The 128,381-nt window shown below is 58.6% G+C and overlaps 12 protein-coding genes across 15 annotated transcripts; 8 read left to right on the forward strand and 4 right to left on the reverse strand.

Moving 5' to 3' along the window:
• Window positions 1–4,366: 4,366 nt before the first annotated feature.
• TPX2 (TPX2 microtubule nucleation factor) lies at window positions 4,367–13,234 on the forward strand. Its single transcript, XM_057432258.1, has 16 exons — window positions 4,367–4,490; window positions 4,735–4,857; window positions 5,032–5,140; window positions 5,676–5,801; window positions 6,950–7,072; window positions 7,501–7,634; window positions 7,952–8,109; window positions 8,487–8,658; window positions 8,806–8,944; window positions 9,469–9,685; window positions 9,897–9,995; window positions 10,709–10,885; window positions 11,028–11,174; window positions 11,651–11,762; window positions 12,385–12,551; window positions 12,913–13,234. The coding sequence occupies exons 1-16, from the start codon at window positions 4,382–4,384 to the stop codon at window positions 13,021–13,023; spliced, it is 2,223 nt and encodes a 740-aa protein (XP_057288241.1). The 5' UTR covers window positions 4,367–4,381; the 3' UTR covers window positions 13,024–13,234.
• Window positions 13,235–17,964: 4,730 nt separating this feature from the next.
• Window positions 17,965–24,904, forward strand: MYLK2 (myosin light chain kinase 2). The gene is made up of 12 exons (XM_057432247.1): window positions 17,965–18,121; window positions 18,895–20,489; window positions 20,611–20,897; window positions 21,692–21,797; window positions 22,008–22,101; window positions 22,269–22,378; window positions 22,774–22,915; window positions 23,050–23,120; window positions 23,332–23,460; window positions 23,692–23,844; window positions 24,174–24,306; window positions 24,795–24,904. The coding sequence occupies exons 2-12, from the start codon at window positions 18,952–18,954 to the stop codon at window positions 24,873–24,875; spliced, it is 2,844 nt and encodes a 947-aa protein (XP_057288230.1). The 5' UTR covers window positions 17,965–18,121; window positions 18,895–18,951; the 3' UTR covers window positions 24,876–24,904.
• Window positions 24,905–29,430: 4,526 nt separating this feature from the next.
• Window positions 29,431–31,160, reverse strand: FOXS1 (forkhead box S1). The gene has a single exon (XM_057432249.1). The coding sequence runs from the start codon at window positions 30,796–30,798 to the stop codon at window positions 29,470–29,472; it is 1,329 nt and encodes a 442-aa protein (XP_057288232.1). The 5' UTR covers window positions 30,799–31,160; the 3' UTR covers window positions 29,431–29,469.
• Window positions 31,161–31,683: 523 nt separating this feature from the next.
• On the reverse strand, window positions 31,684–44,099 carry DUSP15 (dual specificity phosphatase 15). The gene is given in 16 exon segments (XM_057432259.1): window positions 31,684–31,974; window positions 32,076–32,194; window positions 32,276–32,671; window positions 32,743–32,844; window positions 33,150–33,249; window positions 33,350–33,390; window positions 33,962–34,151; window positions 34,524–34,748; window positions 34,751–34,836; window positions 38,282–38,492; window positions 38,652–38,823; window positions 39,216–39,290; window positions 39,832–39,881; window positions 40,259–40,341; window positions 42,047–42,080; window positions 43,633–44,099. Coding segments are annotated over 16 exon segments (2,046 nt in total). The 5' UTR covers window positions 43,654–44,099; the 3' UTR covers window positions 31,684–31,833.
• A 9,794-nt stretch (window positions 44,100–53,893) lies between these two features.
• On the reverse strand, window positions 53,894–75,589 carry PDRG1 (p53 and DNA damage regulated 1). Its single transcript, XM_057432254.1, has 6 exons — window positions 75,585–75,589; window positions 55,415–55,504; window positions 55,268–55,343; window positions 55,103–55,177; window positions 54,533–54,613; window positions 53,894–54,270 (listed from the first exon to the last, which is right to left on the reverse strand). Exons 2-6 carry the CDS (start codon window positions 55,496–55,498, stop codon window positions 54,188–54,190), a joined length of 399 nt encoding a protein of 132 aa, XP_057288237.1. The 5' UTR covers window positions 55,499–55,504; window positions 75,585–75,589; the 3' UTR covers window positions 53,894–54,187.
• XKR7 (XK related 7) lies at window positions 60,044–66,800 on the forward strand. Its single transcript, XM_057432253.1, has 3 exons — window positions 60,044–60,507; window positions 65,112–65,311; window positions 65,403–66,800. The coding sequence occupies exons 1-3, from the start codon at window positions 60,074–60,076 to the stop codon at window positions 66,353–66,355; spliced, it is 1,587 nt and encodes a 528-aa protein (XP_057288236.1). The 5' UTR covers window positions 60,044–60,073; the 3' UTR covers window positions 66,356–66,800.
• CCM2L (CCM2 like scaffold protein) lies at window positions 70,918–74,992 on the forward strand. 3 transcript variants are annotated; one of them, XM_057432250.1, is made up of 10 exons: window positions 70,918–71,049; window positions 71,274–71,441; window positions 71,623–71,706; window positions 71,808–71,991; window positions 72,585–73,009; window positions 73,624–73,759; window positions 73,866–73,929; window positions 74,086–74,233; window positions 74,369–74,507; window positions 74,697–74,992. In XM_057432250.1, exons 1-10 carry the CDS (start codon window positions 71,020–71,022, stop codon window positions 74,975–74,977), a joined length of 1,659 nt encoding a protein of 552 aa, XP_057288233.1. In that variant the 5' UTR covers window positions 70,918–71,019; the 3' UTR covers window positions 74,978–74,992. The 3 variants fall into 3 exon arrangements, with proteins under 3 accessions (XP_057288233.1, XP_057288235.1, XP_057288234.1); XM_057432252.1 differs by having other exon boundaries at window positions 73,669–73,759; XM_057432251.1 differs by having other exon boundaries at window positions 71,811–71,991.
• Window positions 75,590–77,488: 1,899 nt separating the features above from the next.
• Window positions 77,489–83,680, forward strand: HCK (HCK proto-oncogene, Src family tyrosine kinase). 2 transcript variants are annotated; one of them, XM_057432256.1, is made up of 12 exons: window positions 77,489–77,727; window positions 78,109–78,151; window positions 78,366–78,495; window positions 78,677–78,775; window positions 78,897–79,000; window positions 79,096–79,233; window positions 79,672–79,824; window positions 80,071–80,253; window positions 80,602–80,678; window positions 82,241–82,394; window positions 82,646–82,777; window positions 83,193–83,680. In XM_057432256.1, exons 1-12 carry the CDS (start codon window positions 77,530–77,532, stop codon window positions 83,393–83,395), a joined length of 1,614 nt encoding a protein of 537 aa, XP_057288239.1. In that variant the 5' UTR covers window positions 77,489–77,529; the 3' UTR covers window positions 83,396–83,680. The 2 variants fall into 2 exon arrangements, with proteins under 2 accessions (XP_057288239.1, XP_057288238.1); XM_057432255.1 differs by lacking the exon at window positions 78,109–78,151 and having other exon boundaries at window positions 77,493–77,727; window positions 78,396–78,495; window positions 83,193–83,677.
• A 914-nt stretch (window positions 83,681–84,594) lies between these two features.
• TM9SF4 (transmembrane 9 superfamily member 4) lies at window positions 84,595–98,786 on the forward strand. Its single transcript, XM_057432246.1, has 18 exons — window positions 84,595–84,660; window positions 89,082–89,192; window positions 90,658–90,757; window positions 91,165–91,333; window positions 91,414–91,543; window positions 92,007–92,130; window positions 92,654–92,772; window positions 92,886–92,997; window positions 93,481–93,551; window positions 93,982–94,114; window positions 94,564–94,645; window positions 94,740–94,815; window positions 95,151–95,234; window positions 95,451–95,626; window positions 95,941–96,004; window positions 97,249–97,368; window positions 97,982–98,071; window positions 98,334–98,786. Exons 1-18 carry the CDS (start codon window positions 84,640–84,642, stop codon window positions 98,481–98,483), a joined length of 1,932 nt encoding a protein of 643 aa, XP_057288229.1. The 5' UTR covers window positions 84,595–84,639; the 3' UTR covers window positions 98,484–98,786.
• A 4,300-nt stretch (window positions 98,787–103,086) lies between these two features.
• PLAGL2 (PLAG1 like zinc finger 2) lies at window positions 103,087–110,576 on the reverse strand. Its single transcript, XM_057432244.1, has 4 exons — window positions 110,461–110,576; window positions 107,905–108,014; window positions 106,152–106,547; window positions 103,087–105,296 (listed from the first exon to the last, which is right to left on the reverse strand). The coding sequence occupies exons 3-4, from the start codon at window positions 106,412–106,414 to the stop codon at window positions 104,075–104,077; spliced, it is 1,485 nt and encodes a 494-aa protein (XP_057288227.1). The 5' UTR covers window positions 106,415–106,547; window positions 107,905–108,014; window positions 110,461–110,576; the 3' UTR covers window positions 103,087–104,074.
• POFUT1 (protein O-fucosyltransferase 1) lies at window positions 110,571–113,956 on the forward strand. The gene is made up of 7 exons (XM_057432245.1): window positions 110,571–110,782; window positions 110,876–110,997; window positions 111,096–111,278; window positions 111,760–111,872; window positions 112,338–112,530; window positions 112,760–113,002; window positions 113,419–113,956. Exons 1-7 carry the CDS (start codon window positions 110,656–110,658, stop codon window positions 113,605–113,607), a joined length of 1,170 nt encoding a protein of 389 aa, XP_057288228.1. The 5' UTR covers window positions 110,571–110,655; the 3' UTR covers window positions 113,608–113,956.
• A 1,376-nt stretch (window positions 113,957–115,332) lies between these two features.
• On the forward strand, window positions 115,333–127,656 carry KIF3B (kinesin family member 3B). The gene is made up of 9 exons (XM_057432243.1): window positions 115,333–115,399; window positions 119,590–121,028; window positions 121,595–121,696; window positions 122,206–122,328; window positions 122,432–122,550; window positions 122,777–122,890; window positions 123,406–123,511; window positions 123,710–123,888; window positions 124,144–127,656. The coding sequence occupies exons 2-9, from the start codon at window positions 119,646–119,648 to the stop codon at window positions 124,235–124,237; spliced, it is 2,220 nt and encodes a 739-aa protein (XP_057288226.1). The 5' UTR covers window positions 115,333–115,399; window positions 119,590–119,645; the 3' UTR covers window positions 124,238–127,656.
• The last annotated feature ends 725 nt before the right edge of the window (window positions 127,657–128,381 follow it).

Below are 128,381 nucleotides of genomic sequence, written 5' to 3' on the forward strand. Positions count from 1 at the left end.
GTTGATTGGTCGGTTCGGAACAACGAGCCCCGTTTGAAATCCGTTAACGGCGGCGGGTGGAGGTGGCGTGCGGGGCGGCCGCTGCACGGAGGTAAGGGGGGAGCGGCCGGGGGTCACCGGGCGGCTTCCTTTGTCCGTGTTGCGTGGGCACGGTTTTGCTCCTCCTTCCCTAGCCGGTGTTGTCGTTACCGAGCGGTGGCCGCGGCCCGCTCCCGGCTATCCGGTAACGCGGCTCCGCTGGGAAGCGGAGGCCCAAAGCAGGTCGGGGCTCTGGGCCCTTGTCCGGAGCCGGTGGGTGTCGGGTGGGTCGCGCCGGAGCTCCGTGGGGCCGGGGGTGGCAGGGCTGAGCTGGGCACGGAGCTTGCCGTGCTGACCCGCTCCGGGCTGCCCGCTCGGCTCTGTCATCGGCCGCTGCTCGAAGCCTGCAGGAGTTCGTGTCTCCGGTTTGGATCGAGGCTAAACCGACGTGGCTTCTGCTCCAAGTAAATCCTGCTCCTCGGGAAAGGAGGGAAGCAACCCGGGCAAAACCCGGCTTAAGTGACAGGAAGGGTATTAAGGAAGTTATTTTTATCCAGTGCGTTTTTAATACTAGAGGAGCCTCAGCTTAACCTAACAATGAGTTGAGGTTATACCGGCTAAAAATAACGTGCTTTTCCTTGAACAGCTATTCTTAGGCCGCCCCTCTTCCTGTCTTCTGAGGCTTGCGAGACCTCCTTTATGGAGTGCGAGGCGTCAGCCTGGGTTATTCTGGGCTCTTGGAAAGGACGCGGGGCTGGGCCCAGAGCAGAGCAAAAGCTGCTGCAGGGGAAGCTCAGCTCCAGCCTCTCACCCCTTGTACCGTGGGCAAGCTCTCTGCGTGCTCACCTCTTGCCTGCGTAGAGGCAAAGGCTTTGTCTCCCGGTGTGAGTGTCGTGGTGGAGCAGCAGGGCTGCCTCTGGCCTGTACCCCGGGGGATGTGCTATGGAAAAGCAGGTGAAAGCATTGAGGGAGGGGAAGGGGAAGCTGGAAATCACTTAACCTGTGGAAGAGCAGGGATGAGGCCTTTTAGTGGCTGCTGGTGTTGTGCTGGAGCAGTTCAAGGGACAGCTTTGGGGTGGGAGCTTCCCACCAGACTGTGGTGGCAGGGCTGTACCTATGGAGAGGCTGTTTCCAGGCCTTTGCAATGGTCCCGTTCCCATATTAACCACTGAAAAGCACCTGGGACCTCTGGGTTATTGTCCCTATGAAGGGGAGGGGAAAGCTTTGGGCTGCAGGACAATCAAGAGCCTTCCAGGCTGAATTAAACTGGTTGCAGCTGGTGTTGAGCACCCAGCAGAAGGCACTGGAGTTACTGCAGCACGCTGCTAAGCAGCTTTCTTAGCCTTTGGGAAACGTCTCTTGCTTGTTCCCAATTGTCCATCTCGGGTTTTGAGGCCTGAGCTTCACCTGGCTTCAGATTCATCTGCTGCAGTAACTCGGGATATGCGGTTGTGTCTGTTACAATGCACTTGGTGCAGTTTGACGTGCTGGTGCTGCACAGGTCTGGTTGGAGTCCTCCTCCCCAGCCTTGGGTGGCAGAAGTGTTTTGGGCAATAAATTAACAGCTACATTGAGCCCACGATGCTGAGTGCATCCATGATGGAATCGTGTTGGCATTTCAAAGCTAATATGGATTACAGTGAGGTGTGAAGTTATTCTGAAATACCTGTTGCACTTGCCGTTGGATCAGTCTTATTCTGGGATGGGAATGCTTGTTCCAATTTAGCTTAATCCTTTTCAAAGCTAGCTAATGTAAAGCAGGCCAAGGCACTCCTGGAACGTGTCAAAGTGGGGCTGCTCAGAAGAAACCTGATGTGCAGAGGAGCCCTTCATCAGTCCCTCCGTGGGGACACGGCTGCGCTGCTCGTGTGGGGCTGCGAGAGGAACCCTGGAAGAACATGAAGGTTTTAATCGTCCTCCTCCTCCTTCCTCCCCAGCACCAGCAGGGTGTGAGCAGCTCTTGTGAACCAGGAGAAAGCTGATCCTGTGCAGCAGGGGTGAGGGTTCCCTGCCTGGCTCCCTGTGACGCTCTGTGGACCCTCGTGTCAACAGGGAGGGTGATGGATGTGGGGAGAGCAGGGTGGTGCTTGAAATCCACACTGGAGCTATGTGGCGTTACAGTGTGTAACCAGGGTGGTGAATGCACACAGTGCCTGCTCATTAGCAAATGTCCTTATTAGTGAGGGGAAGTTTCTGCACCTCACTTCTGGTGGAAAAGTGCCCCAGCGTGGAGAGGGAATTTTGTCTCCTGCCTTTAAGAAGAGGCCTCGTGGATCAGGGGGCTGGAGGCGGGCTGAGAAAGCTGGGCTTCTTCAGCCTGGAGAAGAGAAGCTGTGTGGAGACCTCATAGAAGCCTCCCAGTATCTGAACAGCGTTACAAGGATGCTGAAGAAGGACTTTTCATCAGGGACTGTAGTGATAGGCCAAGGAGAATGGCTTTAACCTGCCAGAGGGCAGACTGAGCTGAGCTCTTAGGCAGAAGCTCTTCCCTGTGAGGGTGCTGAGGCGCTGGCACAGGGTGCCCAGAGAAGCTGTGGCTGCCCCATCCCTGGCAGTGCTCAAGGCCAGGTTGGACACAGGGGCTTGGAGCAAGCTGCTCCAGTGGAAGGGGTCCCTGCCCGTGGCAGGGGTTGGAGCTGGGGGAGCTTTAAGGTCCCTCCCGACCTAAACCATCCCTTGATTCTACGGCCGTGCCTCCAGGGGCTGGGCAGCAGCTCTGTGGCGCCTGTTGGGATCTCGGGAGCGTTTGCAGTGGACACATCGCAGCGATAAATCACTGGAACGTTCCCAGCTGCCAGGAGCCGTGTCCCAGGCTGAGCCCATGGCTGCAGGAGTGAGATGCCTCCCGGTGCACTGCAGCTCCTCCTGTTCCGCGCAGCACGCAGGGATACGGAGGGATTTGAGGAGCGGATGCCGTGAGCTCATCTGACTGCCATGGACCCCCGGGAGCTCAGGCAGAACTCTCACCTCCCACTGGCTCTTTCCAGAGCATGAAACCATAGCACTAATGCATTCCTATTCTTTCCATGACTTTTCACTTCTGCATGGGATGGAGGGAGGGGAGGGCCGGGTCCTGCCGCTGGGACACAACATGGACTTTGCGCAGTGAAAAGCTGGAAGCAGCAGCAGTGGACACAAGTAGCTGTGAAACATGATTCCCAAAGCCCGGCTCTGGGCACTGGGAGGGCGAGGGAGGAATGCAGATGACGCATTTGATTTTGAAAAAGTGGATAGTGCTGACAGAAACCTTATCTTGATGAAGGGCAGTAGGAAAGCATTCGGACCCAGCCCTGTCTCCAGCTCTGTTACAGTTGGTTTTGGCTCCAGTTCTCCTGTTTGCCTTCTTTGGGACATCCTCGCAGCCATGTAGCTGATGGGGAGCTGAAGGCTTCTCCGTGCACCCACCCTCAGGAGCGGGGCACCCCCAGACCTCTGCTTTGATTTACTCTTGAACATCCCATTTGTGGTGTGTACCGTGGGGGTTAAGCAATGTGTGGTCTGCCTGGCCAGATGGTTTGGGTCCGAGATGTTGCAGATGAAGAGTATGCTGCTTTAGAAGTTGCTTGGACTCGTGGAAGCGGAGTTCAGGTGATTTCCTCAGGGAGTGTTTGATAAGGAATGCGTCCTCGTGGGCCTTGCCCTGCAGCTGTGTGAGGCAGCAGGAAAGCACCTTCCCAAAATGAAGGGTTTGTTACAATTTATAAGGGTTTATAAATTGTCACTGGCTTTGTTCCTGTTCCCTTGGGTTCGGTATCACCTGTTGACACAGGGCCTCCTCCTGCTGTCAGTGCTCCACTAAATAACTGTTCCTGACACAGAGCTTGGCTTGTTTATAGCCTGGCCAGCCCGGGGTAGTGCCCTGGAATGCAGAAGTGCCCTACACCGCCCGTCTTCCTGCTTCTTGCCCTGTAACAATGCTCTGCAGAGCTCTCTTCCTGCTTTGAGCATCATTTCAGCCTGCAGAAGAGCCCCTTGGTGTCATTGGCTCTTGTCTGTAGCCCTGCAGAGGAAGAAAGGCTGTGCTGTGCAGTGCTTGGGGTCAGCCTCAGCACCGGGCTCTTGCTTCCTAAACCTGTGCCCTGCTGAGGGTAAGGACTGTGCAAATTGGTCTCTCCCTGGGAAGCCTTTGTGCTTCCCTTTCAAAACACAGTTCTGGCACCTACAGCTGCACAGCAACCCATCAAAGGCTGGGATTTACGAGATGGGGTCAGACCTGTCCCGTGTCTCTCTCTAGAAGCCGCACAGAGGAAGAGAGGTGGGGACCAAGTGAGCTGACACTGCCTGGGGTTTGGTTTAGCAGGTGACCAGTGCTTGTTGTCCAAAGGAGCACGAGTGGGGCTCGCGGAGGTGGCTGCAGGTGAAGATGTCCCACCCGGAATCTCGCTATTCCTTCGATGTCCCAAACAATTGCATCGACTTCGCAGCTCTGGGTGAGGAGGAGGATGATGTACCCAATGCAGACTCCTGGTTTGGTAAGTTGCTTCCAGCTCCTGGCTGGGTTTTCCCTTTGGGAGAGGGCTTGGCGTGGTCCTTGTTTTGGGCCTCCTGTGCCAGTTGATTTGTCACGTTGTTCCCTGCCTCGTGCCTCATGCCTGGGGGTGGTTTTGTATTTAAGCTTTGATTGTCATCTCTACCTTGTCAGATGACTGTTAACATCCTAATGATATTGTGAGGTATTGTTAAAAGCATACAGTGAAAGCCTCTCTTTCCTCACAGACCAAAAAGCCAACCTGGAGAACATCCCTCCTGCAGGAAACCTGGCAAAAGGCTCCCAGAGCAGCCCTGCTTTTTCAAAGCCTGATATTATTCTGTCTGTCACATCACAAGAAATAACAATGGGTAAGCTGGTGTGGCATGCAGGGGGGGAAGAGATGTTACCTGCTCAGCCTGGCTTTTGTGGGACCATCTTTGTATGTTGCTGTCTAGCAAGGTCTCACATGGCCGCACTGGAGCGTTCTCCTGTGCCTGTGTATGTATGTGTACATAGGAGTTGGTGTTTGTCACTGTCCTCAGGTGAAGGCGATGGGGAAGCAGAATGTGTGCGGCCCCATGAGGCTCCTCAGAATATCATTGGATCCCTGACGAACTGGAGAGCTGCTGCTCCTGCAGAGGCCCCTCAAAGGTGAAGTACTTCTGTTCACATTGATAACTAACTAAGCGGGTCTGTGCTCCCAGGATCTGCAGTGCTTGCTGTTCTTGGGGCATCCTGTGGGCCTGAAGCTCTTCTTCAGCAAGAGATCTTATACTGGGACATCTGATCTGCTCGCTGAGCTGGAGGGACAATCTCCAGGGTGGAAATGTAATGCAGTGTCTCACATACTCGTGAAACGAGGCTCGGCAGCTCCTGGAATGTGAGGACATCTGAAACTGAAGTGGCTTATAAAGTTTCTTTGTTTATATCTGCTGGACTTGGGCAGAACTCGTTTCTGGTATAGATGCAAGGGGTTCTCTATTCTCATATATCCTAAAGAGTATTAAGTTCATGGATTCTTAACCTGAAGTAATTAATGCTGCATTTGGGCTGTTGTGTTAAACACCCGCTTTGCATAGGGGACATGCTGGAGTTAGGTGATGCACTGATGTGAAAAGTGTTAGGTGGACCCTGTGTCTTCTCAGAGCTGTGGGAAAGCTAACCTCTGTTTTCTGTTCCCCTCTAGAGCGGGCAGAAGACAGGCCACGAGGCAGAGAAAAGCACAGCAACACACCCAGCCAGCTAGAGTCAAAGCAGAGGGAAATGCCTTGGCTAATAAGGAAGAGGTTCCACCTCCAAAGAAAAGGAGAATGTACGTCATCAGGGTTTGGGGCTGGGAAGGGGGATACAAGTGTTCCATTGGAAAGGATTTACACATGGCGAGAGGGTTCTTGCAGGAAGGTTAGGAGGAGGTGACTGAAACCTGATTCCTGATGCTGGTTTCATAAACAAGAAGAAATGGCTGTAAGACCTGAAGGAAACACTATTTAGAGGTAGAGATGTGCATGAAATAAGCTTGGATTTCTGAACCTTCTTGCTGCATTGTCAGTGTCTGCCAGCCAGCTTGAAACTGGGCTTAACTTGTCCATCAGGAAGTCACTGGGCTACAGTCACAAGCTAGGAGAAAGTCACAGCCAAAATAGTTCTCAAATAAATGTAACCACTAAGATCACCCTATGGGGATGAGCTTGAGGTCACAAAACTGAACTGTGATCTTTTAACCATTGCTGGGCCTAAATGAGCTGCAGTACATCTGCCTCCTCCAGAAAAGCCACAGTTCCCATAACTCAGTAATTCATCTTGCCTTCTACAGCCCTAGGGCACCAGGGAAAACCAGGCGCTCTCTCCCGGGGCATGTGGTGAGGTAAGGCTGGTCTGGCACAGCTTGGAACTCGCCAGTGTCAGGGTGGTGTGCATGGGGTGAGCACTGCAGGTGAGCACTGCAGGTGACCTTTCATTTAGAGCACACTTAAGTGGTTTGTCACAGTGAAGAGGAGGCCACTGAGCTGCTGTAAGGGCTGGAGCAGCTCTGCTCTGGAGCCAGGCTGAGAGCTGGGCTGGGGCAGCCTGGAGAAGAAACAGCTCCTTAAGGGGAGACCTTAGAGCAGCTCCAGTGCCTAAAGGGGCTCCTGAAAACCTGGAGAGGGGCTTGGGACAAGGGCCTGTAGGGCCAGGCCAAGGGGAATGGCTTTAACCTGCCCGAGGGGAGACTGAGATGAGCTCTTAGGCAGAAGCTCTTCCCTGTGAGGGTGCTGAGGCGCTGGCACAGGGTGCCCAGAGAAGCTGTGGCTGCCCCATCCCTGGCAGTGTTCAAGGCCAGGTTGGACACAGGGGCTTGGAGCAAGCTGCTCCAGTGGAAGGGGTCCCTGCCTGTGGCAGGGGTTGGGACTGGATGAGCTTTAAGATCTCTTCCAACCCAAACCAGTCTGGGATTCTATGATGACAACTGCTTACCTTTAGTTCTAGCAACAGAGAGAAGCAGGCAGAAGGATCCACCAAGAAAGAGCCCCTGCAGAATCGTGGGCCCTCCCCAGGGAGAGGGAGAAGCAAACTGACCATGCCCTCCACGCCAACCATGTTAAAGTACGTATCTTTCCTGTGTCTTGTGCTAATCACAGTTGATTTAGGTGCCAGCCCTGGCTAGGGTGTTTTCAGCTTCAACGCAGCATGTGATGGTATCACATTTAGCAAACCCCAGAGCAGGGCAAACGATGTTGGGATGAAATATACTTCACCAGCTGAACATGTGCAAAGGAAAGCTTTTGTTTCTAGCTTCAGGAGAAAGCCATTCTTGCTGATGGTGTTCATACAGCACGTGGGTGTGCAGGACAGCAGTTAGCTGTGAGCTTTCAGCTCCAACAAAAATCCAGCCAGCTCTCTTCTAAAGAATGTACCTCTGTAATGATGTTCTTGCCATGAAGTCAGATCAGCATGTTCCTTGCACTAACCCCAATGTGCCAATAACCAGTGAAGTAGGAAGACATGTTTCAGCCTTTAACATGCTTCTGCAGGAGGACCAATCATTCTGGCAAGCTGAAGAGTACCGAGGAACAGGAGCTGGAAAAGATGCAGCAATTCCAGCGGGAGGTTATGGAGCTGAGGAGGAAGAATGAGGAGACTCTGAAAGCAGCCATTGCTGGAGCAGGTGAGCTCTACCTGCACTGCAGCTGTGCTGTGCTGGTCTGGAGAGTGCTGCACAGAGCTGAGTGAGCACCTGTGGAAACAAACACTCCAGATGTTATGGATCTTGTAATAAGTATTAGGAGGCTTTTAATGTAGAGCAGCCCCTAAACTGGCAAGAAAAAGGCTTGCTTGGGTTTTGTTGGGTTTTGCAAGGTTACAGATGAGCTCTCTAAAACTGTCCACGTTCTAATTTAAATGCCCCACATGCACATTTCCCCCCTTGCCCCCAGGTCCCTCCCTCCCACCCCTTCCAGACCTTACATGTCCTTTTTCCTTTAGGACAACCCGTGAAGAGGGCTGTTGGTCAAGTAACAAAGGCAGTTGACTTCCACTTCTGCACAGAGGACAGAATTAAACAGCATGTGGAAAGCCAGCCCAGGAATGAGTACAAGGAGGTGGATTTTGCAGCAGAGCTAAGGAAGCATCCTCCCTCCCCGGTGAGATCTGGGCTCTTCCCAGCAGGCAGCTGACTCCTTTTAGACATCACCCTTTCTGCTTTTGCAACACACAAGCAAAGAGGGTGACCAGAGAAGAGGCAAGCTTTGTGCAGACCTAACTGTTAACTCACTCTGTATCTGCGTTGCCACTAAGACTCTAAAGGACCCTGTAATGTCAGATCTTTGTGCTTGTATCTTCTACTTCATACAGTTTCCCAATATGACTAGCATTTTCAGACACTTAAGTCTATATCTAATGCTGAGTGTTATCTTTTCAATAAGGGAAGGGATAGAAACTGTCAATTGATGGGGAAAGGAAATGTCATCCCAGTGTCCTGTGTGAAATGGTCATCATGACCAGCGTGTTCTGTCTCCAGATGCGGACGCTGAAGGGACCCACTATTGCCAAACCTTTCAACCTGTCCCAGGGAAACAAAAGAAAACTTGAAGAGAACACATCCGAATATGTGTCCCTTGCTGAGCAGGTGGAAGCATTCCAAAAAACCACACCCCCTCGTTACCATTTGAGGAGCAGGAAATCTGATGAAGGTGAGCAGTCCTGGCAGTGTCCAGCCAGGAGGCTGCCCACAGTGCAGGTGGTAGAGCAGCAAGGATGCTTTGACTGCTCTGCTGAGCAGTTTGTGGCTGCTGCAGGCCTTGCCATTGACTGCTGGTCCCTGTGATTTGAATTTGTAGGCCCACCTCCAGGGAAGGCTGTGAAGGCTCGGTTTACCAACCCTAAAACACCATTGCTTCTGACAAAGCAGCGCTTCAGACCTGCCACCTGCAAAACTACAGCAGAGTTAGAAGCAGAGGAAATGGAGAAACTTCAACAGTAAGTAAAGGATTATTCTAGTCCTCCGAGAGATATTTGTACCACACTGGAAACACTTTTTTGGATGCCAAAATGCCGCTTCTCAGGAATACTCTTCTTGTGTGAATGAGTAGCATAAAACTATTGGGATTCTTTTAGCTTGTGCATAGCCCTGTGGCTGTGATAGGGATGTGAGAAGTAGCCAATTCATTTTGAAGGAAGTGCTCTTAGGAAAGCTGATCTTGGGTTGGGTACAGCTTATGACTAGTAAAGCAAACCCACTGTAGCAGGACAGCCTGCACACACTTCAAAGCTCCTTTAGACAAAGCTTTGGATTCCCAAGAACACAATCCTTAAGGTTTTCCTGAAATCTTGATGTTTCAAAAGCCAAGGAGTTGCTAACTAGAGCTGCACACTATGGAACCTGTGTGTGACACTATTCCTCCTGGACCTGCCTGTTACTCTTTCATGCTGAAGGAAGCCTTTTGCTAGAAGCTGCATCTTGCCATGTACAGTGTTGTGAGTGTCTCACCTTTCCTGTGTAGGTACAAATTCAAAGCACGAGAACTCAATCACAGGATCTTTGAGGGTGGGCCACTCCTGCCCAAGAAACCCACTGTGAAGGCACTCACACAGCCCATTGGCTTTGATTTGGAGATAGAAAAAAGGATTCAGGAGCGAGAGAGTAAGAAGCAGCAGGAGGAAAAGCACTTTGAATTCCATTCCAGGCCATGTCCCACGAAAATCCTGGAGGATGTTGTGGTAAGAAGTTCGGTAATACCTAGACCTGGGAGTTGGGACTGAGGTGGCGATTGGCATCTGAATGTCCTTAGCTATGTTATGCGTTTAATAATGTGCAGTAAATGCTGTCTGTCATTAGGTAAGAACTGCTACGAGTGTGTTCTGTGCTGCTTCAGGTGGTTTCCCGGTAGTGTTTGTTCTTGGCTAACTCCTTACTGGTTCTTCTGCACAGGGTGTTCCAGAGAAGAAAGCTCTTCCTGTTACAGTCCCCAAGTCTCCAGTCTTCACCTTGAAAAGCAGAACCCGAATGTCTGGCAAAGATGAAGAAAAGGTAACTTGGGACTTAAGCTGTTGTCAGGCCTCATGGTGCCACTGCAGTGACTGCTGTACCCCTGCCTGCTGGGGCTGGGGGCTGCTTCGGTCAGCCCTTGCCCTCCTGCAGGGCAGCTCCCCCAGCAGTCACCTTCCCCTGTGCTATTCCCTCTGAAGGGTGCTCCTCTAACAGGAACTGAACTCTCACACAAAATAACTCAGTTTAACCGAGGGCATTGGGGGTTTCTGGGGGGTGCTGCTGTGAATGAGGGAAGTGAACAGCTTCAGTTTCTAAAGGATGTTGCCCTTCCCTGTTGCGTTATTGAGAAGGGCAGGTATTGCACATGACCTTTCTTGTACTCACACTTCCTAGATCCCTGGAAATGGGGAGCAGGTTTCAGAATGCATTCAGTCCTTCCTCCTTTCCCTCTTATAGAATCATAGAATGGTTAGGGTTGGAAAGGACCTTCAGATCATCTAGTTCCTCTTGTGAGGAGGATGTTGGAGTCTAATTTAGGTAAGTACTAGAACTGATAGTGGATTGGAAAGAAGAGGTTGTCTATGGTACTTTCGGGAGTAGTAATTCTCCCAGTGGCCAGAGTGCTTGCTTGGTGCTGCTGTGACACTGGTTAAAGGAGCTTGAACATTCGTGGCTTTGTTTGGCAGGACTTGCAGTCTTCCTACAAATGCAATCTGGTGCTGTGTCAGATCCTAACGCTAAAATCCCCTTAGGAAAAAGAAGAGGTGCCCGTGATCAAAGCCAACCCCATGCCACATTATGGAGTGCCCTTCAAGCCTAAAATGCCAGAGCAGAGGCACGTGGAAGTTTGCCCCTTCTCTTTCGACGCCCGTGACAAGGAGCGGCAAATGCAGAAAGAGAAAAAGATGGAAGAACTGCAGAAGGAAGAGGTGAGAACTAAAAGCTGCCTTGGATCCCATCCCTTAAACGATACAGACGTGCAGGACTTGCCTCTTGCTGTCGTCTGTTAAGCTCCCAAAGCTTCGTGCCTTTGAGGAAAGGGCAGGAAACATTTCAAGGTGTTTCTATCAGGTGCCCAAGTTCAAAGCGCTGCCTCTGCCCTACTTTGACCACGTGAAGCTGCCAGAAAAGAAGGTCAAAAAGCCAACTCAGCCTGAGCCCTTCAACCTGCAGGTGGATGAGCGGGGAGCTGCCAAGCTCCAGAGCTGGAAACAGCAGGTAGGATGGGAAGGGTGTAACGGGGTGACCCGGCTTAACGCTGGTGGAGCTGTAATGGACTTCAGAAGTTGTCCTGCTTGAGGGGGGGTGAGGAGCTGAGCTTGAGCATGAGGCTTGTGCTATGGGTTAAGGATTAGTGGGTTCTTTTGGGGTGTTTTTTCTCCCTTTATAGTAAGTGATGGGATTTCCTGCAGCTGGATCCCTGTGACCATCTTGGGGATTTCTTGACATATAAGTACCACATTGCTCTTCTCATGTGAAGCCTGCAGTGGACTCCTGAAATTTTCTTCTGTTTTCAGGCTATTTTTGGCAAAAGTAACTGGCAGGAACAAGTGATGCAACTTGTTAGCTTTAATACAATTTTACATGCAAATGACTTGATCCAAATCAAAGTGGCTTTTCCAGTGTTGGGAGTGCTGATGGGCAGGGGTCTTCCTTGCTATAGCTGGCACTTGATGGGCTCTTTTCTCTTGCAGCTTAAAGACGACTTGAAAAAGCAGAAAGAGGCAGCTTGTTTTAAAGCTCGTCCCAACACAGTGGTGTACCAGGAGCCTTTTGTGCCCAAGAAGGAGAATAAGTTGTTATCAGGTGCAGTACTTGCTACATTGGCTTGGCTGGTAACTCATGCAATTAAATGATGTTTAGACTGGCTGTTGCCTCTTTATCAGCACAACCAGTGGTGCCTTGCACTTAATCAACTAATTCCCTAACAGCTTGTGTCCCCAGGGAGCGGGGGAGTTTCCTCTCTGCTGCCCCTGTCCTGCAGTAACCTGGCAGCTGTATTTAGCAGCTATGCTGCAATTGGGGGGTGATTGATGTGTGCCTGCTTGGGAGAAGGGTAAATAGCGTGTGAGGAGCTCCCTGTGGGGACAGCTGGCATTTCTGCAGCAGCTGTCAGTCTTTTCCTCCCATCTCTAATGAGATGAAGGCATCTACACCATGGGGTAGACTAAACTTTGTAGGGTATAAACCAGCCCAAAGCTTGTTTGTACTAACAATTGTGTGTGCTTGCTCCCTCCTACGAGAACACCCATGATGGGGTAATGTCTGCAGTAACACTGCTGGAGGTATCTACTAACTACCCTTGCAAGGTGAAGCGCTCCAGAGGGAGGCTTCCATGACACTAGTACTGCTTTGCTTTTCCTGACTGCCTTTGCACCAATGTTATCTCCTCTATTTCTAAACTTAGAGAGCCTTTCTGGTTCTGTAGTTCCTGAAAGCTTTGAGCTGGCAACAGAAAAAAGGGCTAAAGAGCGGCAAGAGTTTGAAAAGTACTTGGCAGACAAAGAGGCCGTAAAGGAGAGGCTTCAAGAGAAGGTGAAACAGGAGCAAGAGGAGCGTGAGAAGGAAGAAGTTGCTAAGTTAAGGCAAGAAATGGTAAGTGAGCTGTTTCTGAACAGGAGCTGTAGAGTAACCCACGGGGGTGTGTGAATAGGATAAATGAACTAATGTCAATGTGGAGCTGCCTTAAGACTCTTCTAAGGTTCCCTGTTACAAACTGACTCCTTGTTAACTTTACAACTGGTCTTAAACAGACCCAAAAGGCAGCTCTGCTGCGGTGACTGATTTCTGGAGCTGTACCCATTGTCACTGGAGCAGATTGATCTCTGCAATCCACTGCCCCGAAACTGCTCTGTGTGTTCCTGGTCACTGCCTCCACTGCTACTCACCTGCAGGGTTCAGCTTCATCACACCTGAGCAGTGGCCTTCACTTCATCCTCTCTTTCTGGTTCCACAGGTTCACAAGGCAAACCCGATACGCAGATACCGCAGCTTAGAAGTGAAGTCCAGTGAGCAGCCACTGACCATGCCGAAGTCTCCCAACTTCTCGGATAGATTCCGGTGCTGATTCACATCCATGTGATGGCAGGAGGGAGATGCCATCTTTCTCTGCTCCCTTGGTAGAGAGGGAACAGTCGTTCTTATGTGGCTGCTCAGTCTCAACCTCGTTCCATTAGTGTTCTCTCGAGTAGTTCACCTCCACCTGAGGCACAGCAACTGGCCCTGCCACACGGCCTCACTTCATCTCCCCACCTCTTGCTCTCTAAAGACTAGACCAGGTTTTGGTCTTGTATGCAGATATTGTGTACCTGAACTAAATAAAACTCCCAGCCTGCTGGCTCACTCTTGCTAGTGGGCTGAATCCCTCTCCTGCAGAAGAGGTTTTGGTATCTTGCTTGTGTGTATCTGGAGGAGCTGCCTTTGTACATCTGTTGGTTTCAGGTGTCTCTTTCTGGGTTTTTGGTTTGTATTAAGCTTGATTTGTGTTCAGCAATGTGGGGCTTCTCCAAGCCAGCATATTGTAGGTCTGACCTTTCGTGTTGATGTTTATGTAGATGAGCACTAATGTGAATCTTGCCCACATTTTATAGTTCTCTGTGTATGCAAATATTAAACCTTCTCCTGTTTTATAGCTGAAGTCATTCTATTTGTGGAATTGCTTCACTGGCAAATGACTGCCTGAGAGCTGTCTCCCTGGCTCCTGCCAGGGCCCTTCTCTTGGCTGAATAAACGTCATCTCCTCACCAGTCTAGTGCAGCCAGAACTAAATATAGACCAAGTGCTCTGATGGGCTGGAGGGCAGAGCTTCCAGCATTGTGGAGAGGTGATCAAACTTAGATTAAAACTTACTAAGGATGGTTCTTTACCTTGTAAAATTGGGTTTAGGCCTTTCCTTGGACTTGTCTTAGCAAGAACGATAACTCCAAAAGGCTGAGGGAGGGCAAGAACGGGGTTAGGGGTACAAGTACATCAGAATGATGATCTTGGATGATGCTGCTGCCCACTGTTGTGCCTGTTTTGCTGTTACTGTTCTGCTAACATGGTGATGGTGTGGTCCAGAAGGGGACTTGCAGGAGAAGGCTGGTGTGGCAGGTGCTGGGAGCTGTGCTTTAAGCTGTCAGCAGGAAGGAGGGGAGCAGGCTCTCTGGTTGAGGCTTGGATATGTGTAAGGCTCTCGGGGCTGGCCTGGCAGCCCAAGGAGCAAGACTGGAGCAAGAGGAACTTGTAATGATGCTGTTCTGGAAGCAAAGACCTGTGGGCTCACCGCAAGGGTGGGGATTGGCCCTTGTTCTGCCTTCACCTTCCTGGCACAGTGGAGCTGCTCCCTATCATCTGCTGCATGGGGACATCGCAGGACCTCAATGGTGCAGTCAAGGAGCCTGCTGCAGCCTCGAGTGCCAGCGCCAGGAGCAGCACGTACCTCTGGTGAGTCAGGAAAGCCTCGGTGATGATGAGCTGGGGAAGAATGCGAAGGCAAGCGAGAGACCAAGGCTGCTGAGCTGGAGCAGATGCCAACCCTGCGAGGATGGAGCAAGGATTTCCGTGATGGCCCTACATGGCCTCTGCCGCAGCCTGAGGAAGGCTTTGTGTGCCTGACAGCTTGTCTGTGGTTCCCCAGCCGTCTCATGGGGTCTAATAAAAGGCATTACCTCCTCCTGCAAACACGGCCTCCTCTAGTCCTCAGCCATGGGGGCTGCTCTGCCCTACAAGGGTATGGGGCACTGGGGTTTGCTCTCTGGGGTCATGCTGTGGCTCTCATGGGCCAGTGTCAGTGTAACCTGTCCCCTGCGGGGGGGGAAAGTGCTGACGTGCTGGAAAAGTGCTCCAGTGAGGAAAATGTAAAAGATGGGGTCCTGGAGGAGCTGAACGTCAGGGTTTGGTTGAGGCTTCAACAGGGCCATGGGGGCAGGAGCCATTCCCAGACCCAGGGGACTATAAATGGGAGAATAATGGGCCAGGGCTGGGGTTTCAGAGCGCTGCTTTGGCACAGGCCCTGCAGCCAGGGCAGCCTGGCAGATGTGTAAAACCCATATTGCTGGGTGGGTTGTGCAAAACCATTCCTGTGTTCAGGGCTCACATCTCATCACCTCCCTGAGGGCGATTTGAGAGCAAGTGGAGCTGCAAGGGGGGGATGACCCAGGAGAGCTGGAGCTGGGGATGGAGTCTTCCTCTGATGCATTTATAGTTGTGTTGTTACCGAGGTGATTTGAGCTTGGCCTAGAGCTGGAGCTAAGAGGCAGATGATGTTTCCATGGGCTTACATGCTGAAGGGTGGCTGAGCAGGGCGCTGATCTTATCAGCTGGTGAATGGGGTTTCTATGGGAAGCTTTGATGCTGCTTGCTTTGCTTCTCGCCTCTCCCCTGGGTTACCTTGTTGGCTGCCAGCGTGGCCTGGCATGCCGTGGACAGGTCCTGGTGCTTTGGATCCGTGCTGGCTGCTCCTTGCTGTCGCCGCAGGGCTCTGGAAGCTCTTTTGCTGTGGTTTTTCCATGTCTTTCCCTCTCCCCTCAATGGGCCTGATCCCAGCCCAGGGGCAGCTCTGCCGGGGAAGTCCTTGGTGCTGAGGGCAGCGGCGCGGTGCCGCTCCGCTGCCCCGGGGCCGGGCTTGGCTGGGCTCCGAGCGCCGCGGCCGGGGCTCCGGTGGGTGCTGCTCTCGATTTAGCCGGGTGTTGGGTTTCCCGGGGCCGGGTGCGCTCGAAGCTCCCCGCAGTGCGAGCAGAAAGGTTAAAGAGCGCTGCTGGGTTGTGGCAACCCCGTCGCTAGGGAGCCGCGGGCTTGATGCTGCGCCAGGGCGGCCGGGACGGGCTGGGTGCCAGCGGCAGCCAACGGGGGACTCTGGCTGAAGCTCGTGAATGGGGAGGGCAAAGAGCCCGGCCCCGTTCTGAGAAGCCCCGGTGGTGGCTGGGTTTGGCCCTGGGCTCTGCAGAGCGCTGCAGCACCGGTGCTGTGCGCTGCGGTGAGCGAGGTTTGATGGACCAAGGCGTCCGAAATCCCGGTGTGCAGCAGCTCCTGCCCTTCGCTGCACATCCGTCTTTGGGGATGGTTTTCGGCTTGTTTCTCTCTACCCACCAATGGGTTTCATCTCGTAACAGCAGGACGCTCATCCTTCATGCGTGTACCCTTCAAAGAGCCATTCCTATGGCTCCCCAGTACGCTGCATCTGCTCTTGCTTTGCTTCCTCCCCTTGTCCCAAGGCTTCGCACCCAGATGCCAGCCCTGGTGTGTGCGTAAGGCTGCAGGTGCCCTGGGAAGGCTGGTGGCTTCCAGGCAGGTCCTGCTCTCCTTGGGGGATTTTATCCCAGCTCCTGCTGAGTGGATGTGCTCCTTCCGCCCAGGATTAGCTGGGGGAGTGTGGAGCAGTGGCAGCGTTTGCCTTGAGTGACATTGGTGGCCTCCAGGTGCCTGGCAGCTCTGGGAAAGGTGATTCCAAACTGTATGCTGGCGATGACAGTCAGTGGGCAGAGGCCCCGAGCATGGCGTTAGCCGGTCATTCCCCTGGCATTCCCTGTGGTGGCCAAGCTGGGGGGGGCTCCTGCTTGCCACTGGAGCAGTGCCTGTGCTGGGAACAGGCACTGCGGGCGCTGCCATCCCTGAGTGCTGCAGGTGCTGGTGATGCTCCAGCCTCTGCATGTGCACAATTGCATTGGTGCTGCTGGTTGGAGCCGTGAGCCTGCTCGCTGCTGCTTCCCATCACATTCCAGGTTCTGTCCCTGGTCTCAGGAAGAAGGAGGCTCGTTACCCCCAGTGTGGAGCTGGGCTCCTTGAAGCAGCAAATCTGAGCTGTGAGGGCTGGAATAGGGGAGCCCAATGTCTGCACCACTCTTAGGATGCTGCCACCGCCTGTGGTGGTGGCCACGCACGAGTCCCAAGGGGGGAGCAGATGGGCTCAGGGTCTGGCAGGACTTGAGCTCCATGTGGCTGCGGGACAGAGAGCTCTGGAGGAGCCCCCAGTAATTCCAGCCTCCCTGGGGGCACCGGGAGCTGCTTTCGCTGCTTTGTCACCATCCCTGAGCCCCGGCCTCCCTGTCCCCTCCAAGGGGAGCACCATTGCAGTGAGGGGCTGAGCCCTTGCTGCTGCAGCCGTTCCTGCTGCCCTGACATTGATAGACGAGGTCCTGGGTTTTTAATAGTGGGTATCACTGGAGAGCTTCCCCTTGCAGCACTGGGTCCGGTTACCAGGGGTTCCTCCTGCACCCCCTGCATGCCTCCACCCCAGCAGCAGGCAGCTGCCGGCATGCCCTTGTGAGCAAGGGTTTCCTCACCTTAAGGATCCAAGGCTTAAATTGGGCTCTGCTGAGTGGGGAACCTGGGGTAGCCCTTGGACTCCACCAGCTTCAGCGCCCTCCGTGGCCATGGCCCTGCCTTTGCCCAGCTTTATTTGTGGCCACTGCAGCCCGGGCATGGGGTAACCCATGGTGCCCCCTCCCCAGGGGTTTTCCATGCCCGGTTTCTGCACTGCCAGACCATACCCTGGGGTGCAGCAGCACCTTCAGCTGGGGCTGGTGATGCCTGATCCCTTCAGGAGCCCCCGCTCCTTTGTTTCTTCTCCTAATCCCCAAAACTCTTCATTCTGCAGGAAATCAGTGTCTTTCAGGAGGTTCCAGAGGATGCTGCCACTGGCGAGTGCCCAGTTCCCAACTGCTGTCAGTTCTGCTCCAGGGACCTGTGGCCATGCCCTTGGGTGCCACATTGTGCTCCTGGAGCTGCCTTCCCAAAGGGCTGATGCCCGACGGGACCGAGCTGGCCACAGCTCATTGCCCGGGGGGCAGCGCTGTCAATGCTCGCTCCCAGCTGCCATCCCCAGGGGTGGGCAGTGGCCACCTTGTGGAAGCCCTTGGCTGCTTGGGCTGTGTCCGTCCCAGCCGGGCCACCCCAGGGGATGTCGCGGGGCGCTGCGGGGCCGGTGCCTGCCCGCCCGGGGGTGCTGTGCGGGGCCGCCCCCCGCAGCGAGGCCGCGCATCCCGGCCCGCGGGGCAGGGCCGTGTCCTTTGAACGGGCTCCAGCGCGACAGGTGCTGGGAAAGGGCCGGCTCCCGCTGCTGTAACGGATCCTCCTCTGCCCGCGCTAATCCGGCTCCGTTACACCCGGCATAGAAGAGGCTGCTCCCTCCCGGCGCTGCCACAGTGCGGATGCTGCCGTCCTGACCGCCCTCTGCACCGGCACAGGTAAAAGGGCCGGGAGGGGTCCCTGGGGCACGGGAGCCCCCAGCCAGGGAGGAAAGGCTCCATCCCCGCTCTGAGCTGTGGGTCTGCTCCGCCAGAGACAGCTCTGCTTTAGCTCCTGTCCCTGTCAGACCAACGAGTGCCTCCCCTCTTCCTGCGGTCGCTGGTGGGCTTGTCCTGGGTCTGTGCTGGTCTCCGAGTGGTTGCACAGGCAGCGCAGGGGGTGTTTTGGGGCAAGGTGATGGGGGTGGCAGCGCAGGGAGAGCAGCGGAGCCCGGGACAGAGCTTGGATTTGGGGATCGGGTGCTGGTTTGGAGGCAATTGGTTGGCATCAACAGGTCCCCTTGGTGGGGAGGGCACAGAAAGAAGCTGTGGTCACCACCGGGCAGGGCTGAGCCATTGGGGTGGGCAGTGCCAGGGATGCCCACCCCGCCTGCTGCCCACCCCGCAGCCGCTCTCTCCTACCCCTCCGTCGAGGGACGTGGCCCTAATCCGGCACCATGGCTGCCCCGCGGCGGCTGTTTGCGCTCCGGAGGCTCCGTGGCAGCGACAGGTGCCGGTATCGGGCCCCCGGTCAGATATCGGGGCACAATGGGGCCGTGCAGGGACCTGCGGCCACAGGGGGACACCAGCCTTGTGCCACCGCCTTGTGGCACGGTCCCTGGCTCGGTGGCCTCTGCTTGCCCCTGTTCTGAGGGAGCAAAGCCGCTGCCCGGGTCCCGCCGCGCCCCTCTGCAGGTCCACGGAGCCCTGAGCTCCCGTCGTCTCTCCCGCAGGATCCTCGCTGAGCCAGGAGCACCCCAGGGCAGCCGCCTCCTGCCCGGAGCATCCCCATGGAGCAGGGCGGTGGGGCAGGCAGCGAGCCCGGGGCTGGGGGCACAGCTCCCCCCGAAGCAGAGGGCACTGCAGCCCCAGCGGCCCCCCAGGCTGCCCAGCCCCAAGGGGGTATGGAGACGTCTGCCACCGAGGTGCAGGATGGAGGGAAGGGCAAGCCCGGGCAGGAGAAGGCTCCGGCTGCTGCTGTGGCACAGGATGGAGGGAAGGGAGAGCATAGGCAGGAGAAGGCAGCAGGAGAGGCGGGAGGAGGGAAGGCAGGGCCAGCCCCACCTGCTCCAGAGCCCCAGGATGGAAAGAAGGCAGAGCTGGCAGAGGGAGCTTCAGCTGAGCAACACGATGGAGGGGAAGCAGCACCTACAGAGAAGGTGCTGGATGCTGCCAAGGCCCAGGATGGAGGGAAGAATGAGCCAGGGAAGGAGAAGGCTCCGGCTGCCGTAAAGCCTGAAGGAGGGCAGGCACCATCCATAGAGGAGAAGGCTCCGGCTGCTGCTAAGGCTGAGGATGGAGGGAAGGATGAGCCCAGGGAGGAGAAGGCTCCGGCTGCAGGCAAGCCCAAAGGAGAGCAAGCAGAGCCCACAGAGGGGAAGGGCCTGGCTGGAGCAGAGGCTCAGGATAGAGGGAAGGATGAGCCCACGAAGGAGCAAGCTCCTGGTGGGTTAGAGCCTGAGGGTGGTGGGAAAGCAGAGCCCATGGAGGAGAAGGTTCCAGCTGCAGCTGAGGCTGAAGAAGAGAAGGCAAAACCCACCAAGGAGGCAGCCTTGGCTGCAGCACAGGCTCAGGATGGGGGGAAAGAATCTGCAAAGGAGAAACCCACATCTGGTGCCAAGGAGAAAGCTCCAGCTCCTGTGAAAGCCCAGGATGGAGGGAAGGCAGCAGCAAAGGCGGAGAAAACCCCAGCAGATAAAAAACCTGTGAAGGCTCCGGCTCCTGTCAAGGCTCAGGATGGAGAGAAACAAGTGGCAAAGGGAGAAAAAGCCTCAGCTGCAAAAGCAGCTCAAAAGAGTGACAAAGAACCTGCAAAGGAGAAAGCCACAGGTCCTGCAAAGAAGGCACCAGATGCTGCAAAGGCTCACGATGGAGAGAAGGCAGCAGCAAAGGCAAAGGAAACCCCAGCTGCAAAGAAGCCTCAAGATGGAAGCAAAGAGGAACCTGCAAAGGAGAAAGCCCCGGCTCCTGCAGAAGTGTCGGATGGAGGGAAGAAAGCTCCAAAGGTGGAAAAACCCCCAGCAGCATCGAAGGCTGAGGATGGAGGCAAGGAAGAGCCTGCCAAGGAGGAAGCCACGGCTCCAGCAAAGGAGGAGGCTCCGGCCGCCGTGAAGGCTCAGGATGGAGGGGCGAAAGCTGCAGAGGTGGAATCTCCCCCAGCTGCGGCAGAGGCCGGGGATGGAGGCGAGGAGCCCGCAGAGGCAGCGGCCCCGGGTGAAGGGGAGCAAGCAGCAAAGGCGGAGGAGACGGGCAAGCAGCAGGCGAGGGGCGCCGAGCCCCCGCGCCCGGCTCTGCTGCAGAGCCTGAGCTGCCCGGCCGCCTGCCAGAGGTACCCGCACCCTCCTGGGGTGGGTCCCGTCCCCCGCTGAGCCCCGGCTCCCTCCGGGCAGAGGCGCTGGGCTCGGGGCGCTGCGGGCTCGGCTCTGCTCATCTCCTGCTCCTGCTTCCAGGGACGAGCAGCCCTGGGCGGAGGGGCCGGCGATGGAGGTGATACTGGAGGAGACCACGGTGATGGAGCCGGCAGAGCCCGGCCCGGTCCCCTCAGCCCAGGGGGACCTGCAGCCCCCGCAGCAGCCCCCCGGCACCCCTCAGGAGAGGACATTGCCCAGTGCCACGGGGCAGGCCCCTGCGGAGCAGCCTGGCCCTGCGGGACAACCGTCCTCGACGGAGGCAGAGCCACCCCCGAGCCCCTACCTCACCCCCGACTTCGGGAAGGAAGATCCTTTCGAGATACTGGGTAAGGCTGTGGGGTGCCTGCCTTGTCCCCGCACCCCGGGACCCTCTGTGGGGCAGCAGCTGGGGGGTCCCAGCACCCTGCCTGCTGCCCACGCTGCCCTCCCATGCTGCCTGCTCATGCTCTTGGCTCGTCGCCTGCCCGGTGGCCTTCGAGCTCCTGTTGCACTGTAAACAGGGCTAAATGCGTCGTGTCCCCTCCCCGGGCTGCTCCGGCCTCAGCCTGGCACCGGGAGGAAGAGGAGCCCCGGGAGTGACAACCGCCGCCTGGCCGGTGGCAGGGGACAGCGTGTCCCCGTGTCCGGCAGCACCGCCCTTGCGGGGCCGCAGGGCCTGGGGGTGCCTTGGGGCTCCTGCCCTCGCCTGGGGAAGAGCCCAGGGCTGGGTGCTGGGGAGCCCTGGGCGAGTGGAGGGCTGGTGGCCCAGAGAGGGTGACAGGCAGCAGCGTGGCCTGGAGAGGGCGAGCGTGGCATGCGGGATGCTGAGGAGCGGGTGTGTAGCGGGGTGGGTACCATGCAGCTGGGTGCTGTGCGGCGGGGTGATGCTGGGGGCAGTGGTGAGGGTCCCCTCGGGGGATGCTCCATCCCCTGGTGCAGGAGGCAGCCAGAAGACCCCGATTTGCAGCGGGATACTCGGTACCTGGCCGCATCCTGCACCCAGAGGCTTGGCTGGGCAGTGCCACTGGGTGCTTCACTTCACCCGGCACCTGGATGTGTGTCCAGCCCAGGGCACCCTGGGATGCCCATCATAGGGGTCCGGGCCGTCCCCCTGCTCACCCCAACCCTCCTCTCTGGGCAGATGATGTCCCTCCGCCACCAGCGCCCTTCGCTCACCGCATCGTCACCCTGCGGTCTGCCAGCATCAGCTCCCAGTTCAACCTCAGCTCCAAGGAGATCCTGGGGGGGTAAGGAGGGGCCGGGGGAAGGTGAGGAGCACCCGGGACTCCCCCCAGCACTGCTCAAGCTGCTATCCTGCCTTAGGCAGTGGCTCTGGGTCAATGGGACTTTCCTTGTCCTGATGGATTGGTGCTTTAGGCAGAGTGGGTGCACAGGGCGGGGGTCTCCATCAGCCTGGGTGGCTGATGGTGATGGCATCACTTTCTATCCCCCCCCAGGGGCAAGTTTGGTGAAGTCCACACGTGCACAGAGAAGCAGACGGGGCTCAAGCTGGCGGCCAAAGTGATCCGGAAGCAGGGTGCCAAGGACAAGGTTTGAGCGATGGCAGAGCGGGGGCACCTCCTGGCCACGGTGCCACCCGCAAGTGGCATGGCCTAGGTGGTGGGTGCCAGTGTCACGCGTGGTGTGTCTGTGATGCTGCGGCACAGCCCGTCCCGGTGCCGGTGGCCAGGACTGACCCCCACGGGGCTCTTCTGCAGGAGATGGTGCTGCTGGAGATCGATGTGATGAACCAGCTGAACCACCGCAACCTCATCCAGCTCTATGATGCCATCGAGACGCCGCGGGAGATCATCCTCTTCATGGAGTTGTGAGTGCTGGGGCAGTGCTGTGAGCGGCCTGGTGCCTGGCTGAGGGGCACCACCATGGGGATGCTCCAGAGATGAAGCAGATGTGCTGGACCCTGACCGAGCAGAAGGGGTTGGCCCCAGGGAATGTCCCCCTCCTTGCCCGTCCCCTCTTGGGCACCTCCCTGGCTTACTCCAGGCTCAGAGGCAACCTCAGGCTCTGCCTGGCCAGGACAGCATCTCCCTCTCATGGCTGTGGTGAGGGTGGAGGTGACCCAGGTCTTTCCCATGCAGCTCTATGAACCCTGGGGAGCTGCGGTGTCCTCTCTCTCCACCAGCGTCCCCATGGAGGGGCTGGGTTAGGGTCCCCCTGGCATGCAAGGGCCCCCGGGTGACCCCGCTCTCTGTCCCCATGCAGTGTGGAGGGCGGTGAGCTCTTCGAGCGGATCATCGATGACGACTACCAGCTGACGGAGGTGGACTGCATGGTGTTCGTGCGGCAGATCTGTGAGGGCATCCGCTTCATGCACCACATGCGTGTCCTCCACCTCGACCTCAAGGTGTGAGGCTGGGTGCTGACAGCAGGGACACGGGGGGCAGTGGGTGGGTCAGCACAGGACCCCTGGGCTGCCAGATCCGTGCACTGGGGACACGTTCCCCCTTGGCAGTGGGGCAATGGCTTCTGTCCCCACAGCCTGAGAACATCCTCTGCGTCGCTGCCACTGGGCACATGGTGAAGATCATTGACTTTGGGCTGGCTCGAAGGTCAGCTCCATCCCTCCTCCTTGCCTCCCTCCCATCCTGCATCTCCGCAGCCCTTTAGGGTGCTGGGACCCCCAGGACCTGCTCTGGGCTGTGGTTTGGCCATGGCTGCCAGCCCTGGCTCTCCCTGGCTGGCACAGGAGGGCTGGGGAGGGCAGCGGTGCTTTGGGGGAGCAGCCCGTCCCCCTGCTGCTGACTCCCCTCCTGGATGCAGGTACAACCCCCAGGAGAAGCTGAAGGTGAACTTCGGCACCCCCGAATTCCTCTCCCCCGAGGTGGTCAACTACGAGCAGGTCTCCTACACCACGGACATGTGGAGCATGGGTGTCATCACCTACATGCTGTACGTCGGGGCTGCCGGTGCCACGCTGGGGAGCAGAGCTGTTCTGGCTCCTTAGTGGGGTGCTGGTGGGTGCTGGACGGGGAGATGGGCAAGGGCTGCAGGCAGGATATGGGGCCGGCAGCCACCCTGTGTGTGTGGCTGGGGCAGCCCTTGGCCAGGCTGGCTCATTTGGGGGCTCTGGGAGGTGCTGCAGCCTGGGGGGGTCTCACTCCTCACCCCCTGCACCCCCAGGCTCAGCGGCCTCTCCCCCTTCCTGGGTGACAATGACACCGAGACGCTCAACAACGTCCTGGCTGCCAACTGGTACTTTGACGAGGAGACCTTCGAGAGCGTCTCCAACGAGGCCAAGGACTTTGTTTCAAACCTCATCATCAAGGACAAGAGGTGTGGGGCTGGCAGCGGCCATGGGGGTCCTGGGGTGGCATCCAAGCTGTGTGCTCAGCCCCTGGGTACCACACACCGGCAGCATCTCCTGATGTCCTGTACCAACGGAGCCCCACGGTGCCCTGCCCTTGCTGTTGGCTGTCCCCAGCAGAGCCCCTTGTCCCTTTAAAGTGTCACTTGTCCCAAGCAGGATGTGCTGAACCCTCGGGGTCCTGCCCAGCCCCTCTGATCCCTGCTCCCACCCCTCCGGCTGGTTCATGGGGTTCTGGGGCTCCTGAGTGGCTGGAGAAGGGGCTGATCGGGGGTGATGCTTCTCCTCTCGCCCCCAGCGCCCGGATGAGCGCCAGCCAGTGCCTGGAGCATCCCTGGCTCAACAACCTGGCAGAAAAGGCCAAACGCTGCAACCGGCGGCTCAAGTCCCAAGTGCTGCTCAAGAAATACGTCATGAGGAGGCGTTGGAAGGTGCGGGGGGGACAGCCCGGGCAGGGGCAGTGGTGCTGGGGGGCTGCCAGCCTCCACCTGTGCTGGTGGGTGGTTTGGGGGACATGGATGGGTCTGTGTCGCTGCCTGATGCAAGGGCTGGGGACCCTGCTCATTGCAAGGGTTGGACCTTAGAAGGTCCCTTCCAACCCAGTTATTCTACGATTCTCTGACCTCCTAAGCTTGGAGAAAGGGCTCCCCAGCCCCAGGTCCCCTGTGTGGTTGCCCCCACGACGGGATCCCTGTCAGTGTTGGTCCCTTCACGGTCATCTCCCCTGAGCCCACCCCAAGAGCACCTTTTAGGGGCAGGAACAGCATCAGGACAGGGTAGGGGATGAGCCCCAGCATCAGCCATGTGCTCCTGTCCCATGCACTTCAGCTGTGCCTGGGTGGCTGCCCCCTTGTCCCCAGCCCCGGGTGCAGGGTTTGGCTCAGGATCCAGCGCTGCAGCCCCTGCTTCCCCTTCACAGAAAAACTTCATTGGGGTGTGCGCTGCCAACCGCTTCAAGAAGATCACCAGCTCGGGGTCACTGACGGCGCTGGGCATCTGAGCGAGGGCTCCGCGCTGAGCCGAGGCCAGCGAGGAACCGCTTCAGAGGGTCTCACGTCACTCTTGCTTCTGGACGGCAGCAGGACCCTGCTGGGGTCCTCACCTCCCACTGTGGGGCCAGGGGCTGGAGCTGCTCAGCCCTGTCCCTGCCCGTGCTGCTGCGAGATGATGCTCTGGATCCCATGTCACTGTGGCACATGCTGCATCCCTGCTCCGTGCCTCACACCACCGCCTCCATGGGTGCTGCTCCGCTGCGCTCCTGGGCCTGCACTTGCCTTGGCACCCAGTCCCTGTGGGACTCATCAGGGCTGCGACACCACCGGGCTCACCTGCACCCGCTGCTGCACTGAGCTCATCCCACCCCAGGGACCCGCTGCTGGGAATGCCTAAAGCATCCCTGCCCATCCCCATTGAGCCGATGCTCCTGAGTGGATTTCCTCGGACTGCGAGGCTGCTCCTGAGCGGTGGTTTCCGATCTCATCCCTGGCCTGGCTGCGCAGTGCCCAACCCACGGCATCTCTGCTCCGTTTGGGCTTCCTTCCTGTGGGTTTGGAGGAGAAAGGCTGGTCTGGCGTGAGCCCCAGGGCCTGAGCTGCTGTCCTGCTTTTGGACTGTGTGGTACTTGTTGCTGGCTGGGTTTAAACCACGGCAGCCGCCCTGCGCCCTCGCTGCTCCCTTGGACCCAAGGCTTGCCCACTCTGCCTGTAAATGCCGCAGCCCTGCGCTGCCTTCGCTGGCTCTGGACCCTGAGCCGCCCTTCCCAGCGCTGCGCTTTGGCGTGAGGACGCCGAGGGCAGGCGTGGACCCTCACCCCGGCGCTTTGGCACCGGAGCTGGGGCTGAGCCTGCTCCTCATCCTCCTCCTCCTCCTCCTCCTCCTCCTCCTCCTCCTCCCTGGCCGGCCACGCGTGCGGGCGCGGCGCTGGCCCCGAGCTGCGGCTCGCACAGGAAGGGAGGAAGCGGCGAGCGCTCTTCCAGCACCGTCCCCAGCTGGGAGGCAGCGAGGGAAGAAGGAGGCTTTGTGTTCCTGCTGCCCTCCCTGCCCTCCGGCTCTGCCAGCGGGGGAACAGCGCAACCTCTGCTTCCCCCGGCGCCACCGGATCAAGATGAGCGAGGAAATGCGGAGCAGCTGCACCGCGCTCCCCCGCTCCTGCGAGCACCGCTCCAGCCCGACCACCAACACAGCGGAACTGCCGGGCGGCCGCGAACGGGGCTCCCGGGACCGGCCGCGCTGCGGGAGCCGGCGCTGACCCCCGCTCCTCCGCCTCACCCCGGACCCGTTCCCCTCTGCCCGCGCCCGCGGGGCTCCCGAGTGCTGCTGCAGGATGAGCATCCCCAAGGCTTTGCAGCTCCCAGCCCTGCCCGTGCAGGGCTGGGGGCCGGTGGGGAGGGGTCCTGAGGTTCCTTTGCCCTCCAGCTTTGGCTTTTGCTGCGGCCAGGGCTGTGTGTTTGCTCCAGGGCTGCCTGTGCCCTCTGTGCCTGCTGGAAGAACCCTGGGGAGAGACCGGAGTGGCACCAGACCCCCAGCCCCACCGGGGGCTTTGGGCTCATCCCCATGGGGCAGGGGACACTTCTCGTGGGGTCCTACCTGGCTCTTGTCTTCTTGTAAATAAATGTACAGGTCTTCCCGCAGCCCCCCTCTGCCCCCCGCCTCCCTGGGACTTGGGGGGTCACTCCGGCCACCTCCCTGTGCCTCTGCTCACCAGTGCAGTCTGAGGGCTGCAGGTAACCGAGGAGGGGATGGGATGGGATGGGATGGGATGGGATGGGATGGGATGGGATGGGATGGGATGGGATGGGAAGGGGTGGGATGTCTTGGCCGCAGAGTAGAGGGGACAGAACGGGGCCCTGGCTGTGCAGAAGCGGTCTGAACACCGCAGGGTACTGGGGCAAGGGGATGGATGGGTGGTCGAAGGTGTCCTCACAGCTTCAGCATCTGCCCGTGTGGGGTGGGATGCCCAGGTAATGGCTGGTGTGGGGCAGGTGCCCCTGCCCCCGGGGGTGCAGCCAGCCCCGAAGCAGTTAAGGCCGCCGGGGCCCCCGGACGCTGCCTCCCGCTGCGGGCGTCCCTCCCAGGCGCTTCCTGCCGGCAGCCTTTGGCCGGTTCCTGTCGGTGACCACCCCGCGGGCCTGGAAGCCAGCGCGGCCCCATCTGGTTTGAGTTACGCTCCGCGGCGATGACGTCTCCTTCCTGTCTGGCCCCGGGGGCTGCAGGGCCCTGCCGTGGGGCGGCCCATGGCGCTCCCGGCCAGGCCCTCACCCACGGCTGCTCCGGGCATCCTGAGCTGCTTGAGGGGATCTGTTCCTGGACGTGGCACAGGGATGCAGAGGCACCAGCACATCCCAGTGCCCCAAACACAGGGTAAGGGACCCCCACCCCTACCACCCCAGCCACTTCTCCAGCCTCTCCTGCCCCGAGACCCCACAGGGGCACCCACTGTGCCTTTATCAGAGCCAGGAGAGGGGGGTTGTGGGCTGCTACCTGTGGAAGCAGCCGTAGCCCTATCCCATGCACCCAAATGAGGGGCAGAACGGGGATTGGGAGCCCCCAGAACCCGGGGGAAGGGACCCATTCCGCAGGGGTCAGTGGGCACAGTGATAGGGCTGATCCTGGTCCAGCAAAGGCTATAGCAACCAGTGCCATCCTTTGTATGGGGTCTTGGTCACCCCCACATACACCTGGCTCAGTCTGGGGTGTTTGCATGAGGGCCCACAGCATCCATCCTGCAGGCTTGAGCACTCGCACTCAGCCTTTTCCCACCCCTGCACCCATCCCCATGGCACCCACCCTGCCTGCACAAGCACCGGCTCCTGCAGGGAGGGAAGGGGAGCGGGCAGACCTCCAGCACCGGCACCACCGGCAGCAGGTTCAGTCTGTGACCAGGTGCAGCCCAGTCCCCATCCACGGCACGGCCCATGCTGGGAACGGGCGAGCGGGCCGGGGGCCAGGCCACCCACTGCGAGCAAGGGAGGAGCAGGGAGAGCCGGAGCCATGAACCGGGCTGGGTGTCGAGGTGGGGGAGCGCTAGGACTGCCCGTCCCCGGGGGCTGCAGCTCTCGGGGCAATGGGATGCTCCATGCGGTGCCGCGCTGCTCCCAGGGCAGGGACCCCATCCCCGTGTTCCCAGGCGCCGTGGGGAGCCGGGGCGGGCGCGGGGCCTGGCCACGCTGCGTGGGAACCAGACGGCCCCTGGGCACAGCCGCGGCCTCGCTTCCTCCGGCGCCCCCGGGGGAGCGCGCAGGAGGGGGCTGAGGTCAGCCGCGCTCGCCGCGCCGGAGCCGCCAGCATGATGTAGGCGCTCAAATATTGTTTTCCATTGGGGAAGGGAAAAACTAAAACGGGAGAAGAGAGAGGCCGGGGCTGAGCGGCGCGGCCCCCCCCTGCCCTGCCCGGGGCTGGGACGCAGCCATGGCCCCGCCGTCTGGGGGCTGATAACGGGGCTGACGCGGCCACAGTGCTCCCTGTCCCTGAGTGACGCAAGGGCTGTCCCTCGGTGTCAGCGCAGCCCCCGCAGGGACCCCCTGCATTGGCCAAACTGAGGTGCCGTTGGGCTTGAGGAGCCCCAGACCAGCTTCCCACATCAGCATGGGGTGCGCTCTTCAGCCCCGGCATCGTGCCTGCCTGAGGCTGCCGTGCCCTGGGGTCCTCTCTCCCAGTGTGGGGTGGGCAGGATGGGGGCATGGGCTCAGCACCCCACTTGGCAGCATCGCTCTGCCCCTATTCCAGCCCTGCAGGAGATGCTGCTCCAGTGGAAAGATGTTGGTGGCTGGGTGACAGCCTGCCCACCCGGTGCCCCCCAGCCCTCCCCGGTGCCCAGCCCGGTGCCGGCAGCGGTGACTCAGCCAGTGCCTCCTCACCAGCAGCCGCCCGGTGTGATTCAGATGGGAGGAATCTGCTTTCCCTGCCCGTTCCCACCGCAGCCCCTGGCACAGCCGGGCTCTAGGGGTGCCCTGGCCTCGGGGCATCTGCAGAGACCTGCTGGGACCCCAAGCGGACACCGGCACAGCCCTGAGCAGGGGCAAAGTGGGGCGGGAGCCCTGTCCCGACAGAGCAAAGCCCCATGCAGAGTGCCACCACTTCACCGGCATCTTTCTGGAGCCGTGTCCTGAGGCTGGTGCTGGTTGTGCCATGTGTGGCATATGGGAGAATCCAGGCGCTCTGAGTGGTCCCAGGCCCAGTGAGGCAGCAGCAGGGCTCCGTGGGGGCTCGTTCCTGCTGCAGCACATCCTCTTGCCCCTCATGGATGTGGTTCCCTCCTGCTACCCCAGGACAGGGCTTCTCATGCTCCTGGCTCCACGTTGGAGCAGGACCTTGTTCCCAGCATCTGCCAGGGACACAGGACCTGGATGCGGGTCCCTTGACCCAGGCCATGCCCTATCCCCCTGCTGCCTCACCGCATCCACCCAGAAATCCCCAATGGAGGGACCGGCGGAGATGAAGGCTGTGCCGGTGGCCTGGGGGACACGTGTGCCCCAGCCAGCGCCCAGGATGGGGCAGAGGGCCCCCAGCTCGCCCCTGCCCACCCCGAGCGGGGCACTGAGACCACAGAGGCAGCGTTGGGGAATGCGCTTTATTCGGTGCGGGGGGCCGGTCCCTCACTCGAAGAAGAACATGCCGGGTGTGCGGTAGAGGCAGGGGGGCAACCCCAGGGGGTACCCATTGCCCCCCTGCAGCGGGATCGCCCCCCCCGGCCCCCACGGCTCCTTCTGCTCACCCGCCCGTGGCCCCACGGCCCCGAAGGGCGCCTGTCGGGGGGCAGCGGGGGCCGGGGGTGCCGCGGCCAGGAGATGCTCCAGCGCGGTGCCGCAGGGCCGCTCCTTCACGCAGAAGCTCAGCGCCTGCACCCGGCACTGGTAGCTGCTGCCCAGCGCCTCGGGGCCCGAGCGGCCGAAGGAGCCGAAAACGGGCAGGGGGGGCTGCGCGTAGCCCTCCCCCTCCAAGAAGCAGGACGGGGGGGGCTTGCCCGTGCCCAGGAGGGGGCTGGGGAACGCGGGGGGCACCTGCCCGAAGGGTTGGCCTGGCCCCAGCCCCGGGGGGGCCGGTTCCTCACCCTCCAGCTGCCCCGGGGGGGTGCCTGGGGGGGCCGGCGAGTCCTGCTGGGGGTCCCTGTGCTGGACGGGCAGCAGGGCTGGCAGCAGCGCAGCGTGCGGCGCCGGGCGCTCGTACTGACCTGGCCGGGGCAGCTGCAGCGCGGCCGGGAGCCCCCCGAGGGCAGTGTCCTTGGGCAGGCGGCTCTCCGGGGGGGCGAGGAACGGCCCCTTGGGCTGCGGCGCATCCGGCAGGTACAGGCAGGGCTGCCTGGCCTTGGGGGGCTGCCCCCGCACACAGGGCTCGGGGCACCCCGGCACTCCGGCCCCCTCGGGCAGCGTGGTGGGGCTTGGCAGGCGCCCCGTGGCCACCGGTGAGGGGTAGCCCCCCTCTGCCTTCCCCTCCTCGGGCAGCGGGGCTGCGGGCGGCCCCCGTGCCCGCTGCTTCGGGGGCTTCCCGCGCCCCTCGTCCCCATCGGTGCCCGGTGCATCCCGGAGGCCTCTTTTCCTGGTGAAGCGCCGTCGACGCCGCAAGAAGCTGCCGTTCTCGAACATGTTGTAGCAGTCGGGGTCGAGCGTCCAGTAGTTGCCCTTGCCCGGCTTCTTGTCGTCGCGGGGCACCTTGACGAAGCACTCGTTGAGGGAGAGGTTGTGGCGGATGCTGTTCTGCCAGCCCTGCTTGTTCTCCCGGTAGAAGGTGAAGCGGCCCATGATGTAGCGGTAGATACCACTGAGGGTGATGCGCTTCTCGGGCACACTCTGAATGGCCATGGTGATGAGGGCGATGTAGCTATAGGGTGGTTTGGTGGCCTCGGCGCTGGGGAAGGGGCCTCCGGACGGCTCGGGGGCCGCTGGGCTGCGCAGCACCGTGTCGCCGACGGGGAGGTCCGGCTGCATCCTCCCGGCAGCCGCGGTGCTCCCGCTCTGCCGCCCGGCCCCGGCGCGGCCGTTAAAACCCGCTGGCGGCCCCTCCTCTCCCAGGGCGGAGCAGGGCTCCGGCGGCCAGCGCTGGTCCCTGCGGGCGGGCGGACGGGCGGACGGACGGATGCACTGCCAAGGCCTGCGGCCAGCAGCCGGCGGCCCCGGGGCTGGCACGACGCGGCCTCCCGGGGCAGAGATGGGCAGTATTGGCCTTGGCTGAGCCCCTGGTATGGTCCTCGGGTCCCCCAGCCTCTTTTCCCATGGGAAGTTCCCAAGACCTGGGTCTCATCCTGAGCTGCCCACATTGCGCAGCTGGGACCTGGACAGGGCTGATGGGGATGGGGCTGCTGATGGGGATGGGGCTGCTGCCCCCTGCCCACCCCAGAGCCTGTTTTCTCCCAGCCTGGGGCTGTGCCAGATGGTGTGCAGTGTGCTGGACCTCTGCTCTATGCCAGGTCCCCACACTGTGCTCCAGGTTACAGCACAGCCCCCACCTCCTTGGAGCCCTCTCACTCCATTCACCAGGGGAAACTGAGGCACGGGCACTGAGGACCTCTGAGACAGGCTCAGCAGAGCAGCTGATGAGCACCCCGCTGCTGCCTGCACCCCTACCAAGGGGCTGGACCCGCGGCAGAACAAGTCCAGCTCCCCCAGCTGCCTCTGCCCCACTTAGACCGGCATCCGCCCCCCCACTGGAGCCAGAGGTACCAAAACACAACCTTTATTTCTAAGGTTTGCAAACGGTGAGTCCTGGTGCTGAAGGAGTGAGGGCAGGGCTGGCTGTGCCCCAGCTCACCAAACACCACAGCAAATCCCACCTGGATGGCTCCCCGGGAATAAATACAGTGATGCTGAGGGGGGCTGCAGACATCAACCGCCTCTGTCAGTGCTGGACTGCATCCAGCCTCACAGTGCTGAGCCCCACACACACCAGAGCAGGGCCGCGGGGAGGATGAGCATCCTGCTTGGAGGCTTTGTCACGCCTGGGTTCTCCCCTCCCTCTGCCCGGGCTCAGGGCTGGCAGAGCTGCCTGAGGACGTGGGTGATGTGGCTGGAGGGGCTGGGGGCACAGGGCTGGGGGCAGTCACGCAGCAGCATCGGCCCCATGCGCTGAGCATGATGGAGGAGCTCCCGGGCAAACACCGGCTCTACCTGCGGGGGCACAGAAGTGATGGAGGACGGATGCAGGTCTGGGTACCACAACGGTCCCTGTGCCCGGCTCAGGGATGCTGTGAGCTCCAGTGTGTACTCACATGGGCCATGATGAGCTTCTGGAAGTGTTGTCCAGCGCTGGTGGGGAACTCCTCCCCAAAGCACAAGTGGATCTGGTACTGAGGCATGGGCTGCCCATGGCTCAGGTACCCCCGCAGCTCTGCAAGACACCGGCACCGTCAGGGGACACGGGGATCCCACAGGACCAAGGTCTCCTTGGGAGGGCAAGTTGGGCACTTACGCTGCAGGAACTGCTGCGTGTCCAGCAGCTTGTAGGTCTTCTCCCTCTCCAGTTTGTTGGGCCCATCCCTATGCGGGGCAAGGGGCCCGTTCCAGTACACCCTGCCCTGGCACTGCCGCTTCATGAAGACGCCCTCGGGTGCTACCCACAGCAGCACCCCGCGCTCCAGGTGCGGCAGGAGCCGCTCCAGCACGTCGGTCATCCCGGCCACCCTTCCGCTGGCCCCGAGCGCCCGCGGCGGGGGAAACTCGATCTGCTCCATGCAGGAGGGGCCGTAGAGCCGCTCGCTGCCGGCCGGCGCGGGGCGGGAGGTGATGCGGCAGCCCTCGGCCGTGCGCGTCGTCACCTCCTTCACCAGCAAGTCGCAGTAGTAGAGGCGGACGTGGAGCCAGGAGTCTGGGGCGAGGGGAGGCTCAGCCTGTGGCAGCGCGGGCCGGGGGGCACAGCCCTGCCAGCGCGGCTCCTACCTGAGTGGTTGATGTCCTCCACGGGGAGGGAGGGCGGCGGCCTGGGGAGGACGTGGCCGTGGGTTGGGTTCCAGCGGTAGAAGACTCCCCTCAAGTGGCACCCTGGGCCAGGGCAGGGATGAGGTGGCAAAAGGACATGGGCAGCTGTCCCCAGGGGACCCCGAGGGCTCCAGCCCCTGGGCCAGATGGGCAGCAGGGTCCTTCATGCTCCTGCTGCTCATTATTGGGCCCCTAAAGCCCCTGATAATTGGGGCACAGAGCCCCAGCCGTGGTGTCCATCCCCATGGGCACTGCCTGCACACAGGACAGGGTGCAGAGCTGTGGGGAGCTAGGTCCCTCCTGCCGGGCAGCGGGTGCCCCCTGTCCCCAGCCCCATCCCGCTGCCAGGGACCAGGGTCCCTCCTCACCTTGCTCTGTCTGGTGGGTAGAGAGAAGGGGCAATGGAGACACGTGGCACATCACTGAGCCCTTCTGGGCATCCTCCTGTGGGCTCCCCACGGTGCTGTCCTGGGGAGAGCAGCGGTGGGGAGGGATGAGTGGGGGCCATGAGGGAATCTGGGGCTTTCACCTTTTCCAGTCCACAGGCAGCTCCGGGGGCCTGGCTCACCTGCTGGTTCTTGGCTGGGGACTGTGTGTCACCATCCTTCTCTGTGGAGAGCAAGGAAACCTGATGAGCTCCTAGCAAACAGCAGGAACAGCCCCTGGGAAGATACCTGCCTGCCTGGGACACCCAGAGAGGAAAAAATGGGGAGGAATCACTGAATCCCAAACTGGTTTGTGGTGGAAGGGACCTTAAAGCTCACCCAGCTCCAACCCCTGCCATGGGCAGGGACCCCTTCCACTGGAGCAGCTTGCTCCAAGCCCCTGTGTCCAACCTGGCCTTGAGCACTGCCAGGGATGGGGCAGCCACAGCTTCTCTGGGCACCCTGTGCCAGCGCCTCAGCACCCTCAAAGGGAAGAGCTTCTGCCTGAGAGCTCATCTCAGTCTCCCCTCGGGCAGGTTAAAGCCATTCCCCTTGGCCTGTCCCTACAGGCCCTTACAAAAAGTCTCTCTCCAGATTTCTTGTAGCCCCTTAGGCACTGGAAGACCATTGTAAGGTCTTCCTGGCACCTTCTCTTCTCCAGGAAGGGTGACGTCTGTGGGACACGGGGCTTGTACAGGCAGAGTGCCGGCATCAGCCCCAAGTCCTGAGCAGGAGGAGGGATGGCAGGGACATACCTGCAGCCCAGGTGCCGTCGGACACGATCTGGTACACCTTGTAGGGCTCGGAGATATCCAACTGGCTCCTCTCGGGCACCTCCTGGAAGTCGGTGCTCTTGTTGAGGGCGCAGCGGAGACGCGTCTTCCATGTGGATGGGTCGGCCTTGTCCGTACCCTCGTGGTGCTTCCCCTTGTAGATGGCCCAAGCCTGGGGGAGCAGAGGGTGCCCTGTGCCATGGGGGCTGCCAGCATCCGGGCCCCCAGCTCTTCTCGACAAGAGTTCCGCTGGGGATGGGGTTGGGGGGGTACAACTGGGGCTGTGTGTCCTGGGAGGCTGCTGGGTGTTGGGGGGTCCTAGGGAAGCGCATGGAGCTTGGCTATGGGGAGCCCTAGGGTTGCACATGGAGTCGGGTGGGGGATCCCAGGGGTGCTCATAGAGCCAAACAGGGGGTTCCCAGGGCAGCAGAAGGAGCAGGGCTCTGGGGAACCGTGGGGGGTGCACCCGGAGGTGGGTGGCGGATCCCGGGGGTGCTCCCGGAGCGGGGGGGGTGTGGGGGGTGTCACTGCTCTCCGGGGGTACCTTGAAGAGCGCCGCGTCCTGCTGCTGCCGGTAGTCCTGCTTGGCCGCGTGCTTCCAGGGGATGCGGAAGAGCGTGCGGTGCCGGTTCTCCCAGCGCAGCCCCGGGTACCGGCCGCTGTCGATCTGCGCTATCAGCCACTCCTTGAGCCGCATGGGCCCCCCCGGCGCCGCCATCGCTGCCCCGCGCCCCGGGAACGTGCTGGGGCTGAGAAAACGAAAGCGCGGAGCCGGGTTTCACTTTCCCTTTCACGCCCGACTCTGCCGGCTCCGGCTGCGCTGCCAGCCCCGCGGGGGGGGGACGGGACACACGGGGCTGCCACGGGAGGGGGGACAGGGCCACTCATGGGGTAGGGAACAGGGCAGTGCACGGGAGAGGGGACGGCACCAGGGAGCACAAGGGACTCCTCTGCGCCCCTCCCGGGCGCCTCCTCTCGGACTTTAAGGACCCGCGCACACCCCCCGCAGGGGACAGGGGAGCCGCTCCCCCCATCCTCCTGCTCCCGGGACCAGGACATCTCCCTGCCCCGGGGCCGGGCCGTGTCCCCCCATGGGACCAGCGTAGCCCGTGGGTGTGTGGGGCTGTGGGACCAGGCGCAGGGTTTCCAGGCTGCTGTGAGCAGGGACATTGCCCCATCTCCCGGATCTCTGCTCTGCTCTGCACGTGCTTCGCGGGGCTCTGGCTGCTGAGCTGAACGGGAACGGGGTGGGAAGAGCCGAGAGGGGCAGTGCCAAGGGCTGAGGGGGGCCGGGGATGGAGCCTGACTCATCCAGCCCTGGCCCCGGGTTCCGGGCAGAACCGGTGCCCGTGGTCACGGTGCTGCTTCTGGGCACCTTCCCATGCCTCAGGGAGCGGTTCCCGCACCCACACCGCACTGCGGGGAGCGGGGTGTCAGCACTGGGACCGGACTGGGCGCCGCGAGGGTCCCGAGCAGCCCCGTCGCTCCCGGCTGGCTCCTGAGCATCCTTCCCTAAGCCACAGCTACCAGCAGGGTCTGTCCTCCCAGCCATCCTTTTAGGAGGAAGAGGTATTTCACCCTGAGTGAGGTGTCCCTGCCCATGGCAGGGGTTGGAACTGGGTGATCTCAAGGTCCTTTCCAGCCCAAACCGTTCAACGATTCTGCGATCGCTGCTGCAGAGCCACGTGTGGCTGCACGGGAAAACGCTGCTCTGCCCCTCCTGCAGCCACCAGGTCTCCTTTTGCAGCCCGTTGGGTTTCCTTTCCAGCTCTGAGTCAGAGAAAGTCGCCTCTCGCAGGGAGGAGGATGAGTGGTGACACACTCAGGGCTGTGGAGCTTTGAAATGAATAAGCAGCATCACAGCACCCAGCCCCGGGCTTTCCCAAAGGACAAGGGGACGTGGCCACATGGCACCGATGGCACATGGAGCACACAGAGGTGTTCATTGTCCTTACTGAGCCCGCCCGTGGCCCCTTCACTGATGGAGGATCCGCATCTCTCCTTGGGAAGCAGGGCGATGGCAGGGGGGCAGCACAGCCTCTCCCAGCGCCTTGCACGGGTTACGTGCAAGGCCAGGGGGCAATGGCAGCCGGCGCCAGCCTGACGGGATAAGCCTCTATCAGCAGGGATTTCATCTCGTGCGACCCACAGGACCTGTGGATCTGATTATCCCGGGATCCGTGAGGATGCTCCGGGGTCCTCGGGGCTCCATTTGTGCTTTGCGCAAGGGAAGGTGAAGCTGCTTAACCCTTAAACTTTTCATGCCAAAATGAGCTTCTGAAGGAGTCAAACATTAACTCAGGGCTCACCCTGCCCTCGCCTGGGCAGTGCAAACCACATCTGCCAAACTAAACACGTTTTGCTGGGCTGCAGAGCTGGGCTGGAGGTGCCGTTGCTCTGAGTGGGGTCACAGGGAAACCCTGTGCCACAGCGTGCCCTGGCATGGGGCTGACAGGAGGGTGCAGCCATGTATAGGGCACACATCCATCCCTGGTGCGTGGTCCTGGGGTGTTGGGGGGGGTAAATGGTGCTGGAGAGCCCTGGCCTGGGGATGAAGGAGTTTGGAGGAGAGTGGGACCCCGCGGTGGAGGGTGCAGGTAACTCCATGGGCTCAGTGCCTGTCCAGCAAGGTGGGAATTGGGCTCCTGGCCTTCGTGGGTCACCCCAAAGCAGCACCAGCCCTGCAGGCAGAGGGAGGAACCACGGACCTGAGGCTCTGGCAAGGAGCTGCTCACACAGGAACCTCGGGGCTCCCAGCAGCAACTCAATTACCCTCCCCGAAACAAAAGGGAGCTTTAGGGTGCCAAAAGGTGGAGCTCGGTGTGGCACAGCCCGTGGGAGTAACACCATAACCACCACAGCCCCTCCTGCCCTGCACTCGGTGCATCCCCTGCAGCTTCCACAGCATGGGGGGCCCTGCACTGCCCCAGCACCAGCACCATGGGCACCAAGGGACCCTCGGGATGCCTGGCTGGGGGCTCACCTTCAGCCACCATGCAGGGCTGAAGCAGTGGTCATTAGTGACTGATGGGCACGCTCTGCCCCATGCTGGTGTCTCTGGGGAGCGGGCAGTCCCTGCTTTCCAGGAAGCTCTTTCACCCTGGCACCCCATCACACACAGCTGGCATTTGTCCTTGTCCCTGTCTCCCCTCGGGGTCACATTCCCCTGCGGGAGAGGGGTGACAGGGACCCCAGAACCATGCTCTGGCTCCCAGCAGAGGGGCTGATGACCCAGCTGGGCATCATCAGCATCTTCCCCACCTGGGGCTGGGCCCCAGGGAAAGGTTTAAATAGGGCAGGTCCGGGAGGGAGCTGATGCTTGGGATGCTCAGCTGGTGCCGGGCTCTCAGCAGGCTCCTGGACCCGGTGAGTGAAGGGGCTGCAGTGAAACGGGCTCCGTGTGAGGGCCCTCCTGGAGCAGAACCTGTCCCCATACAGAGCCCTGGTGTGGCACTTGGGTTTCTGACACCCCCCCCCGTAATCTGCCTGCAAGGCAGCAGAGTGGTCCCCAGCCCACCCTGTCCAGCCCACTGTTGCTTGCTTCAGCAGCTCCAGACCTTCCCCATGCTGGGACCTTCCTCCTCAGCATCTCCCTTCTGACTCAGCTATCGCAGGGGAGTACAACTGTGCCCCAGGCGGATCGTGGAGAAAAGGTGTTTATTACTGGGGGGACGTAGAAAGTCTTTAAGCAAAATGGCTTAAGGCTCTGCTTTAGTGAGGTCTGGCCAGGTTAAATGCTTAGTTCCCACCCTTTGTACAGATTGTGCCCTGGGATGGGTGGGAATGGGGTGCAATGGGCTCCGAAAGCTGCAGTGCTCGCTCAGGGCTTGTGCTTGGCCGGGCTGGAGCTGGCCCCTTGCTATGGTGCTGTTACCTGCTAATGCACCCGCTTGCCCCTGCTCCACATCCACCTCGGCTCTGGGAGCTTGTGCTGCTGGTGGGGAAACCCACACCCTGTGTGCCCCGAGGGCCGTGCAGCGGGTACCCAGGTGCTAAAGCTGCTGCTGGCATCACCTGGGTGCTGACCCCCTTGGTGGCCCTGTGGGGACAGAGACCGGTGCCTCTCACCAGGCGTCCCCGGAATGCTGGATGTGAAGAGGCTGAGCCCACCGAGCGCTGCGGAGCCCAGCAGTGCATGTGAACCCCTGCCTGCGAGCCAGGGCAGGGGACGGCACGCTCGCACCCCAGAAGAGAAGAAGGAGCTGGGCTTGGTGTGGGTCCCTGCACAGCCCCCTGTGCAGCGGCTCCTTCGTCTCCCCCAGGCTATTGGGTGATTCTCGCTCCTCTCCCGTGGCTGGGGTCACTTCAGACAAGCCGGGATGCAGGAGAACGTCCTCTTCACCCGCAGCAGGAAGGGAGTTGTGCTCCTGATGTCTCTGCCCCTTGGGACCCGTCCTTGCAGTGCTCCCTCTGTCCTGGAGGGTCCCCCTCTGCCTGCTGGCAGCAAAGCTCTTATTTCTTCCTCATCGTTGAAAGGGGATGCCCCGTACCTCTGCTTCAGGTGCCTGCGGACCTGGGGAAGGAGGAAGAAGCAAACTAAGGTGCCTGTTTCCAAGGGCAGGTCCCAGCCTGCCCACAGGGGGAGCAGGGAAGCAGCCCGGTCCCGTGGGGACCCATCCTTGCTCCGGGACCCTGCTGAGGAGCAGAGCAGGGGGGCAGAGGCCGGTCCCACCTTGCGGGCTGCGCCGCCGCCGAACTCAGCCAGCTGCTGCCTGAAGCCGGGGTTGGGGTTGGCCACGGGCCGGATGGTCCTGATGGCCTCCAGCACCTCCTGGCAGCTCAGCTCCGTCACGGCCATCACGTAGGCGACGACCACGGTGGTGCTGCGGGAGATGCCAGCGAGGCTGGCGAGGGAAAGGGCCGCTGTCGGCAGCGCATGCTGACCCCACGCCTGCCCCTTCCCTCGTCCCCAGCTATTTCAGTTCCTCTTCTCCGGGAGCTTGGGAGAGCTGAGCCCTTCCAAGGTCCCCTCCATCAGTGCCTATAAATACCCGCTGGTCCCGGGGCATTGAGAGCAGCGGCTGCAGCCTGGCTGCCTGCCCCAAACCCTGCTCTGCTGCTTGCCCAGCGGCAGCAGGAGCTGCCCCGTCTCCAGGGCTGCCCCATGCCCCTGGCTCTGAGTCACAAGGCACAGCCCAGGGTGGATCCACGGGCACGGGGCCCTCTGGCATGGGCTGGCTTTGCTCTGCTGTGCTGGGGGGGCCACAACATCAGGCATGGGAAATGGAAACGTTACCAATGGACGAGGCAGTTCCCTCCGTGCAGGCGACACTGGTGGATGAAAGTGATGCATTCCTTGAAGTGCCTCTTGCTGGCAGGAGAAACAAAGCAGGTGGAATAAGGACTTCAGGGGTGGAAGGGGCTTTTTAGGCTGGAGGCCCAGCAGCCCTGCGTGTCTGGGGATGAAGCACTAACAAACTGCCTGCTGCTTTACAGGCACTGCCAGTAGCTGCCAAGACCTGGGCAGCTCGGTGCTGTTGTTCCCTAAGGGAAGGTGGAGGGGGCAGCTCAGGCCATACTGGGGATGGGGACGTGGTGCTGGGGATGTGTGGGGCTGCCCTGGGACTCGTGTGACTGGGGCTGGGGCAGCAGGAGCTTGGCTGCTCACACCTCCAGCCCCGCCAGCACCCTTGGCTGGCTCCACAGCCTCCACCCGCTCCAGGCACCTCCCGCTTGGGCCAGGACCTGCTCCCCAGCAGTCACTGAGCTGGGATGCTGTCATGGTCCTGAGCTGGTCCCCAGCACCGGGACATCAGCCTGCGCTTGGGGAGCTGGAGGCAGCGCCTCAGCCCCGAATGCCCTGCGGCTCCCAGTTCTCCCCAGGCCAGCCCTGGCACCCCCAGGGTACTCACATGTTGGCCTCAGGGGTGTCAGGCAGGGGGATGCGGAGGTAGGTGATGTCCTGGAAGACACAAAAGGGAGAGGAGGAATGTGGGTGCTGTGGCTGGGGTGACAGGGATGCTTGCAGCCAGCCTTTGGAGCTTTGTTCCCCCAACACAGCATCTCTTGGCAGGGGAGGGCAGTGCGGGACAGGCAGCTCATGGGAGAGGGTGGGAAACAAGATGAAGCTGGAGGCTGGAAATTGTTTCCCATTAGCATTCAAGGCCGGGTTAAATCACACAGGGGCCTGTTTCCCATGCGGGCCGGCTGCCCAGCTCCTCTGGCACCGCTGACCGGGGAGAGGTGCACGTGCTGTGGGATGCCTGGGGGAAAGGAAGGTGCTGCAGCATGGAAGGAGCTGGGGGGATCCACAGGGTGGCTTCGGGTGCAGGACCCTACCTGCAGCAAGGGCTGGGGAGATTCATGAATGGAAACGATGTGTGTGATCTTGTTCCGGGTTAGCTGCTCCAGGTCTTTGGCATCTAAAGGATAAAACTAGATATTAGCACGTGCTTGTTCCTTACCCTTCTCTTCCCACAAGCACATCCACCGTGCTTCTGCAGACGGAGAGCACTCAAAGCCTTGCTCCAGCACCACACCCACCATGTGCAGCAGTGAGACATGGGTGAACACTCAGATGCACCCTGGAAATCCGGAGCCCAAACCCTGTGGTACCAAACCGCATCCTCCTGCCTGGAGGGCACTGGACCCTGCTGCTCTGCTGTGGGAAGGATTCACACCCGAATGGAAAACCCTCCTCTGCCAGCCAGCAGCTCCTGCCTGTGCCTGTCCCAGCATGGGGAGGAGATGGGCTGCCTGCACCCCCCCGTGCAAACACGCCCGTGGCAATGGGACTCGCTGCACCCGCGGGGATTGCTTTGTCAACTGGGAGCGGAGCTGCAGGGATTTGGATCAACCACGAGTTCAGCTCCCGCTGCCTGAGCACCTGGGGTGTGCAGAGCACAGCTGAGCAGTGACCTGCAGCACTCCGTGCCCTCTCTGCCGCTGCATGCATTGAAACCGGACCTCCTCAGCTAAGGCAATGACCTGCTTCTTGCTAACGCTCCACATCCCAGTCTGTGGTCCCGGTCACTGGCCGGCACAGCGGTGGTTGCACTGGGAGGGGAGCATGCTCCTCTTGCTGGCTGGGCGGCTTTGGAGCCGTCTCCCTTTCATGCCATGACCAGCCTGGGAGGAGGAGCAGTGTTTCCCATCTCATCGCTTTGGGTTTGTAAATGTTCACGTGGTGTTAAGACCTTGGCTCGGGAACCCAGCCCGTGATGTGCCAACGGCGTGATGTGAATTTTAATAGGAGAGAGCCTCAAGAGGGACGTTCTGCGGGTGCGCCGGGCGGGCTGCATGTGGGGATGGAGCTGGGGACCACTGTGGGGCCTTGCACGGTGCCCATCACCTTCCCACCGCCTCGGGCAGGCAGTGCCAGCGATTGGTGACACTGGCATCCAGGCTTACAGCGGCTGGAACAGCTTTTGGCTGGAGAAAACGTCTCTGAGCAGTCAGAGCTTCATGTAGGAGGCCTGAAATCTCTGTCCTCGCCCTGCATTGCTTGGCAGAGCGATGCTCGGGTGGCATCAGGCCGAGAGCCCCCATGCATGATCCCCCACGATGAACCTGGGCCCCTCTGCTCCCAGCAAGCCGCAGCTCCCCCAGCTCATCCCAGCGTGCTCCATGGGGAGCACAGGGTGCCCTGACTGGGGCTGTTGCTCTGGCTCCAGTGACATCGTCTTGGCAATTCCCACCAGCGGTTTTCAACTTTCTCACACTTCCAGCAGGAATCCAGCTGCCAAAAGAGCCATTAGGGAGGCAGGAGCACTAATAAATGCCGGTTCGGCGTGGCAGATGCCAGGATGTGGTCATGAATCGCCCCTGGAGAATGAAAACTCCTTAAAATAGTGGTTGGTGTGAGAAGGGGTGACTGCCTCCGGGAGAAATTCCCCCCCTGAGGGTGGGCAGCCCCCTCCTGCACCTACAGCTGGGAAACCCCCAACCAAAGCAGAGGTGGAGGGTTTCTGCCTGCTCTTTCCCCCCGTGCCTCCACTGCTGCCAGCACAGGGCAGAGCACCTGTGGGTGCTGGCAGGGCGTTGGGCAGCGTTCGCAGGCAGGGAGGCACCAGCTCAAGCCCAGCTCCCCGATGGAGGACGTCTGTGTGGCCGCAGGGCTCTGCTTACCGATGAAGTTCCCCAGGTAGAGGCCGGGCAGGATCTGTGGGACACAAGGGGAAGGAAGGGCAGGGTGAGCAGTGACCTTGTGCCATGGTACCCGTACCCACCGCGCCAGGACCCCCGTGGTTAGCAGTGGCCTTGGCTGAAAGGCCAAAGTTCTGCCATTAATGGACCATGACCACGCACAGGGCAGGAGCAGCGCCAGTGCCCCTGATCCTGTGTGCTCCAGAGGCTCCCTGGGATCCAGCACACGGGGCTGGATGCAGCCCTGGCACCCTCATGGGTGCTGCAAGCCAGCTCTTCCTTGTTATCAAAACTTTGAGCTCAGCAAGCAGCGTACACCTCGTACAGCCCCGCACTCTACCCGTGACTTGTGGAAGCCCTGCTGACCGAGGGACAGGGAGCAACAGGCATAGGGGAGCCAGCGGGGGATGCAGCAGTTCCCCGGGCCAGCCCCAGGCTCTGCTCCCCTCGCTCTGTGCTGCAGGGAGCCTGTTCCTAACAGCCCAGGAATAGCTCGCTCTGGACATCGTGTCTTCATCTTATTTTCCTTGGGAAATTCCACTCCTCGTGATGAAAAGATAATTACGTGACGATGCCTCTGTTAATAGCACTGCAGATGCACGAGGACACCTTCTTCCCCTGAGCTATTTTATACTTCCCTATCTCCCAGCCTGGGCAGTGAGGCTCCCGGGCTCTTCACCCCGTGTTCCAGCTGGTTCCCCTGCGGCTTCTCCCTCCGGTGATGTTTGGTGCCCAGGACCTGGACAAGCAGAGCTCGTTCCCACCAGCACAGCTGGGCTCCCACTTATCCCACTGCCCACGTCTGAAAACGTTTCTCTTGCCTGAACAGCTTAAAAAAAGGTTTTCTTTATGATTCATAGTATTCTGGCTCAGTTTTCTATCAGCTGCAGCACTGAGAGGAGTGGGTGGGAGAGCGCCAGCCGGCAAGGGCAGCTCCCAAGGGCAGGACACTGAGCCATGCATAAGGACACGTTCCTGTCCCCAGCACCCTTCTGACCCGCTCCTTACTGGAGGATAATGGGGCAGAACAGTCTGCAGCACTGGGCACTTCCCCAGATACTGAATGGCTGGGGGGGGGTGTGTGTAGGAGGGGTCTTTAAAGCTTAGAACCTGGAGATTTTTGCAGGGAGAATTCTCCGTTCAGCTTTGACAGGGAAAATCTCAAACCACCCTAACAGGGTGCCCGTCCCCTCCGTCCCGTGGTGCTGAGCCCCACGCACAGCCCGGCCCCGCTGAGCAGGGAGTGCGAGACTGCAGGGTTTGGGGTCACACAGGGCTCCCGGTGGGTGCTCGGGAGCCGGTGCCTTGGCTTTAAAGGATTCCCCCCTCCCTCGGAGGGGCTCGCTGTCAGCCCTGCCCTCCACAAGCCCCGGGGTCTGTGGGACCGAGCCCCCGCTGCCGGCGGCGTCCCCGCCGCCTTCTCCTCCGGTTTTGCTCTGCCGGCAGCAAACAGCCCGCCTGGGAAGCGGTGCCGGGAGCTGAAACGCCGCTTGGCACCGCAGAGCGTGTCCCGCCGCCGCCACCGGGACAAGCCGCCCCGGCATGGCCGCCCCAGCGCTCCCCGTTACCTGGCTCATGCCGTTTCCCATGGCCGGCAGCGGGCGCCGAGGGGGGAACGGGGCGCGGGTGTCCTTGTCCCCAATGCTGCCGTCCTCCCCGGCCCCAGGCGCGGCTGCCGGCCCCGCTCCGGATGCTCTCCGGTCGGGTTTCCGTCATGAAGAGCTCGGCTCCCGCGGCGAGGCCGAGCCGGTGGCGGCTGTGCCGGGGCAGAGCGGACCTTGGCCGCTGTCCTGGGCGGCTCCTGCCAAGGCCCTTCCCTGGATGCTCCGGTGCGGCTCTGGCCGGGAGCAGACAAAGGAGGAGAAGCTCCCCCTCTGCGCCGTGGCGTGGGAGCACGGGGCCCGCGCTGCCTGCTGCCTGCCGCCGCTGCCCGCCGCGGCCGCACAAGGCTGCAGTGTTGGGAGAAGAACAAAACCTTTGTCCCGCTCCATCAAGGAAGGTCTGTGTGACCGCCCGGGGAAGCAGCGCGGCCACCCCTCCTGCGCCATGCCCACCCTGCCCTGGCAATGCCCACCCTGCCCTGGCAATGCCCACCCTGCCCTGGCAATGCCCACCCTGCCCTCGCAGTGCCCACCCTGCCCTCGCAATGCCCACCCTGCCCTGGAAATGCCCACCCTGCCCTCGCAGTGCCCACCCTGCCCTGGCAATGCCCACCCTGCCCTCGCAGTGCCCACCCTGCCCTCGCAATGCCCACCCTGCCCTGGCAATACCCACCCTGCCCTCGCAGTGCCCACCCTGCCCTGGCAATACCCACCCTGCCCTCCATGCCCACCCTGTGCCATGCCCACCGTGTGCGAGCCCCCGGCCCTGCACACCTCAGGGCAGGCAGCGGGGTCCCGCCGCGGGAGGGGGGGTTCCTGCAGGGGTCTCTGGGACTGAGGGAATGTGGATCCCAGCCCCTGCCTGGCACCGGGACCGCAGCAGAGCAGAGCGGGGGGCTTGGGACCCCCGTCCTTGCCCGGGCAGGGTCCCCGCTGCCTGCAGCCCCGTCCGTGCCCCCCTGCGCTCTGCGGGTGCCCGCGGGGGCACAGGAGGGGAGGCCCCCGGGGCGGGATGAGCGGGACGTGGGACCCGGGTGGTGCGGGGGGGGTTGGAGCCCACGGGGCGGCACCGGGGGCCGGGGGGGAGCCGAGCGGACCCGGGACGAGCCCCGGGACGGGGGGGACCCCACCGGGTTTCCGGTCCCACGAGCGCCCCCTGCTGCACAGGTTGCCATGGTGATGGTTGCGGCCTGGACGGCGCAGGCGCAGCCTTAAAGCGAGCCCTAGAGCCGGGCCCGAGGGCGGCGGCACCGGGGGTCAGAGCCGGAGTCACGGGGCTCACGTCCCCGGTTCAACCTCAGTGCAGGTGGGGGCGAGCGCAGCACCAGCAGAGCCTCCCGCTCCAGGCCGTGCGCTGTGTCCTGCCTGCCCAGCACATGGGGTTCGCGTTGGAGCCCCCTGGGGATGCGGCACCGGAGCCCGTTGGGGATGCGGTACTGGAGCCCGCTGGGGATGCGGTACTGGAGCCCCCGGGGATGGGGTACTGGACCCCGCTGGGGATGTGGTACTGGAGCCCGCTGGGGATGCAGCACTGGAGCCCGCTGGGGATGCGGTACTGGACCCTGCTGGGGATGCGGTACTGGACCCTGCTGGGGATGCGGTACTGGACCCTGCTGGGGATGCGGTACTGGACCCTGCTGGGGATGCGGTACTGGACCCTGCTGGGGATGCGGTATTGGACCCTGCTGGGGATGCGGTACTGGACCCTGCTGGGGATGCGGTACTGGACCCTGCTGGGGATGCGGTACTGGAGCCTGCTGGGGATGCTGCACTGGATGCAGGGCCTCTGGAGCGGCTCCGCTCTGGGCAGTCTCCTTTGTGTCTGTGGGCAGCAGGGAAAGCTCTTGCTGCCCTGTGCCCTCCAGGTCGCTGTTTCCACAGCAGGGCTGTGTTCCTGCTCTGAGCCTTGGCACGAATGGAGCTGAGGGTGGTTTGTGGTGCTGGGCTGCAAGCTGTGGTGGTTCTGCTGCGGGCTAAACCTGCTCCAGAGTCAGCTTGGGCAGCAATCAGTGCTGCCTGCCCTGGAGAGGAGGGTGCTGGCTGCATGGAAGCCTATGGAGCAGCATGGGTTGTAAGACCTGGCCTGTTCTCACTCCCCATGGCCATGTAGAGATAAGGAAACAACACGGAGCCTTTTGCCGCGCACAGAGCAAGCAGTTCTCCCTGGTGTCCATAGTTAGGGATTTCTCCTCAAGAGTCCGTGGTGCACTGGATGCCCAGCAGCTCCTCAAGGGCAGCTCAAGTGAGTCAGCCTGTGGGAGCGGCTCTTGTGCTGAACCCTGTATTTCTCTTTCCACCCAGCTGAGTCAGAGGAGCTGCTGAGGGAAGGCTGCGAAGAGCTTTCGGAAGCAGTTAGAAGCAGGAAAGCCTGAGGCAACAAGATGTGCCTTTGTTCTGCAGGCTTTCAAAATGCCTTCCGAGAGCCCTGGTTCTGGCAGGATTTTGCAAGAGCCCTGGCATCACTTGCATGACGAAGCCGGTAAGTGTGTGCTCTCCCAAGGAAAGAGACCCAGATGAATGAGGCCTTCATTCTGTGGAGGGAGAGGAAAGCATGCGGGAAATCCACAGGAAGAGCTGGGCAGAGCGAGGTGTTTCCTCATCAACACGTACCACCAAAGCACGTCTTGTGCAGCGGTTTGTGCCCTCACTTGAAACACAGCTCGGTTTATTGTGGAGCCCACGTGAACTCAGTGGTGAAGGTGTGGAGGAGCAGTGCTCAGGGGCTCTCACTGTGGGGCTATGGGCGAGCTCATGCTCTGAGTTCCTTAGGCTTGGCTGCAGGTGTGCAGAAGGTGGGTGGGTTTTGCAGGGCCGCTGCCTCCTTGGCTTCTTGTTAAGCAGCATTCCGGGGCAGCCCCTAACGCTGGAGCTGTGACATCTGCTTGGCTTCAGGGAACCCCCACTCATGAGATGCCAGCTGGGGTAAGTGGACTTCATCCTGACATGAAGAGGTGCTGGGAGACTCCATGAGCAGCCAAAAGTGCACTTTGGGGTGGCTTTAGTTGGCTTTAGCTTCTCTCTGCTCTGCAGGCAGAGACCTGAAGGGTAGCCTCATGCTCCAAATGACATTCATCCCCTCAGACCTGGAGCCGTGCTGACTGCAGCAGCTTCCACATCAGGCAGCATCCTGGGGACCGAGGCAATAGTGTGATTCCTTTAGAAATTACAATTCCTGATGCTGAGAAGCTCCTTGCTTCTCCCAGATGGCTGAAGCCATTGAACACGGTGGGTATCATGCAGTGGTGCAGAATTGAACGTAGCCCATCTGTGAGACCTGCGGGAGAGGGGTCACTTCACAGGTGGGGTGAAGAGGCTTCACCTCAGAGTCAGGCTTGTGGGTAAGGGCACGCTTGTGAGCAGTGAATGGGAGGTAATTATGCAAAGTAAGATGTGAATTACAGCCAGGAGGACGGCAGGCAGTGATTATCTAACTCTGCAAATAGGAACGTGTTAATTGGCAATGGAAAACCTTACATTAAGCTGATTTTCTGCCCACAACCTCAATTAACGTGGTAAATAACCAGAACACAGTAAACAAGGGTATGTGAGAAGCCTGGGGTGACTGAAATGCTCCCAACTTAAAGGAGCTCCTTTGTGGCTGACCTCAAAACTCAGAGTCAAAATAAGCTCCGTGTTACTGCTCCTGGGGGCCTGTGCTGTTGGGATGTGTCTGGGTGCTGCTCCCACACGTGGACGAGGAGCAGCTCAGGGCATGCAGAGCCGCATCCTGGGGCTGCAGGACTTTGAGGGGAGGGAGCCTGTTGTACCTGGGGTACCCGAAGCTGTCTGCAGGGGTTTTCTGCTCGCTCACTGTACTTTTCTGGCACCTTTCGTGACTTTCCTGGTTAATTAAGTTCTGCAACGCACACAGATTTAAAATGTGACTTCACAAAACTCCAACAACATATGTTGTGTTGCTTATATCGCCGCAAGCATGTGACAGAGTTTATTTGGTGCTTCCCCACGGGCTGCCTGCTCTGCTCTTTCCTCCAGGAACCCTCCCAACACTGCCAAATCTGAGCTTCTTGCACCGGGGATCCCCCTGCCCCCATAACGTTGAATAAATGTTCTTGTGTACAAGCACAAGATGATGCATTGGGCTGTGCATGGAAATTCTGGGAAGCCCTGGGGAAATGCTGATGTGAAAGCTTGTAACTCTGCTCTTCCATCTGCAGGTTGGCAGGTCACAGGGGGGAGTTTTCCTGTCCTTAAACCTGAAGGATATCATTGACTGAAGGTGAGAAGGACTCTGTTCTCTCTGGGGAATAGCCAACGGGTATTTTGTTCTTTGGCTCATTTCCTCCTGCTCTGTGCCCGTCTTGTGCAATTCCCCAGGGCAACACCAAAGTGTGCTCAAGGTGGGTTTCCCCAAACGGGCATCACTTTATCTGGGATCTGACTTCTTACACTCCGTACATATTCATATATAAACCTCTGATCTTGGGTACAGTTAACACTAGGCAGCAGTATCAGCAGCTGGGGTATATTAGACATTTCTCTGCTTCGTAGGTTGGAATCCTGACTTGAGAGTCTATGTTCTAGTGATGTCTGTAAGTGCAAACCACTGCTACTGTGCCAGAAATGGATTCCCTTGCCTTCACACTCAGCTGCTCCTTTCCTCTTCTCCCAGTACATCCCACTGAAGGCCTGGTGATTCAGTCACTTTGCTCACACAGGCTTTACTCTGAAGAGCAGAGATGATGGCTGTATCCCACCTGTCTGTGCATGCCATGAAGAGGGGTAAGAAAAGGACCTTGTCACTCCCAGCTCCTGCACACACCTTCAGCATTTGGCTCTGCTGTCACTGTCACCTTTTGTTCTCTTTCCATTGGAAAACTGGTGTCACAAGAGTGCTGGAAATGTCAGTTTGACAGATCAGTTAGGACCAAAGCTGAAATATCACTCCTTTTATTGCTAGTGGTTGAATTTTGGCAGCCTTTCTTCTTCCTCAGCCTCGCAGACTGTGAGAACAGAGTGATTCATGGAAGAGAGTGATTTGATTTCCTACATGTCCCCCTTGCTGCTGTCCTGAGTTTGATAGCTTTCATTTGATTCACACGTCTTCCCCAAAGGAATCCCACCTCCAACTGATGGCTTAGGAGACAGGAAAATCCATCACTTCTGCCTGGGAGAGTTCAGCAGAGTTCATGCTTGCTCTGGGTGATTAAAAGCCATTGGGAGTGGGGTACAGGAGGCTGCCTTGGGTGAAGGGGTGCTGAGGTTTGGAGGCACAGTGACATGAAGAGTTTCATGCCAGCCATGAGGTATTGTACTAGCTCCAAGCAGTCACTCATTCATTTTCTGCACACCCCACCCTTGATGGCCTCTGATTCTTACTATTCCCTGCGGTTTTTAGTGAGACCATCATGTGGTGCTTGGTTTAAGCTCAGGTGGCTGAAGCCTGTGATTAGACAGGGAAGATAACTGGCACTGGGGCAGGACTATTTAGAGTGAGAATTAGATATTTGCTTGTTCAGTGTCTGACTTTGATCCTTATCTTTACTTCATTCAGATTACATCTCTCAAATCACAGACTCCCAGAGTGGTTTGGGTTGGAAGGGACCTTAAATCTCCTCCATTCCCAACCCCTGCCACAGGCAGGGACCCCTTCCACTGGAGCAGCTTGCTCCAAGCCCCTGTGTCCAACCTGGCCTTGAACACTGCCAGGGGTGAAATGTGGCAAGGCAGAAGCCTGCACCCAGTTGCACTCCTGGGGAGTGGGGTACTCACTGCCTGCTGGGGCTCTGCTGTGACCATGAATGAGCTGAACTCCTCCTGGCAGCCGCTTAACTGCTGCCTTGTCTCCTGATGGCTATAAATGTGATTTCATTGATAGCAGCTTTAGGGGAGAGCCTTAATGTTTGCTTTGCAGCCCTGTGCATCTCTAAGGTTGATCTTTTTTACTTTAAACCTAACAACTTTCTGGTTAGTGCTCTCCTAAAATGCATCTCGGCTTAGCCCTTCACTTCCAAGTGCTCAGCAGTACAGCAGGGCTGGCTCTGCTGCACACTACTGTCACTGTTGAGCCTCAGGAGGTGGCAGCTGAGGGAAAGAGAGGAGGAAGAAAAACAACTAAATGGGATGTCAGATTCCTCATGAGCCTGAGATGGGGTCAATGCTAATGGAGGATGGTGTTGAGCTTCCCGTTTTATGGGCTGCTCACTTCCATAAATCCCTTGTCTGTGGGGAAAGGAGGGTCTTTGCAGTACCCTGAGAGAAGAGATGTTGATTGCTGCTGGCGGAAAGTCTGATGGGGACCTGGGGACCCTTTTTCTCCTGTAGCTATTCAGTAGTCAGGCCTGAAGGGTTTAACTGCACTGGGGGTTGGTGGCTTCTACCTTCTGCTCTCTGCCCTTTTACTAAGGCTTCTTGCTGGGCTGTGGGACTGGACGGTGGTGAGTGGGAAATGATCAGCAGGGCTAAACGTGTGGTCATCTGTTGGGAATGGCTTTTTGTAACGCAAACAGCATTTGGGTGCCTCGGGGCTGAGAGGGAAAACACATCTCATTAAAAAGTTCAGCTGGAGCTCTCAGAGTCACCCACTGCACACACAGCCCAAGCGCTGCAACAGCAGGATCCCGAGTGCCCAGCTGCCTTGTCATTGCAGGAGCCGAGAGCAGCAAACAGCAAATGGTATTCCAGAAATGACAAGCAAATCAGCATTATTCTTTCAGCCTTAATTGTGGGAGCGCAAAGCAGTTCCGCAGGTGGGGAAACTTCCCTTGGATGTGATTGATGCTGACAGTGCTCTCCTGTGAAATGCCTTCCCTGATTTGTCTCTTTTCAACTCCCCCCTCTAAGAGGACGTGGCAGCGGGTACCTGTTACAGCCCCGTGTCCTGGCAGCTTCAGCCCCGGATTTAATGCGGTGCCCCTGGGGACAGCTTGATTTCAAATGAGCAAACGCAGCTCAGCTGTGGGCCTATAGCTCTAATGTGCACAATCTGCTCCGTTCATAGCCCCAGACCAGACTGCCCCTCAGGCAGCCTGCGCATAAAGAGCTGGAGTAACTTCCGTGGCTCAGGAGGCAGAATGCAGGTCCTGGAGGTGGGCACGGTGCTGGGTAGTGCTGCTGGGCTCCTGCAGGAGAGCATTTGAACGCTGTGTTGTGCTGGGAAGCTGTTCCCAGGAGACATCCACATTCTACTGCTAAAAAAAGGGCTAGTGCTCCTTCTGTGAATAGTCAGCATTTACTGCTTCAGCTAGACTTGGGGTTTCACTTGTCTGTCTGGAAGCTAGAGGGACTTTTTCTCTAGTACCATCAAGAACAGGAATAGAAACTTTGCAATAAGCTCAGAATGTTCTTTGGCTCAGTGCATGGGAAAGAGATTTAGGGTTGGATTTCCTATTGCTTCACACTTACTCCTGCCTGCTAGCAGGGTGACAGTTCTGTGCACAGGCGTTTCTCTTACATGAACTATTGGCTGTTTCTCCCTAATTTACTGCTGTATCTTCTCAGCTTATTTCTGGAGGTAAATGCTTCCCTTTCCCTCACTACCAGCAGCCAGGAAGACTCTGAACTCGGGGACATCTCAAAGACACTCTGCATACTGTGGACAGGGAGAGGAGGCAGGCAGAGACGTTTATTACCTTCTGAGGGGGGTTATTAAGATGTTTGGAATGGATGGTCCGGTTCCAACTCTGCCTTGGCAACTGCTCATAATGCTCTATAGTGATTAAATGATGGATTTCCAGAAGCAGAGCAAAGCAAGCAAGCAGCCATTGCAGAGTGGGGAAATGGAGCAGCGTGGGGCTGCAAAGGGAGCGGAGCTGTGTCAGAGCCGGGCTTTGCACAAGAGCTCTCTTTCAGAGCCCCTCCTGCATTGTGCCTCCCACACTTGCTGCTTCTGGAGCACTCTGTTCCAAGCAGCTTGTCTTGCAGCATCTTGTGATTGACTTCACAACGTGCTAACCCCGGGTATTAATAGCAGGGAGATGTCTGGTGCTTTCAGCTGTTCAGCTTTGTCTCCCATTGCTGGGGGTTCACTCCTGTGTGCAGGCAGGTAGTGGTCATTGCTCAGGTACTTCAGTACCTGTGCTTGATGTTGTAGGCTAATGGGTAAGGAAAAGCACATGGAGGGCTTTGACCTGATACAGGACAACAGTGGAGGGGGAGGCCTGGGTACTCTGGTGAACCAGAGCATCACCACAGACACATTTAGTTGTGTGTCCATCCCGTGCTGGCAGGATGCCCTGCTCACATCCTGCACATCAGCAAGAGAACAAGAGGGAGCTATGAGCTCTTACGGGATTGAGACCCAAAGGAGGAAATGCTCCCCAAAAGTGGGTGTGAGCAACCCAACTGCAGCAGCACTGTTGGAGACCTGTAAATGTAGCTGGAACTGTTTTGTTCCTTGTGCTGCTTTTCAAGTGTTAAGTCACAGCAGTGTCCTTCATGCACCAGCAAAACCCCCTCTGCAGTCACTGGTGGCCTCACACTGGGCACTTCCCTGAAGCTGGTTGTGTAGTTCACTCTTGGGAGGTAGTACTTGGATTATGAAGTCACACTTCCAAGAGGCTGACGTGTATTGTAACTCTAATTGGCAGTACACGGCTCAGTGTGCCTACAGCTGTCTCTAGGTGTAGTTTCTAACAACACACAAGTGCAGCTGCACCTGAAAGCAGCTCCCTCGCCTCTGCAGAAAGGAAGAGTAAGGTGGGGGGTAACTCCTGTTAATGTTTTCCCTGCAGGCTGCTACCATGAACGACTGCACAGCAGCAGGTGTAACACTGATCCTGAGCTTGGGATGGGACACATCACCGTGGATGAAGTTCACTTCCTCACATCGAGCAGCAGCAGTTCCCACTTCTCTCTGGATGCTGACAGCTCAGCACTAGGCTCTGGCCTTCTTCCTTCTGAAGCTGTGAAGGGCTTGGATGAGCTATTTGGTAATAGCTGACCCAGGACCCAAGCCTTGCTGGCTTCCCGACTGTCCAGCCCCACTTGCAGAGCTCAGTTCTGTACCAGGTAAGAAAATGAAGGGGCTAACCACGTTCTGCATGGCAAACCAAAGCGTTTAGGGAAGGCAGGCACCTGATCCTCCCACTGCTACTACTATGGAAACATGTCAGAGCAGAGAACCTGTTGCCATGATACTGTAAAAATAACCTGGTGTCAGCCACTGTGGAGACGCTGAGTGGCTGCTCTACATGGGCTGTGTGTGAGTGGCTCCAACACAGGGACCTGGCACCGTGCATGCAGGGAGGTGGCTCTCTGACAGCTTCAGGTGATAAGTCCATGTGAGTTTTAACCTGTGTACGTGACACTTGAAGCTGAAGTGGGCAGCCTCGGTTTGTGCAGATGTGGGCTTAGCTACGGAGTTCTAAAGCGGATCAAGCAATGGTAGGTGGGGTTTAAAGAAATCCCACCTCAGATGTAAGGAGTTGGAAACAGGGTGGGTTTTGGAACTGTAAATTGGAGCATGTATGGAATGGATGAGGCCCCCTGGTGAAGGTGCCTCTGAGCTCCAAGGTGCTCAGGGAGCCAGGAAAGATGCCAGTGCTGGGTTTAAAGCCCTGGATGTGTGTGCAGAGGGGAAGCGAGCCCAGGATCAGGCCCAGCTTGGCAGAAGGGGTGAGCTCCCTTGAGAGCTGCAGAGAGCAGGACAATGGCTGTTTGAAGCCTTAAAATCATATCCAGAAACACCTTTACAGCAGTTCAGAAACTTCAGGGCTTGCCCTTGCCCACTTTCCTTACACAGCAAAAAATCAAACCCTCTGTAGCCTGTTACTGATGTTTTCTAAATCCTGTTATGGTCTGGCCCAAGTTGTGCTGGGGTTCAAGCTCAGGCTAAAGGGGGTGGTCTAAAGACAAACTGTAAAACCTTTGAAGAAACTCTTAGTGGTTGAATCAATTGTCTTTTTACTACAAGGCTGGTCCTCCACTCTCTTCAAGCTTCTTTAAATATACATGTTTTATCCCTCATGTCTTTGGTCTTTGCCTTCCAACTGAACAGCAGAACACATTTTCCCAGTGAGACTAAAAGGATGCTGCCTCCTCCCACCCCATCTTCAGAGATTCCTGACGTGTTTCAGATGTACAGCTTGGCTTTGTTTTAGTACCACGGGCACACACAACTCCTCCTCTGTGCTGCAGGCGTGCTGTGGATTCCCAATTCCTCCTACTCCTGTTCCCAACATGACAATGAGCCAGCTCTGAAGCCCAGCTCCAGAAGCACTCGCATAAAAACCCAACAAGAAGCACACACACACACACACAGAGTCAGCAATGTCCCACTGCTCTCACTTTAATAATCCCACTTCCACCCCAGCCATGGGCAACTGCCCAGTGCTGTGTCCCAGCCCATGCCTGAGAGTGGGAAGGAGCAGGAAAAGGTTTGTGATCCAAGGAAGCTGCAGCCTCGTAGGTGAGAAGCCAACCAGTCCCCAGCTCTGGCTACAGGGACCTCACCTGAGGCAGGCTCCAGGCACATGGATCTGCTCCAGCAAACCCCATAGGATGTTGTGGTGTGAGCTGCAGAGGTGACAGCCCGAGTACACACAGTGACAATGGCAAGGCCGCTTCAGCCCTCCAGGATGCGATTGATCAGCTTCATTTCCTCAGCACTCATGGGGTTCAGGTTAAACCCCTTCAGCTCAGGTTTACCTGAGAACACATGGCAAAATCAGGACTTTGCAGCACAACCAGCACAGCAACCCCTGAGGAGCTGCTGGGATGGCAGGGACAGCCCTGGGAGCTGATGTGGGATTATCCTGGTTGATGGCTCTGCACCAGTGCTGCTGGAGCAGGGAAGGAACTGCAAAGCCAGTGGGAAAGTGGCTGCAGGAGCCCACAGAGCTCAGGAGTTTCTGGACCCTGCTGGCATGTGGCATCTGATGCTGAGAAGGTTCCAGAACACGAGTGTTACCTTGGGCTTCATAGAGGCGGTTCACCTTCACACGCAGCTCCTTGCGGAGGTTGTTTATCTCCTCATCCAGCTGTTCCTGGTCTGAGACAATCACAGCGTGGTTTGGGTTGGAAGGGACCTTAAAGCTCCTCCAGCTCCAACCCCTGCACGGGCAGGGACCCCTTCCACTGGAGCAGCTTGCTCCAAGCCCCTGTGTCCAACCTGGCCTTGAGCACTGCCAGGGATGGGGCAGCCACAGCTTCTCTGGGCACCCTGTGCCAGCGCCTCAGCACCCTCACAGGGAAGAGCTTCTGCCTAAGAGCTCAGCTCAGCCTCCTCGGGCAGGTTAAAGCCATTCCCCTTGTCCAAAGCCCCTCTCCGGGGGGGGACAAGTGGGATGGGGGTGAGGAGGGCTCTGGCCTGGAGGGCTCTTTCCCCCCTGCCTGGGGGTGCTGGGGGCTGACCCCTGCCCTTGTGCCCACACGTGTGAGCCGGCAGAGCCGGGCAAGAGCCAGGCCCTGCCCCTGCGTGCTGGGGGGGAGCCCTCGGGAGCACAGGGCGAGGCTGACCCCCCGTTAACCGTTACCGTACCCTTCCGCAGCATGTCCCGGGTCTGCGCCGCGGGCAGCTCGATGAACATGCTCCCGAAGCACACCATGGCCGTGCCTGCGGGACGCGGACGGGAAAGGCCCTGGTGAGCGCGGCCGCTCCCGGGCCGGGGCTCCGGGCGGCACCGGGGAGCGCGGCCTCCCTCACCCTCGGGCTCCGGGCTCTTGTGCAGCGCCCGCAGGGCCTCGCGGTTCCGGTTCCGCTTCACGTCCAGATCCACGATCTGTAACGGGAGGGATGCAGCCGCGGCCACCGGCAACGGCGGAGCCCCCGCCGGGCCGGGCCGGGCCGTACCTGCTGCCGCGCCGCCAGCACGTCCTCGGCCAGCTCCTCCACCTCGGCCAGGTACCGCAGCACGAAGGCCGGGTCCCGCGCCATGGCCGCCGGCTCCGCTCCGGGTCCGTTACCGCGCGGATCCGGGCACGGGCCGTGTCCGCTCCCGCCCCGTTCCCCCCCGCAGCCGCAGCCGCAGCGCCGGGTTCCGCGGCGGAAGGGTCCGCGTCGCAGCGCGCCCCCTGGCGCTCACCCCCGGAGCGCTCCGCGGCCCCGCGCCAGAGGGGTTGGGAACCCGCGGGACAGCGGGGACCCGGGGCACGGCCCCCGGCTCTGCCGGCTCACACGTGTGGGCACAAGGGCAGGGGTCAGCCCCCAGCACCCCCAGGCAGGGGGGAAAGAGCCCTCCAGGCCAGAGCCCTCCTCACCCCCATCCCACTTGTTCCCCCCCGGAGAGGGGCTTTGGACAAGGGGAACGGCTTGAACCTGCCCGAGGAGGCTGAGCTGAGCTCTGAGGCAGAAGCTCTTCCCTGTGAGGGTGCTGAGGCTCTGGCACAGGGTGCCCAGAGAAGCTGTGGCTGCCCCATCCCTGGCAGTGCTCAAGGCCAGGTTGGACACAGGGGCTTGGAGCAAGCTGCTCCAGTGGAAGGGGTCCCTGCCCGTGGCAGGGGTTGGAGCTGGAGGAGCTTTAAGGTCCCTTCCAACCCAACCCGTTCCATGATTTATACCATGTCAGAGCCCGTCCCCGCTCCCCACCAGCGCTGCACTTCTGGCTCTTCCTCGCCTCTTCCCAGCATGGCGCCGGTGCCGGGCAGCTGGGCTCTTAGAGCCCGGAGTGGCCTTTGCGTCCCCTTCTTCTCCCCAGGAGGCAATAAACAGCGCTAAAAGCACGGGGCGATGAGCTCAGATTGCCTTTGGTGCAGCTGAGCGGCTGCTCCGGGGCTCGGCGGTGAGGGCTGCGTCCCCAGGGAGGGACACGGCTGCGGCCCCGGCTGCATCAGGCTCCTGCCCTGACAGACCCTGCCCGCGGCAAGGGGAAGCACCGCACCTCGGAACGGCCTCTGTTCCCTTCCTCCCAGCCCGTGAGCAGCAGGAGATGGAGAGATGGGGGCTCAGTAGCCCCAGCCCCGATGGCAGGGACTGGCGGGAGGGGAGGACCCAGGAGCCGTGTTTAATATCCCATGGCCCAAAGCAGCTCCACCCGGGAATGCTGTTGTGAGACAGCCCTGGAGAGCTGCTTCGCCTCACTGGGCCCCCAGAGCCCTGAGGCCAGGGTGGAGGGCACTGCACAGCACGAGCCCCTCTGGCTCCCCTCTGCTCTGGGCATACTGCTCAGCAGGAGGGTGCTGGTGCTCAGAACCATCTCTTGGGTTTCCAAAAGCAGCCCTGTGCCTGGTGCTGCCGCTCACTCAGCATCGCGGGGTGATGGTGCCGGTGACGCTTTGTTCCACGTTGATGGTGGAGGAACGTCCAGTCTTGGAGAGGGGGTTTTGTAGGAGGGAGCCCCAGTGGGCTGGGGGAGAGGAGGACCAGCAGTGGTGGGGACACAACAGGGCCTGTTGGCTCCTGCCCTCCATGGGACTCAGCTGGGTGAGGAGCTCCCCGGGGGCACGTGGTGAGCCCAGTGCTGCCGGACACCACACAGGGACCACAGGGGATGGGGAAGGAGGGAGTGAGGCAGCGTCTGGCTGGTGGTCACCGCACTTGTGGGCAAATAATCTCTTAAAGGAGATTACCAGGCGGGAAGATTACCTCCCTAATCCCATCAGGTTGTTTGCTGCAGTTAACGGGAGATCTCGTCTGCGTGCACTGAGACCAGGCGCTCCCAGGGCAGCGGTGGCAGTGAGCGGCCGGCCCGGGATGCAGTCATTCATGCTCTTGGTTGGAGCTTTTCCTGATGTGAAGCAGTGGGATCGGGGCTGGCACCAACACAGGAAAATGCTCCTTTTTCAGTGGGGGTGTCTGGCTGGAGACCTGCAGCCTGGATCCATCCTGTGTCCCAGGGCTGGCTCCCATGGCATCCCAGCAGGATGGGGGCACCGGGGCAGCTGCAGGGTGGGATGCAGGGCATGGGGTGCAGGATGCAGGACCTGTATCTGCTTTTCTCTTACAGCCTCGCACCACAGCATCCACCATGGAGCGATTCCCTTCAGCTTTCTGCAGGCACAAAGGCAGCATCTGATCCTTGTTGCTTTGGTGGGATGGGAGAAGAGCCTGATGATTCTCATGCTGAGTGCTGGGACCCACCTGGACCTGGAGCTGCATTTCCCTCCTGGGGACCAGTGGCATAAATCTCTGTGGGCAGGGAAAGCCAAACTGTCCATCCTGCTGCAGACACAGGTGGGGTTTGGCTCCAGAGCTGGAGGTGGTGCTTGGGATGTGTGTCCTGTCCAGGTGGTGGCTGTCCCCTTTGGTGGGCTGGAGACCTCCTGCCACCACGTCCACCAGCAGCTCTTGTTATGCACAGACTGGGAGGAGGGAGGGCTTTCAAAGTCAGTGTGGGAGGGGACAGGGATCGGGATGGGATGAGGATGGAGATGGGCATGGGTTGGGTTAGGACAGGGACTGGAATGGAATGGTGACAGTGATGGGGATGGAGAGGGGGATGGGATGGGGACAAGGATTGGGTTGTAATGGTGACAGGGATGGGGATGGGACAGGGACAGGGATGAGAAGTGGACAGTGATGGGGACGGGCTGCCACCTGCCCCCTCCAATTGCAGAGGGGCAGGGGAAGCCTGGGAAGGGGGTCCCAGCTCAGCACAGACATGGGGGAAGCAGCAGCAGATTGAGCTGCAGCAGGAGGGATCCCAAAGCACCTGGGAAACATTCCCTGGGCAGGGAGCAGCAGCTGGTGCGGAGCTCTTCGGCCTCTCCCCAGCCAAGCTCTGAGCCAGCTGCAAACCATCCCAGATCTCTCCTCCTGGAGCTGGGACAGGCCTTCTGCTTGGGAGCTGGACTCAGCCCAGGGACCAGAGGTCTGCGAGGGCCAGATGCACCTTGATGTGCCCTGCTGGGGACCAGCAGTCGGGGACCAGCCACCTGCCCGCTGCTGAGGGCTGCTCTGCTTCGCTCTGTACTTCGCTGTGCAAAGAGCAGGTTTGGTTTCAGCCTGTTCCTTTTTCTTCCTTGCAGCTCTTTTATGTATGCAGCTAGAACCCATCCCTGCCTGCTGGCAGCTGCACAGGAAGCTTCGGGGCTGTTTATGGGGTTTTTTTTTCTCTCTCATTTTACCATGTGCCTGCTGGGGCCTGTTGTTCATAGATCAGACTTCAAACCACTGTCCCTGTGTTGCCAGGCTGTGGATCTTTAATGCTGTTTCAGAAGGGGCATTTCAGGACCACTGAAGGAAAGTGGGTCCATCTCTCCCTGGTTTCCAGGTCCCCTCTCCCTGGTGCTGTGCCCACTGTTGCAGAGGCACCAGTTCTGCTCTGTTGGCCAACCAGGACAGAGATTGGGATTGATCTGGCATTGGGGAGCTCTGGCCAGCAGTGCCCGTCCTCCAGAGGAGCCCAGGCTCCTGAAAGGCTCCGTTCCTCAGGCTCTGGGATGCTGGGAGCATCCCCTCCCCCAGGCAGGCATCTCTCGAGGGGATCTGTCAGGAGCAGCTCAAGGTTAGGTATTTGTTGCATTACCCATGCTAATACATGCAGCACAGAGCGAGCCTCACAGAGGGCCTGACTGCTCCCTTGTGCCGACTAACACCTTCCCCCTGTGCTCCCTCAGCTTTGTGCACCAGGATCCAGGCTTAGCCCAGGTTTGGATGTTGGCTGTTTCCTGGGATATAACATGCTCCCCTCACTGCGTGCTGCCGTGTGCTCACCGTGGGGCAGGCTCTGGGCCATGCATGAGGTTCCTCCCCAGGCACACAGAGCTTTGGGGACTGAAATGCAGCAAGGCAGAGCCTGTCCATGGAGATGATTTGCTGCAAAGGAGCCAAAAGCTCTTCCCCTCCCAGCAGCGCTGGAATGCCAGCCCAGAGCTGCTTCACGTGTCCCACAGGGGTACCAGCCCCTCGTGCTGCCCATGGGGCATCCCAGTTGCGACGGGCAACAAAGGAGAAGAGGTGATGGGGCAAAGCCAAGGAGCAGGGCAGCGTTTGGGCTCATGGGCACCCAAACCCCAGGTCCATTGGATGACCTTGGCACTTCACCGGCTTGTGCAGCGCCTCTGGGGGCCTCCCCAAGGCTGGGCTGTTCCTGCAGAGCGGGGCTCAGGTCCAGCGCAGCAGCTCCCTGCGGTGTCCCTCGGGCAGGAGCTCGGTGCCCTGCGGCGCTGCCCCTGCCCCGAGGACCGGAGCCTCCCGTTGCAGCCCCGGGGGGCTCTCACCTCCCTGGAGGGGGTCCCACCTGGGCTGCCCGGGGAGCCCCGGTCCTTGATGAGCCGGGCGGGGGGCGCCGGGGCGGCGCGGCCGCTGCCCCGGGGGGGTCCTGCCGGCACCGGGCGGGGAGCCCCGGGGGATCGTTACCGGTTCCCCTTCCCGGCGGGGCGGCGCCCACCGGCTCCGAGCGCTCCCGCGGGACCTGGCGGCGGCGGCGGGGCGGGGGCTGCCGGGGCCGGTCTCGGCGGGGCCGCGGGGCGAGGCCGGCGGGGCGGGCGCTGCCGGGGCGGGCTCGTCGGCTCCGTCCTCCCTCCGGAAGTCTCTCCCGCTCCCTCCTTTCTCCTCCTCTCCCCCGACAACATGGCCGCGAAGTCGGACGGCGGCGGCGGCCCGGCCGTGCTGCTGGAGAGCCCGGGGGGCGGCGGCGGCGGGCGGCGGGAGGGGAGCGCGGCCCCCCCGGCGCGGCGGTACCGGCTGCGGGACGGGTGCTGGGTGCTCTGCGCCCTCCTCGTCTGCTTCGCGGACGGTGCCTCGGACCTGTGGCTGGCGGCCCATTACTACGTGCGGGGTCAGCGGTGGTGGTTCGGGCTGACGCTGCTCTTCGTGCTGCTGCCCTCGCTCGTGGTGCAGCTCCTCAGCTTCAGGTGGTTCGTCTACGACTTCGCCGCCGGCAGCACCAAGGACAGCGCCGGCAGCACCAAGGACAGCGCCCGCGGCCCCCGCGGCTGCTGCCGCCTCTGCGTCTGGGTGCTGCAGGGCCTCATCCACCTCCTGCAGCTGGGGCAGGTCTGGAGGTACGGGGGTGCAGGGCTGTGGGGGTGCAGGGGGGGTATGGGGGTGCTGCAGGGCCTCATCCACCTCCTGCAGCTGGGGCAGGTCTGGGGTCGCAGAGCCGGGCTGGGCTGGAGGGAGTGGTGGGGTGCAGCAGGGAGGGCTGAGCAGAGGCTGGCAGGGGTTGGGAGGGAGCGGGTGTGGATGGCGAGGTGCAGCCCATGCAATCCGGGGTGTGCTCAGGGATCGACCCCTCTGCATGCACGGCAGGATGGGTGCTGGGGGGAGCCCCAGGACAGCCCCAGCAGAGCCCTGCTGTGGGTGCGGGTGGGCAGGAGCTGTGGGTGCAGGTGAGGAGGTGCTGGTTGTGCAGGGCCCGGGGAAGGCAGCTCTGGGCAGAGCGGAGCACGCGCCAGGAGGCCCTTTGCCTGAGTCCCTGCAGCCCCTCCAAACCGAGCTGGGGGTTTGCTGGCACCTTCCTTCCTTGTGCCATGGAGCCCCGCTCCCCCCATCCCTGCTGAGCTCCATCCTTGGGTGCTGGGGAAGAGCCGTGGCTCTGGCATTGAGCTGCTTCCCAGGGTTGGTGCTGGGAGGGGAGTGGAGACAATGGCAAATTCCGGGAACAATGCATGGAGCAGGCAGTGCTCAGCTCGGGTTTCCATGCTGCTTCCCCTCCTGGGCTTCTGTAGTACCGAGGCTCCTCCACTTCCCATTGTTGCCTGCATGCATTGCTTCATCCACTGCTTTTCCCGGGATGCTCTGGGATGTCCAACTTTGCTTCACAGTGCAGTAAGCACCGTGCTGGGGGGGCTCCTGCCCCTTCCCTCACCAGCAGCTGCTGCCCATCCACATGACAGCCCTCGGGGTATGCGGAGGGCAGGATGGGTGCAAACCCTGCCATGGTGTGCAGGAGGAGCTGGTGAGGGAGGGGACAGGAGCCTGCCTGCAGCGGCCTTGTCCCCAGCACCCTGCAGGCAATGACCCGGTCCTGGCTGGAGCTGGGGCTGGGCTGTGGTTGGGTCTTTGCTCCCGGTAGTGTCAGCCACGCTCTCCTGATCTGCTGCACCACGGAGCCTCTTAAGCCAATTAAAGCGGTAACTCAGCACTGACCCTCCAGGACATGTTGGTCTCAAGCTGCAGCTGAGGCTCTTCCTAAGCCTGGGATTTGGGATTAGCTCGGGTGAGCAGTGAAATGCAGTTTGCTAAACCCATTAGCGAGGCTGGATCCGGTGCAGGTGGATGTGGCAGTTAAGGAAGTGTCGGCTGAAGGCTGCGTGTGAAGGGAAGGCTCTGCCCTGGCCAAACACCTCCCCCTTCCCCCTTTCCCTGCCTCGGCAGGGCTCACCCCCACCAAACCCACTGTGTGTGCCTCCCACCGGCAGCGTGCCGGGGTCCCTGACACCCCCATGGGCTGGCAGCTGATGGGGCTCTGTGCATCCCCTTGCACTGGGGGACAGCCCTGCCGGTGCCCGCTGTGGCCCTGTCTCTTTAGCCCAGGGTCACGCCTGATTGGGCTGCCTGGGGGTCCCCAGGAGCAGACCTGGGGTGCTCTCTGCACCTGCAGGTCCTCCCCAGGGGCCTCCCATCAGTTTCCCCATCCTCTGGCTTGGGAACCCGGTGCCACCCCTCGGTCCTGGTGCCAGCCCCCTGGGGCACAGACACTCCCTGGGCTCATGAAGGGGGACAGATCTGGGACACACAGGTCCCCACCAGCCCATCTGCTCTGCTGCTGGGGCAGTCACTCCCTGGGGTCTCCACTTTATAGGGCTGGGCCGAGCCTGTCCCTGAGCACCCGGGTGCCCCAGGCATACTGGGGTGCAGGGATGGTGGCACCTGGGGCTTTCCTTGGCTCTCCCTGATGACCTGACTTGGGGGGATGTGTGGGGATTAAAATGGCTGCAACAGGGAAGCAATCTCCTTGTTGAAATAAAAGATTCAGGGCTGATATCCCAAATTGCCTCCTGGGAAAATCATGCTCTGTGAACCCAGGGGTCCCACGTCATGCTCCATCTGAGGATGATGAGTAGTGCATTTGGTGATAACCAGAGCTGGCCTTTTCTCCTTACACTTCTGTTTGTTCCAACGCTTTTAAACTGGGGTCAGTAGCTGGGAGCTGGTGGCAAATGGGGACATTGGTGACAACCCCATCCATGGTGGGGCTCTGGCGAACCCGGCACCCGTCAGCACCCAGCACCTTCCCACTGCAGGGGTTGCGCTGGGTTCCTCTGTGCCCCACGGAGCAGGGAGCAATCAGCGCTGCGAGCACCACGCTCAGCTCCTGCCTCATCACCAGCTCTTTGAAAGTGAAATGAGTCCCCCCCCTCCGTGATTGATTCCGTGTTTCCCACCATGTGCAGGGCTGGGGAGCGCCCGCCTGCGCTGTCAGCGCGGGGATGTTTCTCTGGGCTGAACCCCCACGGGGTGATCAAATGCATCGCAAACAGGAGCCAGCGTTTCATTCTGATGTGTGGATGGGAGATGAAGCCTCGGGTTAATGAGATCTGTGGAGCTGATGGGCAGGCGGGGGAGAGCGGGGCCCTCGCTGGAGGCTGGGGGAGGCTGCAGGTCACTTGTTGAGCAGCGGAGGGGCCGGGGACGCTGTGGCTGTGGGGTCTGCACGCAGCGGGCAGCGGGATCACAGCTGCAGAGCCCAGTTAGTGAGGCTGATTGCAGGGAGAGGGTGAGGTCACTGCTGCCTGGGCCCATTCATGAATGGGTGCCCTGGGACCAGCAGTGATGCCCCACAGCATCCCAGGCTCTGTGTTGCTTCTCCCATTGTGTTCTCCCTAAGCTGTGCCCCCCATCCCTGCTCTGTTCCCAGTGAAGGGGGGAGTCTGTCCCTGAGGGCTGGTGAGGAGGGGGGCCGGGGCAGTGATGCCAGGGTGCAAACCTGTGCCAGGAGCTGAGCAGCTGCAGCCTCCCCCTCCGAGCAGCGAGGGACAGGCAGCAGCAGAGCCTAAAATCAGCTGCTCCCCCCGAGGTGGAGGTTAAAGCATCGCTTTGTCACCAGCGCAGGGAGGGCCCGGAGCTGGGCTGGCCCCTGCAGCCATCGGCCCCGGCTGCAACCGGGGCAGAGCTACTGAAGCCGTGCTGTCTGACGACAGCAACATCCTGCCTGGCCACCGGCTCCTGGGGGAGGTTCGGGGGGCGGGGGGAGCTGTAGGGGATGGAGCAGATGGTGATGGGGCTGCTGACACCCGGCAGGACCACCAAGGAGGACCACGGGAGCCCCATGGGCCCAGGATGCTCCCCCTGCCCTCCCATGGCTGCAGTGGGGTGTTCCCAGCTGACGGCCCCCACTGTGGTCTTGGGGCTGTCCCTGCAGCGGGAGCAGGGCTGGCTCCTGCTCCTTCCGCTGACGGATGAGCTGAAAGTGCTGGGATCAGGGTTTCTCCTGCACTCCGGGATAATGGATTTGGCTGGCAGCGCTTCTGGAGCTGATGGAGAGGCTGTCGCTCTGTGTGAGGGTTTGATGGGGCTGGGAGAAGCTTTATGGCCTGATATCCTCCTGCTTCAGCTTCCTGCCTTCCCGTGGTGCCGGCGGGGCTGCGGGGATGTCCTGCCCCTCGGGCCGTGCCCCTCCGGCAGTGCCCGGATCCATCCCCGTGCCACGGGGAGGGGTCCCCGGCGGCGGTGACTCATCCGGTGCGTGTCGGTGCCACACACACCTCCAGTGACCCCGGCCCACGACCAGATGGCCGCGGCCAGTGTGTGCCTGCGCCCGCGGCAGTGCCAAGAGCCGAGGCAGCACCGGCACCAGCTCCCGGTGCTTCCCACCGGCAGCGCCGCACGACCAGCTGGTGCCTCCGTGCTGGCCAGGGCAGGGGACGTGGGGGGGATCCGTGCCATGGGACCAAAATATCCCCTTTGGGAAGCAGCCGGACGCGGTGCTGGGCTGGGGCACCCCGAGGCCATGGGTGGCCGGAGAGCGGGGCCGGATCCCTGACTTGGGGGGGAAGCCAGATCCTGCATGGAGGAGACTGCACAAAGGCAGCACCCAGAGGTGGTGGCCGGGTGAGCCCCGGGTGCTGAGCTGGTTTTGCATAAGCTGCTCCTCCCTGGCACCTCGGGGTGGGACAGGGACATGCGTTCAGCTCTGGGACCCCAGCACAAGAGGGATGTGGACCTGCTCGAGCGGGTCCAAAGGCCACGGGGCTGCTGCAAGGGCTGGAGCAGCTGTACTCTGGAGCCAGGCTGAGAGAGCTGGGCTGGGTCAGCCTGGAGAAGAGAAGGCTCCTGAAGGGGAGACCTGAGAGCAGCTCCAGTGCCTAAAGGGGCTGCAGGAAAGCTGGAGAGGGGCTTGGGACAAGGGCCTGTAGGGACGGGACAAGGGCCTGTAGGGACAGGCCAAGGGGAATGGCTTGAACCTGCCAGAGGGGAGACTGAGATGAGACTTAGGAACTGGAAGAGCTTTCAAGGTCCCTTCTAACCCAAACCATTCTATGGGAGGGTTACACCTTGCAGCCCCCTTGCATCCTGGGTGCGTGGGGCTTTCTGTGGCCCCAGATCATGTGGGAAGCGCTGCTGGGTGGGGTTGGCAGCGGTCACAGGGCATGGCTGGCATGGGCAGGGGCTGAGCTCAGCTGCCTGGGCCCTGGGGCTCATCTCCGCTCCCACCCCCCCGCAGGTACCTCCGCACGCTGTACCTGGGGCTGCAGAGCCGGTGGCAGGCCGAGCACCGCCGGCGGCACTTCTACTGGCGCATGATGTTTGAGAGCGCGGACATCAGCATGCTGCGGCTGCTCGAGACCTTCCTGAAGAGCGCGCCCCAGCTCGTGCTGCAGCTCAGCATCATGGTGCAGCAGAACAGCATCGAGCCCCTGCAGGGTAAGGGCACGGTGTCCACGACAGGGGGACGGGGTGGCCGGAGGGGGGACCTGGGGCTGCTGCAGGCTCTCACTGCCCCTTCCCCATGCAGGGTTCTCGGCCTCGGCCTCGCTGGTGTCCCTGGCTTGGATGATCGCCTCCTACCAGAAGGTGCTGCGGGACTCGCGGGAGGACAAGATGCCCATGTCCTACAAGGGGGCCGTGGTGCAGATCCTGTGGCACCTCTTCACCATCGCCGCCCGTGCCATCGCCTTCGCCCTCTTCGCCTCCGTGTTCCAGCTCTACTTCGGCATCTTCATCGTCACCCACTGGTGCATCATGACCTTCTGGATCATCCAGGGCGAGACGGACTTCTGCATGTCCAAGTGGGAGGAGATCATCTACAACATGGTGGTGGGCATCATCTACATCTTCTGCTGGTTCAACGTCAAGGAGGGCCGGAGCCGCTACCGAATGTGCATCTACTACGTCATCACGCTGTCGGAGAACGCCGCCCTCACCATCCTCTGGTTCCTCTACTACGACCGCGAGACCACCTCCGACTTCGACGCCTTAATCCTCGTCTGCGTGGTCAGCTCCAGCTTCGCCCTCGGCATCTTCTTCATGTTCATCTACTACTGCCTCTTGCACCCCAACGGCCCCATCTTCAGCTCCAGCGGCGGGGGGTGCATTTTCCGGCAGCAGCCGGCCCCGGTGCCGGGGTCCCCCGTGGACGCGGTCACCAGCCCGCCCCGCTCGCTGCCGCGGACTACAGGGGGGGAGCGGGACGGGGCGCCGGGGGAGCGGGACAGTTGTGTGCCCGTCTTCCAGGTGAGACCCTGCGCGCCGCCGGCGCCGGCCGCCCGCGCCCCGCGGACAGAGGGGCCCGTCATCCGCATTGACCTGCCCAGGAAGAAGTACCCGGCCTGGGACGCCCACTTCATCGACCGGCGCCTGCGGAAAACCATCCTGGCGCTGGAGTACGCCTCGCCCAGCACCCCGCGCCTGCAGTACCGCACCCCCGGCGCCCCCCAGGAGGTGCTGGAGTACGAGACCACCGTGTAGGGCGGGGGGGCGCGGGGCCACGGCGGGGTCCTCCGGTGCCATCCCGAGCACCCCGCGGCTCCGCTGCCGTTTGCCTTTCTGTTGGGTTTGCGGGCGCTGCCGAGCGGGAAGGGGCCGGGGGGGTCTCTTGGTGCTATCCCCGCCCCGCGCCGCCCTCCCGCAGCCGAGACCCCAGTTCCACCCCATGGCTCCCCCCCGCCCGGGGCTCGTCCTTGCCAAATACCTCACCGGTGCCTGAGCCCGAGGCGGGGGTGCTGCGGCCCCGCGGTGCTCAGCAGTTTCCATGGTGCAGGATGGGGGCCGGGGGCACCCCGGGCTGGGGGCCGGCAGCTGTGAGGGGCTTGGGGCACGGAGGGGCACAGTGTGACCCGGGCGGGCAGCAGGTGGGGACACGGGTGCCTGTGTCACAGCAGCGCCATGGGGCTGGAGTGTGGCTGAACCGGGGTGTGTGTGGGGCTCCTCACCCCCCATGGAGCTGGAGTAGGGGACAGCCGGGGTCCGGCCAGCCCCTCCATGTCACCTTCTTGCCCCAGGGGAGCCCCTTTATCTCCACTCTTGCTCCCCCCGGTTCAGGGTTGAGCCATGTCCCCAGCCCCACGGGTCCTGTCTGTGCTGTGGGGTGCAGATCCTGTCCTGGGGTCCTCTCATGGGACCCTGCTCCACCTGGCCCCCGCTGTCCCTCCTGTCTCCGCGGGAACCACTTCATCTCATCGGGTTTGTTTTCACCGCAATGGTGACATTTTGTGTGACATTTTCTACCTCCACTGCAGCCGGGGGGCAGGGTCTGGCACCACTGAGGAGGCACACGGGGCCACCGGCATCCCAGGGGCTCCCCAAAGTGGGATTCACCCCCAGAGGTTCTCCCCTCCCGGGTTCGGCATCTCTATCCACCCAGGAGTGTTCCCATTCAACCCCCCATCAGCATCAGCCCCCTCCAGCTCCCCAGTATGAACCTGAGCGAGAATCCTGCCTGCCCCAGGCTTGGGGCTGCCCCGCTCTCCGGGTCTGAATGTGTCCCTGGTCCGGATCCATTGGTGTGCGCCCACCCAGAGGGCTGAATGTAGTCAAGGTCCCCAGGGCCAGGCACGTCCCAGGGGGGGTGCATGTGTGTGTGTGTACACGTGTGTGTGTGTGTGTGCATGTGTGTGTGTGTGTACATGCGTGTGTACATGTGTGTGTGCATGTGTGTGCATGTGTGTGTGCATGTGTGTGTGTGTACATGTGTGTGTGCATGTGTGTGTGCATGTGTGTGTACATGGGTGTGTGCATGTGCGTGTGTGCATGCGTGTGTGCATGTGTGTGTACATGCGTGTGTGCATGTGTGAATGTGGACATGTGTGTGTACATGTGTGTATGTGCATGTGCGAATGTGGACAGGTGTGTGTACATGCGTGTGTGCATGTGTGTGTACGTGTGTGTACATGTGTGTGTGCAAGTTTGCTGATGACACCAAGCTGTGCAGTTTGGTTGATAGGCTGGAGGGAAGGAATGCCATCCAGAGGGACCTCGACACGCTTGTGAGCTGGGCTGATGCCAACCTCATGAGGTTTAACCATGCCAAGTGCAAGGTCCTACACCTGGGTGGGAGCAATCCCAGCACGGCTACAGGTTGGGCAGAGAAGAGATTCAGAGCAGCCCAAGGAGAAGGACTTGGGGGTGTTCATTGATGAGAAAATGAACATGAGCCGGCTTCAGTGTGCGCTTGCAGCCCAGAAACCAACCGTGTCCTGCGCTGCATCCAAAGCAGCGTGACCAGCAGGGCGAAGGAGGTGATCCTGCCCCTCTGCTCTGCTCCTGTGAGACCTCACCTGGAGCATTGTGTGCAGTTCTGGTGTCCTCAACATAGGAAGGACATGGAACTGTTGGAACAAGTCCAGAGGAGGCCTCGAGGATGATCAGAGGCTGGAGCACCTCCTGTATGGAGACAGGCTGAGGAAGTTGGGGCTGTTCAGCCTGGAGAAGAGAAGCTGCGTGGAGACCTCAGAGCAGCTTCCAGTATCTGAAGGGGGCCTATAGGGATGCTGGGGAGGGACTCTTCATTAGGGACTGTAGTGACAGGACAAGGGGTAACGGGTTCAAACTGAAACAGGGGAAGTTTAGATTGGATATAAGGAGGAAATTCTTTCCTGTGAGGGTGCTGAGGCACTGGAATGGGTTGCCCAGGGAGGTTGTGAATGCTCCATCCCTGGCAGTGTTCAAGACCAGGTTGGACAGAGCCTTGGGTGAGATGGTTTAGTGTGAGGTGTCCCTGCCCATGGCAGGGGGTTGGAACTGAATGATCTTAAGGTCCTTTCCAACCCGAACTGTTCTGTGAGTCTCTGATTCTATGTGTGAATGTGTACATGTGTGTGTACATACGTGTGTACACGTGTGTGTGTGTGCATGTGTGTGCAGGGGCTGGCAGAGGTTTGCAGGGCTGCGATGCTGCCGGACCCCACAGCCCTTTGCCGCCCACTCCCACAGCCCCTGTGCCTTCCCCGTGTCCCCTGTGCCCCCCGCCACAGCCACGTCGGGTCCCGTGCCGCGGTGCCAAGCCCTGCCATGGGATGGGATGGGATGGGATGGGATGGGATGGGATGGGATGGGATGAGGAGCGGCACAAGGGACCAGCCGCGGGGAGGGCTGGATCGTGGGATCTGCGCTTGGGAAGGCGGTGGCAGCGCGGGGTCGGTGTCATCACGTTTTTCTTTCCCATTTCTCTGTAGCTGGAAGGCCGGGGGCGGGGGGGGTTGGGGGGGGGAGCGGGCAGGGCCGGCGCTGGGGACACTGGTGCTAACTGGTGCTAACTGGAAGCCTCGGAATCCCTTTCGTTTCGGAGGAGGGGGGCGGCACTTGGCTGGGGCCGGGCTCCCCGTGAGCTGCACCCCACAGACCCCGCGGCGGGTGCTGACGGTGCCAGGGGCAGCTTTAGGGGGGTCTCATTTCCTCAGGGAAGGTCGGGGGCAGCGGCCGGGGGAGCCGGGCTGGGGCCGGGGCTCGTCCCTGCGGTCCCTGCGCATGGGGACCGGGTGCCAGCATAGGGGGGGCTCCTCTGAGCTCCCCCTGCCCCAGTCCCTCTCCCTGTCCCTCCCAAGAGCAGAGAGAAGCCAGCGGTCGGGTCAATCCGCATCCCCCCCCCAATGCCCTGGGGCTTGCGCGGGGACCCTGGGCACAGAGGGACACTTTTCTATGCACTCAAGCCACGGTACCCTCAGCCCTGGGCTGCTCCGGGCAGGGGGCTCAGCAGCAGCGAGCCCCAGGGCTCAGCCGCCCCCTCAGCCTGTGCCGCAGGGGAAGCCAAACCCAGCGCCCCGGTGCCAGCGGCAGCACCGGGACCACGGCGAGGGGGCACGACCTGGGGCCGAGCTGGGTGCTGCGGGATGGGGCAGCGCTGGGGGGGCTCGAGCTCCCGCTGCAGATGGGGGTCCTGGTCCCTGGGGGTGTCCCTGGGGCCACCCCGGCGTCAGGGAGCGGGGAGAGGTTTGGGATGGGGCCCTTGGTCAGGGTTTGCCCCCGGTCAGGGTCGCTGGATCCCGGCAGGGGCTGCCGGGGGGGTGTCGGCCACATCCCTGTCCCCCCCCTCCATGGCGGCCGCTGTCACGTACTGTAAATACTGTGTGTGCCACCTTCTTCTCTGGGAGCCGGCGCGGGCAGGGTCGAGGGGAGGCCGGGGCCGGACCGAGACTTTTTTGTACTCCACGAACTTTTTGTATATTTTTAATTTTGCTGCAACATGAGAAATTAAATTCATTTCAATAACCCCGGCCTGCGGGTCCGCTCCTTGCCGCGGCCCCGCCTCAGGGCCCTGCAGCGGGGCGGGACGCTGTGTCCCGGGGTGCTCCCCATGGAGCAGGATGGCTGCGGTGGTGCTGTGTGCGCGGTGCCTCTGGCCGGCAGCGAAGGGGTGCGCGGGCAGGATGCTGGGCAGGAAGCCGCTGGATGGGGCTGCTGCAGGACCAACCTCCTCCCTGCCGGAGGCCCTGCGCAGCCCCCAGACCCACGGTGGGCTCGGGCCCCATGGGTGCCGGTGGGGATGAGGAGCTGGGTGCAGTTGAGCAGGATCCTGCTGGTGCCGTTCCCTGCCTCATGGTCCCATGGGCACGGCGAGAAAGGGGCAGTGAGGGCCAGGAGCCGCCAGCTCTGCCCATGAAGATATGGCTGATGTGGGGCCATGGGGCAGCAGAATCAGACCCAAGCCCGGGGGGAGCCCTGTAGCAGTGAGGGGCAGGGGCTGCTCTGCAGTCAGGTCCCACCAGCACCCCCAGCCCCAAACCCAGGCCCGGCACCTGCTCTGGTCCTATCCAGCCCACTTCAGTCCCTGCTGCTGACCAAATCCCAGCCCACTCCCAGCACAAATCCCATCCCTGGTCCCAGCCCGTGTTCCAGCCCAGCACCAGCCCAAGCCCCTGCTCCAGTCCCATCCCAGCCTCCTTCGGCCCGTTTCTCCCCAAGTACCAGCGTAGTCCCAGTCCGGGTCCAAGTCCTGGTCCCAATCCCAGATGCAGCCACAGTCCCAGTCCTATTCTCACTCCTAATCCCAGTCCCAGCCCAGCCCAGTCCAGTCCCAGCACCCCCCAGGAGGGGCAGGAACTCACATCCCGGCCATCCTGGTGGAGTTTCCGACACAGGAAAGCGCAGCGGCGCCGAGCGGGGCGGCCGTGCCGAGAGCCAGCGCCGCGGCCGCCATGGACTGCGAGGCCAAGAAGGGGAAGAAGGTGCTGGGGCCGGGGGTGGTGTCCGGGGGGGGGCTACGGGAAGGTGGGAGCGGGCGAGACTCATGGGACAGAAGGGCCTTGCAGCCCTTCCTATAGGGTGCTGGGGAGAGGTGGGGTCTGCACTTGCTGTTTCCCACCCACCCAAATGGAGGTCAGGGAGCAGAGGGGTGCCCCGGGTGCCGGGGTTGGGTGCTGATGTGTCCCTGCACCCCTTCTCTCCCCAGGGCTTCGTGTCGCCCATCAAGCGGCTGGTGTTCCCCAAGGCAGCCCGGCGGCACGCGCTCCGCAGCAGCGTCTACCGGCGGCCGCTGCACTCGGTGCCCCTCTACCCCCCCGACTACCTGATCGACCCCCAGATCCTGCTGCACGACTACGTGGAGAAGGAGGTGAAGGTAAAGGGGTGGGGGGGTCCCCAGGGGTGCCCGGGTCCACAGCACGCTGAAAGGCACCGCCCATTGTGGCCAGGAGGGTGCTGGTCCCCTTCCTGCCCAGACAAACACTCCGGTAAGGGGGTGGTGGGATGGGGCCCCCGTCGCAGGGGACCCCCAAGCTGCCCTGGGTTTTGTGTCCCAGTTTTTAGGCCACCTGACGTGGGTGACAGCCTCGCTGAACCCCTCCAGCCGGGATGAGGTGCTGCAGCTGCTGGACACAGCCAGGGTAAGAGGGGCCCCACTGGACTGCCCCCAGTGCTGCCCAGAGGGTGGGTGCCGGGTGCCCCATGCCACCGGGTGCCCCATGGCACACACTCTGCCCCACAGCAGCTGAAGGAGCTGCCGCTGCAGACGACGCCGGAGCAGGACAGCATCCTCAGCCTCTCTGCCCGCTGCCTCCTGCTCACATGGCGAGACAACGAGGAGCTGATCCTGCGCATCCCCACACACGAGATCGCCGCCGCGTCCTACCTGCGGGATGATGCCCTGCACCTCCTCATCCTCAAAACCGGTGCGGGCATTGGGCCAGGGCTGGCCCCGAGCACCCGGTGTGCCCAGGGCATGAGGGGCTGGAGCTTTGGGGGTGATGGGGAGGTGCTGGGTCCGGTTGGGGCATAAAAACCCCACCTTGCCCCCTGAGCTGGTGGGGTCTGAGCTCCAGCCTGCACACAGAGCAGTCCCCTAATCTTTGTCCCTAATCCTCCAACCCACTGGGGCTCCCCCATCCCCGTTCCATCCCACCCATCCCAAGGGGAAATGGCTTTAACCTGAAAAAGGGTCAGATTTGGATTAGGTATCAGGCAGAAGCTCTTCCCTGTGAGGGTGCTGAGGCGCTGGCACAGGGTGCCCAGAGAAGCTGTGGCTGCCCCATCCCTGGCAGTGCTCAAGGCCAGGTTGGACACAGGGGCTTGGAGCAAGCTGCTCCAGTGGAAGGGGTCCCTGCCCGTGGCAGGGGTTGGAGCTGGAGGAGCTTTAAGGTCCCTTCCAGCCACCCCAGTCTGGGGCTCTACGATCCCCTGGGGCAGCCAGGGCAGGGGCAGGGCTCGGGGCAGGGTGGGCAGCGCAGCCCCCGCCCTGATGCCCGCTCTCTCCCCGCTGCCCCAGGCCTGGGAGTGGACCCGGTTCCCGCCGGAGCGCACCCGGAGGCGGCGCCCCCCGGGTTACCGGAGGCCTTCCCGGCCGAGAAGCGGGCGGGGGGCTCGTGGCCGGAGGGCGGGCGGCTGGGGGGGGCCATGGAGCGGCGGCACACCATCTGCAGCCTGGACTGGCGGGCGGCGCGGGGCGGGCAGGACGGCCGCCAGGGCGGCAGCCTCGAGCGGCGCCGCGGCGGCAGCTGGGAGCGGCGGCAGCGCGGGCGGCCCTCGGGCAGCTGGGAGCGGCGGAGACCGGGCACCGCCGGCGGGAGCTGGGAGCGCGGCGCCGGCTTCGGCAGCTGGGAGCGGCGGCACGCGGGCAGCAACCCTCTGGAGCCGCAGGAGCACTGCCCTGACGCCTACTCCAACCTCATCATCCTCGCCGTGCCCAGCAGGGTGAGCGGCGCCGGCACCCACGGCACACGGCATTCACCTGCCGGCACACGGGCACCCAGCGGCACACGGGCACCCAGCGGCACACGGGCACCCAGCGGCACACGGGCATCCAGTGGCAAACGGGCACCCAGCGGCACACGGGCACCCAGCAGCAAACGGGCACCCAGCGGCACACGGGCACCCAGCGGCACACGGGCATCCAGTGGCACATGGGCACCCAGCACCACATGGGCACCCAGCGGCACACAGGCATCCAGTGGCACATGAGCACCTAATGGGACATGGACACCCAATGGCACATGGGCACCCAGCACCACATGGGCACCCAGTGGCTCACAGGCACCCAGTGGCACATGAGCATCTAATGGGACATGGGCACCCAATGGCACATGGGCACCCAATAGGACATGGACACCCAATGGCACATGGGCACCCAATGGCACATGGGCACCCAATAGGACATGGGCACCCAATGGCACATGGGCACCCAATGGCACATGGGCACCTGGTGGCACTTGGGCACTCAATGGCACGTGGGCACCCAATGGCACTTGGGCACCCAATGGCACTTGGGCACCCAATGGCACATGTGCTCCCTGTCCCTCCCACTGCAGGATGCTGCCGAGGAGTCCTGTGCGCTCATCTGCCAGGTCTTCCAGATCATCTACGGGGACCAGAGCATCGAGTGCGTGGATCGTGCCGGGTACCACTACACCTCCACCCCAACACGGCCCTGGCTCTCCAGCCGCAGTGAGTGGTGGGGGGCAGGCATGGGGACACCAAGCGGGTGGCATGGGGCTGTGTGCAGGGGCAGAGGCTTGGCCCCGCTCTGAGACCCTCATTTCTCCCTCCCCAGGTGAGAGCTGCCGCACAGATGGGACGTACGCCTATGATGCTGACTTCAGCTGCTGCAGCTCTTTGTGAGTCTGGTACCCTCAGGATGCCCATGCCCCGGGTGGGTGCCCTGCACTGGGATGGGTGATTGCAGAGATGCCCCGATGGGTGCTGTGCAGTGAGATGGGGTCAGCCAGGCAGATGAGGGGTGCCAGGACCCCCTGACCCCCGTCCTCCCACAGCAACAGCTCCCACGAGACCTTCGAGGCGTATTACAGCGGTGCCTCCTCGCCCTCCTTCCACCGGTCCCACCACAGCCTGGCCACTGCCTGCAGCGGCAGCGACCAGAGCGGCGTGGGGCTGGAGCAGCTGCAGGACTACATGGTGACGGTGAGGGGACAGGGACGGGAGAAGGGCCCTGCTCAGTGCCGGCAGGTCTGAGGCCCTGTGCCCAGCAGCCAACAGGGAGCAGGGCCTCTGTGCTGCTGGTGCCCCCAGCCCTGACCTGCCCCTGTGTCACTGCAGCTGCGCAACAAGCTGTCACCACAGGAGATCCAGCAGTTCGCCCTCCTCCTGCGGGAATACCGCCTGGGCACGCCGGTGCAGGAATACTGCACCGAGCTCCTGCGCCTCTATGGGGACCGCAGGAAATTCCTCCTCCTGGGTGAGGGTTTGGGCTCCCTGTGTCAGCATGTCATCCTGGGGATGGGGTGTGTGCGCTGGGTGTGCTCTGGGGGGTGCTGGGATGGGATGGGATGGGATGGGATGAGCCAGCAGTGGGGATGGTTGGCATTGCACCCCAGTGCTGCCCACCCAGGCAGGGCTACTCCAGCACTCACGGTGCCCATGGCAGGAATGAGACCCTTCATCCCCGACCAAGACATCGGGTACTTCGAGACGTTCCTGGAGAGCATCGGCATCCGGGAGGGCGGGATCCTCACCGACAGCTTCGGCCGCATCAAGCGCAGCATGAGCAACACCTCAGCCTCAGCCGTGCGCAGCTACGACAGCTGGTCCCTGCGCTCCGAGTCCGAGTCCTTCAACCGCATGATCACGGACATCACCCACGACATCGAGGCGCTGGCGCGGGATGAGGAGGAGGAGGAGGACGAGGAAGAGGACAACTACCTGTGAGGGGGTGCCCTCCCTGCTGCCCAAGGTGCCCAGCTCTGCCCCCGTGCCTGGAAGGGAGGACATTGTACCCCTCTCTGTCATTGTGGCAGGGGACAGGGGCTCTGCACGGCCGTGGCAGCTCTCGGTGGGGCTGATGGCATCGCAGGTACCCCATGGTGGTGGGGGAGCCCCCAGCCAGCAGCGCCATGTGCTGTAATCGCTGCGGATTGCAATTAAATGCCAGAGCCGGGAGTGGAGCAGGTTCTATCCTGGGCAAAGGACATGCCGGGGCACATGGGATGCTGGGGCTGGGGCTGAGCGGGGCAGGGGCTGCCGCAGCCCTGCCAGGCACCGTGCGGCTGCTGGGCTGGGGCACGCTGCTCACCCCAGTGCTCACCCACACGCAGGCTGCTCCCAGAGCCGGGGTTCCCCGGGGACAGTCCTGGCAGCGCAGGACCCCCGGAGCAACCCATGGGGCAGAGAGGGTGGGATGGGACGGGACAGGAAGGGACTGGGGCTGCCTGCCTGAGCAGGGGCTGCTGTGGGGCTGCCCCCATCCTGCTGCCAAGCCCCGTGGTGAGGGCCGGGCTGGGGCACACCGAGATGGGCCATGCCATGGGCAGCCGCTCTCCGTTACCGCGGGTGACGGCCCCGCAACACCGGCCCGGCCGCGGCCGAGGGTGTTCCGTGAGAGGAAGTTCCTGCCCCGGGACCGGCTTCCTGCAGCGCTGCCGCAGCCCTCCCGCACGCCCGGCCCCGGATGAAGTCCCGTGGCCGATGTCCCTCGCTGGGGGCTGCAGGATGGGGCCCGGGGCGCAGCGTGGGCAGCAGACGCGGGGGTTACCGCAGCAACTTCTTTTTCCTCTCTTTGATTTCCATATGCAAACCCTGCGCAGGAGAGGCCCCGGCCGCTTCCTCTGATGCTCCAGAGCACGGCCTGGGTCCGGCTGGGCCTGCCCACCATGGGGGGTGTCACCGCAGGGCCCTTTGCTGCTGCTGTCCCGGCCCCAAATTCAGGGCTGCTCTGGCTGAACCGGAGCAAAGGCTGGAGAGGGGACCTGGGATGATTTTGGCATGGGAACATGAGGGTCAGGAGAGCAGGAGCCCCATGCCCTGCACTGCACTGTGCCCTGCACCCCATCACGGGACAGCGCTTGGGGGTCTCCTCTTTCCCCTCTGCAGGGGTGGAGAACCAGGCTCACCCCACACCAGCCTGGGCTCACCCCACGATCCCTGCTGCCAGCCAGGAACCACTCTGGGGTGTCGGACCCCAAATCCTCCTGAACCCTCCAGGGCAGCAGGGCTGGGGGGGGCGAGCAGGGCTCTGGCACCCATCACAGGGCCGGGATGGGATGGGAAGTCCCTGCAGGCATTACGGGTGCCCTCGAAAGCCTTCAGTAGATGGGTGCCCCGCTTGGAGCGGGAGGTCCTGTTCTGCGTGCAACGGGATCCCCGCTCCAGTCCCGGTTTGGGACCCCGGCGCTGGGACACGCGGTATCAGCCGCGCCCTCCCCGTCGGGCAGCACCGGGGGACAGGGGCGGGGCCTTACCGGGAGAGGCGTGGTTTCACCGGGCGGGGGCGGATTTACCGGGGAGGGGCGGCGGGGGCGCAGCCGGGCAGAGCGGAGCGGAGCGGCGGCAGCAGCAGCCGGGACAGGGAGCGGGGACCGGGACGGCAGCGCAGGTGAGAGCGGAGCCGAAAGCGGGACCCCGGGAGCGGCGGGGGGAGCCCCGGTGCCGGGCAGCCCGGTGGGTCCGTCCCTGCCCCAGTCCAGCCGCTGCTGCCCCGGTCCTGCTCCGTGCCGGCCCCGCTCGGTGCGGCGGTGCCCGAGGGGAGGCGGCGGCAGCGGTCCGGGGTGTCCCGGTGCAGTCCCGTGCTGTGGGCCCCGCTGGTGTCCCTGCAGGGGCCGCCGGGGACCCTCAGAGCTGTTTGTGCTTTGCAGGGCTGAATGCGGCCCTGCCACGGGCAGCGGGGCTGAGCCAGGCTTTGGCACACTGGGAAGGACAAGGAGCAGTGGTTGGGAGGCGACAGCGATGTCCCTCGAGAGCCATGCAGCAAGGCCAGCGGTGCTGGGCGCACCGCAGGGTCCTGCTCAGCCCCGAGCTTCCTCCTTCACTGTCACCCTGGGCACCTTCTCCTTTCCCCGTACCGAGGTCTTCCCCGAGCAAGGGAAGAGCCTTTGTGGGGTTTCCCCCTGCTCTTTGCAGCCGTTTCCCCACGGGTTCTCCTTGGGGAGCTGCAGGACGCTGAGCGCTTGCGCTTGCCCTGGGCTGGTGCTGGGTGCGGAGCCCTGGGCTGTGGGGGAGCCCCACTGTGATGGGGGTCCCGCTCTGCAGAACAAACCAAGCGGCTCTCGGCCCCCGTGGTGCTCAGTGCCTGCATCCCTGGCTGGGGAAGGGCTGTGAAGCTGCCCCATGGCAGCCGCTGTCACCTGCCCAAACCTTGCCTCCTGTGGCTTCTCCTTTCTCTGCACAGGGAGGTTCCTTTTCCCCTCCACATGCTGCCCCCCCGGCTCCCTGGTGGGAGCAGAGCCCTCCCTGCCCGTGGCAATGCGGCACCACAGCCCCATGCCATGCGCCCCATAGCTGGGGGTGGAGTGGGGCTTTCACCTCTGTCGCAACGGCCTCACTTCCCCTCCCCAGGCTCCAGGATGGGTTGCCTGAAGTCAAAGGAAGCTGGTGTCCAAGAGAAGATGAAAACCGACCCTGAACCCAGCCCCAGCCTCCAGCAGGGCCACTACGTGAGGGACCCCACGGCCACCAACAGGAGGGTGAGTGGGAGCCACTGGGTGAGCTGGGGGCACAGGGCTGAGCCGTTGTGGGGCTCAGCCCCACTTCCCACCAGAGCTCCCAGCACCAAGAGAGGGGCTGGATGCGGGTGCCAGCAGGGGCTTGGCCGTGGGATGGGAGCCTCGTCCATGCTGGAGCAAAGCACAGAGTGATCCTGGTGGGAATTAAGGAATCATGGAGAAAGGGAGAGGAAAAAGAAGGTGCTGGGAGGTGGGACAGAGGTGCTGGCGCATTGGTGCGCTGGTGGTGCTGGTGCTGCCCCTCGGGTGCCCCCTTCAGCCTGCTTCTAGGGACTGAGACCCCCCTGGGGTACGAATCTCTGCCCCTACAATGTCACTCTCTGCTTTATTCCCACTTTCCAGAGCAATCACGTCCCCAGCGCGGCCGTGCCCCCTCCCGAGGATGGTAGGTCTGGGGTGGGGGTGAAGGTGGGTGCGTGTCAGGTCCTCTCCAACCTGGGTCCAGCGCTGCCGGTCCAGGCAGGATGGGAGCTCTGGGCTTCCTTAAGGGCCAGACGTGACCGTGGCACGGTGAAGCCGGAGGCGCTGGGTGCTGCGGGGGTCCTGCCCGGTGTCCTGGGTGTCCATGGCAGGGATGGGTCCCCCCCGTCCCACCCCAGCAAGGTGCCCAGGGAGCTCCCTCGCTGCAGGCTCGGGGGACGCTGTGGTGCTGGCGCTCTATGACTACGAGGCGATGCATGCCGGGGACCTGAGCTTCCAGAAAGGGGAGCGGCTGAAGGTGCTGGAGCAGTAAGTGCTGCCAGGGCTCCCGAGGGGCTCGCGGCCCTGCTGGGGTGGGGTCTCCTTACGGAATTTGCCCTGGAGCTGCCAGCAGTGCCCAGTGCCATGGGGTCACCCAGTGCCATGGGGTCACCCAGTGCCATGGGGTCACCCAGTGCCATGGGATCACCCAGTGCTGTGCCTGCCGCAGGTCAGGGGAGTGGTGGCGAGCGCGGTCGCTGGTGACGGGGCACGAAGGCTTCATCCCCAGCAACTACGTTGCCCGAGCTGACTCGCTGGAGACAGAGGAGTGAGTCCGGCCCTCGGTGGCACATCCCGGTGCCACGGTCCCCCGCTGTGGCTGCTCCCAGCCCTGCCCCACGCCAGCCTCAGCTCCCCAGCCTCATTCCCTGGTTCGTTCCTTTCTGCAGGTGGTTTTTCAAGGGCATCAGCCGGAAGGATGCGGAGCGGCAGCTCCTTGGTCCCGGGAACGTGATCGGATCCTTCATGATACGGGACAGCGAGACAAGCAAAGGTCTGGAGGGTGCCCACGGCGCTGGCTCCGCTGGGTGATGGCATCGCGCGGGATGGGTGGCACAGGGATGCGATGCCCTCACCCTCCCCGGACAGGCTGCTACTCGCTGTCAGTGCGGGACGGGGACGACGCGGTGAAGCATTACAAGATCCGGACACTGGACACTGGCGGCTTCTACGTCTCCGCACGCAGCAGCTTTGACACCCTGCAGGAGCTGGTCCAGTACTACAGAGGTGAGCCCTGGGGTGCCTGGATCCTGCATCCCAGATGGGGCTGTGCCCCTGGGCGGCTGTGGGGCAGCCAGGGGCACTCAGAGACCATGGGGCTCCTGCCCATCACCGCTGGGCTCCTGCTGTGGTTCCATCCAGGATGTGCAGTGGGCACTGGACCAGGGGGCTGGCTTTTGCTGGCTGTCACATCTGGGGGTGTTGTGTCCCCGAATGCCCAGTGCCCAGGACGCCCCAGCCTGGGCTCTGACCACCAGCACAGGGCAGGGCAGAGCGGTGCTGTCGGGGCCAGGCTGCAGTGGCTGGTGTCCAATGTGTCCTCAGGACTTGCAGCGTGGTGCATGGTGCCAGGACGTGCCCTGTGGCCAGGGAGGCTGCAGTGGGCTCCAAGTATGAAGCACCCTGTGAGAGGCACCAGCTGATGGCTGTGGCTGCTCCCCACAGGGCAGAGCGATGGGCTGTGCCAGAAGCTCACCTACCCCTGCTGCGTGCCCAGACCCCAGAAACCCTGGGAGAAAGATGCCTGGGAGATCCCTCGGGAGTCGCTGAGGCTGGAGAGGAAGCTGGGAGCCGGGCAGTTCGGAGAAGTGTGGATGGGTGAGAGTCGGGGGGGCAGCCGGGAGGAAGGTGAGGGTGGTGGGGAGGGATAAAGGGTGAGGGATGGGAGAGGAGGTGGTGGGGTGGAGGAGGCAGGGAGGGGAGGACTTGCAGGAGGAGCACAGGGAAGAGGAGGTGGCCCTGGCCTTAATACAGGGACTACTTGAGGCTGGGGCCATGGGGACAGCTCTGGGCTCCAGAATCCAGCGCCTGGGCACTGGGAATGGTCTGTTGTGCGTCTCCCAGCTACCTACAACAAGCACACCAAGGTGGCGGTGAAGACGATGAAGCCGGGCAGCATGTCTGCGGATGCCTTCCTGGAGGAGGCCAGCCTGATGAAGACACTGCAGCACGACAAGCTGGTGAGGCTGCACGCGGTGGTCACCAGGGAGGAGCCCATCTACATCATCACCGAGTTCATGGAGAAAGGTGATGCCCGCGTCCCTGCGCGGTCACTGGTGGTACCCAGGGATGGCGCAGCAGTAACCGGCCCCTCCTGTACCCCTGGGGTCAGCCACGGGCTCTGTGCTGGCTCCTGGGACACTGGGAGTGGGTCCAGCTCCTGCCACGGCACATCTGAGGGTGCTGGATGGGGGGATGCAGGGACAGCCCTGTGCGATGGAGGGATGGGGATGGGACAGACACGGAGGGCACCTGCAGCGGTGCTGCCGCTCTTCCCAGCCCAGGGCACGGGGATGGGGGCTCAGGTGTGCATCCCGAGTGCCCGCGTCGTGCTCGGCTCCCGGGGCCCTGAGCCGCTCTCTGCCGCCTCCACAGGGAGCCTCCTGGATTTCCTGAAGAGCAGCGAGGGGCACAGGCAGCCGCTCCCGAAGCTCATCGACTTCTCCGCCCAGGTGAGGAGGGCGCAGACCTGCCCCTGGGAACGGCGAGAGAGGAGCCCAAGGTCTCCGCTGGGGTTGGGCAGAGCCTGCTTGGACCAGGCAACACCGGGGCGGGGAGGACCCGGCTGCCGGCTCAGCATCCCCTGCTGCTCTGATGGTTACCTGCGACCTGCCCCCTGCGGGCAGCAGAGCCACCCAGGGCCACCCTCACCGTGCCCCGGGCAGGGCTCAGCTGCGCCTGCAGCTCTGTGGTTTAGCAGCAGAACTGCAGCGCGGTGCTGCTGTGTTCACGGTGCCTGGGCATGGTTTCCAGAAGGAACGTGTTGTGTGATCCCACAGGAATGCCTCCGGGACGGCTGTGGGTGCTCACAATCAGCACCCTGCCGAAGGGCTGTCAGGGGCTGCGGGAGGCAGGAGGACCCCAGGGAACTCCAGAGCAGGGATGTTTTCAGGAGCTGGTTTCAGGGCTGCCCATCCAGCTCCATGTGCACAACCCCTGTCCTGGCCCTGCTGCTTCTGCAGCGTCCCCAGGCGCCAGCCAAACCCAGGGACCCTTTGAGCTAAGCTCGGTGCTGCTGTGAGAGAGCTCATGGAGGGTCCTGAGCACAATAGGGAAGCAGGGCCAGGAGCTCAGGCCCTGGGGGCTTAGCCCAGGTCCCTGCCTGTGGGGTGGCTGTGCCAGGGCTGCACTGAGCCCTGCACTCTTGCACCATCTGCTCCCAGGAAGCTGGCTCCTGCAGACAGCCCATCCCTGCCCCGAGAGCACAGGCTGAAGAGCTGCCATGTGCAGGCAGCAGGGCTGGCACCCAGGCTTGTGCTGGGGCTGAGTCACTGCGAGCGCAGCAGTGTCTGTGCTCATGGAAACAATCCTGCTCCTGCAGCGCCTGCTTCTGCTGTGCTTTGGGGGGGGGGGCTCGGAGCTGCTGCACCTTACCCTGGGCAGGCGGGATGGGGATGGGGAGGGGTTCCCCCTGTCTGCTCCAGCCCCTTCCGCTCACGGATGCTGGTAGCATCCAGGTATGGGATTATTTGGCACAAACAGGGTCATCTCTGCATGGATCAGGGCTCCCCACCCTCCTTGAGAGACCCAGCACCGTGCTCTCCTGCCCTCACCCTGGAGGCTCTGCAGTGCTGCTGATTCAGGTCCATTTGCTGTTCCCTTGGTGTAGGGAGGGAATCACTCCCTGCTCCCCTCAAGTTTTTGTGTTTAGAGGCTGGTCTCGCGTTGTCTCTGAGCAGAGGCTGACTGACCCCTCATCTGCATAGCCAGGGATGAAGCAGTTGCACCTTGTCCTGCAGCATCCACAGACGTGCTCATGAGCGCGGGTGCCCCTTCTTGCTGCTTTTCTGCTGCAGGGTGGTGCTGGGCCGGTCACCCGGAGCCTGACCCCTTCCCTGAACAGAGAACAAGTCCCACGCAGCAGGGTCAGCCCCTGCTGCCACTCGGTTCCTTTCACCCCTCCACCAGCACTGCCCACAGGCAGCCAAACTCCTTCCCTTCCCGGTAACCCCCGGGCGGAGGGGGCTGTGTCAGTTCAAGGCCCCTTTGCATGTTGTGTTCCCCCTTTGTGCAGATTGCAGAAGGGATGGCTTACATCGAGAAGAGGAACTACATCCACCGCGACCTGCGAGCTGCCAACGTGCTGGTGTCAGCGGCGCTGCTCTGCAAGATCGCGGACTTCGGGCTGGCGCGGGTCATCGAGGACGATGAGTACACAGCACGGGAAGGTGCGGGGGGGCCTGGCCGCCCTCTGGGTGCTGAGGGGTTGTGGGATCCCCTTGAAGTCACTCCCCAAGGTGTCACCTCGGTGCAAGGCCCCTTGGGGACGCGCTGTGTAACCGGGCCGAAGAGGGAAGCTCCTCATTTGCATCACTCCACATCTTCCTCTTGTTTGTTTGGTTCTTGTTCCCCATATTTCCCCACCAGTTCCTCAGCAGTTGGGTTACAGCTCATGTTTCCCATGGGATCTCTTTGTCAGGTGCCAAGTTTCCCATCAAATGGACTGCGCCAGAAGCCATCAACTACGGCTCTTTCACTATAAAGTCAGATGTTTGGTCCTTCGGGATCCTCCTGACCGAGATCATCACCTACGGGCGCGTGCCCTACCCAGGTACCTTCCTTCGGGGGAAATGGTTCTGTACAAGACAAGTAAATGCTGCCACAAACAGACTGCTGGCTCTGGGGTGGCAGGAAGGGCTGTTTGGGACATTAGTGGAAGGAATGGCTCATTTAAGGCTCAGCAGATGGAGAAGCATAGCCTTTATTTGTTAAATTTATATATAACTCTTAGAATTCCCACCTGATTCGCTCAAGTGGGTACAAACCTGCGTGCCACAGCGCACTCGGCACCACGGTTATCTGCATAGTTCCCTGACCAGGAGCTGCAGATCCCCCTTCCCTACCCCCTAACCTGTCCTTTTTCTTCCTAGTGCCACTACCCAAAGGGTGGTTTGGGGGTTTTATTGCCTTTTAAAGCAAGCAGTGCTAAATCATGCCCCATTCACCAACCGGTCCCGTTCCTTCAGGGATGACGAGCGTGGAGGTGATCAGGGCGCTGGAGCACGGGTACCGGATGCCCCGCACCGAGAACTGCCCCGAGGAGCTCTATGATGTTATGATGAGGTGCTGGAGAGCCAAACCTGAGGACCGGCCCACCTTCGAGTACGTGCAGAGCATTCTGGAGGATTTCTTCACTGCCACAGAGAGCCAGTATCAGCAGCAGCTGTAATGCAGGGAGCCTGGGGAAGGCAGGGGATACCTGGCACTATGCACGCTGTACTGGTGGCAGTGAACACAGGCTCCCTGCTCTTCCCATCCCACTTGTGATCTGCCTGCTCCCACCTTCCCCTGCCCGCCCGGCCCAGGAGCTGGAGCCTTCCTGCTGAGGCTGGGCTGGAAGCGGGGCAGGAGGAAGCTGGATGAAGGGAGATGTGACCCAGGCATGCACCTTGTGCCTTTCACACGTGCCTGAGTGGCCTCAGTGCCGCTGCTCCGGGAAGCACGGGCTGGACAGTGGGTGCCTGCACCAGTGGCATCACCCGAGGAGGGCCAAGACTGGGCCTGTTCCAGCTGCAAAGAGACAAACACAGATTGTTATTATTAGCAGTAGGTACTTCAGCTGCACTGGCCCTGTGCATTGCTGCTACGCTCCGGGTGTGCAGTTCAGCACCCATAGCCCCTGGTCCCTGTGCGCCAGGGGCATCCCACTGGGTTCCCATGGGATGTGTTGCCCCAGCTCGCTCCTGGGGGGCTGCTCATGGTGCCCGCTCTGCACAGGGCAGCAGGAGGGAGGCAGCGATGGTGCAGATGAACCCAGATGGAGCTTTGCTCCGCTCCCAGTTCTGATTTAACATCGGCCAGAGCTTCGCAGCCTCAGCACCGGGCCGGGCCCCCCTTGCACTCTGTATGTCATTTAATAACGCGTTATCTGGGGAAAGGGAAGAAGCAGCACTTGGTTTCTACGGGACCGCCCCGCACGCCTTCCAGCAGGGCCCTTCCTGCCATTACGTTCTCCTTCTACAGAGGCAAAGTCCGGTGCTTCTGAGCTTTAGTGCCCACTTGGGAGCTGCTTTCTGTAACCAATAAAGTAGTGATCAATGCAGCCCTCACCCTGCGGCCTTTCCGGCCGTGCCAGAGCCCTCAGCACCGCTGGGAGCGGGACAGCGGGGTCGGTGCCGCCCCAAAGCCCCGCAGCCGCAGTGCCCGCACCGGACATGGCGCCCGCGGCGTCGTGGCCGCGCTGCTCGCGAAGGCCGCTGCCCTCAGCAAAGATGGTGGCGCTGCTCCCCTGACCTCAGGGCCGGTCCCGCCGGGCACCGGAACTGTGGCCCCGGCCGGCGGCAGCGCTGGGCCCGGCCCGGCCCCCGGAGCTCCGGCGCTAGGCCCGGCCCGGCGCGGCCGCTGTCGCCATGGCGATGAGCCCCGCGGCTGACTTCCGCTGACGTCACGTGCATCCCGACACGTGGATCCAAGATGGCGGCGTCGGCGGCGATGGTGAGTGCGGCGGCCCGGGCCGGGCCCGTGTCCGCTGGGGCCCGCTGGGCGCGGGGGCTCCGGGCCGGGCGGGCCCCTGGCGGCGGAGGACGCGGTTCCAGGTCCGCAGCCCCCCCCGGCCCCGCGCCTCGTCCCGCCCGGCCCCGCGGGCTGCGCCGGGCCCGGCCCGCGGAGCGCTCCCTCGTCCGCCCGGGGCCGTGCAGCGATCGCGCCTCTCCTGGGGGTGTCCCGGCGGCCCGGCCGGCGGTGGCACCGGGGGAGGGCAGGGGCGGAGCGGGGCCCGGCTCAGCCCTGCCTGGCCCCGCGGCGGCAGAACCGGCTCCGGGTGCTCCGCTCACGGCGCTGTCCGGGCAGGAGGGACCGGGGGCGGGGGCGGGGACTTCGGGCGCTGTTGGCTGCCCCGAGCACCCGGCAGCACCGGGCCGGGTTCCGCTCCCGTGCGGTTCTCTGCAAGGGGAGCGTTGGCTTGCACCGGGTGCTGGCGCCAGGCAAAGGGCTGCTGTGTTCTGTGCGGTTTTAACAAGCGTTCGGCAGTGACAGCAGCTGCTTCGCCTCCCCACGTCTCAATTACTATGACTGAGTTATTCCGAGTCCTTGGGGAGCTGGAAATGTTTCCCATGGGGATTTGCTGAGGTAGGAGAGCATCGGTGCAACCTCACGGAGGAGGAAATGAGCTCTGAGATGTTAATTTTCTCTCTGAAGTTTTGCAGACAAATGGATTTCCCTCCTTGCTTTCACAGAAGGATGTGTCCTTAATGTCGTGTTGTGGAATAGCCACATGAGGAAAGGATGTGTGCTGATGCAAGGGTCGCTGCTGGCTGGGGTAGGGGATGTGAGGCAGCATAAAGATTGGCAGAAACTGCAAGGGAGGTTGGAAGAGCGGAGGTTTTCATTCGTTCTGCTTCAAGCACCTTCAGACTCCAGTGGCTTTCTCCCAGGCAGGGAGGAGGGAAGAGCCTGAGCGGGCTGGGGATGGTCCTGCTGAGAACTTCCCTGAGGCCTTCCCTGTTGTGGCAGCAGAGAAGGCTGCTGCCAGCTCTCCAGGCGTCAAAGGAGCTCTCTGAAATCAATGTGAATGCAGCACTTGTCTCCTTTCAGAGGCTTTCAGGGACTCCTCTGGGTGCAGGGGTGAGCAGGGAGAGGCACAAGAAAGATGAGCTTGTCCAAGCAGTTGTTGAGAGCATCTGAGGAGGCAGCGCTGGGGAAAGGGGGTGAGCACTGGGCTGGTCCTCAGGGGGTGCAGAGCAGGTGCCATTAGCGCTGTGTGTGTCCTCTTGGTGTGCCTGACAGTAGAATGGATGGTACACAGCGGGGAGAGAGCTCCAGTTTGCTCTGTTACCTGTGGGTCCTTTGTTTCCCAGTTGTGGGTTGTGTCTCCTCCCTTTCTGTCACCACAGGAAAAGCTCCTGGTAAGTGCCCAGAGAAGCTGTGGCTGCCCCATCCCTGGCAGTGTTCAAGGCCAGGTTGGACACAGGGGCTTGGAGCAAGCTGCTCCAGTGGAAGGTGTCCCTGCCTGTAGAATGGCTGCAAGGAAGGGTGGAGTTAACTTATTCGGAGAGCCAAGTGCCAAAGGTAATCACAGAAATCAATTTCAGAGTCCCCCCCCGAGAGACCCCACAAACACCAGGGTGGTTGTTGCTGCCCTCAGAGGCTGCATGTGACATGGTGTGTGCCAAGGGGGAGAGCAGCTGATGCAGGAGGGGTTGATCCTGCTTCTGCAGTCACTGCTCTCATTCAGCTCCTTTTCTCCTAAGGAAGGGTCTCTTGCAAGCTTGTGACTACATTTGCTCATCTGGTAAAATCATCAGGCTTAGTCAGTCCCTATGGTGGTGTCCCCGTGCAGTGGGGTTTGTGTGCTCTAGAGTTGTGCACGTTTGGTGTTCCGATTCCCTCAGCTGTGAGCCTCCTGGGGGTGTTCTGGGGTAGAAGCAGTTGGTGAAGGCCACAAAGGTGCCTCCCATCTGCTGGGGTCGGAGCCGCAGCAGGGCTCTGTGACTGAACAGAAGCAGGGCTCTGCCCCGTAAGTTGTGACCTTGCAGGGGGGATAACTTGGCCTGCAGCATCCCCCAGCTGGGCTGATGGCCCGGCCAGGCCCGGGAGCTGTGCAGGTGTTTTGGCATTGGGCTGTGCTGTCCTTGCTGAGCTCCTGCCTTCATCTGGAGAAGATGAAATGTGTCAGTCCGTATGAAAGCAAAGAGCCTGAGAAGGAGGGGCCCTGGCTTCACCTTGGGCTGTGAGCTGTGGTTTAGGAACCTGCACTGGCCATTTCCTTCACATCCCACTTCCCGAGCTGCCCACCTGTTGCACAGCAGCACCATTCCCGTCTCTTGCTACCGAATGTGTTTTCCTGGCAAGGCTTTCCATGGTCCCCCTCATGGCTTTTCTGTTGCCGGGTGTTGCCTGAGTCATCGTCATCTGCATGCGAGGAGCCTCATTGCTGCCAGAGCTCATCAGAAATCTCATCTTCCCCGTGCCTGCAGGTCTCCTGAGCACCTCCCCAGTTCTGGCCTGCTCTTGTCGCCCACAGGCTCTTAGTGCACGGGTGGCACTGGTGTGGTTTGGGTTTTATTGGGTGCTGCGCTGGATGCCTGGCACTTCAGTGACAAAGGGAGCTACAGGTCAGTGGCTGCTCTGGAGTGTGATGGAGGGCAGGAGTGTGGTGTCCTTCCCGTGCTGCACCTGCCCTGGGCACCAAGCCTTGTCCTGCTTGGTCAGAGCCTCACAGGGTCCCCTTTTACCAGATGGGAGAAGGCAAAGCATAGTGGAGCACAGAGAACAGCTCCACAGTGTTCCGAGGCAGAGCGGGACTGAAGTCCAAGCAATTTGAAAGAGTGCTGCCCACCTGCTTTCCAGAGGAAGCTTTCTGCTGGTTCCGATTCCATTAAGAGGTGCTTAGAAGAGATCTGAAAACCTCCCTGGTCAGAAAACAGATCTGATCATGATTCTATGATTTAGTACTAACCCATTTCTGGAGGTGCCTCGTGTTTGCATCTTGGGTACGTTTTACATTTTAACCCCCTGATATTCATGACTTTTCCTTTCATCCTGCTCCGTTGCAGTTAATTCTGGATACTCTGTTGACCCTTGCTGGTGTCTGGGCCAAATGTACCTTACCAGGCTCAGAATAAGGCAAAGGGAATGTGATGAAGAGGAAGGGGCTGTGGGGCAATAAACACAGAGGATCCATTTGGGACAGGCTCTGCGGGCGGCTGCTGGGATCCTGGAGCTCCGTGCTTTCCTCTCTGCTCCCTGTGGTATCCAGCTTGTATCCATGAGCCAGCCTCAGGTTTACTTCCGAGCCAGCCTCAGGTTTACTTCCCTCCCGGCCTGCCCAGACTGTGTCTATTGGTGGGAGGGTAGAGCTGAGCCAGAGGAGGCACCAGGCTGGTGGAGGTGGCTCGGTCTGGTTCCAGCCTCACTTCCTCAGGCTGATTCCTCTCCCTTTCCCGTCTATATTTGTCTTCCAGGCCTGATTACCGAGTCCCTGCTTGTCGGTGGGAGGGCAGTGGGTCACGGAGCTGCTGGGGAAGGCAGCAGTTGGGTTTACTGTGGCTGCAGCATGAGCTCAGGAGGCATCCCAACTCAGACCCCGGGTTTCTGTGGTTATCCAGTGGTGCCGTACCCACAGGGGGGTCAAGAGGCTGGGCTGGAGCCTGTAATACAGTGAGATTACAGCAGGGCTGGTGCTTGAACCCAGCCAGGGTGCTGCTGTCTAATACTCTAAAGCTTGATTTTCATCTCACAGCTTTCCCACCGTGCTGGAGGGGGCTGGTCACCTCTGGTGATGGGAGGGACCAAGGAAGCAGCAAAGTCTGGGACTGGGTTTGCTGCTGCTGGTGTACGGGGCCTGATTTGGGTTGGAGCCCTCATGGAATTGAACCTTCCACCTGACCCTGACAAAGGGGTGGGAGCTCATTTTGTTTTGTCATGTTACTGAGCTGTGCTCTAGCCTGGAGGGGAGAGGGAAGAAGAGGGGAGCAGTGATGTGACCATCCTGTGGGTGCAGCGAGTGATTATCTTGCTGTCAGAGCTTACCCTGCATTAACTCCTGATGTGCAGGGCTGACAGAAATCCAGCCCCAGGGCTGTGCCCCCCTTCTCTGGCAACCCCTGGACCCTGACACAGGGGTGTTGGCTGGGGGAGAGTGGAACACGCAGCTGACAGCCCGCTGGATGGAGCGGGGTACAGAGAAGTGGCTGAGCAAAGCCAGTGTTTTCCTAATTCAGATGAAGAGGCAGAGAGCAGAAAGGGACTCGATGGGAGTCACAAAACAAGTCAAGGATAGCTCTTCTGAATTCAGTTTGTGTTTGATCACCTGAGTGCAGCCTTCCCAGCCCTGGGGTGGACACGTTCGGTGCCATTGCCCGTCTCTGGTGTTCTTCCATGTTTCTGTTGTGATGATGTTTCTTCTCCTCTCGCAGGAAAGGCTGAGGTACACACTGCTCCTGCTGTTCCTGCACAGTACAGACTCCTTCTATGTACCTGGGGTGGCTCCTATCAACTTCCACCGCAACGACCCTGTAGAAATTAAGGTAGGATGAACTCGGATGGAACTGTTAGTCTGCCTCTTCTGGGTTTTCTTGTGTTTTCTTCTTTATATCACAGCAGATAAGTGGGACTAGGAAGTCAAATGTGGGGATCCTGGTTCTAAACTGGGGGCAGGTACTTTTTCACAGTAAGCAGCGCTCGGTGGTCGCTGTCATCATCTTGCCCTGCAGTGCCCAACAGGATTCTCTTCCTTCCTTCTGAAATCTACCCAGTTCCTTCAGTGGCTGCACCAGAGCCCTCGAGATGTGGCTCTGTCTGGGAGCTCTCTTTCTCACCATAGCTGTGAACTGAATTTCTCAGAGGCTTTTCTCCAGCGCTGTACTGCCTCTCAGTGCTTGTAGAGTTTGGACCTTCAGGTGAATGATAAAGAAGTGGTTTGAATCAGACCTTTTCAGTTCTCTCTTCTTCCTGCTCTTCTGCTTGGCTCATGTTGTGTCTTCAAGTCCAGTGAAGTCCATGATAAACCCTTTCCAAGTGCAGGTGTTTGTCCTTGAGCAGATCTTGCTGGCCTGGCTGGCTGCAGAGCTGGTCCTGTGCAGTGTTGCTGGGAGGGAGCGATGGAGCAGGAGGAGGCCAGGTTTCCTTTCCACACATCAGCAACTTGTAGCCCATTTCATTTATGTCTCTGAAGCTGTGGCCTCGCCTCAGCAGAATGCAGCCCCTGTGGGGATGCTGAGCTGGGGCTCCCACGGGAAGCACAGCAGAGTTTTCTCTTTGGCCACAGGCTGCCAGACATAGGCTATTTTTAAGCAAAAGAGACTTGCCTGTGGCTACAGGGAGCTTCCCAGCCGAGAGGGCATTGGAATGGCTGTTCTCAAAGGGATTTCAGGAGCCAAATGCTGCCTCAAGTGATGAGGCGAGTCAGTGACTGCCAGCACTCTTCCAGTAAGTGAGCTTGGCAGCGATACAGACACTTCTGTTCTTAGAGCAGCCGTGGCCTTGGCTATCGTGGTCTCTGCACTTCCTTGTGGCATGCGATTGGTGGGAGCTCTCCAGAAATGCCTGGGGTTTGTCACCATCCCTTGTCTCCCCGATCTGATGGCTCCAGAGATAAAACCTATTGCAGGAGGCCCGAGCCCTGCAGCCAGCGTGACCTGGTTGGTTTCTTAGTGTAGGAAACGTGACTCCTGAGCCTCTTTTGAGGCTTTTGTTGCTTCCTAGGACTCCACTGAGTCATAAATTTGTGAAGCCAATCCCCAGTGCTTCTTCCTTCAAGCGTTCCTTTGTGAATGAACCGCTACTAAACCGTAGCGTAGAGAATGTGCACCCAGGAACCGTGCAGAGGAAAGGGAGTTGGAGCTCTCCCAGGAACATCTGTCTCCTTTTCCATTATTTAACAGCTTCAAGTGAGCTTTATGGGAGGTGCCTTGTATCAGCTGCTGGCTGGTGCTGAGAGGGGACAGAGAACTCAGTCCTTTCATGGGGATAATCCTTCTGTTCTTCCTGCAGGCTGTGAAGCTCACCAGCTCCCGAACCCAGCTCCCGTACGAGTACTACTCCCTGCCCTTCTGCCAGCCCACCAAGATAACATACAAGGCTGAGAACCTGGGTATGTATCTGTTGAACAGCATGTTGCCAGCAGTCAGTGGGCTGCCGTTCATGAGCTGAGTGAGGGTGTTTACAGGAGTAAAAGCAATTGCAAATGTCATCTCTAATAAACTGTTTGTGGGGAGCCTGCTTCCTCTAATCCATGATGTGCTGGCTGTTTGCAAGCTGGGATTTCGCTGTAGTGGAAAGGGGAAATGCCTTTCTTCATGGAGGGTTTGTAACCTGCTGCACAAGTAATGCTTGATGCTTCTGACACAGCAGATGAACTGTCCTTCAGTTCACCCTTGCATCTGTGCTAACGGAGCGGACGTGCTGCCGTCATTCCTGCTTACACTGCTCACCCAGGGCAGGATCCCTGCTGAGAAGCCTGGTGGTCTCCAACCCTGCCCTTGTTTTCCTGTTTTGCAGGTGAGGTTCTCCGGGGGGACCGAATTGTAAATACCCCTTTCCAGGTCTCCATGAACGTGGAGAAGAAATGTGAAGTTCTGTGCAACTTCCCCAACAAACCGGTCACTCTGACAGTGGAGCAGAGCAAGCTGATGGCCGAGCGGATCAGGGAGGATTACTATGTCCATCTGTGAGTCACCTCAAGTGTGGGTCTGTGTCTGTGAGGACTCGGTGCTGTGGCCAAGTCTCATCTGGAATCTCTGTTTTCAGCATTGCCGATAACCTCCCTGTGGCAACACGGCTGGAGTTCTATTCCAATCGTGAGGAAGAGGAGAAGAAGAAGGAGAAGGATGTGCAGTTTGAGCATGGATACAGGCTTGGCTTTATGGATGGTAACAAGGTAGGGAATCCAGATGCTGTCTGAGGGATGCCTGGGGGGGACTGGGGTGTCTGTCAGGGCGTGTTAGAAGTCTGCCAGGGAGTATGAGTTGGGCATGCAACCAGAAGCTCTTATAAAGAGTGGGAAGATGAGAGAGAGGTCTCTCACTGGAAGAAGGGGGTGGCTGCCACGTGGTTGGGATGTGAGATACAGTGATGTTTTTCAGGCCAGAAGCAGACCAAAGCATTGTCCCTGGTGCTTGGGGTGGTTGAGGTGTTACCTTTTCAACATCTCTGTTCACTCCTCTTGTTCCTTTAGCCTTGAAAAGCATTAGCCTGATGTTGCCCTGTAGCACAGTGTATCTGGGAACAGTTGGAGTCTTTAGTTTCCTTCACTGAAGCTGCTTTCTGAACTCGTTTTTTCTAAACCTTCCCCCTTCCTCCCTTGGGGTGCTAACGCTTTATTTAATGTTGATCTCTTTCAGTTCTACCTGCACAACCACCTCTCCTTCATCCTTTACTACCACAGAGAGGATGTGGAAGAGAACCAGGAGCACACCTACAGGGTTGTGCGCTTTGAAGTCATTCCCCAAAGTATTAAACTAGAAGGTAAGAGGCTCTTCAGGAGGGGCACAAGGGAGAGAAGTCTCGTAGGGCCAAGAGCTGAATGCCACTGATGTGTCAGAGGCCCAGAAATGAGAGAGTCCAAATTACAGGATAAATAAACCCCTTTGCTATTAAGGAAGTACCAACAGTGAGAGAGATCCTTGAAACGGAATCCATGGAAAATTGAACTTAAAGGCTGGGAGGAAAACACTCCTATGTGTGTGAGCTCAATGGGAAACGTGTGTTGAAGGGAAGTTGCTCATAGTGTGTGGCATCCCTCTGGCAGCAGCAGGCTCTGCTGAACCGGTCTTGTTTCCCAGCATATCACGTGGAATAGGGGATTTGTTCCCTGTCTAGATCTTGGTTTCTGACCAACTCTAACTTTGGGTAAGGGAAGTTTTTCCCCTGTTTGGAGCAATTAAGGAGCACCTTATGGGTGCCTGGGATGAGGATGGGCCAGGCAGGAGGTGGTCCAGAGGGATGGGCTGACCTCCAGATCTCCAGTGTGCCATGTTTTCCCCTGCAGACTTGAAAGCTGATGAGAAGAGTATGTGCACCCTGCCTGAAGCTACCGGCTCTGCCCCTCAGGAAATAGATCCTTCTAAGGAGAACCAGTTGCTCTTCACCTACTCTGTCCACTGGGAGGTGAGGAACAGAAGCTGGCTGGCAGCTTGCGCCCTGCTCCGTGCGTCTGTCTGAGGTGTGGTGGGAGGCACTGGGAATGTGCTGGTGTGAGAAGGGCTTTGCTGGTCTTTCAGGAAAGTGACATCAAATGGGCTTCCCGCTGGGACACGTACCTGACCATGAGTGACGTGCAGATCCACTGGTTTTCCATCATTAACTCCGTTGTGGTCGTCTTCTTCCTTTCAGGTGAGTGAGAACTGGGGAGGGCGAAGCCTTTGCCATTAGTGTGCAGGGAGCCTCCTGTAAGCCTCAGCTGCAGGTGCCTCGAGGGGATGTGGCCGTGTCTGAACCTGGTCAGAAGGGGCAGGAAACAGCCATCAGCACATGAAACCTCCTGTTCAGGCATCACCCCTGGGGTCAGACAGTTTTACCCACTTCTGCTCTCTGAGTAGGGCAGTTGAAGGAGCAGAATGTGGTTAAAGCCCATCTTGCATGTCCATATTTAAGGAAAAAAAAAACAACCAGAGTGCCCCATTCCTGCTGGAATACCACCCCCTGCTCCCTGGGGTTTGTTTCTGTCTCTCTGAAGGCTGGGGAGATGGGTGATGACTTGAGACCTCCTCTTCTAGCCAGAACTGTGTGTTGGTGGGCACCGTGTAGCTGCACATCATGAGAGCAGCAGAGCCATGCAGGAGCCTCTGAGCCAACCTCACTTTATGCTTGTTTCAGGTATTCTCAGCATGATCATCATCCGCACGCTCCGGAAGGACATTGCCAACTACAACAAGGAAGATGACATTGTGAGTGTGTGTTCCGGGGGCTGGGAGCAGAGAGGGAGGGAAGCACGGATGAGGAGGGATCTAGGATGAAGACTTGGATGTCTTGTCTCTTTCTTTGCCCCTGGTTTGCTTGGAGCCCTGGAAACGGGAGGGACAGTTGTGTCGTGTGTGCTCAGGACACCTCTGGCTGTCTGTGTACAACAGCAGTTCAGGTTCAGGTGCCTTCAGACCTAAGCAATGACAGCAGGCAGGTCCCTAAATGTGTGTCCTGGCACTGGCAGTTCTGGTTTTCAGTGTTCTAAGCTCAAGAGGAAAGAAGTTTCTTAAGCAGAGGGATAAAGTTCTGTAGAAGAACCAGATACAGGGAAATAACCTCAGCCTGGCTGCGGTAGGACCTTAATTTCCACTGGAATATCACACCTGAATAACCTTTTTCCTGTTGTTGCTACAGGAAGATACGATGGAGGAATCTGGTTGGAAACTTGTCCATGGAGATGTCTTCAGGCCTCCGCAGTATCCTATGATCCTCAGCTCTCTCCTGGGCTCTGGAATTCAGCTCTTCTGTATGATCCTGATTGTCATCTGTGAGTGGCAGGAGTTGCATGGGGTGGCTGTCAGAAGGGGAACAATGCCTGAGGGGGTGTGTAGCTCCCACTGATGCTCACCTTCATTGGATCAGGGTCTGTGCTTGGCATTCCTGAGTCTCTCAGTGGCATTTCCCAGCTGAGGCATCTTTTGTCTCTGTTTCCTGTAATCAAGACACAAACCCTGGGTCACAGTGGGCTGAGAGGCTCCTGCATGTGTGCACTCCACCCCAGAGCTGCACCTGCTCAGATCCCTGGGGAAACTGAGGCTAAAGCCGGGGCTTCCTCCCTCTGGCCAGTGCTGGAGGCTGTGGATGTGTTGTGCCTTAAAGGCAATGAGGCAGGCTCCAGGCAGCTGTGGTCTGCGTGTGGGGATGCCCCTGTTCTCCAGGTGCTGATGAGCACACGGTCATCAGAGCCGCTGTTCTTTGTCCTCTTCCCCTCTGCAGTTGTTGCTATGCTGGGGATGCTGTCGCCCTCCAGCCGGGGTGCGCTGATGACTACAGCCTGCTTCCTCTTCATGTTCATGGGGTAAGTGCTTCCACTGCTTCCCCCAGCAGTGCTGTCCTGCCTGCCCTTCTCCCCAGCAATGAGCACTGATTTTCTCTGTCTTGTTTCTGTGCAGGGTTTTTGGAGGGTTCTTTGCTGGCCGCTTATACCGGACTCTGAAAGGACATCGATGGAAGAAGGGAGCTTTTTGTGTGAGTCTTGTGGTGCTCTGTGCTGTTTATCCACGTCTGCTGATCTGTGGGTGAGCTCCACACATACCTGTGGGTAGCTGGGCACGGCCTGGCTGTACTGCAGGGATGTGGGGTGGGTCGAGTCCTTGTAGCTTTACATGAGAGGGCAAACGCCAGAGCCTGTACTACAGCACAGCAGGAGGGTTGTCTGAGATCCTCCCTGCGGCCCTTCCACTGCCCCTTAGTGCTAAGGAAAAGGGCTGCTTCCTCCGTGTGTGCCTTGTCCCAGCAATGGACCATTAAAGAGAAACATCTGCTCCATCAGGGCTTTCTCTGACCCTGTGTTGCTCTTGCAGACAGCCACCCTGTATCCCGGCGTCGTCTTTGGGATCTGCTTCGTCCTGAACTGCTTCATCTGGGGGAAGCACTCCTCTGGAGCGGTGGGTACCTTCACCCTGGAGCCTGTGGGTGGCTGGGCTGTCAGGGATCACCCTAGAGGGTGGCTGGGCTGTCAGGGATCACTTGGTGTCACCACATCTCCCCACATGTGGCTGTCAGTGCAGGGGGTGAGCAGAGGGTTGGTCTGGCTGGCAACTTCAGTCTCCAGGGCAGGCTGAGTTCTCAGCCTCATGTTGTGACTCTTGGTGTGGTTCCAGGTGCCTTTCCCGACCATGGTGGCCTTGCTCTGCATGTGGTTTGGCATCTCCTTGCCCTTGGTCTACCTGGGTTACTACTTTGGGTTTCGCAAACAGCCCTATGACAACCCTGTTCGGACAAACCAGATTCCCAGGCAGATCCCGGAGCAGAGGTGGTACATGAATAAATTCGTGGGGTGAGTAAGCAGCGTCTGGTGAGTTCAGGCTCCTCCCCTCGGTCTCCTTGTGCTGCTGAATGTCGCCTTCTGCTGGTCTCTGGGCGCAGCCAGATGGCAAATGGGTTTCCTTGAGCAACCAGAGCCGTGCCAGGACTGGTGCCTATGGCAGTGGTACGTGCTCAACAGTGGAGCAGCTGTGCCAGTTACAGTGTGAAACTGGTGCCCTGGGGCTGCAGAGCTTCTGCTGGCAGTGCTCTGTGTGGTCACAGGGGACACGTCATGGCCGGACAGTTGTATTGTGCTGCTCATGAGCTTTTTCTCTTGTTCTGTAGGATTCTCATGGCTGGAATTCTGCCGTTTGGAGCAATGTTCATTGAGCTGTTCTTCATCTTCAGTGTAAGCATTTAACTCTCTCTGCTCCTATTCAGGGTCCGTTTTGTGCCATAGCTTTTGGAGGGAGGGGTTTTCCCCTGGATCAGTCTCTGGTTCCTGCCCTGGAACAGGGCAGCAGCAGGTTCTCTCCAGGCTGTTCCTGCCCTGGAATAGGGCAGCAGCAGGTTCTCTCCAGGCTGTTCCTGCCCTGGAACAGGGCAGCAGCAGGTTCCCTCCAGGCTGTTCCTGCCCTGGAACAGGGCAGCAGCAGGTTCTCTCCAGGCTGTTCCTGCCCTGGAACAGGGCAGCAGCAGGTTCCCTCCAGGCTGTTCCTGCCCTGGAACAGGGCAGCAGCAGGTTCTCTCCAGGCTGTTCCTGCCCTGGAATAGGGCAGCAGCAGGTTCCGTCCAGGCTGTTCCTGCCCTGGAACAGGGCAGCAGCAGGTTCCCTCCAGGCTGTTCCTGCCCTGGAACAGGGCAGCAGCAGGTTCCCTCCAGGCTGTTCCTGCCCTGGAATAGGGCAGCAGCAGGTTCCCTCCAGGCTGTTCCTGCCCTGGAACAGGGCAGCAGCAGGTTCCCTCCAGGCTGTTCCTGCCCTGGAACAGGGCAGCAGCAGGTTCCCTCCAGGCTGTTCCTGCCCTGGAACAGGGCAGCAGCAGGTTCTCTCCAGGCTGTTCCTGCCCTGGAACAGGGCAGCAGCAGGTTCCCTCCAAGCTGTTCCTGCCCTGGAATAGGGCAGCAGCAGGTTCTCTCCAGGCTGTTCCTGCCCTGGAACAGGGCAGCAGCAGGTTCCCTCCAGGCTGTTCCTGCCCTGGAATAGGGCAGCAGCAGGTTCCCTCCAGGCTGTTTCAGGGAGAGCTGGGCTGTGGGTCTCTGGAGTGTTTCCTTGCTGAAGGCACCTGGAGGTGTCTCAGGATGCTCCTAGGGGCTGTGAAGGACAATGGTAGGGCTGAAAGGTGCTGTAACATTATGGCAGGGAGGGGTCCTGGTCTGGAGGCATTCCCTGAGCTGTTCCAGCTGCTGCTCTTATGGACAGGGAGGAATTTGCTGTTCCATTGCTGGGGGATGGAGGGAATGAACAATTTACCTCAGAGCTGTCTTTGGGCACCTTTTTGCAACCAGATTCCTCTGAACTAATGTTGTGAAACTTATAAACCTGCAGCTCCACGAGGCCTTGTTTTTCCTTGGGTTAACTGCTAGAGTTAGTCTCATGTTTGCTGCTTGATGCCAGTAGTGTGGAAACAAACCTCCTCTGTGTCTTTGTTCCAGGCAATCTGGGAGAACCAGTTCTATTACCTTTTTGGCTTTCTCTTCCTGGTGTTTATAATCCTGGTGGTATCGTGCTCCCAGATCAGCATTGTCATGGTGTACTTCCAGCTCTGTGCTGAGGTGAGAGCTCCGTGGTTGTAGGTTCAGTCGCTCAGCTCACGTTAGTGCTGCTGCTCCATAGGAAGCCGGTGCAGCCCGGCCTCCCGAGGGGGGTTGTTGTTAACATCTCTGAACTTCAAGGAGAATTGAAGCTACCTGATACCTGCTAGGCTGGAAACTGTGGCTTCATCCCAGGAATTCTGCTGGGAGTGTGGGGTGTTTTGAGCTGACATCTCTTCCCAAAGGAACTGTCTTATTCCCTCCACATAGTAAATGAAGCACATGGCCACAAGTGAGCAGTGTTCCTCAGTAGCTGTGATCTTCACTTCACTGCCAGCTTTTTGTCCTCTCCGTTTGGAAACACTTCTGTGCCACAATAGCTCCCCAGCCCCAAACTGGGTTTCCTTTGAGTCATGGAATCATAGAATGGTTTGGGTTGGGAGGGTTAAAGCTCCTCCAGCTCCAACCCCTGCCATGGGCAGGGACACCTTCCACTAGAGCAGCTTGCTCCAAGCCCTGTCCCACCTGGCCTTGAAGGAAATGGGTGTTCTCCCTGCCTCAGAAGGGTCCCAGCTCCCTGGGGCAGTGGCACAGAAGGCAGCCTCAGGGGTAATGATGCTTTCTGCCCTGTCAGGATTACCGCTGGTGGTGGAGAACCTTCCTGGTGTCTGGAGGCTCTGCCTTCTACGTGCTGATCTATGCGGTCTTCTATTTTGTGAACAAGGTATTGTCCTTCCCCTTGTGTGAAAGTGCAGCCTTACCAGAGGAGACTGTTGGATTTGGGAAAGGACAGAGGCCTTCCAGAGGGGGGGAGAGGGTTGTAGTGCCTCTGGGTGTTCCCAATCCCTGCCTTGAGGGAATCTCTTTTCAGTTCCCATCAAAGTGGAGGGATTCCTCCCATTGTCCCCTTGCAGAGGGCACTGCCTGGTCTGGGGAGAGAACTGTTACCTCTGCTTGATTTTGCCTCTTTCTTCCTCTTGTTTTAGCTGGATATTGTTGAGTTCATTCCCTCCCTACTATACTTCGGCTACACGGCCCTCATGGTCCTGTCCTTCTGGCTCCTCACTGGCACCATTGGCTTCTATGCAGCCTACATGTTTGTCCGGAAGATCTACGCCGCAGTGAAAATAGACTGAAGGTGCAGAGACCCAGCAGGAAGCAGACACCTGAACGTGTGTCCTGGGAGCCAAGGGGACATCTTCTCCCAGCTCTTTTAAGGAAACAAAATCCCATGGGAGAGTGACAAGAGAAATAAATAACTCCTCCTTTTTTGGAATGTAACTGTGGCACAGTGTACATGGATTCCGGGCTACTTCTGGGGGGAAGAGGGGTCTGTAGATACCTTACATTTTAACTTTATTATCCTGTTCCATATTTGAGGGAGTTTTTTAGCAGAGAAATACCCCTCTGTATAAGTAAACCCCTTTTTTGCTAATTCATCCTTTTTTTTTTTTTATGTTGATGACGAATGGATTTGGGACAGCAATGGAAACACTTGTGAAGCTGTTTTCTTCCAGCCCCATGGGTGCTCTAGGATTCAGGGAGACTCTTCAGACAAACACCAGACTGGGTTTCTTTCCTGCCTTTGTGTCTGCACAGAAGAGGGAGCTTGACTATGGCAAAATCCAAGGAGCCTGAAGGCTTCAGAGCCGAGCCTTTGGCTTGTTTACAATTCAATGGAGGTGCCATTTGGAGCCTGGGAAGTGCAATTTCACCCTGGGAGCACTTGGGAACTGCAGCCTTCAGCATCACTTTTCCCTCCCTCCAGCCTGGGCCGGCACAGGCCACTTTGGATGCTCCACTGCTGGGATTCCCCTCGCTCGGGCGGCGCAGCCACTGCAGCAGGATGGAAGTGCCGTGGTTGTGCTGGTGCTGGAGCCCAGGACTGGGAGGAAGCACGAGGTAACTACAAGGGTTTGTCCTGTCCATGGCTCTGCTCCAGGAGGTTTCCTTCCTGGGAGCCCCTGCAGAGCCTTGCTGAGACACGGCTGCGCCGCTGCTGTCACGTCAGTGCCAAGCAATGATGCAGTATTGGGCCCGAGGTGTGTGCAGGGACGGGCCCCAGGAGCGCTCCCATGGCCAGGCTGGCTCCCTGCCTGCCCTTGCTGCTCCCTCCTCCTCCTCTTAGATTCTCTACCTCCAGGGAACAGAAACGCGGGCTCCCCTCAGCTGTACTTTGGTGCAGGGCTCGGGATGGCTGGTGTGGGCTCTCCTGCAGCTCCTCTCTTCCCATGACCCCGTGCCCGAACCAGTCCATGGGAAGCTCTTTCTGAAAGAGATGAAAAGTGGTTTCTGTTATTTTGGTCACGTAAATGCTCTTTACCTGTGAAAGGTCCCAGGTCACAGCAAAGGCTCCCTCCAGCCCCGAGCAGCCGGTTCACTCTGCCCTGCAGGGGAGGTGTAGTGACATCTATGAACGTTGTGCTCCTTGCTGTTGTGAGCAGCACGGGCTCCAACCAGCCAGGTGACACCCAACCAGAGCTGTTCTGAGCCCCCTGTTCCCAGCCCTGCTGTGCTCTGGTGAGGGCTCAGGGGCTTTTTGAACCCCAGTTGCCAGAAGGTTCCACCAGGTCCCCTCAGGGACCCATCTCTCACTGCTGGGGAGCCAAGTCCTTGGCACCTACCCCTCCAGCCTTCCCTGATGGCTTCTTTGGCCTCCATCGTGCCAAAGCCTAATCCACCAGGAAGCAAGGATGGGAAGAGGGAGCAGGGGATGCCTGAGCCAGCTGTGCTGTGGAGTCTGTGTCGGTTCTGATTTGAGGTCCCTCTCTAGCTTTTGGTTGATTTTTCTTTCCCCTTTTTCCGTGCTGCCCCAGTGGAGGGGCTCTGCAAGCAGTGATTTAATTTCTCTCCCTTCCCCAAAGTGTTTTCTCTGTATTCTTTGTAATTTTTAATTAATGTATGTATTCTCTGTGTCCTATTGTAAATAAATCGGCCATTGTCCTGTTGTCCTGCTCTCTGCCTTGTCCTAAACCACCTCTGGGGATTGCCTTTTCATCAGCACCCGCGTGGTCTTTGACGTGTGGCTTCAGCAGCAGCAGAGCCTGCAATGAGCCTGGTTCTTTCTGTAACATTTTTCTTCCTGGTAAACTTGGCTGAGCTTGAGGCCTCTCCTGGTGTGGCACATCCTGTGTGCTGCTGTGCACCTGGATCAAGCACTGTGTCTCGCTGGGCTGCTCTCGTGGGCTGCCCGTGGGACTTCAGCGACTCATCCCCCGTGTGTGAAATACTTTGATTCATGAAGTGCCAATGGGGGAGCAGCTGGACTGGGACAGCAACAGGCTGGTAGTGCTGAGCAGATGGAGGTGAGAGTAGGGGTAGGATGGGAGCCGGAGCATTCTGCAGGTGTGTTGGTGCTGTGGGAGCTGGATCTTCAGTGTTGGCTTCCGGCTTGATCCCTTTCCCAGAGCTTGTGTGTTGCTGCTGGGGCTGGGGTGGCAAATACCTGAATGAAAGCTCAGCAATCACTGGAAGAGTCTGCAGGGGAAATGCTGCCACATGGCCGGTAACCCCCGTGAGCCCCAGTAACCACAACTTTCTGTCTACCAAACATGGCTCTCCCTGACAGGAGGTGACAGTCTCTGCTGTCTCTGTGTCCCCAGTAGGGCACTGAGTCTGGTTTTGGGTCTAATTCTTTGCTTGAAAGAAACTTAATCTCTGGATTCATGGAGGGACCTGGACTTTTGGCCTCAGGATTCTGTCTTTGCTTCAAACCAACCCTTCAGAGCACAGGAGGAGCCTCATGGCTCCATCCCCTTGTGCACACATGCACCCCCGCCCCAGCAGCTTTCCTGGCTGCACTGCAGCAGCTTCCTGCTGTGTCTTGCCCACAGTCCCACTGGCACGTGCTCGTCTCAGCCGACTCCTGATTCTCCTCATGGCTCAGGATGTATTTCCTAATGCACACTTGGAACACGCTTCCTGATGGACACAGTCCCAAGCAGAGCTGAGATGCTCAAAGTATTTTCTATGAGCAGGTAAGAGCTCACTGACCAGCCTCAGGAAATCAGTTGTGAATTGTGTATTTGGTGTTTCCAATGGGAGCAGCCTCAATAGCTCTAGACCTGCTGACAAGGTACTTACAGGTTATATACTGCTGTGGAATGGGCACTTGGAATCCACTTCCCAGCCCGAACACTTGGCATTAGCTCCAGTGTGCTGCCTCCAGACATGCTGCTCCCTTTGCTGGCCTGGCCCTTCCCTGCACTGACCCGTTGGTGCGGTTCTGCTGTTGGAAGAGCTGGGAAAGCAAATCACACGTGCAAATAATAGCAAAATGAAATCCATTTATTCTTTGACAGACTACTGGGAGGAAAAAGCTGCCTGGCTCTAATTCAGCTACCTCTGCTAAAGAAATTCCAGTGCTGACATCTGTCAGGTACAATGCAGGCACCAAGCAAGCGAGCTGGATGTTCCGGACACAGGGGAAGGTGTGTGGTGGCATTGCATAAATCTGGGACTCCTCCCTTGCAGGAAGGGATCAGTTCTCACCATTTATTACTTTACAAAAGAAAAATACTAATCCTCTCACCTGGAGACAGGCAGAAGGTTTGCATATAACTGGGAACAGTGTGGGACTCTTCACTTTGCAAAGAGAAAAGCAACAGGAGACAGGCCTGAGGTATTCAGTGGTGGTAAACAGAAGACTGGCTGAAATGCCCCATTTACCTTTTCTGTTAGAGAACAAGAAGGCACTCGTTGAACTTCAAAGGCAACGTTTTCCAGTGGAGAGAAGGAAGTACTGCATTTAACTCGGGGGATCATTGCCACAGGATATTGCTGAGGTAAATAAATCTTATATTACATTTTGATACAAAAGTAGTATTTGCAGCATTGCTGGCTAACCTAACGCACCTGCTGGATGGTCAGAGATCAGTGGATCACTAAACAGTCATTCTGGGAAGAGTTACTAAGCTAAATTCAAAATAACATTCTGGAGCAGAAGGGGAGAAGCCAAGGGGCAGTCGAGGCATGGCCAATGTCCCACTGAGGGCTCCGTGGCAGGGAGAAGGGATGTTCTCTGGGGAGGGCAGCATCAGCTTCACCTGAGGAGCTGAGAGACACAGTAGAGGTAGATTTTGCATTTTCTACATTTATAGAGAAAAATATTGACCAATTTCCTGGTTTGTGTTGGCCTACAATGGTTCCTCCACGCCGAGGTGTGAAGATTTGCACTAATACATAGTGGGATCGACCTCTGTGTGTTACCATCTGCAGGAACAGTGCCCAGGGAAATGAGAGCAGGAGATGATGCAGATGCTGAATGGCACCAGCAGTGGGGCTGGCACTTCCCAGTGTAAGTCTTGGCAGTAGGCAGGCTGTGGGAGAAAGTACGAGGAGGGGCAGGGAGCAGGGCTTTAACTTCAGGAGGCAATGCTGGGGAGGGAGAGAACAAAAAGGCTGATGGAACCAAATCCTCAGTGAGAGGGTGGCTGACTGCAGCCCAAACCCTCAGCCTTTGTTAAGAGTACTAGTGCTGGGGAGGATGCTTCAAATACACTGACAGAGCGTATGTGAAGCTGGGACTGATTTTTCCTCCTGATTCCTGGCCGTTATCACCCTGGGACTGAGGTAAATCACACCTCGAGACTGCTTCATGGATAAGCCAAAAGGGTTCTGACCTCACTGAACTGCTGTGGTAAAAAGCCCACGTAGGAACTCCTCCTCTGCTAGTCCTCTTGCGGGCCCCTGCAGCCTGTTCTCGCTGACAGTACGCAATGCCCCCAGCCCCAACCCAGCTTTGGTTTCCAGAACAGATGCACCATCTGTCTGCCTGTGGGAGAGGTTTCAAGGGCTCTACCCACACCCCACGTGAACAAGCTCAGCTGCGAGCGCTGCTCCATCCCCTCGAGACGTGGACAGCCAGAGGGACACGCGGGAAGCGGCGGTGCAGGGGCTGCAGTGGTCCAGAAGCAGAGGGTTTCCCCATGGGGGAAGAACATGAGCAGTGAAGAGAAATCAGTGCAACCTGACTTCATCGTGTAAACAGTGTTCTAGTTCCACCAGGGATAATCCTGGTGTATTCTGGTGCCTCCTATTCTTGTAATGGCAGGAAGAGATCTGAGTTGTGTAAACAATGGCGCTGTGCTGAGTTTAACCTAAGGGCTCCTCGGAGGAGAATGAGGTGACGGCTCTGAAGTCACCGTGTAAACGGTCTCGTTGCTTAACACTGATGTGGAGTAAGCGGCGCTGGGTGGAGTAAGCTGTTAGGTGATGGGTGAGAGGTAGTGGGGAAGGTCGGCCTCTTCCCCATGGCTTCATACAGGGTGGGTATCCTGACGTCTCCTCCTCCATGTGGAGGTGCTGGCTCTTGGGCCAGAACTGCAGTGTGGGAACATGAAATGGAAGCTGGACTCTTCAGACGTTTAGCCCACGATGAAAGAGTCTCAACTCCTTCTCAGGTACAGTCCCTTCCCCAGGAGGAACACGGGCAGCTCCGGGGGCTAGGGGAAGGTCAGTGCTAAGCGCGGCTCCTGATTCACAGATTAACAATTACATCAAATGGATCCAGTCTCTGAGCTGAAATCTTCTCACTGTACAGGACTGGGACTCGCAGGGGGGTATCTCCTGTTCCAGTCTACAAGTGCTCCCTCTAGAGATCAGAAACCTCCCGTCGGAAACAGCTTTGCCAAGCTTTCACACCCCAAAGGGGAGTAAGAGTTGTGCGTTTTTAAGGCTCTCCACTGAAGGGTGACTGAAAGATCTGTTCTCCAGTGCTGTTTCCAGCTTATTGGAATGCCTGGTGGAAACGTGGCAGCGTGGTTGTGCTCAAGCTGGAGGTGAAGACAGGGGGCAGTGAATGAAGGGGCCCAAAGTTCAGCGAGGCCCCAGCTCCAGGAGATTCTTGAGGTTGGTGTTGCAAAGTGGTAAGCAGTGGCTGTGTCTCCCCCTGTGAGTAGCCCATGACCAATCCCCCTGAGGACACAGGTGGATTGCAAGGAGGAAGATTTAAGGGGAGGAAGCCGAGAAGATGAGAGAAGTCCATGTTAGCAGCACAGAGAGCCTCTGAAAGGTTCGCAGGGCTCTTGGAAAGCAAAGCCTCATCCAGAGGGGGTGGCTGAGGTGAAGAGGACTGAGGCTCACCAGATGAGAGAGACAGGCTGCCAGGGAAGTCTGACAAGAAGCTGTCCACCTCTACTTTGGGTAGTTTCTCAGGCAAATATGAGGTAGATCCAAGCTGATACTTTGGAGGAGGTTGCGGTGGGGAAGAGATGGGGGAAGACGACTCCAGAGGATAGCTCACTCCCATTGGAAGAGAGTTAGGAACCAAAGAATGGGGCATCCCTGAGCTCGGCACGGTTTGGAGGTGAGTGCTGTACATGCCCACGGGCAGCATGCCCGGGAAGCTCTTACCACCTATCATGTCTCTGGATGCCACGCACAGGACGGGACTCAGCTCCTCTTTCACTGCAACAGAGGAGCTACAGCTCAGGAGGCCCAACATGTCAACTGGCTCCGTCTTAATCTTCAGCAGTTCCTGGGAGTGGCTTTTCTTCATGTGCCTGGTGAGGTGATCCTTCCTGCCAAACCTCTGGGCACAGTACTGGCACAAGAAGTCCTTCCGCCCCGTGTGCACCACCAAGTGTCTCCGCACGTCCTTGCGGGTGTAGAAGCGCCTGTCACAGTGGTCGCACGGATGCTTCTTCTCCTTGGCTCCACCAGAAGCCCGCCTCGAATGCGCCTTGAGGTGCTCCAGCAGGACCTGGGTGCTCTCGAAGGTCTGGAGGCACACCTTGCAGCTGAGGTCCCCGCTGGCCGCCGCGTGCATGGCCAGGTGCCGCCTGAAGCCCAGCTTGGTGTTGTAGTTCTTGCCGCACTCGGGGCAGTGAAGAGCCTCCTTGTTGGGGTCGTGGGTCTGGAGGTGGTTCCGGAGGTGATCCTTCCGGTGAAACATCTTCTCGCAGTACATGCACTGATGAGGCTTCTGAGCAGAGTGCGTGGCCATATGCCTTTGGGGGGGAAAGCAGGAAAGTTCAGGCCAGTGTCTGACCCCCAAGAGAACACGCGCTGCTTCCTCAACACATTACCTTGTTCTCTACACAAATCCCAAACTGCTGGCACCCAGCACTGCACAGACATAGAACACTGCAAGGAAGTTACAGAGCCCCCCCCAGCACACATCACCTCCACACACAGACACTTCAGCCACCTGCTCAGGCCCTGTTCTCCCTGCTGAGGCTGTCAAAGGGGGAAGGACAAAGGAAAACTGGGGAGTTTATGACAAGAATGCTCATCTGCTGCTGAGGCAGCCTCATGTCACCAGGAGGTACCAGACTGGTAGCGCCTGTGTCCACAGCCACTGTGGGCTGGTTTCACTTTGGTATCTTGCCCTCTCTGACACTGTGGTTCATCTAGTTTCAAGTTCCTCATGATCACACAGTTGAATTATTCTATGCTGTATTTCAGTACAGAAATGAGAACCCTACTCTTCATGCTAGAATAACAGCTGCCCCAGAAATATTCCTGCCATTAAAGGCAGAGCTTATGAAAGTGCTGTTCTTGCTTTTCGTCTTGTTTTTAATCTGTGCACTTCACTTCTGAAAACTTCACTTTCTGCTTCAATTTCCTCCTTAGTAAAACAGAAAACAGCTTGAGCTCAGGATAAAGTATTATCTGAGGTTCTCAGGAAAGCACTTAAAGAAATGCCAAGTGCAGTAACGTCTGGGACTCGGCTGCTTCTCAAGGTAACCAGGGCATTCCCCCTCCTCCTCCTTCTCAGAAATTCAAGCAAAGCCCACGATGGGGGTATTTCCCCTGCTCTGGCAGAGCAGCACAGTTCAGAGAGGGACCCAGCAGTCACCTACCTATAGAGCTTGTACTTGGACGCAAAGGCTTTGCCACAGTGCAGCTGCGGGCAGTTGTACGGCCTCTGCTCGCTGTGAGGAAGCGTGTGAGCTCTCAGCTTGTCCACGGCTGTGAAGGAGGCCTCTGGTATTTCACATTGGCACTTTCCCTGACTTTCCGGCTCTTCACCTCTTGGTCTGGGGACTAATTTCCAGCCTGTCTCTTCCTCCTCCTGCTTTGCATCTTGAATCCAGTTGGGAACACTGGGAAAAAATGCCGTCATGGCAGGTCTAGTAGAACATGGCCATGTCCAGCAGAACTCGAGCCTGCGGGTGCCTTGCTGTGATGTTGTCCCAGTGCAGTTGCCTGTTGGATCCCTCTGTGACCAAACTCCTTTAATAGCAAAACATCTCCACCTGAAATCACAGAAGGGCTGGTGATAAGACTCTGCCTCCTTCACATCTGTACACAAACAGGGGTGAGCCTCCAGCAAGCACCCTAAACGTGGAGATGTGTGTTCAGAGACACGGCAACTCCCATCCCCTGAAAGCCTTTGGCTCTTTTCTCCCTTAACCTGTTACCTGAATAAATGATGTTAAACCTCTTCTGAATTACATTTCTGCAGCTATTAAGAGCCAGTGTTACCTGTTACATGCATCTCCTCCTGAAATGTTGCAGATGGGTGTCTCTTTACAGCTCTAAATACCTCAACTTCCCCTCCTGTCTTTTGTGGATTGCTTCTCATTCCCTTTTTCATATTCACAAGTCTATTCTTACTCGTTCTTTATCTTTCCTTACATGGAATTTCCTTCTAGAGCTTCTCAGAGAAACCATGGTTCTCTTGTATGGGTTTTTTTCCACCCACTCTTCTACCACCCCAATGCACTGGTGAGACCATCTCTTAGCAAGCCAATCTGACCTACCACACGTGTGTGAGCGGGGCTGGGGAAGAAAACTTGCTGTTATCAGCAACTCTGCACCTCTTTCAGGAAGGCAACAGATGCTGCTTTTCTCCAGGGTGTGATTAGTCATTCTAGTCTCACTTGTCTGCTGTGGGGCAGAGGCTGCGTCTCTGCATTACAGTTTTCTACAGTAATGAGCCGTTGCTAATGGAAGCTCAAATTGTTTCCTCTTCAACAGCACCTACCCCCTGTATCCTCTGCTGATGAAGGTCTACGTTAATCTCTCAGTAGGTTCTTCTTGAGCTGTGTTTGCCTTGTTGGTAAAGTACTGCAGTTCTAAAGGGTCCTACCAACAGCTAACCCAGTAACCTCAGAGAAGAGCTCTGCCATTGAACCTAGCTGCCCGAGAAGCTCTTCTTAAAATAGCATCAAACCCTCGAGCTCTTTCTCACTCCATGATTGCTTCAGAGGGAGGAACTTCCTGCCTGCACGGCAGCACGAGTGCCAGTTGTGGGCAGGATGTGCAACTGCGAGGGAACAAACCGCCCCTGGTAGGAACCTGCACTGCTGAACGTTGTGAGGAGCTGAAACGACAATGACTGCGACTGCACCATCCCTCACAGGGCTGGGAGGGGTTCACTCAAGATGGAAACATGGGAAAAGGGGATGACTCTGAGAAAAAGCATCACTATGAGGTTTGGAAATACCCATTCAGGACAGAATTGGGTACAACCCCGTGTGATGGGATGGGACTCCTGCCCCTCGGGTGCAGGAGTGTCGTGGCTCAAAGCAGTCTTCTTCTGTAGGCGTCTACAACTGTGAATGTCACCTGTGTACAAGATGTGTGTTGGAAGAGATAACTGTTCTCTACCTCCTGCTTCAGAGCTGCACACACATTCCAGGAGCCTCTGCTGCCTTCACCAGGTAGTTGCTGCTTCTCCTCTGAAAGAGCCCAGCCATCTGTGCCAGCTTCGAAGCTACCTGGAAGAAAACAGAGTTTTGCTGTCTTGAGTAGTGAGATGCACAAGCCAACGCCTTCAGAGCACAAACCCAAACACAAATGAGTTCAGATATGGTAATCTCTAACATTTTTGTAAAGTTTTATCATCTTCCCTCTAAAATTGTAAGGGTGTAGCAACAAAAACCACTTTCTCTACCCATTTAAGATCCTTTCTAAGTCTAAATGCACGTCCTAGGACACCCTGACAGCTCCAGAATTAGAAAAACAAGGTGAAAGTCTTGCATCCTATCAGTGGCATAGAGTAGCTGTGGAAGGTTAACAATATTCACACTTGGCTGGAAATCTCTCTGCCTGAGCTGCATAGTCACATTTGTATGAAACTCGACTTGTTTTCTTAGTAACCTTTCCCCAAAGAACGTTTCCAATGTGCTCCTGTTCACTGGAACTCTGTAGCCACCAGAGAGGCACAATCACCCCCAAGTGTTCAAAGAACATCTTGTACCTCAGGAGGCTGCTACCAGCAAACAATTCAATCCACCTCAATTTATCTGCATTCCCAGTGGTTGCCCGCTTACATGAAATGTTTCATTACTACAGTCGTCAGGGCTGTGCAAACTGCAGCTACAAGAGCTTGTATAAGCTGCTGGATTGTATGAGATTCCAGCCACTTATCATTGCACAGAAAGCAATGAGGTGACTGCGCTGGTACTTGGTACAGGAAAGCTCTCAGGTTCCAAAGCAAGTCCCTGGCACTGAGTCCTGCTTTGGCAGCTCGTCCCGCAGTGTGGGTCAATGATAGAGCACTTCTGCACAGCTCCTGCCCCTCAGAGTCACTCCGGTGACACAGAACAGCATTCCACAGCTGTGGGGAAAACCTGGTGACCCAGGCTGGAACCAGAGCAGGAGACTGCCAGGTTAAAAATAACCAGGGGGAAAACTACAAAGGAGCCTGGATGAGTTCCTGAAGAAAGCGGGAACAGCAGCAGCGGGAGCAGGGACACGGCCTGACAGGGATCCTATCCAGCCCCGGCATCACGGAGCTGTGGTTTCCCTTTCCTAAAGGGATCTCCTGTGCCTGACTTGGATGTGGCTGCCCCAGCTTCTACCTGCTGCATCCTGTGGTCCCTTTGCTAGGAGCTGCTCCAGTGCTGTCGCTTTTCTTCCTGCAGGGACAGTCTTGGCCCAGGGACTCCTGTGTCCCCTCAGCCCTCACTCCTGCTTCTGCTCCGCATGGGCCACACTGTTCTCCAGCTGCATGACCGTGGCTGAAGGAACCCACCCAGCTGAAAAGTTACTTCTTCTTCAGTTTTTCCTCCCCCAGGCAGGCCAGTGCCCCCTCAGGTTTGTTAGGCTTATTTTAAGTTGTTCAAGCAGAAGGTACCAGTTCCACGGCAGGGAGCAGAGTTTCAGACCCTGTCTCACCTCCACCCCAGCTTCTGCAGTGATCCCAGCTGTGGGCAGCACAGGCTCCCTCATTCCTTACTGACATTACACACTGGCCGGTGACCACAGCACCTTCAGCCGCTGCAGCAGCAGCCCTTGGAGCAGGTCTTTCAAAGCATCATTAACAAAACCAACCCCACTTTCCTGTAGGGAATTCTGACCGAGTCCAGACCTGACCCATGACATCAAGGCTCTGCTTCCACACCTCGGGGTCACCTGGTGGCTTTTCTGCATCTTCTGTCATTTTCCAATATGATTTCTTTCAATTATAAGGGAGGGAAGTGGACACCAGACCCAGACACACAGCACCAGCCTGGCCAATCCACACCTGATGGCAAACCCACTCTGCCACCACTCTGCACTTCTCGCAATGACCCTTTTATTACAGTTTCCCTACAGGCACAAACACTGACTCACCCGTTGTTACCATTCCCTGATTTTCCCTACTAACCCCATTATTGACCTGTTGAGCTGCTCGAGCCCCGGTATCAGTTTCCACCACTCGATCACTTATAGGGAAAACTGTGAAAAACCTGCGTTTACTTGCACGGCCCCGGTACCTTCCCCACCGGTGTAACCGGCCGCAGCGGCCCCGCGGGGTCACTTCGGCACCTGGCCGCGCTCCGCGCTCACCCCCCGCTTCCCTGACACGGCAGCAGCCCCGAACCCTTCCCGCAGCCCGGGCAGCGCCGCACACACCGGCACGGCTCGGGGCGGTTCATGGCCGCTACAAAACCCGCTTTTCCCACCCGCTGAGCCCCGAAAGGCGCCAGCACAGAGCGCGGCCGTGCCGTGTGCCCCGGGAGCGCAACCGGAGCTCCCTCCGCCCCGGTGCCCCCCCCCCTCCCGTTACCATGGCGCAGCCCTGAGGGGAGGGAGGGGAGAGGCGGGCCCGGCCTACGCCCCCCGCCGCCTCCTCCTCCTCCCCCTCCCCGCAGGCCGCCCTCTCCCTGCGGGGTCCCCGCCGCCGCGGGCTGGGGCCCCCGTGACGCCGCCCCCCGCACGCCCCCCCCCCGCACTCACCCCGTTCCCCCGGGCCCCGCCAGGCGCGGCTCCGGCCCAGGCCCCGGCGGCCCCATTGTGCGGGGCATTGTGGGAGTGACGTCGCCCTCCCGCTTCCGCCTCGATGGCGGCCGCGGCGCGCTAGAGGGGCCGTTCCGGCGGGCCCCGGGGCATGCCGGGACGGGGCCGCCCCTCGCTGGCCTCCCCCGAGCAGCCATGGCGGCGCTGCCGGTCGCTCTCCTCCTCATCGTCCTCCTCCTCCCGGCGGTGATGGCGGCGGCGGGAGGCGGCGCGGCGCCCATATGGGACGAGGCCGGTTACCTGCTCTACTGTCCCTGCATGGGTGAGGCCCTCCCGCCGCGGCGGGCCCGGTGGATTTCCCCCCGGTGAGTCCCGGGGGAGTCCCCGCTCAGCGCCGCTCTCGCCCCTCTTGCAGGCCGGTTCGGGAACCAGGCCGAGCACTTCCTCGGAGCCCTCGCCTTCGCCCGCGCCCTCAACCGGACCCTGGCCGTGCCGCCGTGGATCGAGTACCGCCACCACCGGCCGCCCTACACCAACGTGAGCCCCGCGGGGAGGCGGCTGCGGTGGTATCGCGGGCGGGAGGGAAGAGGGTCCCCAGCGCCGTCCCGTGAGTGATGGGGGCCGTGTCTCTGCAGCTGCACGTTCCCTATGCGAAGCTGTTTCGGCTGGAGCCGCTGCGCCGGTACCACCGCGTCGTGGCCCTGGAGCAGTTCATGGCGGAGCTGGCCCCCGCGCACTGGCCGCCGGGCAGGCGGGTGGCCTATTGCTTCGAGGCGGCGGCGCAGCGGAGCGCGGACAAAGCCACCTGTCCCATGAAGGTGAGCACCTCCCGCGGGCCCGGCAGCCGCTGTGCTCCAGGGAAGGGCTGCCCCATCCGGGCTGCCTCATCCGGGGCGTTGGCTCGGGAATTGAGGCGTTATTCCCCCAGACCTGTGCTGCATTCCTTGGCTGAGCCGTCCTGCTTTGCTTGGCTGCATAAGTAGGTTTTATCACCTCAGACTTGACTGTGGCTGTAAGAGCAGAACTGCTGCTTAGCCCTTCCTCTCTGCCTGTTTCCCACCTGTGGTCCAGCCCAGATGTTTTTAAAGCAACTTTAAAACACAAGCTCGGGAGCTGAGGTGGTCTCACTTTTTTTAGCAGCTTTTGCATTAATTCTTGGTTAAGTTTCTTTAAGCTGTTCAAGTCCTTCCTGTGGAGCTGGTCCGTGACAAACTGCTGCGTTCCTCCCGTGACAGAACAGCTCCTCAGGTTGGTGCTCTTCCAGGCTCTGCTGAACAAACACTTGTCTTCCCCTTGCAGGACGGGAACCCGTTTGGCCCCTTCTGGGATCAGTTCCAAGTGGATTTCGATAAGTCTGAGCTCTTCAAGGGAATTTCCTTCAGTCCTGCATACAAGGACCACTGGATCCAAAGGTAGTGAGAGAGAGGGTGGAAGAGTGCTCACAGGCACCTCAGGAAAACAGTTATGCTCATCATGGCAAAAAGCCTTTGGCGGAGAGTCTAAAGTGATTAGTGATATGATTAAATATCTTCATGCCTTTTCCAGTACATATTCCCATGGCATGCTCTTCTATGGGCAGTGCTATCAGTAAGTTTAGGTGGAATAGCTCTGGGCTGGGGTGAAAACATAAGCTCAGCACTATGAGCTGTGTGAGAGTCTGCGTGTCAAAGATGAGGCCTGAGGTTAACTGTAGGACCTGTTTCCTTCAGTGGTATGTTCAGATGGCAAAACAGTTCAAATGGATCTACATTTGGAGCAGGAGGTGCTGCATCTTCCAGGGGTTCATAGTTCCTGTCCAACCATGACAGTAATTGTGCTAGGGATGCACGCAGGGTTGTGTCATGGTGCAGACCACCTGTTTGGGTTTTTTTCCTTAGGTTTCCCCCCTCTGAGCACCCTGTACTTGCCCTACCTGGAGCTCCAGCCCAGTTCCCAGTCTTGGAGGAGCACCGGCCGCTCCACAAGTACATGGTGTGGTCTGATGAGATGGTGAAGAAAGGAGACTCCTACATTCAGTCCCTGCTGCTCCGGCCCTACGTGGGAATTCACCTGAGGATCGGCTCGGACTGGGTACGGATCCCGTGCTGCTGTGACCACTGGGAACGCCCTGTGGGAAGAGCTGCCTGAGGAGGATGTGCTGTGGGAGCCCCAGCCTGAGCCCTGCTGTGTTAATGCTCTGTGCATTAGCAATGCCATTGGGATTCCCCCTTCCAGTGGGCTGTAACGCTGCTGTTGGAGCTGGGGATGCAGCTTCCTCACATTTGCCATTCAAACGTGGTGTTTTCTCCTCTTCCCACAGAAAAACGCTTGCAATATGCTGAAGGATGGGACGGCCGGGCCCCACTTCATGGCTTCCCCACAGTGTGTGGGCTACGACCGGAGCACTGCAGCACCTCTCACCATGGACATGTGCCTGCCCGACCTCACGGAGATCAAGCGTGCCCTCAAGCTCTGGGTGAAGAAGACAGAAGCTAAATCTGTTTACATCGCCACTGATTCAGAGCCCTACACAAGAGAAATAGAGCAGTTCTTCCAGGGAAAGGTGAGTCTGAACTCCCACAGCCGGAGGGCTTTAATAAACCCACCCTTGGATCCTGGCCCATCACTGCTGTGGACAGCAGGCAGCGGGTTGTGTGATGTGTTATTCCCAGGCACATACTGACATCTCAGAGTGAATTTTGTTCATAGCAAGAAAAATTAGACTGTGGAACTTCCTTTCCTAGAGGTTGAAGAGCATTGTCCTGCATGTAGGAAATTTCTCCTTGTAAAAGACTTTGGTTAAATAAACCAAAGTGATTTTCAGAAATGTTTTGATATTTATCCATTCATAAATGAATTCTAGGTCAACTTAAGAGAGAATCCACTCTGTTGTTTCTTCCCTTTACTAATATTATGCCAAGGTGTTTTGGTTGTAATCATAGCTGACTGGAGTCCTCTGTGTTCCTCCTTTCTCTGCAGGTGAAGGTTGTGAGCTTGCAGCCAGAGGTGCCTCAGGTTGATTTGTACATTCTTGGCCAATCCGATCACTTCATCGGGAACTGCGTCTCCTCCTTTACAGCTTTTGTGAAAAGGGAGCGAGATGTGCATGGAAAACCCTCCTCGTTCTTTGGCATGGATCACCCACCGAGGTTACGGGATGAGTTCTGACTGCAACTGGAACGGGCTCCGTGGTTCTCATGGCGCTGAGCTCGGTGCCTTGTCTGGGTGCTGCTGGTGCTCTCCTTCATGCAGGGCACGGTGCGGGGCTGCTGCACCCTCTGCTCCTCCTCACAGTTGCTTCCAGACTGTTCTGTCTGGCTTCTCCTGGATTTCCAGTGTGAGGGCAGACAGAAAAGGGATTTTAAATCGCATAGTTTGTAGAAAACTATCAGTTCGATGTAGTTTTTATGATGTAGTTATAGAGCAATCTGTCCTTGCTCTTCAGGGCTCGCCAGCACTCGTGGTGAAGCAGCTGCTCGGGTTGCTGCTGCTCCAGTATTTTATTCCATTAATTTTTCCTGGAGATGCTGTGAAGCTCCTCTCCAAACCAGACCAGTACTTCTTTTTAACTGCAGAGTATTGCCAGGCACATCCCAGTCCCTGGAAAGTGGGCACAGGACAAAGCTTACAACTGGAGATGAGCTCTGGGTTTTACCAAGGACTGTGGTGGCCTCACCAGCCCCGTGTCACTGCAGTGCCTCTGTTTCCATTCCCCTGTCATAGGGGACTTCACACCCATGCGTGGTGGTGCTGGGGGCACTGCAGAGAGAGAAGTGTGTTTTGACATGGCAGCTGCTCAGCCCACCTCTGTATTGAACTGGGGAGAAGGTGTTGGCAGAGACCTGGCTGGGAGAGCTTCCATAGCCAGCTGAGTGTTAGAGGTCCCATAGCTGTTGTCAGGTGGAGATCCATGGTCAGAGTGAAGCTGGTTTTGAGCTGGGACTTGTAGAGTAGCTGTAGCGGGGTTGGTGAAGGTTGTACCTTGGTCTGTAGTAATGGTTTGTGTTCTTGGTTTTGTACTTTGTGAAGTAGCCCCCCCTGACACAGAGCCCTGCCTGAGAGGGCTGTGGGCAGCGTTCACCGATGGTGAACCCCTCGGTTTGGCCTGGTTATGTGTCAGTGTTGGTAGCACCCATGCCCCCAATGTGGTGAGACTCAGCCAACACCTTTGGTGCTCCTGTAGCTTTATTTTCAGTCCAGAGGCTGAGCACAGACGTTGCTCTTCCTTTCTAAATGCTGCTGAGGTGAGTCTGTGGTGCCGGTGCTCTGTGCTCTCACAGGGCTGACACTGGGGGTGACCCTCGATGTCCTTTGGGTGCGGGGTTGTTTCCTCCTTGGGAATGGTTCCTGGGCTTTGGAGGGATCTGAAGGCTCCAGGGGCTGAACAAGAAGGTGTCGGAGGCAGCAGAGGCTCTTTTCACTTTGCCCTCTGTGGCGGCTCCCGGGAATGCTGGCATTCGGTGGGTTTGGGCACTGGGTGTTCAGTCCCTGCTGCTCCATGGGGCTTCTCTCAGCTCTGTCATCTTGGTTGGTGCCTTCAGGGCTGCTTTGCCTCCTCACAGAGCCGGGGCCGCCCTTCCACGTGCTGGGGGGGGGGAGACCAGGGTTCCAAGGGAAAATATTTGGGGTTTTTTAGATTAAAAAAAGAAAAGGGTATTTTTTGTACCAATAAAGCCTTGATTTTGTATTCACTGCTGTGCCCCGCACTTCCTCCACCCGCCGGGCTGGTACCGGGGGGGATTCCGGGGGTGAAGTCAGTCCCTTTGTCCCGGTCCCTTTGTCCCGGCTCCATCCGGGCCCGGAGGGAGGCGGCGCCCGGGGCCGGTCGCTAGGGAAGGGGCGGCGTGGGGGCGGCAGCGCGTGTTGCTAAGGAAGTGCGTCAGAGCCGGGGGCGGAGCCGCGCCGCCGCTTCCGGCGCGGCGGGAGGAGGCGGCCGAGCGGCTCCATGGTGACGGCGCAGGTGAGTCCGGCCCGGCCCGGCCCGGCCCGTGTCGGGGAGCGGCGGGGCCCGCCCCGAGCAGCCGCCGTGTCCCGGTGTGTCGCGGCTGCGGCAGCCCCGCCCGCCCGCTGCCGAGCGGCCGCCGCTGTGCGCTCGGCCTCGCGGGAGGCGGCGGGGCCTGCCCGTTGCCGGGCTGCCTGGGGCGAGGCCGCGGGCGGGTGGTCCCTGGTGTCTGCGCCCAGCATGGGCTTGGCCCGCGGTCCCCCACGCTGGGGCTGGGTGTCCGGGTGCCGCCGGGGCCCTGTCTTGCTTTGCCCGCTGTGGCGGCCGTGGGTGATGCTCGGGTGAACCGGTAACCGGGCACGGACTCGGGGATCCGGTACCGCCCCCGCCGCCCCCCGGGGCAGGGCGCACCCGTGGGTGCAGCACCGAGGTGACCGCGGGCACTGAGTGAAATCAGGGCGGCTGCAGCAGCAGCAGCGGGGGGTCTGGGGTGTGCTGGGCAGGGAGGGGAGAGGGGAACAGCAGTGGAAGAGGCGGCTGCTGGGGAAGGAGTAAGACACAAGCGGTGAAGGCAGGACATCGTGAACCCGAATATGTGCAAGGTTTAAACTGCAAGAAATGCAACAGAGCTGTTGAAGGGGTACCCGGGGATGTGCAGGGACGGGAGGGGAGGGTTTAGGTACCGCACTGTAGAAATCTGCCAGGGTTCTTCCAGTGGAACCAGGGAACAGGGGCCTCAGGAGGCAGGAGGGTGAGTGAGGGGTGGCTGGGGTGAGTGCAGTGTGCCTGGGGCATGGCCAGCTCAGCCAGACGTGACACAGTTACCCCTGCTTACCTCCGGGTGTGGCAGGGTTTGGTGTTCCAGGCACGACCTTGTGACTTGTGCTTTCATTTCTGTCCATCCTCTCTTGGTCATCTGGAGCACGTCTTCAGATGCATTCATCTCAGGCTTGACCTTGACTCAGGGACCTGGCTCAGGTTGCTTTAGGCTGGAGTAATGTCCTGAGCAAAGTCCTCTCCCCATAGCAGAGGAGCAGATGGCCCAGTGGCCATCCCAGCTCCACTGCCCGTTCCTGTCCGGCTGTGCCAGGCAGCTCCAACCTTGGAGTTTCTGGGGAATACGAACATCACCGACTAATTGGGTTCATTTTCCAGTTACCCAGTTGTGTGAGTCTTAGAAGAAACAGCATTTGTTGTGCTTCCAGGAGACTTCACAGCAGTAGCTACGATAATTGGAGGTGGTTCCTCATGGCTTGTTCTGAAACCAGCCCAAATCAGGAAGATAAGTTCTTTGTGACTATAAAAAGGTACTTACACGTGCAATGGGGAAAGGAGTTAGAGGATTAGCAAGCTCACGTTGATGAGATGTAATACCCAGAAGAACAGCAAATTCACAGTGCAAGTTTTGTTCCATGTACTCCTGTCCAGAACCAGTCTGGCTGAGGACTAATGGTTCTGATCATTTAGGGTTGGTCACAGTTGATTATAAAAGTGGTGCTGTTCATCAAAACTGTATTTTGGGTATTAATAACATAAAATAAATGAAGGCTCTGCTCTGCAGAATTGATGCCTAATTGAGTATTTGCCAATGCACATAAATGAAGCAGGGTTGTTACGGGAGCTTGTCCTATAAAATTGTCTCTTGTGCACGGGAGCTGCAGGAATATCTCCAGTAGATACAGAAGGAGAAATGTGTGTTTGTGTGTTCAGCCACTTGTGCTGAGTAGAGGGGGAGCTGCTCTTTGTGATTCTGTAAGACTTGTTCCCATTCCACGTGTCCTTTTTGTGCTGGTGTTCTGGAATATGTGTTCCTTGTGGAGCAGACAGCACAGTCACTCTTATTTGGGGCTGGAAATTGGGGAGCAAATGTTTGTATTCCATAGCAATCCAAAATTCCAGTAGTGGTTTGAATTCACTGGGCAGGTTGTGAAGTGCTGCTTCTAGATGATTGTCCTATTTGGTCAGTTCAGTGCGTGTGCCTCGTCTTCCTCCTGATAGCTACTATGCTGTTCCTGGGAATAATGAGGAGCCAGGCGCTTCCCCTCACAAACCATGGAAATTCCAAAGGCCCCAGTGAGGTTTCTGGACAATTCTGAAGCGTGTTTATGTGTTATTCTCACATTGGGTTTTGTAGTACAGGCTGGCAGTTGGATCTTGGGCCAGAAATGTTACGTTTCCTTTCCCAGTGCTCCAGCTCTGCTCCTGGAGTCCTCTGCCCCCTTTCTGGAGAAGCTCCTGAGATGTGCAGTTACTGAGTAAAGAACAAGTAGACAAAATCCACAGGTAGTAGAACAGTGAGAATGTCCTGAGGAGGCTGGAGCTGATGCCTGCCCTGGGGTTCAGGGTATGTTGGTCTCACATTAGTTCCACTTGGGAGAAGCATGTTGGAGATCTCCCTGAAAGATAATTTGGAAAGGAATTAGAAATCCCGTGGCATTCCACAAGCTGTGCCGCTCGGATCTTCCTTGCAGTCGCTTTAGCAGGAGCAGTCTTTGTGTTCTCTTGTAAATGGCAGCTGCTTGTGCTAATGGCTGGGGGAGGCAACAGCGTGTACCCAGAGTCAGGAAGGACTCGGATCTGTGAGCTGGGTTTATGCAACCTGAATTTAGATGGATGCTGAATTCTGTAAACCTGATCTAGTGGGAACTCTGGAGCAGGAGCCTGGGGTGTTTCAGTAGGTGCTTGGACAGAGCTGGCTTTGGTGGGAAACCCTGGTAAAAGTCTATTGCCAGAGGCAAAAATAACAGCAGAGATCTGTGAGAGGAGTTGTGCTTGAAATAGCTAAAGCAGCCTTGGTTGTCTTGACTTCCCCTGTAACAACAGGAGCACAAGGAGGACTGAGATGGACACTCATGCTCCATTGCAGGATCCTTTCACAGAGGGCAGCCCCATCCCAGAAAGAGGAATGTGAGCTCCAAGGCCTGAGGCTTTATGGAATTCTTATAAGAAGTGGTATGAAAGGAGCTTAAACTCACCTTCAGAAGGGCAAATCCTGGCAGGTGTCTGCCTCAAGATCCTCTGGTTACTTGAGCATTAGATGAAGCATAATGTAGGTGACTCCACCTTCATAGCTTTTCCTCCTGCTCCCTGCTGAACACAGGCAGGAATGCTGCTCCCTGCTGAACGCAGGCGGGAATGCTGCTGCCTGGAGTAAGCGTGCAGGCGCTGCTGGAGAAAAAAATACAAATGAAAGGTCAGCATTGACTGGCAAGTTTGGAATTGGAACAGACAGATGAGGAGTTGTGGGGCTGCGGGTGCGCTGACAGCAGGCAGCCAGCGTTGGGGCACAGGGCCACAGTGATATCAGTGTCTCTGTTACAACTCTTTTCATTCGATTCTGCACAGAAAGGAAAGGTGACGTCAGTTTTCCCAAGTGTGGAAATGCAGAATATCCAGGGAATGTGATGCCTGGAAGTGGGCAAACCATTTAATGATTTTATCTTGGATCCTCACAGTTGCTGCATTAAAGATGTGCTATTCTGTAAGCAGCTTCTAGAAAGCGACTTTAAAGTGTAATGCACAAGAGGAAAAAGCATTTGAATGGCATCCCAGGAGCCACTATCAGTTAAGAAAACCCAGGATGAATTTAAACCTCCTGGGTCAGGATGGTCCTGGTGACACATCACACGTGAGGGGATTGTAGTATAAATGTCTCAAAATATGGGAAGGTTTTGTCAGTACCTGGGAGGTGCAAGAAGAGGCAACTCCTCTGGAGTTTTGGTAGGTAGGTGAAGCACTGAAAGCACCTGACTGATCCCCTTCCAAGAGCCTGAGCAGTATGGACAGAGCAAGCCTGTACTAGGTATTCAAACCAGCAGATTTAAACCCAAAAGCCTGACAGCAAAGCAAATGAACAGCAAAGTATTATAGTATTTTTACAAGTAATAAATACGTTATTTTGAGAAATCATTTAAAAAGCATTATGACTTTTCAAGGGGAAAGGAAAGGATCTCTACCAACTGTGAAGGTGTGATTTGATGATTTTTTGGAGCAGAGCTTGTAGGAATGATGCCATTCACTGGACAGGCTGTGGTAGAACAATTCTGTCTCAGTTCAGGGCTCTTTACAGTTTCCATGTTGTACATTGATTTTATTGTTCAAAAACCCTCACAACCTAATGAATGCAAAATGCTGCTCGAATAGATGAGTTGAATCTTTTCCTTTGTGGAAAATCAGAACTGCCCTCATGTATTCCTGCTTTGTTCCAGGTTTCTGGCCTGGGATCTTCCGCCGGTCAGGCCCCATCAGGCACAGCCCTGCTGCCATGTCGAAGCTGAAGAGCTCCGAGTCCGTGAGGGTGGTGGTGCGATGTCGGCCGATGAACAGCAAGGAGAAGACAGCCTCATATGAAAGAGTTGTTAACGTGGACGTCAAGCTAGGGCAGGTCTCGGTGAAGAATCCACGGGGAACAGCTCATGAACTGCCTAAAACCTTCACCTTCGATGCTGTGTATGACTGGAACTCCAAACAGGTCGAGCTCTACGATGAGACCTTCAGACCTCTGGTGGACTCTGTCCTGCAAGGATTTAATGGGACAATCTTTGCCTATGGGCAGACTGGCACAGGGAAAACGTACACGATGGAAGGGGTGCGGGGTGATCCTGAAAAAAGAGGGGTCATCCCCAACTCCTTCGATCACATCTTCACCCACATCTCTAGATCCCAAAATCAGCAATACCTAGTGAGGGCGTCTTACCTGGAGATCTACCAGGAAGAAATCAGAGACTTGTTGTCAAAGGATCAGTCCAAGCGGCTGGAGTTAAAGGAGAGGCCAGACACGGGTGTGTACGTCAAGGACCTGTCCTCCTTCGTCACGAAAAGCGTCAAAGAGATCGAGCACGTGATGAACGTGGGGAACCAGAACCGCTCGGTGGGAGCCACCAACATGAACGAGCACAGCTCCCGCTCCCACGCCATTTTCGTCATCACCATCGAGTGCAGCGAGCTGGGACTTGATGGGGAGAACCACATCCGGGTGGGGAAGCTCAATCTGGTCGACCTCGCGGGCAGCGAGCGGCAGGCGAAGACCGGAGCCCAGGGGGAAAGGTTGAAGGAAGCCACCAAGATCAATCTCTCTCTCTCAGCTTTGGGCAATGTTATCTCTGCCCTAGTAGATGGCAAAAGCACTCACATTCCGTACCGGGACTCGAAGCTGACGAGATTGCTTCAAGACTCCTTAGGTGGCAATGCCAAAACGGTGATGGTAGCCAATATAGGCCCTGCCTCTTACAATGTAGAGGAGACTCTGACGACGCTGAGGTATGCCAATCGTGCCAAGAACATCAAGAACAAGCCACGAGTGAATGAGGATCCCAAGGATGCTCTGCTGCGGGAGTTCCAGGAAGAGATCGCTCGACTCAAGGCACAGTTGGAAAAACGGTCTATTGGCAAAAGAAAGAGGAGGGAGAGGAGGAGAGAAGGTGGGGAAGAGGAGGAAGACACCGAAGAGGGTGAAGATGAAGGCGATGACAAAGATGACTATTGGAGGGAGCAACAGGAAAAGCTGGAGATTGAGAAGAAAGCCATAGTTGAGGATCACAGCTTGGTGGCAGAGGAAAAGATGAGGCTGCTGAAAGAGAAGGAGAAGAAAATGGAGGACCTGAGGCGAGAGAAGGAAGCCACAGAAATGCTGAGTGCTAAAATCAAGGTAGAGCTCTCCCTTGTCACGCTTACTGAAAGCCATTTGTTTAGGCTGTGGGGAGAATGGAGGGTTTCCCAATTTGGAAAGATATTTCCCAAGTTTCCAGGGTAGAGATTTGTGTCTGGATTGGAAGGTTTTAAAACAAACTATTTCTAGCCTGAAATTGAAAGTTCCACCATTAATTACACATTTCCATATTCATGAGCCGTTTCATTGTTCTTCTGTGCTGATCTTGTAGGATCTTTAGCAGTCAGCAGAGTGGAATGAGATGATGTGCCTTTTCACGAGCTGTAGCATACAAAATGCTTCAGTGTCACAGATCAGTAACAAGATCTTCACAGGAGAGCACAGGGTTTGGTTCTCCAGCCTTTGCTTTGCCACACGTTGCAGCAGTGCTCCATTCTAAGCAGTTACAGATTCCTTAATCCCACAGCTTGATGGGAATTTTAAGCAATAGTGATTGTTGTAGCAGCTGCCTTGAAAGAGAACGTTGAGGGAGGGAGCTGCCCCGAGGAGTGGGTTCCATTCTGTGGTCACGGAGAGCAGCCTCTGACCTTGGTTCTCCCTTTCAGGCCATGGAAAGCAAGCTTCTGGTGGGAGGGAAAAACATTGTGGATCACACAAACGAACAGCAGAAAATCCTGGAACAGAAACGACAGGAAATTGCAGAGCAGGTACGAGGAAGAACAGTGGTTGTTTCGTATCAAAAGCCTCAGGCAGAACTTCTCTAAAACATGTTGTCAGGAGAAATGGTAAGAACATTTTCCCAGGGTGAACCCTAAAATTGATTCAATGGCAATAGTTTATTGCAGAGAAGGGGGAAGGGCTCGTGCCCTGTTTGTCAGTGTATGAAAAGAAGGTTTGTAATAGTTTCCTTCAAGTGCAATGACCAGTACAAATGGCTAAAAATAAGAAAAGAATCTAAACATGATGTTTGATTTTTTTGATTGAAGCTTGAGCACTTATTCACCTGATTTTAGCAGCGAAATAAGGACAAAGGAGAGTTAATGCTTCTGGTATTTCTAAGGCAAGAGATAGGAAGAACCAGAAGCTAAAGCAAGAGCCCTGGAGCCCAGGGAAGTAAAACCTGGTTTATTGCTGTGGTTTAGTGCTGGTTTCATGTGTGTCCCCCAGAGGTGACAGTGTGATTGTGGTGTTTAATGTCGTGTGTCACGTTCTTCAGAAACGTCGGGAGCGAGAAATCCAGCAGCAGATGGAAAGTCGGGATGAGGAAACACTGGAGCTGAAGGAGACCTATAGTTCTCTTCAGCAAGAGGTGGACATAAAGACCAAAAAGCTCAAAAAGGTAAAAGAAAATGATTCCCTGGGTCAGGAATAAAGTCAGCTTGTGTGTGAAGGTGAAAGGAATGTTGACAAGTGATGACTTTGGCTGTTGTTGTCCATTGCAGTTGTTTTCCAAGCTGCAAGCTGTGAAGGCAGAGATCCATGATCTCCAAGAAGAGCACATCAAGGAGCGCCAGGAACTGGAACAGACCCAGAATGAACTTACCAGGGAACTGAAGCTTAAGTAAGTCCCATCATTGCCTGCTGTTACCTGTAACAGAGGTGGTTTCTTTGGGTGGGGAGTGGAGGGACTGCATTGCACATGTTTGTGGAACAAGATTTAAATGAGAGAAACCCAAACCATTCCTCCTTTTCCAGGGCTGTATTAAATCAGGGGGAGAGGAGCAGTGGAGAAACTCATCTGCTAATCATGTTTCTTGCGCTCTGCTTGTTTTTATGGCTGTGTGTAGGCACCTCATTATTGAAAATTTTATTCCCTTGGAAGAAAAGAACAAGATCATGAACAGATCATTCTTTGATGAAGAGGAAGACCAGTGGAAACTGCATCCCATAACCCGGCTGGAGTGAGTGCACTTCTGGTCTTGTCTTGGGATGGAATTCTAGGCCATAGAAAACCCTCTATACATGAAGAACAAGGTACCCCAGTGGGGAGGGATCAAATCAGGATTTAAACTGGCCCTCTATAAAGTTCCTAGCAGTGAATTCCCATCACATTTCTTTCCTGGTTTAGGCAGGAAAGCTCTCAAAAATAATCATAATTATTATGATGAGAGCTGTGGCTACATCCTGCCTCTCTACACAGCAAGTTCTCTACAGCAAATATAGAAAGCTGGGTGCAGCTGAGTGCACCTGCAGCCTGTGTAGTAAAAATACATAGAAATCCTCCCCTGGGAGCAGATTACACAGGATGAGACCTGACCTTGTTCTCTCTGTAGAGCTGTGCCTGCAAGTGCAGCCCAGGTCGTTTCTGCTCTCAAAACTTACTTCTGTGTGGAGTTTGCAGATGTTTTAGCTCATAATCTCCATGAGGAGCCTTTGGCTTTGGTGTGTAATAGACCGAATGTCTGGTTTTCTCTAGTAACCAGCAGATGATGAAAAGACCAGTATCTGCTGTCGGATACAAAAGGCCACTGAGCCAATACGCCAGAACGTCCATGATGATTCGTCCCGAGGCGCGGTACAGGGTAAGTCCAGATGTGGTTACAACCTTCATGTGTTCACCCTCCTCATGAGGGGAATGGGAATGTCAGAATGGGAATGTTAGTTTTTATACGGGATGTACATTTGTACGGTGTTGAAGTACTTCAGGATAAGCTTCTGGAGGGAAAAGAAACAGTTTGTCTGAAAACATGCAGACTTTGACTGTGCTTTCACTGTCTCAGGCAGAGAACATCGTGTTGCTGGAACTGGACATGCCCAACCGAACAACGAGAGACTATGAGGGGCCAGCCATCGCTCCCAAAGTTCAGGCAGCTCTAGAAGCAGCTCTGCAGGATGAGGATGAGATACAGGTGGATGCTTCAAGCTTTGAGAGCACTTCCAATAAAAAATCAAAACCCAGGTGAGTTGGACTCTCACAAGCAGGCTGACGGGAGCAGAGCACAGGTACGGTTGCTGTTTGTCAGCACTGCTCATCAGTGAAGTGAAGGCTCAGGTGCAGAGCAGAGAAAGGGATGCAGGACAGAAGAGAAAGCTGAGGCTGATTAGAGAATAAATGCAGTAAAAAAGAAAATCAGCTTTTGGACGAGTTTTTTTGACAAGTGACAGGTGACATTGTTGGGGCTTTTTTCTTATTTTTTCATTTTGATTTCTTCAGGCCTAAAACTGGAAGGAGATCGGGGGGACCCTCGTCAGCAGGGCCCCACAGTTCTCAGCTGTACCCACAGTCCCGGGGGCTGGTTCCCAAGTAAAACCAGCAGTTCCTCTCCAGGGCACGAACTGCTTTTGCCTTCTGAGAGCAGAGACAAGTACAGACTGCAGAGAACTCCCAGGCAGCCTCCAGCCCCCTCCCCTGGAGATGTCCTCTGCTGCTAAACTGACTTGTGCCATTCTAGGGGCACTGAGCCTTGCAGGAAGATCTGTGCTTGCAATTCGGCTTTTGGCCTCTGTGGGAAACAGACTTTAGTTAGGAAATCAGAACTGCATGAGGTACGTTAAAGTGTATTAGAAGCAATGGGAAGCATGTGGATCACCTCACAGCATCACCATCTCTCCTCCTGCACTCGCTCTCTTGCTGCACTGGGCTTTTTTGCTGTTGGGCAATAAGAAGAGTTGAAAGTCATCTCAACAGAAGCACCAGAGCTCCATAGTGAGAACCAAAGGAGTCTAAAAAGCAGAGGATCTGTTCAAATTTGACGAGGTGCTTAGTTTTTCCATCTTCCTGCTTGAAAGACTGGCATCATCATTTGGGGTTAAGCAGCAGGTCTGGCCAGGGGGGTTGGCAGCGCTCAGCCTGTGCTCACCACCAGATGGCTGTGCCTCCCTTAGAGCTGTAGGACAAAAAAGGGGTCTTAAAAGCAACTTTGTGCTCTCTAGAAGGGAAGCAGTAGAAACTGAAGTCCCTTCCTTGTTTACAGACATAAGTAAGAGCTCCTCTAAACTGACCTCCTGCAGACCTCACCCCTACCAACAGGAACCACCTTGTCAGAGAACACATCTGCACACCAGTGCCAGCTTCGCAGCTCTTCCTCTCTCTTGCCTCCATCCATACCCCTGGCATTTGAAACCTGTGTCCATATGAAGTCTCTAAGCTGCGGGGTGACAAACAGCCATTTTCTCACGTCTCCCACATGAAATATCTCTTCATGGGAAATGTAGCACTGGCTCAGAGCTGGCTTCCAGCAGGCTCATGGAGCTGACTCTGCTCTTCCCAGCGAGCTGGGCAGAGCACCGAGATGTGGAGCTGCCTTTGAGCGCACTCTCCTTGTAAGTACAGTCCCTTCTCTTGGTGCCCAAGGAGGTTCAGCGTTCAGTACCTCTTGTGCCTCACCTACTCCATGTTAGCAGCTTTGCCTTTGCACCTCCCAGCCCATGCAGAGCCCACTGGGAGCAAAAGCACAAGTCTGGGTATTGGAATCTGGTACCAATTCCAGGGGTTTTACTTTGGAAACAAGGGAGGGAGAACTCCTGCTGTTGACGGTCTCTTTGCAAAGCTGCCCTATGACTAAAGCAGGCTCCTGTGGTGCTGCAGGCTCGTGGCAGAGTCGAGGGAGGTGCAGCTGCCACACTAAGGAGAGTTAAGGTGTCCCTGTCTAGTGTCTCACAGCTCATGTGTAAGTTTTAGTTCACTGTATAGTGCGACTTGGGATGTTGCTTTTTCTGGTTGCTGTTGGCTGTCATTCTACGAACGCATTTACCCATTTCCTCTCCCTGACTGATGACTTCCTCCAGACTGACACGTGCGAGTGTACGAGGACTTGCCTGGTTTTAGCCATGCTCTGAGGTGTGGGCTCTGCCTCGTGTGCTGGGTGTCTACTGAGCCGCTTCACCCGGGCTGCAGAGCCCCCGGGGCAGAAGGACCAAACGCTCAGCACAGCTCACCTCGCATCCTGCGGGCATGGTGCCTCGGTGAGCTGCCCCCCTGTAACACTGCTTGGATTTGTGGAGTGCTTTTCTGGACCTCAGGATTAATATGTATATTAGTTTTGGTGGAAGAAAGAGGAGTTTGCTTGTAATTGTGAGAGCAGGCATCTGACAAATGGCTTTCAATATGGAAACCTGACAGAATCTTCCTTTTTATAAAGCACTGTTTATGTACAGGGCCTTTTATCTGGCTCTTGCTGCATAATGTAATGTCACCTTCTTTTCCCTCTCCTCCCTCTTTCTCTCCAGCACATCCTCATCTGTGCTTGGACATTTTAAAAGATGATTGTATGATGTAAGTGCTCAGAGGATGAAACAAAGGGGTCCAAAACCTGAAATAGCAACAAAATACATAACCATGTGCATGTACATACCTGTGTACATGTATGTTTTATGTGACTCATGGATACCCAGGCACATCTGTGCCTGCACATGCGCACACACTTCCTCAGTTGCTGCTTTTCCATGGGGAATTCTGTATTCAACTCACATGCTGGAAACTCCGCTCGTGGCAGGGCCGGGTCAGTGGAAATGGCAGTGCAAACCCCACTGGTCTGTTGTAGTGTTTAGCTGGTTGGTACGTCAGACAGGCTCTGCTTTTAATTCTGTAGAAATTCATTAGCAAGGATGGGAAAAGAATAAACCTGGATATTTAGTCACTGTATTTAACTTGAGGCTGGGGCTGGAGGTTTGGTTAGTGTGTTCATGGGCAGATCCTCACACGAGCTTTTACTCTCATTCTGATGGACTTGCCCTCACCCTTCTCTGTGTGGGTGCCCCTCAGTGGCACTGACACCGCAATAGAGACATTGTCTTAAGCTGCAGGGAACATGCTGAGCTCTGGGTTGAAGTTTGTAAGAAGCATTCCTGAGCGTTTGCCCCTCTCCGGGTGTCATCTGAACCATCTGGGCTTCCTGCAGCTTAACGGCCAAAGGCAGGAAATCAGCTGCCTTGTGGAAGAGGCCCTCGGCCACTCTGCGCCCTCCATTTCTTCATAGGAATGTTTCACATCCTCCTCTTTGCTCTGATCTGTAGGATGGGATCTTTTTTAAACAGCACCACGGAGGAGTCCGCCCATGACTCTGGGCGCAGGCACCATGTCACGGTGAGGCATAGGAATTAAAGCACTTTCTTAAAGTCCTTTATGTAGCTCTAAAGCCTTTTTAAAGCATTTGCATGCTGCTCGAACTCCCTAAATCACACACGTCCGTCCAGCAGCTCAGGCTGGCAGATCAGAGCTGTGCTCAGTGGGGTTTTAGGTGTCAGTCTGCCTTTGCTGAGCACTGAGTGCTGCAGGGTTTCAGTGAGACACCTGCAAACCTGGATCCGTCCTCTCCTCCCTCTGTGTAAGGCTTTCAATGGCTCAGAGCGACTCCTGGGGCTGTTTCTGCTGTGTTCAAGCACAGATTGGAACAGTTAACCTGCAAACCGTGTGACTGATGTGGAAATAGAACTGCAGCGAGAACACGGGTCCTGCCTGTGCTGTGCCTGTGGTCCAAGCGCCGTCTCCAGCCCTTCTCACCCTGAAGCAGGAGCCGCAGGCAGTGTCCATGTGAGAACTCCCAGCTCCCTGGAGATCCGCCCATCTCCACCTCCTTTAGGTGATCTGTAGACAACCTGTCAATAGTTCTGTCCATAGTTTTACAGCTTGTATTTATTTGTATCATCTCTTTTGTCTAGGAATGTAAAGTGAGCCTAAGATACAACGTGTAATAAAAGTCAATGAGATTTATTGCATCTATCAAAACGCGGCAGTTGTTCATTCTGAGTTTGTGAGCAATGGCAGAGCTCAGTGACTCACAGTCACCTCGGGGTCTGACTTCATGGCTTGCAAAGCCTGTGGTATTTTTCTTCCAAAAAGTAAGTATTTGGGCCATCTACATGATTATTATTAATGGCGCTGAAGGAACTCCCAGCAACCGGCGTCCTCCACCCAGGCAAGGCCGGCTCCGTGTGGAGAAGCAGCTGCAGGGCATAACCGGGGTCCTGAAAGGCGACCGGGGACCGACCCCATCTTCCTCCCCGCGGCGGCGGGAGCCCGGCTGCGTGACAACCCCCGCTTTAACGGAGCCCGCTCCGCGGGGCCCGGGCGGTGCCGCTCCTCCGGCCCCTGCCCGGGAAATGGGGCCCCGCGGCTGTGAGGGGAGGCCGCGGCCGGTCCCAGCATGCCGCGCGGCGTGCGCGGAGCCCGCCGGGAGCTGTAGTCCACAGAGAGAACGAGGCTTTGGTGCTGGCGGAGCCGCGGACTACAACTCCCAGCAACCCTTGCGGTTTGTTCGGGTCCAGGGGTTCGCTGCCCCGGGTGCTCCCCGCAGCCCGGCTGGGGCAGGGCGGGCGCCGCTCGCTGTGGGGACGGGGCCGTTCCCTTCCGTTCAGCCGCCGCTAAGGCTCAATGGGGGGAACCGGCGGCCCGGCCCGGCCCGGCCCGCGGGCACTGCTGCCAACAGCAGGTCCCGGTTTAACGCCCGGGGA

Source organism: Pezoporus wallicus, unplaced genomic scaffold (assembly GCF_028554395.1).
Source record: "Pezoporus wallicus isolate ANWC-B61680 ecotype Strahan unplaced genomic scaffold, APGP_CSIRO_Pwel_v1 contig_12500, whole genome shotgun sequence".
Taxonomy (NCBI): domain Eukaryota; kingdom Metazoa; phylum Chordata; class Aves; order Psittaciformes; family Psittacidae; genus Pezoporus; species Pezoporus wallicus.

Bases quoted from the DNA above. Each gene is read 5' to 3' on its own strand.
- TPX2 (XM_057432258.1), top strand. From the start codon at position 4,382: ATGTCCCACCCGGAATCTCGCTATTCCTTCGATGTCCCAAACAATTGC. The intron at 5,802-6,949 runs GTACGTCATCAG...GCTTACCTTTAG, and splicing joins CCTCCAAAGAAAAGGAGAAT to TTCTAGCAACAGAGAGAAGC. The intron at 9,686-9,896 runs GTAAGAAGTTCG...TCTTCTGCACAG, and splicing joins AAATCCTGGAGGATGTTGTG to GGTGTTCCAGAGAAGAAAGC.
- MYLK2 (XM_057432247.1), top strand. From the start codon at position 18,952: ATGGAGCAGGGCGGTGGGGCAGGCAGCGAGCCCGGGGCTGGGGGCACA. The intron at 22,916-23,049 runs GTGTGAGGCTGG...CTGTCCCCACAG, and splicing joins TCCTCCACCTCGACCTCAAG to CCTGAGAACATCCTCTGCGT. The intron at 23,845-24,173 runs GTGTGGGGCTGG...TCTCGCCCCCAG, and splicing joins CTCATCATCAAGGACAAGAG to CGCCCGGATGAGCGCCAGCC.
- FOXS1 (XM_057432249.1), bottom strand. From the start codon at position 30,798: ATGCAGCCGGACCTCCCCGTCGGCGACACGGTGCTGCGCAGCCCAGCG.
- PDRG1 (XM_057432254.1), bottom strand. From the start codon at position 55,498: ATGGCGCGGGACCCGGCCTTCGTGCTGCGGTACCTGGCCGAGGTGGAG. The intron at 55,178-55,267 runs GTGAGGGAGGCC...CGCGTCCCGCAG, and splicing joins CAAGAGCCCGGAGCCCGAGG to GCACGGCCATGGTGTGCTTC. The intron at 54,271-54,532 runs GTAACACTCGTG...ATGTGTTCTCAG, and splicing joins CCGCCTCTATGAAGCCCAAG to GTAAACCTGAGCTGAAGGGG.
- XKR7 (XM_057432253.1), top strand. From the start codon at position 60,074: ATGGCCGCGAAGTCGGACGGCGGCGGCGGCCCGGCCGTGCTGCTGGAG. The intron at 60,508-65,111 runs GTACGGGGGTGC...ACCCCCCCGCAG, and splicing joins CAGCTGGGGCAGGTCTGGAG to GTACCTCCGCACGCTGTACC. The intron at 65,312-65,402 runs GTAAGGGCACGG...TTCCCCATGCAG, and splicing joins CAGCATCGAGCCCCTGCAGG to GGTTCTCGGCCTCGGCCTCG.
- CCM2L (XM_057432250.1), top strand. From the start codon at position 71,020: ATGGACTGCGAGGCCAAGAAGGGGAAGAAG. The intron at 71,050-71,273 runs GTGCTGGGGCCG...TTCTCTCCCCAG, and splicing joins AGGCCAAGAAGGGGAAGAAG to GGCTTCGTGTCGCCCATCAA. The intron at 71,442-71,622 runs GTAAAGGGGTGG...TTTGTGTCCCAG, and splicing joins ACGTGGAGAAGGAGGTGAAG to TTTTTAGGCCACCTGACGTG.
- HCK (XM_057432256.1), top strand. From the start codon at position 77,530: ATGCGCCCCATAGCTGGGGGTGGAGTGGGGCTTTCACCTCTGTCGCAA. The intron at 77,728-78,108 runs GTGAGTGGGAGC...CCCACTTTCCAG, and splicing joins CCACGGCCACCAACAGGAGG to AGCAATCACGTCCCCAGCGC. The intron at 79,001-79,095 runs GTCTGGAGGGTG...CTCCCCGGACAG, and splicing joins GGACAGCGAGACAAGCAAAG to GCTGCTACTCGCTGTCAGTG.
- TM9SF4 (XM_057432246.1), top strand. From the start codon at position 84,640: ATGGCGGCGTCGGCGGCGATG. The intron at 84,661-89,081 runs GTGAGTGCGGCG...CTCCTCTCGCAG, and splicing joins TGGCGGCGTCGGCGGCGATG to GAAAGGCTGAGGTACACACT. The intron at 92,773-92,885 runs GTGAGGAACAGA...CTGGTCTTTCAG, and splicing joins CCTACTCTGTCCACTGGGAG to GAAAGTGACATCAAATGGGC.
- PLAGL2 (XM_057432244.1), bottom strand. From the start codon at position 106,414: ATGACGGCATTTTTTCCCAGTGTTCCCAACTGGATTCAAGATGCAAAG. The intron at 105,297-106,151 runs GTAGGTGACTGC...TCCCCCCCAAAG, and splicing joins TCCAAGTACAAGCTCTATAG to GCATATGGCCACGCACTCTG.
- POFUT1 (XM_057432245.1), top strand. From the start codon at position 110,656: ATGGCGGCGCTGCCGGTCGCTCTCCTCCTCATCGTCCTCCTCCTCCCG. The intron at 111,279-111,759 runs GTGAGCACCTCC...TTCCCCTTGCAG, and splicing joins AAGCCACCTGTCCCATGAAG to GACGGGAACCCGTTTGGCCC. The intron at 111,873-112,337 runs GTAGTGAGAGAG...TTTTTTCCTTAG, and splicing joins AAGGACCACTGGATCCAAAG to GTTTCCCCCCTCTGAGCACC.
- KIF3B (XM_057432243.1), top strand. From the start codon at position 119,646: ATGTCGAAGCTGAAGAGCTCCGAGTCCGTGAGGGTGGTGGTGCGATGT. The intron at 121,029-121,594 runs GTAGAGCTCTCC...TCTCCCTTTCAG, and splicing joins TGCTGAGTGCTAAAATCAAG to GCCATGGAAAGCAAGCTTCT. The intron at 122,329-122,431 runs GTAAAAGAAAAT...TGTCCATTGCAG, and splicing joins AGACCAAAAAGCTCAAAAAG to TTGTTTTCCAAGCTGCAAGC.